Below are 144,179 nucleotides of genomic sequence, written 5' to 3' on the forward strand. Positions count from 1 at the left end.
GATTTTTTTTAATAGAAATATGAATTGATATTTTGTTAATCTTTCCACTATATATAAATATAATTGGATGAATATAATATAGGATAAAGAAACATATTTAAGTGACTTGCAATGTTTTTAATAAAAATTCGTGAACTCTGGTTGTGACATATATAAAGAGCAGACCTTGTGGTGGTTGGACCCGTTACGATTATCAGTATAGTTTTCCCTCTCTTAGGGGATAAATATGAATTTATTCAACAAAATATCAGAAGATACAAATTAAAATCATCAAATCAAGCAATTTGTTTTTTTTTTTTTTTTATGGGTCAGTTATGTCGTAGAGACTATAACACACACAAATCCGTTAAAAGCATAGATATTTTTTTTTCTTAACTATAATAATTAAGTAGTTAAGGAAAATAGGAATAAAATTAATTATGAATTTGTAATACCATATTTGATTTGAGTAATGTTAATTTAAAATTATTTTATTTAACTTAATATTTATTATATGTATTAACTTTATGAATATATGTAACTTACATAGTTATACATTTATTATATTTAATATTATAGATTTATTTTAGAATTAATTAACGAATACAAACAACATCATAGAAAAAAGTTATAACAACTTTTGGCCTCTAAACTTTCGCTCCGAATATTTTTGTTTGATTTATTAGGACTTAAATTTACACGTAATTTTTTTATATAAATTTTATGTTATCTTTAATAAATTGCCTTTTTATATAATAATTAATAAATGGGTAAAGTATATTTTTTGTTCTTAAAGTTTGGCAAAAATTTCAAAAATATTCCTAAGTTTTATTTTATTTAATTTTGTCCCAAAAGTTTTTGATTTGCATCAAATATACCCAGTGACGGATCCACGAGGGGACCTAAGGTGGCCATAGTCCCCCCCAAAATTTTTTTAAAAAAATAGTAAATAGTAATAATTAATAATATTAAATTTTTTTATATATAATATTAAAAAAAATATAAGTTACAAAATTTTATAAATTAAAATAACTAAAAACTGCACTATGTATTGAATATTTGAATTATTGTTGCTCTTGTTAACAAATAGCCCATTCTAATAATTAATAAAAATGGTTCTATTATACTAGCCCAAGCCCATACTATTAATTAAAGTAACCCTAGTACATTTTTCAAATATTTGTTTCAAACCATCAGAGGCATCAGCGCCACTTTTCTCTCTCTTTTAGTGGTTCCCAAACTTTTGGTCTTCTACTCTTCTCATTCTAATTTTCCTTCCATACTAAAACAAGACGTATGAAGAAAAACCATTGAAGAGAAGTGAACAGCAAAATATTAACCATTGAATGAACAACAAAGATTCAAAGAGGTATATTTCAATTTTTTTTAAGTTAATAACAATGTCAAGTATTATTTATATTATTTATTTAAAATAATTAATTTTTTTTTTATAATGGACAGTGTTCAAAGATTGAAGTGAGGACAAAACTCAATAGAATTATTTTTTGATGAGACTTGGAACAAAAAAAATAATCAGGTAAATCAATAACTTTATTTTTGGTTATTATATATTTGTGTTTCTAAAATTATTTGTTATTGCTCAATAAGTTTAATATTTTTTTTTAAGAAAATAATATATATGCAATTATTTTTGTTTTTTTTTTTGTTAGATAGTTCAAGTTAAGTTAAAAATATCAAAGATGAAAACAATTCACTCATTTTTCAAGAAAAAAGAGAGAATATATGATGAACAAAATTCAGCTTCAGATTCTTTGAGTAATGTTCAAAATATATGATGAAAGCGTCCGCAAATTTGGAATTATCCTATCAATCAACAAGATGAAATTCGTATAGCATACATAAAATTTGGACCATATCAATTTATTATGGATGAGTACCCTTCTTTCTGGTCTAGAAAGTCATCCTCGTCGTTTCAAAGCTCATTGGTTTAAGAGTTTTTCTTGGCTAGAATATTCGCCAGAAGTGGATGCTGCATTTTGTCTTCCATGCTATTTATTTTCTAGAAAATCGAGTCCATTCACATCAGGAGGATTTCGCAATTGGAAAAAAGTGAATAATGGAAAGGATTGTGCATTTTTATCTCATGTGGGTAAATCTCTTAATTCTCCTCATAATATTGCTGTTAAGTCTTGTAAAGATTTGCTTAATCAATTATGTCACATTGACAAAGTATTGGCTAAGTAAAGCTCACAACAAGTTTTAAGCAATAGATTGCGTCTTAAAGCCTCTTTTGATACTGTCAGATGGTTAACGTTTCAAGCTTGTGCTTTTAGGGGACATGACGAGAGTCATGAGTCTCAGAATCGAGGAAATTTTCTTGAAATGTTAAAATTATTAGCTTCTTACAATAAAGAAGCGGATGCAGTTGTTTTGGATAATGCTCCTCAAAATGCAATATACACATCACCTTCTATTCAAAAGGAAATTCTACATGTTTTTGCTAGAAAGGTGCAAAATGAAATTTGCAATGAGATTGGTAATGCAAAGTTTTGTTTGATTGTTGATGAAGCTAGAGATGAATCTAGAAGAGAACAAATGGCACTTGTTGTTAGATTTGTTGATAAGCATGGATTTGTCAAAGAAAGGCTAATAGATGTTGTTCATGTCAAAGATACTACTTCTGCAACTCTAAAACAAGAGATTTGTTCTGCATTATCTCATCACAATCTCAACATTCAAAATGTTCGAGGTCAAGGGTATGACGGAGCTAGTAATATGCGTGGAGAGTGGAAAGGGTTACAAGCTTTAATTATTCAAGAATGTCCTTATGCATATTATGTTCATTGCTTTGCTCATCAATTACAGCTAGCTCTTGTTGCTGCGGCTAAAGAAGTTGTTGATGTTCATGCTTTTTTCCAAAGTTTGAGTAATATTATCAATGTTGTGTGCTCTTCTTGCAAACGCAATGATGAATTACGATCTGCTTATGCAACTGAAATTTCCCATTTAGTTGCAACTAATCAAATTGAAACAGGAAGGGGAGCAAATCAAATTGGCACATTAAAAAGATCAGGAGATACCAGGTGGAGCTCTCACTTCAACTCAATTTGTAGCCTTTTACGTATGTTTGGAGCAACAACTTCAGTTCTGGAAGATTTGGCTACTAATGGATCTACATATTCTCAACGTGGTGATGCTACTTATGCTCTTAAATCTTTATTATCATTTGATTTTGTTTTCATTTTGCATATATTGAAAGAAATCATGGGAATCATTGATAAACTTTGTCAAGCATTGCAACAAAAATCTCAAGACATTTTGAATGCTATGCATCTGGTTTCTAGTACAAAGTCATTGATTCAACAGTTAAGAGATAATAGTTGGAGAGCACTTTTGGAAAAAGTTAGTTCTTTCTACAATGATCATGCTATTCAGATACCTGATATGGGTGCTTTTTTTAGTGACATAATTCGGTCTCGTCGTAAAAAGGATGTTGTCACTGTTGAACACCACTATCGTGTTGACATTTTTACTAGCGTGATAGATTTTCAATTGAAAGAGCTAAATAGTAGATTTAGTGAGCAAGCAACCGAGCTCCTCATATTGAGTACATCTTTAGATCCTAAAGATGCTTTCAAGTTATTCAGTGTTTGCAATATATGCAATATTGTAAAGAATTTCTATTCTTTAGATTTTTCTGAGCAAGAAAAGATTCAATTGGATTATGAGTTACAACATTATGAACTTGATGTGGTTAAAGCTCCAGATTTTCAGAATTTGTCTACTCTTGCTGAATTGTGTCAAAAATTGACAGAGACAGGAAAATCAAATATATATCCTTTAATTGATAGATTAATTCATCTTGTTTTGACTCTTCCTGTGACAACAGCAACAACTGAACGGGCCTTTTCAGTTATGAAGATTATTAAAACAAGGCTTCGAAACAAGATGGAAGATGAATTTTTAGCAGATTGTATGATTGTATATATTGAAAAGGAAATTGCTTCAAAATTCACTTCAGAGATGATAATTGATGATTTTAGTTCCATGAAGCATCGTCGAGCAAGTTTAAAAATATCAAAATCTTAAAGTATGTAGTTGAATATTGACTTTTATATAATATAATTACTTTTTTGATATATATGTTACAAATCATATTTTGTTAATTTTTTATTATATTTATATTTAATTGGCCCCCCTCTTATGAAATTTCTGGTTCCGCCACTGAATATACCTTCGATGGTTAAATTTTTAAAAAATTTAAGACCAATCTAACAATAATACATAAAAATTATGCTTGATTTATTTGTATTGAAAATTGTTCTTATGAAATTGTTGTTGAATTGATCTTGAAATTTTTGAAAACTTAACCGTCAGAAAGTATATTTGATACAAATTAAAATTTTTTTGAGATAAAATTAAAAATAAAATAAAATTTAAAAATATTTTTAAAATTTTTATCAAACAAGATATATTTTATCCTTAATAAATTTAAGGCTTAACACTTTAACTCATACTTAAATTAAGAGTAAATGTCCTTTTGATGTTTGACCATTTGTTTAAAATATAAAGTAATCTTATACAATTTAAAAATTTTTAATTAATTTTTAATTATTTAAATAATTAATTTAACAATTAATTAATTTAAATATTTTTGTAAATAATAACCGGTTAATATATTAAACACAGTTTAGATCCCTTACTTAAATAATAAAAAATTAAATAAAAAATTTTAAATAGTAAAAAATTATTTTATCCTTCAAATAAATGATAAAGAATCTAAAATGACATTTATTCTTTAAAATAACATTTCATTCGTAATATCTTCAGCAAAGAAACCTATAAAAATTAGGTATATATTGAGTAAAAAAAAATACTATTTATCATTTAAAATTTAATTTTTGGTCTGTCTTTAAATTTAATAATATATTATTTTAATTCTTTAATTAATTATATTTTTATTTTTAAAAATTTATTATTATTTAATTAATTTTAACATTCACTTTCACGGTACCAATTGTTTAAAAAATTAGAAAATTATTTATTTTTTATTTTCTCTCTCTTTTAATATACTACCATCACACCACATGTACAAGTATCTCTCAGAACTCTTTCTCTTTTAATACATCCAAAATGATAATAATATCCACTAATTAACTCTTTCTCTTTCAACACATCTAAAATGATAATAAGGTCCCGCTAATTATTTCATCAACACGTCCGAAACTCATATCCATATGATTTGTTTATAATTTCAAATTTATAAGATTATACATCCAAAATTATAAGATTACACAATTAAAATCACAATATTGCACACTAAATAATTGATAGGCAGCAAAAATCACCAATAAAAATGAACAAATACTCAACACTCGCAAGAACAATAATACTCTCATATCCAATTTATGAAAAATTAAAAATGACACGACAAAAACACAAACACATCAAATATTAACATGAATAACATGAACACATCCAAAATTAGATCATTACACATCCAAACTACACTAATATTCTAAACCCGAACTCAACGGAATAGTAAAAATTAGGGTTTAGCACATCCGAATTACATTTATATTACAAAACTTTTCCATCGTACATAGTTGTGCAAGCAGAATTATCTCAGATAAAAAAGATCGCGACGGTGGAGGAGACCCAGGACGGAGGGATGCACGCATGGACGGAGGAGGGTCAAGAAGGAGCTGCGGGTCACTGATGGAGCTGCATCGCCGATGGAGTTGCGCATCATGGATGGAGAAGTTCTTCGCGGAGGGAGGAGGAGCTTGTCGCGGGGGAAGACGAACGCGGCGAGGAGGAGAGGCACTACAGCTCTGAGTGTTTAGTTTTTATAGAGCAAATGTTTTCTTTGATTATTGCAGAAGAGAGGTAACTAATTAAAATATGTGTTTAAAAAAATATTGATAGTTTTATTTAGGATGTGTTAATATTAAAAAGATTTAAATTTAAAATTTAAAATTTAAAATTTTTATTTGGTTATTCTGTTTTTTAGATTTATTTTTAAATTAAAAAAAGACAATAAATCTATTTAAATCTGTTAATTTTAATTTTTTAATTAATATTAAAAAAATATTAAATAAAAAATAATATTTAAATAATAACTAGTTATACTAATTTAGTAATGTATCTCGCCTTGATTATAGGTATACTAATTACAGTGAAATTAAATACACTTTTCTTCCAAGTAAACTCTCACGATAGTCACATAAAATCTTCAAGAACATTCAGAGTATATGCATATTTGCATCTAATCTGTTAATTAAGTAGAGAAATCACATACATTACTAATTATCTTGCTATATACATATTCTAACATTTTAAGTATATATATTCTAATATGACTATATTATAATGGCTTACGGTTATATAAATATCGTTAAAATTAAAATCTCACTTTTTTATATTTTAATAATACTTATTTTAAGAAACACTTTTTAAAAAAATCATAATCACCATAATCCTACTAAAATGTCTCATATATATACATTCATTTATCAATAATGTAATTTATATTCCTAATTATTTATAGACCTCAATATCGATTTCCATATGCAAACTCCAAAATAATATGTAGATAATTATTTAAAAAATGGATTAAATGAAAATTAATCATACATTACAATAAAGTTTTAAAATAACGACCGATTTTAGCGACTAATAAAAACGGTTACTATTAACAATTGATTTTGCAACCAATCAAATTTTTTTAGAATTTAAAAAAAAAATCGGTTGCTAAATCGGTCGCTAAATTTCAATTAGCGACCGATTTAGTGACCACTCGTTCTTGATTGCTAAATTAGTCGCTAAAATAAAAATTAGTGACCGATTTAGCTACCAATGATAAAGTTAATCTAGTCGGTTGCTAAAATCAGTCGCTATTTTTTAAACTTAGTAACCGAATTAGCAACCAAAACAAAAAACAAGCTTTTAGGGTATGTTGGTGGCTAAATCGGTCACTATTTTTAAGTTAGCAATTGATTTTGCAACCAATATAAAAACAAGCTTAATGGTGGTTAGTCGCTAAATCGGTCGCTAAGAAATTTGTTGCTAAATCGGTTGCTAAGTGTTAAGATAGCTACCGATTTAGCAACCAACTATAAAATGTTGATTTTAAAGTATTCGGTCGCTAAATTGGTTGTTATTTAATAATTTAGCGACCGAATTAGCAACCGACTTAAAAATATGTTTATAAAATAGTTGGTGGCTAATTCGATTGCTAAGATAGCGGTCACTAAATCGGTTGCTAATGGTTAATATAGCGACCGATTTTAGCGACCAACTATAAAATCTTAGCATTAGAGCAGTCGATCACTAAATCGGTCACTATTAGCGACCGAATTTGCGACCAACTAAAATATAAAAATTACAAATTAATTAGTTGCTAAATCAGTCACTGTTTTAAATAATAAGAATAAACTAAATTTCAAAAAAAAATCAATCGCCAAATTGGTGGCTATTCCGATAATTTATTATAGTGATAAACATCAAATTGGAACTGATGGAAAAAGAAAAAAAAAAGAGCAATTTCTTATTAAAGTTACCTATATTAAATTTAATTTATTGACAAAATAATAATTATGACATTGTTTTACTCATTTGTTTAATTAAATAATGATCATTGATTTTTTTTTTATATTTTAACAGGTGTATATAAATTCATCAAATTAACCATAAAAACAAGAAAAAAAACAAATGACCTACAAATTAATCTGAGGATACTTTTAGTTGCGAAATTTGTTATTGAAATTATTTGCAAATTTTGCTATTGATTAATTTGCGAACTTTCCTACAAAAATTATCTGCAATTTTTGTTGCCAATTTTGTGACGTGTGGGATTTGGTGCAAAAATTACCTACGAGTTTTGTTGTGAATGTGAAATTTGATGCAAGATTTTGTTGCACCTTAGCTTTTATTACTTGCGAAATTTGTTGCAAAGATTACTTTCAATTTTATTGTGCATTAATTACCAGCAAATTAAAATCTATTGCAAAAATTATGTGTGATTTCTTCGTTGCTAATTTTATTATTTACAGAATTTGCTGTAAATTAATTATCTAGAGTAAATAGTCAAAATCGTCCTTGAAAGATACCTCGATCTCCATTTTATTTGGTCATCAAAAAATAAAGTTAATCGAAATCATTCCCGAAAGATATACGATTGGTCACGTTAGTCCTTCCGTCAGTTTGATGATGACGTGGAATGCTAATGCCACGTGTCACAAGATGATTGGTTGACATGGCAAATCAGTGACACCTGGCATGCCACGTGTCAGGTCAGTGACACGTGGCCTACCACGTGTCAGGTCAGTGACACGTGGCCTACCACGTGTCAGATCAGTGACACGTGGTATGTCACGTGGCACTTGACATGTAAAAAAATTATTTATAATCAAAATAGTCTTTGAAAGTTCAGACGTAAGTCATTTTTATCCCTAAAATTTTAAAAATTAATCAAATTAGTCGTTATATAAAATTTTTTTATTTTTTTGATAATATTAAATTTAAAATATTTTTTGATACTACTAATTTTAATAGAAATGTAATTGACAATCATAAAATTAGTAATTGTATCTTTTCTTCTTAAAAATTTTTTCAATCAAAATATCTCTCTCCTTTAATTTTTGTCAAAATCTCTCTTATTCTTTTCTATTCTAAAACTTTTTTCTTACATTATTACATTTTGATGGAATATATATATACTCAAAATTGAAATGTAGGTATTTGTTAACCTAAACAAAGTTATATGCTCAAAATCAAAATTTATGTATGTTAACTTAAATGAAAGTAATACCGTAATGAAAAAAAAAGATGTATAAATTTTTATTAACTTTGTTTAGGTTAACATACATAAATTTTGATTCTGAGCATATAATTTTGTTTAGGTTAATAAATACATACATTTCAATTTTGAGTATATATATCTTCCAGCAAAATGTAATAATGTAAGAAAAATATTTTAGAATAGAAAAGAATAAGAGAGATTTTGACAAGAATTAAAGGAGAGAGATAATTTTATTGAAAAAATTTTTAAGAAGAAAAGATACAATTACTAATTTTTTGATTGTCAATTACATTTTTATTAAAATTAGTAGTATCAAAAAATATTTTAAATTTAATATTATCAAGAAAAATTATATAAGGACTAATTTGATTAATTTTTAAAATTTTAGGGATGAAAATAACTTACGTCTGAACAGTTAAGGACTATTTTGATTATAAATAACTTTTTTACATGTCAAGTGCCACGTGGCATGCCACGTGTCACCGATCTGACACATGGCATGTCAGGTGTTACTGGCCTGACACGTCAACCAATCATCTTATGACATGTGGCATTAGCCCTCCACGTCATCATATGCCACGTGACACTTAACGTGACACGTCATCATCCAACTGACAGAAGGACTAACGTGACCAATCGTGTATCTTTCGAGGACGATTTCGATTAATTTTATCTTTCGAGGACCAAAATGGAGATCGAAATATCTTTTGGGGACGATTTTACCTATTTATTTGTTGTGAATTTTGTTACTTGCGAAATTTGCTGCAAAAATTAGTTGCGAAAATATTATTTGTGGAATTTGTTGTCACCTGTATTGGAGTTTGCCGCAAATTTGTTACATGCAAAAAAAAAATCACACATAAATTTGCTACAAAATTCGACAAATATTATATATATTTTTTCACGAAATTATTTACAAAGTTTACAGTTTTTCATGACTAACTTTCCAAGTTACTTGTGAATCTTAAAATAGGAGCCACTTAGATAAAAGCGCTTAAAATGTTTTTTTTAAAGATGTTTTTAAGTAATTAAAATTTAATACATATAATTGATTAAACTATGTTATTTTTATCAAAATTAAATCAAATAAATTGATTTTGCCAAAAAATCGATAAACTATACCTTAATCCGGTCTAAATTAATATTTTTTTATAAAAAATAATTATAATATTTCTATTATAAAAAATAACTAATATATATATATTAAGAATCTTAAATTTTAACCCTTTTTTTTGTCGTGATTAGAATTTAAGATTTTTAAAATAAAAAAATATATAATAAAAATATTTTATTCATTTTTTATAATAAAGTTATTGTAATCATTTTCTATAAAAAAATATTAATTTAAATCGGTTCAAGATTTGGTTTATTGATTTTTTGATCAAATTAATTTGTCTGATCTAATTTTGACAAAAATAATATAATTTAATCAATTATATGTATTAAATTTTTGTTAATATAACAAACATCTTTAAAAAAAGACGTTTTAAGCATCTTTATCAGTGTCTCCCCCTTAAAATTTATGACAACAGCTATCCAAGAACTTTAAAAGTAACAAAAAATAAAATTACTTACGAATTATGACTAAAATTTGCGGTAAAATATGTAATTAATATGCTATTTTATAGTAGTAAAAAAAAAAGGAAAGTGAAAAGCAATTAAAGCATTAGTCAAGCTAAGAGAAAAAAGCAATCAAACCTACAATGACTAAACATTAATTTTCCAATTTTCCATGGAAAAATTCGTCCACCTTCTAGATTTTGGAAATTACAAACAATTTTCTCAGCCTGGAATTAACCACTACACATTTTCCTGTCCACTACAAATTTGCATATAACTTTATTCAAATTCTTTACTTTTCTATATTGTCTTGCTATTGTGCCATCGCCATAAGCAGAACAAGACAACGACTTAGGAGAATTTCCCGGCATATTAAGAAAAGTTTTATGCCTTCTGAATAATAATAGTCCATAATATTTGTTGGAAATTCAGGAGTTGATAAAAAAAAGCTATTGAATTCAAAATTATTCAAAGGTTCACTAGTGCTAGCTTTCTTCATAACAATTTCCTCGAAAAATTGTGCGGCGAGTAGTATGCTTTGGAATTCAATTTATTCAACTTAATCTACAACTGGTTAGATAGAATAAATATTCAACAAGACTAGACCAAGACTCTAAATAATCTGGATTTGGTGTAGTTGTATGTTATAAAATTACGTATGGATTATTAGTCTTCACGAAAAACTAACAACTAATCACATGGCTGGGAGGATTATTCGATCTTTTTATCTTCCTAGTTCACATTTGCTTTGGATCGGATTGCTAACTTCAATAAAATTAAAATTGTTGTCCGGGCCCCATCAGTTTTCATACCGTATCTATCTATTTGTAAATAATTAGGTGAATTTTACCATATTTTTTTTAAAATAAAAAATAAATTATACAATAATTATTGATAAATTATTTTTTTATTAAAATTTTAAAATTTATGTTATTATTATTATTTTTTCAATTAACACTATATTTTTCTTAAAATTTAATAATAGTGTCATATTTTTTTAAAAAAAAAAAAATTGGGTACGTTCTATCTTAGCTACTTAACAATGTAGATATATTTTTTTTTGAAAAGAAAAGGAAAAAAGAAAAATGGGTAGTAAGCTCTATGTTAGATTCTTAACAATGTAGAAAGAGAGATGCTGAAATAATAATTAAAAAAAGACGTGTAGATGGTAATTTCGAATTTTGGCTTTATATTCATGGCTAATTCTATGATGTCTATGAGTTTGTACTTAAATTTTACTTAACTTATTTTTTGTAGTAAATTTTAATTTTTGAAAAATTATTTATTGTTATATTTTTTAAATTAAATATTATTTTTTAATCTTTTTTAGTAAATAGACACCACTTTTTAGACACCATAAAATTCACCTATATTCATATACATTGTGGAAGACATGTTTGTCCCGTATAATATCCTAAACTAAATTTGTTCTAATAATTTCCAACGTATTGGAAAAAAAAAATCAAGATTGTCATATATATAAGAAAAATAAAATAAATGATTTGTTATTTGAAAGATAGTATTTTAGTTAACAATAAAAAATGAAGATAACAACATATATGTGACTTGAACAGTCCTAGAAATTACTCTATTGGATGCATGACTCACGATGTTAACCAAATCTTCTTATACTTATCTATTTAAATGCAATAACAACGACACTCGACAGTGAGGTTTTTCTTGTTTTTTTTTTTTTTTCTTTTCTTCCGAAAGTAATGTAGAAGTTAGCGCAAATTATTTTTGTTGCCTTGGATCGGACTCTTGAGTTAATGAAAAGAGTAGAATTATTATTAGCTAAAATAATTAATGTATCTAATTTTTTAAAAATAAATTTATGGATTTTACTATCCTATATCCTAAGAAAATAGATTATGCACACCATAAAAAAATGTTTTAATGTTATTTTAATGATATTTATTGCAAATAACATTAAAAAATAATTTTTTATGGTATATATAACTTATGCCCTTAGACACATGATAACAAAATCCAATAATTATTTATGACCGAACTTAATTAATTTAAAAAATGAATTATTAATTCCAGAACAGAATGGCATACCTCCTTTTCCAAGTTCCAATGGCATTTAATTTTGTGTTGATGATAAACCATTTATTGAACCAGTTCAGAATTTAGGCATGTTTATGGCAAGTTCATAAAAAAAAAAAATTAAAACAAACAAAAATCTACTTTCCTTCTTCACGGAAATGGATTCTCTCCATTTTTTTAACATTTAAGAGAATAAAGTGTGATCTCTCACTTTTAATTTTATAAATGGGACCAAAATTAAATAGGAGAGAGAGCAACGAAGGGTGAGAGTCTTGACTCGGTAAAAAGTATTGACCCTTCACCACCATTTTCACGCAAGGTCTGCTAGAAGCACTGGCCTTTCACCATCATTTTTACGCAATGTTCCAAACCACACCATTTTCACGTAATGATTCAACTGATGAAAATATTGATCCTGCACTACTATTTTCAGACAATATTGTATCAGAACAACTTACTGCATATATTCCTTCTAAGTATTTTTTTTTATTATTTTATTACTCTATTTTTTATTATTAAATTTGTATTTAACTGTGGTATTTTAATTTTATTTTTTTTATATATAATTTTATAACTTGTTATTATTTTCATAGTTAATTATAGCAGGTTCTTGACCTCAATAAAAGAGAAGAGAATTCTAATAGGAGTAAAAAAAAAATAAAAACAGCAACAAAATATATATTAACACACATTTTATATTTATTTTTTATTTTTACCTACCATATCATACACAATATTAGTGATTAGGTTATGTAAAATCAATATTCAATATTAGAAAGTATTTGTTATCATCGTTATTTTAATAATCATTCTCTTTTGTAAAAAAATTTATTTTTTGAGTTATTTATCCACATGTTACAACTTTAAAATAAGTACTTTTATAACTAAAAATTCAAATACAAAATAATTTATTTATAAACTGTTATTAATAAAAATTTTTATATTTTAAACTCTTTTTTCAAAAAAAAATTATTTAAATTATTTATCTAAACTGAGCCTGAAACAGACAAGGCTATTTGCACTTAATGCCTATTCTAATAGTTAATAGTCGACCTTCTTTGAATAAATTCAGAAAAAAAGATTTTATTAATAATAGTTTTAAGTCATTCTTTAAGGTTATTATTAGTAAAAAATGTTAAACTTTTTAATAAATCGAAAATGTTTGGTAACTAAAGAAAATTAATAAAAAATAGTCATAACTTGTCTTATTTAGCATTTATTAATTGTTGCGACAATTAATAAATGCTAAATAAAGCAAGTTCTGACTGTATTTTTTATCAATCTAGTATTATTCTAAATCGAAAATACTAAAAACTTTAACTATTTAAATTTTTTATATGATTACTACTAACATGGGCCATTAAACCTAAAATATATTTTAGCATTATATATATAGACTGACTAGACTATTTAAGTATTGTTAATAATAATTAAAATACAAAGAACATATATTAAATGAATATAATTTCAGAAGCATTTTTATTATTAAAAAAGGTTGGTGACAGAAAAAATGATTCTAAATTAACTTAATCTGAATTTTTTTAAAATAATATTAATAAAGTATAATTTGTATATTTTTATTTAATTATATATATTGCTATTTAAAGAGTTAATTCCTTACGCAATATGGTTGCCCCATGACAAATAATACACGGGATTTTTATTTTTAAAGTTTATCTCCTTGAAAAATAATAAAATATAGAATCATTTTTATGTGAAAATGGGCCGATGCTTCAATATTATTATATCACAAGACATGAACATGAATTGTAGTTGAAGGAATAAGGGCACCATGCTTCATTTTTGTTTTAGAAGTCTGTCTTAATGTATTTCTTAACCTTTCAAATAGCTTAACCAACAACGAGTAATCTCTTGGTCCAAATTTAAATGATAAAAAGACTAGACTAGACTAGAATAAAGATTGATTGCCCTAAACTTAGAAAAATGGTAGTCAAATGGTGATGAATGTGTTCAAAGAGGCATAGAGTGATAATAGTTAGTAGCAGCAGCATCAAAGCAACTTCCGTAGACGTTAATTCTAAATAGTTTTGAATGAAGACTAAGCTATGCTTCAGTGCATCTTCTTAGTTCTTACTTACTAACCCAAATGGGCCCCACAGCCCCCAAATAACGTGGTCTTTAACAAACACGTCCCCACCAATATCATATTCCACTTCCCCCCTCCCCCTATTTATAAAGCTTGAATCTCCCTCCAATTGCAAACAGAACATAACATAACAGAACAAAACAGAACACAACACACTTCTCCTCTTCTTCTTCGTTCTGTTATCCAATTAGCTAAAAATATAATGGATACTCTTCCAAAATGCGAAGCAAACTTCACCGCACTGACCCCTCTAACTTTCTTGACGAGGGCAGCTGCATGCTATGCCAACAGACCCTCCATCATCCATGAAGGAACCCGTTTCACATGGTCACAAACCTACCACCGCTGCCGCCGCCTCGCTTCCTCCCTGCGTGCCCTCAATATCGCTAACAAGGACGTCGTAAGTCTCACAACTTGCATTGCTTGCTTCTAGATACATTCAATTTTCAATGTAATTCATATACTAATTGAGCATACATACAGGTGTCAGTGCTGGCACCTAACATCCCAGCAATGTACGAGATGCATTTCGCAGTTCCCATGGCGGGAGCAGTGCTCAACACCATCAACACTCGTCTTGACGCCAAGAACATAGCCGCCATTCTCAAGCACTCGGAAGCCAAAGTCTTCTTCGTGGACTACGAGCTTGTCCCCAAGGCGAGGGACGCCTTGAGATTGCTGGTAGGACAAACTGAACCAGCACAATACGCATGTCTTCCTCTAGTCATCGTCATAGACGACATAAACTCCCCCACGGGGATCCGCCTGGGCGAGCTTGAATACGAGCAAATGGTTCGCCAAGGCGATCCAAACTTTGTGGTGGATGAAATCCACGACGAATGGTCTCCAATCTCGCTGAATTACACATCGGGAACAACCTCAGAGCCGAAAGGAGTTGTGTACAGCCACAGGGGTGCGTATCTGAGCACCCTGAGTTTGATTCTCGGTTGGGAGATGGGTAGTGAGCCAGTTTACCTCTGGACTCTGCCTATGTTCCATTGCAATGGGTGGACCTTCACATGGGGAGTGGCAGCACGTGGGGGAACCAATGTTTGTCTTAGGAACACTGTGGCATCTGACATATACACAAACATTGTTCTCCACAACGTCACACACATGTGTTGCGCTCCAATTGTCTTTAACATCCTCCTCGAGGCCAAGCCCAGCGACCGCCTCCAGTTCAAGTCCAAGGTGGAGATATTAACCGGCGGCGCGCCCCCGCCGGCTTCCCTTCTTGAAAAAGTGGAGTCCCTTGGGTTCCATGTGACACATGCCTACGGCCTGACGGAGGCGACAGGGCCCGCTTTAGTGTGCGAGTGGCAGAAAAGATGGAACCAGCTTCCAGTACAACAGCAGGCGGAGCTAAAGGCAAGACAGGGCGTCAGCGTGGTCACGATGGCTGACGTGGACGTCAAGAATCTAGAAACAATGGAGAGCGTGGCGCGTGACGGGAAAAGAATGGGGGAGATTATGCTTAGGGGAAGTGGCATAATGATGGGATACTTCAAGGACCCTAAAGCAACCTCAAAAGCTTTCGAGAATGGTTGGTTCAGAACCGGAGATGTGGGTGTAATTCACCCTGATGGCTACTTGGAAATCAAGGATAGGTCAAAGGATGTGATTATCTCGGGAGGCGAGAATATAAGCAGTGTGGAAGTTGAGAAGGTTCTGTACGGACACCCGAGGGTGCTGGAGGCTGCGGTGGTGGCAATGCCGCACCCGAGGTGGGGTGAGAGCCCTTGTGCCTTTCTCTCACTCAAGAAGAATCCTTCTGGGAAAAAAGATCATGTCACTCAGGCTGAGGTAATTGCTTACTGTAGGAAGAATTTGCCGCATTTTATGGTTCCTAAGGTGGTTAAGTTCTTGGACGAGTTGCCCAAGACGGCCACCGGCAAGTTTCAGAAGGTTCAGTTGAGGGCCATGGCCAAACAGTTTGTGGTGCCGCCGGAGAATGACCAGCAGCAGAACAAGCCCAAGAAGTCAACGAGCCAGGTCAACAACAACAATAATAATAATAATAATAACATTGAGCAGGTTTTAGCTGTTTCTCGTCTTTGAATTTGGGAAATTTTAAGAGTTACTGTATGTATATACCGAGACATATTGGGCCATTTTGCATGTATTATCATGTTTTCTAAGAATTTCAGATGCTTTGTTTTTCTTAAGTTTCTCTCCAACTACCCGCATCCTGTTGTGTAGCAGAATGACAAATTAGAAATAACTTCTTTGCCATCTCTCTTCTATCCTTTTCTTTTGGTTGTAATTGGCGTAGATGTAATTTTATTTGACCATCTCTCTTCTATCCTCTTCTACCCAACATTACTCTTTAAGAAGAAGAAACACTGCTGGTGAGCAAGGTTGCCTTTGGCTCTGATATCAAAACAAGGCACGACAATAAGAATATAACAAAAAAAATAAAAATAAAGATACAAATATACTATTTTTGTGATTTATTTGGCAACTTGTTACATATAAGATAAAATAAATTATAAAATGTTAATTTATTCTATTTATTTCACGCAAAATTTAAGAGAAAAAATATAATGATAAAGAATATAATAATAAAAAATTAATAAAAATAATAAAAATAAAAATATATTATATATTTTATTAGTTTTATTATATTTTTTCTGTAAAATATATAAAATAATAATTTAATATATCAAAATATAATATCTATATTCATATCTCATTTGTTAAATATATTTTATATTTTTATACTTTTATCTTAATGTCTCAAATTTAAAAACAAACTCAATTTAAGGTTCAAAACAAGAAATGGCCCTTTAACATTATAAGAGCTAAGGAACATTGCTCTTGGGGAGTATATGTATCATTATTCTTACTTTCTAAAGTCTGCTTCTTATGTCGTATAATTTTATGAGCACTAAGTTTGTATTTATTTGTTGAGATTGAAATTGAGATTGAGTATCATATTTAGTATATTTTTGTGTAAATAATTAATGTAGGTATAGTTCGTTTTTCTGATATTTGAGCTCTTTTTTTTAGACAGAAAAAATGATACGTCGGTTTACTAAAAAAACAGTAGTAATGGACTACTCTAAAAATGGTAGTAGTAGACACCTATAAAAATACTTCAAGTCTCTAACATTTAAGTTAAACTCCAACACTTAAGTCAAAAATAGTATAATTTTTTTTTTAAATATGGAATGAAGCACGTACATGTGATTTAGTGAGTCACTCATATAAATTGAGTTGTTTTTTTATTTGACACGGTTATTCATATCTTTTGCTTGGTTTTTGGAGTCTTTTTGCAAATCTTCCGGTGGGCCTTAGTGATTCGGCTAGAAACGGATAAGTAATTAAAAATTAAAACTAAAATTTTAATTTTGAGATACAAAATTTTAAATTTTTTAATATCTTTAAAAAGTTATAATACATGGACTAAAATTTTTAGAGATGAAAACTAAAATTTTTATAATATTTTTATCTAAAAATACTTTCATTTAATTTTTTAAATTTTAAATCTATCCATTAATTTTTATATTTATCTTAAATTAAATATAATATTAAGACATAATTCAATCTAATATAATTTACACTAAATACAATATAAAAACTTAATTCAATTTTAATCTCTTAATTTTTATTTGTCAACGTCAATCTTTCTTTCAAAAAGGTGCCTGAATAAACAATTCATGCCATACGGGGGACCTTATACAGTCATACCTATATGCTGATCTCCTATCATTTTCAGAAACAAAATTATATATTTTTAGTTTTGCATCAAGTCATAGTTAAACTTTTTTTACCTATGTTTGTTGGTGAGATATTTTTTATGAGTGTACGATTAGTTTATGTTATAAGTCCATGTACTCTTTATTTGTAAATAATTCAGTAAAGGATTTATGTGGACCTGGTTTCTTATTACGATATTATAATATTTATTACTTTAAATGTACAGCATAACATAATTTTTCTTCTCTTTAGTAAAACTCCTTTTGATTGCTAATAAATTATAGTTTAAATGGTATACTTTTTTTATATTTATCTAAAAAGTTACAAGTTCTAATCTCTTTATTTTTGATAAAAAAAAAAAAAGTCTTTTTGATGTCTAAATATTCAATAATGTTAAGAGCTGTACTTACATCATCAACTTTCGTATTACTTGTTGAAAACACAATTGATAAAGACTAAAGAGGTCTCAACTAGTAAATTAAATAAGAAATCACTATCAAAGGTGGAACACATCTTAATCCAAAAGTACAAAACAACCCATTTATATAAGTTGTAATGTATATATATAATTCTCATCATTTAATGGACCTTTCCACTTACTATACATTCGATATCTCAACAAAGACAATAATATAGTTATATTGTGCATAGTCTAAAGTGGTGATCATATTCTATGGCTTGATTGCATTTTTTAAGCTTTAGTTTCATTATATATATATACTTTGAATGTTATATAAATCCTACTTTGAGTCATTGTGTAAGATTTTGAATTTACAACAACATATATTTAAGATTCTCTGATGTAATTTAATTCACCCTTGTGGATATGGAGTGATTAGAGGAAATTGCACATTGCTTCTTAATTAAACTATAGAATATGTGTACCTTATTCCTTGACCTAGAAAATATCCAAATTAACCTCTAATATTTTAATATTGTACTTTTCATCATAATTATCTTTTTCACTTTTGAAATTATCCAAATAATGGAATGAAACGTTATTCTATTTCATTGGCAAAACTTACTAACAAGACAACAATAGAATAGAGAATAACACTTTGTCATTTCACTTTTTTTTCTTTGTACTCCATTACTTGTCAGCAATTCAAACCTAGAAAATATGCACCAAATATAGTGTCATTTTACGGCAATCGCAGGCTTATCTAAAGGGAAATTGTTTCAATTATTCTTTAAATAAACCCAGACATGAAAGAAAATATTAAACACTATATCTTAATGAGATGTGACTGAACATTAATTTTGAGATAAACATATATGGAGAGTGATATATTCACGACATTAATGTGCGTAAAGTATTATCTACAATCCAATGTATATAATATTGTTCTGCATATAATTTTTGCTCTTAAGTTCATCAAATAATAAAGGTTAGGTGATATTGATTAAATTAAACCAACCAAAATTGTCTAATGCCATGGAAATCAAACTTCTTTTTTAAGTAAAGAGACATGCTTCATGCCACAGTGCCAGAAAGCCGGTTCATTTAAAGACAAAGCTATTTGCTTTTAAAATCGTATTACGAACATGGGGTTGATATAAATCATATGTGGTTCAAACTTCAAATTAAAGTTAGACAGACGTGGAAATGATTAATCTTGCCTCTTTTTCTTTCATATAATTGTACGGTATAAGTTATTAGGCCATACTTTTTTGTTTCTTTTTTTTTTAACTTCAACTTCATTAACTAAAAAACGAACTAATACAAACTTAATTATAGCTATATTCAAGTATATGTAACTTTAAAAAATATTTAACATAGATTATTAATCAAGCTCACATTAAACCTATTTTCTTAATTAATAAAAAATTATACAATTTTAGAGAACATTAAACCACAAGGTTACAAACACATAGATTAGGCCATACCATCAAAGATGTTAGCTAATGCAAATTATTCATCACTGGCTGCCCTTGTATGCTGGGCCCAAATCTTTTCTGATAAGATCATAAGAGTGCTGTACAATAATGATCAACATAAAAAACCGATCAATTAGGCTATATTATAGAAGATATATATTTGGAGTCTCACTAGAGAGAGAATGGACTATTGAGTTACAAAATGAACATCCCTCATACTATCTAGAATAACCATCCGAGTATTAGGGATAATAAACATCTTTTCAAAAGTTTAAACTAATTTTGGGGTTCACCAAGGATCGAACCTTGAACTCTTGACCTTTCGAATCTAGCGTTCTAATACCATGTCATGATACCACTTATCCTAAAAGTTTCAATTGATGGAAAAAGGTAACACTAATGATTATATCTCTAATACTCCCTAAATCTCCATTGTACATATTGTACAAATATTTCATTGGTTCCTCATACTTTCCCATATATTTGGAGGCGGACTCAACTTGAGTTGATCGAGTGGTCAACTCACTCGTCTCAAGTATCCAGAGGTTATACAAGTATCGAGAATTCGAATCTCATCTTGTGTATGCACCAACAAATTAGTATATCATTCTTTTTCTTTTCCTTCCTTTCTAACTTGTGATGTTTGAAAAGAAATTAAAAAATAAATAATTTCTTCGAAAAACTGCAAATAGTGACAGGAAGCCAGGTGCAGAAAGTGTGATAGAAAAGAAAGAGCTGGGTAAAGTTAATAAAATTAAAGATGATTTTGGAGTAATTCTTGTTTGTCTATATATATATATATACTATTAAGTATTAACCCTCCTTTCCTTTATCTTAGAAATAATGGGAATCTTCCAAAGTCCAAACACACCCACAAAATGAACAAAATATCTTCCTGGCTTCATCCCCACATTCCAGAAGCACCATTGTCTAACATCACAATGGTTTAGGAACATGTGCCTTGATTCTGGTTGGTGGAATAATGTCCTTGTAAAGATATGATGATGTCTTCAAGGTTGAAGCCAAATAAGAGGAGGACCAGCCTTAGCTTTGAGCACTCTTATATATGTATGTATGTATGATATTTTACCCAGGTCCTTGTGACAATTACAGTTGATAAAGCTGGAAAAAGGAGAATAAAAAAAAAACTTTTGAGCATACTTGTTAAAGGGACTACTACATTCACAAGGTTCATATATATCATAACCACTTAGCATATATATCTATCTATCTATCTATTTATTTATCTATTATAATATATTAAAAAAATCTAAAATAATGTTCTAGTAAATGAATAAGATATAAGTTTTTATTTTTTATATAAAATTATGATGTTATCTATAATAATGAGTCAATAATATAGAAAAAAGTATCTATCTTAGACATATATTTATATTATTATAGAGAACAATATCTATATAATTAATCTAGCATTAATCTTATAATTTTACATGTTAAATTATCTAATTCTACAAAAAAAAAAAAATTTAATTCATATCATTAGTCTAAATTCTAATATTACATATCTTATTTGGAAAATAAATTTCATTTTACGAATATCTATTTATATATCTATCAATTTATTTATAATCTATAAAAAAAAAAAAACAAATAATGATACAATGAACATGATGGTTTCAGTGGCTAAGAGAAGGGGATTGAATCTTAGCCCCCTTTTTGTTGCTTAATACTTGCTGAACTCAGAGAAGACTTTTCAGTTTTGGCTTGTCTCTGGATACGAGACCTTTTTGTTTTTGCTCGTCACTTGCCACGAAACTTTTTGTTTTGTCTCGTCACTTGGCACGAGACATTTTAGTTTTTGCTCCTGTGCAGTAGAAAACAGAAATGGAGAGAAGAAAGATTACACCCAGATATATCCTGGTTCAGCTGCTAAGTGCAGTGCAGCCTACATCCAGTCTCCATCACAAATATGATGGAATTTCACTATAATCAATCTGATTACAACTTGTAAAGTGCTAACCCAACTTACAAGGGGATTCCCACAGAATCATGAAACACAACATAGATGAACAAAGGAACTCTAAGACATCTATGGCTTTTTCTTTTAATTTTGCACTCTCTACCTTTTTCCGCTCTATGACTTTTTCATTACAAACCTCACTGTTTGCCTTTTTCCATGAGACTCAAGACATGACAAAATTAAACAGAAAAATACAAAACAAAATGCATTGAAGGAGAAGAGAAAACTGTTAGCTCAGGTAGCTTTGAGAACACTGTGCCTTGCACTCTCAAATTTTCTCCTTGCCTCAAACAGTGGCTGTCCACCCTTATTATAGAAGAGGGGAGCCTCCACTTATTGAAGCCAAAACCGAACCAACTTCTTCCTCCTTCAACAAAATTGGTTCGGCCACGTAGAGAGAGAAGAGATAATCATGCAAAACCCAACATGCAATTACCTCTAGTCCTTTCTTGATCATCACCCTTCATCAATCCGAGCTCTCCATTCTTGGCTTGCTCTCCAAGATGGATTTCTGGCCCTTGATGCTTCATGATGATGATGACTTCATCTGCTTCAATCTCTGCCTTCAACCATCACTTCGCCACTCTAGCTACTCCCTGTGGTGGTTGAGTAGAATCAAAGACAAGCCATGCTTCAAGAATCTCCCTTGCTGGCCGAGATCTTCTTCGTCCATTTTTGAGCATGAAAGGCTCAAGATACATCACCAAATCTAACCAAATATAGTGAATATCTCAGCCACAGCTCATTTTTATTTTAGTATATTTTCTTGCCATCATTAGCTTGATGGTCTTGATGCATGCAACTTCATTTCGGTAGCTCCATGTAGCTTCCATGGCTTCCTTTATTTTTTGGATATTGACCGAAAAGAAGAGAGAGATGAGAGAAAATAAACAACTTGAAACAAAAGCAATTCAAATGTAATAAACCAATTAGTTGGTGAAAGTTGCTTTTACTTCCCTAGCTTAGAGTGGCGTGTAGTCATTACACCCATCAATCAATTCAGCTGAACTTTTCTCTCTCATGTTCCCCATGCATTAATTAACAATGTAATAGATTTTGAAATCCATCACATGGTTAAAGGCTTGGTTCCGTTGGAAGCACTTTGCTTTCATTTTTTTTTTTGGTTTCGGACCAAGTTTGGAACCATGCATCACAAATAAAATTTGGGCTTGTAGCATTGAATTTAAAACTGGCCCAAATGATAACATTTGCTTTCTTGATGAATATTTGATTCGGATCAGCATGGAAACATTCATCAAAATTCAAATTGGGCTTGGTAGCAATAGAGCTTAATCTGACCCAATAAAATTTTGATTCCTTCAAACCAACTGGGCTTAGTGATACTATTTAAGTTCTGGCCCAATAGTAACATTTGCTTTCCTGGTGGATTTTTGGATCAAGCATTGTACACAAAGAAAAGCTTTCTTTGGGCTTGCTGTATTTCATTTATTTTCGGCCCAAAAAAAATCTGCATAACAAAATTATTAATTAAGCAAATATGAGTTAAGATTAAATCAATAATTTTGTAATTAAATATTTTAATAATGTTTGTTCATCATCAAAATTAAATAGGAGTTTTCCAAACTCATCAATCTCCCCCTTGATGACAAACATTATTAAAATTGAAATGGAAAGAAATTTAAAGATTGAGTAAAAAATACTCCCTTTGATTTTGAATTTCTCCCCCTTTCTAAATGTCACATTGCTCCCCCTTGATGTATGCTTATGTTACCAAGGGAAGCACTCAACCTGTAACATTTTTAAATCAAGCTTCAAGTAACAATGTTATTTAGCATATTTTATGATGCTAAATGCTTGATTTATGAGCAGTTTTAATTGATAATCAAAACTTATTTGATATCATAAACTGATTTACTGCTCAAACTACTTCATACAAAAAATATCAAAATGTTTTTTCAAATCTTTTCCTGTTAAAGATATCAGAGCAAAACAACATGATGGAAAAGTATTTGAGCAAACAAACAGGGCAGTTTTATTACATAGTTTAAAGGAACTGCCAAAAATAAGTTTTCAATATAACAAGTTTATCAATGATTAATCAACAGTTGGGCATCTCAATAAATCTAACATCATTATAAACCAAATGCCAATATAAACCAATCATTATAAGCCAAATGCAGTTCAAGCAACAACATGCATTCTTTGAACAAGGGTGATCATGAATTTTCAATTTTGAAAGTTTCAACCCCTGTTCCCCTGTTTTCAGCAGCCCCTGTTTCGTTCCAATTTTAATTTTGGAACCTTAAATTCCTCCCCCTTTTGTCATCATGGGGGCACCTGCACAAAATATTGTTACAGAAAACAGAACATGCAATATAACAGTTCAAAACATAACCAAATGGTGTCATCAAAGTATCACCTAGGTAGCTATTATCAATTGCAACCTTAACAAAAAAACAAAAGAGCTAATTGAGCCAAATTGTGCCAATATCAAATAGTAACCAGAGAGTTAATCATTGAAAAGATTAAAGTCAGGTTCCTCCTCGGCGCCATCACTGCCAGCTTCTTTTTCAAGACTTTCCAACATTAGACTGACCCTCTCTTGGCATTTCTTCCATGCCAATTCATTCTCATAAGCAAGTTTGTGAGCAGACTTGTGAAATTGAACCATGAGATCGGACATATTGGTGAATTCTGTGAGAATTTCTCTGAGGGAACCAGTCGTCTTTGAGGATTCTGGGCGGCCTTCAAAGTCATCATCAGATTTCTTTCCCCTTTTTGCAGCTCCGCCTGCTCTGATCATGGAAACCCGGTTCTCTACATCCTCATTGGTTAAATCTACCTTAAAGTACTCAAAAATACATGTAAGAAACATTCCATAAGGTAGATTGGCCTTTTTTGTACTTTTCACAGACTCCCACATGTGACGAATCATAATATAGCTAAATGAAATAGGAGTTGAAGTAACTAAAGCAAATATTATGAGACAATCAGATACAGTTACCCTGTTGTGAGAACCACTTTGAGGAGTGAGAATGTGAGTTATGATGTGGTGCAACAGAGAGTTAATTGGATCCAAAGCCTTATGAGTCGGAACAGTTCCATCTAGGCCAGACAAATTTTCACAGATTTGATGAATCACTTACTTGTATGTAACTCCTACATGTGAGTCCCATTTATCACTCATATAAACCTTTGGCCCTTCATCAATGTATCCAAGGGCAGAAGAGATTGTTTCAGAATCCAGTATGATCTGAACCCGTTTCACATAAGAGTGAATGCTACCATCAATAAACCTTAGATTTGCATAGAACTGCCTAACCAGCCCTGGGTACACCATTTTATGAATATGAAGCAGAGGTGACCATTTAAGACCTTCAAACATGGGCTGTAAATCGAGTCCTTTGGAGGCCAGAGATTTTAGATTCACTAGATAAAAGAGACACAAATGCCGTTTCTCCAGGACTTCATTGTGGAATTCAAAAGCAGCACACGTAGAGAACCTGGAAGGATCGAAATGTGAGTGTTGTTTGTGAAACTTGTTCTTGAACTCCATTGACCCAAGGTTCGCGGGTTCTCTGGTCTCATGGAACTCGAAACCCTTCGTCTTCTTGGAACTCTTTCCGGATGCATGTGGAGAGGTTCTTTTCGGTGATGATGGAGAAGGTGAGGTATGAGACTCCTCTACTTCCTCTTCAATGCTGGGCTCCTTCGCCTTCTCGCTCTTCCTTCTTCCAGAAGATTTTTGAGCAATAACTTTGCGCCTCATAGTCTCGGTTCTCTTGGAGGGGGGTGAAAGAGAAGAGGAGGAGGTGGAATGGATGTGAATGTGGGTATGTGATTGGGGTGTAGAAGGTTTTTGAGATTGGCGAATTCTCTCACTTTTCCTAGGGGCTGTTTTCTTTTTCATAATGAAAGAGATCAATGGAGATGGAAGTTGGAGATGAAAGGGTGGCCGAATAGTGAGGTGAGTGATGGGAGGTTAGAGAAGCATTAAATGCTTAATTGGAGAGAGAATGAGAGAAGTTATTACCCATTAAGAGAGCGGTTATTATCCACGGGGGTTTCAAAAACTGAAAAGAGGTTTCCCTAAATCAAGGGATTAGTTGGAGGGAAAGATTTGATTTGACAACATGCTTCTTCCAACACGATTTGATGAGACAACCAAGGGATTTTGTTGATTTAATTTTTCAAAAGAAATGAAACTAACAAAACTGTCTTGGTGGGGTCAAGGAATTTTTGGTGGGCCCATAAAATTTGAATTCTGCGTTGCCTCCCCCTTGACCACAGCTCTTCCATTCTGCCATTTATTGTTTCTCGTCCAAATCTACGAGCAAAAACTGAACAGAGTCAAATATTCACAAATTTTCAATGAAACTTAAATCAAACATTCCCAAGCTTTTTCTCAAGGTACAGAATCTGTCTTCACAGAGGGGTTTTGTAAAAATATCAGCAATTTGGTCTTCTGATTTTACAAATTGAATATCAATAGTACCCTTTTGCACATGTTCCCTAATAAAATGATACTTTATCTCAATGTGCTTGGTTCTTGAGTGCAAAACAGGATTTTTTGAAATATTTATTGCACTCATATTATCACAAAATAGGGGTATACTATTGATTTTTAATTTGTAATCTTCCAATTGTGTTTTTAACCAAATTAATTGTGTGCAACATGCAGATGTGGAAATGTATTCTGCTTCAGCTGTGGATAAAGCCACTGTGGCTTGTTTCTTGCTTGACCACATGTTGAGTGAGCTTCCAAGGAAGCAACACATGCCGGACGTGCTTCTTCTATCCACTCTATCTCCCGCATAATCTGCATCACAAAATCCTACTACACAAAATTCATCAGATTTAGGATACCACAAGCCATAATCACAAGTTCCCTTAATGTATCTAATGCGTTTAACAGCCGTAAGATGAGATTCTTTTGGGTGAGATTGAAATCTTGAACATACACCCACACTTTGAACAATATCTGGTCTAGAGGAGGTAAGGTACATGAGTGAACCTATCATTCCCCTATACCTTGTTTCATCCACATCTTGACCATCATCATCCTTTTCAAGTTTTGTGTTGGGATGCATTGGTGTACCCATTGCTTTGGAATTTTCTAGGCCAAACTTTTTAATAAGTTCTTTTGCATACTTTTCTTGGTAAATAAAAGTACCACTATGAGTTTGTTTAATTTGGAGGCCAAGAAAGAAAGTGAGCTCTCCCATTAAACTCATTTCAAACTCACTAGTCATGAGTTTTCCAAACTCTTCACACAAGGAAATGTTGGCCAATCCAAATACAATGTCATCAACATAAACTTGAACAAGAAGTATATCATCATTAGATGCTTTAATGAACAAAGTAGTGTCGGTGGTACCCCTTTGAAATTTATTTTCCAACAAGAAGGCACTAAGCCTTTCATACCAAGCTCTTGGAGCTTGTCTAAGACCATAAAGAGCCTTAGTTAATTTGAAAACATGATTTGGAAACTCTTTATGTTCAAAACCGGGGGGTTGTGCCACATACACTTCTCTATCAATAAAGCCATTAAGAAAAGCATATTTAACATCCATTTGAAACATTTTGAAACCTTTATGGGCGGCATAGGCAAGAAGCAACCGAATTGCTTCCATTCTAGCTACCGGAGCAAAAGACTCATCAAAATCTATATCCTCTTCTTGATCGTAACCTTGGGCCACTAATCTAGCCTTATTACGAACAACTTGTCCATCCTCACCAAGTTTATTTTTAAAGACCCACTTAGTACCCGTTACCTTCATACCATCCGAATAAGGTACTAATGTCCAAACCTCATTCTTGTCAAATTGAGCTAGCTCCTCTTGCATGGCCTTGACCCATGATGGATCTTCAAGAGCTTGTTTGACATTGTTGGGCTCCATTTGTGACAAGAAAGCAAAGTTGCTAGGTTCGGTTTGTCTTTTGGTGGAGGATCTTGTTGTTACACCATGAGAAGGATCACCAATGATGAAGTCATGAGGATAACCCCTCATAGACTTCCATTCTCTAGGTTTTCGGCCAAGTGTTGAACTTTGATGAGCTTCTGGTGGTCTCGCTGTTTCAGTTTCTCGTGTCTGCTCAGGAGATAAAATGGAAGTTTCTCCTTCAATCTGACGAGACAGAATCGGGCTGACAGATTCTTCATTCTGGACAGATTTGGGATTTTCTTTGCTTGTTCCATCCTCTTCACAATCTGAATCAATATCCTTCACAATACTGGGAATTAAGTTAGAATCACAAAAAGTAACATGTATGGATTCCTCTATTGTCCTATGTTCCTTGAGATAAACTCTATAGGCCTTGCTTGTGGTGGAATATCCAACAAACATTCCTTCATATGATTTTGGATCAAATTTTCCAAGATTTTCCTTATTGTTAAGCACAAAACATTTGCATCCAAAAACATGAAAGTACTTAAGATTTGGAGGGGTTCCTTTCCATAGCTCATAAGGCGTTTTCTTTAACCCTTTTCTAATGATTGTTCTATTCAAAATATAACATGCTGTGTTCACAGCCTCAGCCCATAAGAATTTAGGAATTTCACTCTCACATAACATAGCCCTAGTCATTTCTTGAAGGCTTCTATTCCTTCTTTCAACCACCCCATTTTGTTGGGGGGTTCTAGGACATGAAAAGTTATGAGAAATCCCTAAGTCATCACAGAATTTTTCAAAATCTTGATTTTCAAATTCTCTTCCATGATCACTTCTCAAATGGGCAATTTTCAAATCCTTTTCATTTTGAATTTTCTTACAAAGGGTGGAAAAAGCATGAAAGGCATCATTCTTATGAGTAAGGAAAAGTACCCAACCAAATCTAGAGTAATCATCTACCACCACAAGACCATAATGTTTACCTCCTAAACTTTGAGTTCTAGTAGGACCAAAAAGGTCAATATGTAACATTTCCAATGGCCTTTTGGTTGAGATTCCATCTTTTGATTTAAAAGAGAATTTTACTTGTTTGCCTAATTGACAAGCGTCACAAGTAAGATCCTTATCAAACTTGATGTTTGTGATTCCTCTAACTAAATTTCTTTTGACTAGTTTAGAAATTTGATACATGCTAGCATGTCCCAACTTTCTATGCCAAAGCCATTTTTCAGATTCAAAAGATGTAAAGCATGTTACATTTTGTTCCTTTAAATCCTCAAGAGTTAATCCATACACATTGTTACATCTTTTAGCTTCAAGAAGAACATTCCCAGTTTTTTCACACACAACTAAACAAACAAATTTCTTAAAGATAACTTCAAAACCCAAATCACAAAGTTGACTAACACTAAGCAAATTATGTTTCAAGCCATGTACAAGGAGAACATCATTTATACAAGAAGAAAAGTTTTTACCAACTTTCCCAACAGCCACAATTTTTCCTTTTGCATCATCACCGAAAGTGACAAGTCCTCCATCATAGTCATCAAGCTTTATGAAGAAGGTTGCCTTTCCGGTCATATGCCTAGAGCATCCGCTGTCCATATACCACACATTTTCCTTCCTTTTGGATGCTAGGCACACCTACAAAACAATGCTTAAGTAACCTTAGGTATCTAAATCTTTTTGGATCCTTTTACGTTAAACCATCTTCTATGTCCTAAGCCATTGTAATCAAAAACAATTTTATAAACCTTGTCACCAACCATTCTTTCACCGAAAAAGCATTGAATGGGAAAGTGTCCATTCCGATTGCATAGTCTACAAAACCTTGGAGTTGCATTTTTGTTAAAGTAGGTGGGATCTTGAAATCTTGTGTCATTAGAAGATGAAGCAATATTTTCAAAATGTGAATTTTCAGATTTATAAAACCCCAACCCAGCCTTATCATAAAGAGGTTTTTGACTAGCCAAGATGTGATTTAAACTTTCGGAACTTTGTGTAAAGTTAGCCAAGTCTTCCTTAAGTCTTTTAACCTCTTTAAGCAACTCTTCATTTTGCTTAAAATAGTCCACATATGCAAGAACACAATGGTTACTTTCACAGCTCCTAACTTGGGCTCTTAACTGCTTATTTTCTTCAACAAGATCACAAGCAGTTTCGGCCTCTCTCACTTTTTCTTTTAGAAAACTGTTTTCGGCCTTAAGAATGGTAATTTGCTATTCAAGTTCTTGATTTTTCAGCAGAAAACATCTTATTTTTTCAGAAAGATGGTCTATCATAAGATGAAGATCTTCAGTGTTAGGGTTATGAAAGACTACCTGATCTATGTGGTCTGCCATGAGACATGTCTGTGACTTGGTCTCGGTTTCTTCATCATCATCATCAGAGTCATTCTCCAAGTCTTCCCATGTGGCCATCAGTCCTTTCTTCTTTCCTCTTTTCGGCTTTTCCTCCTTCTTCAGCTTGGGACAATCAGATTTGAAATGCCCCATTTCCTTGCAATTATAGCAAGTTACCTTGCTAAGGTCTTTCTTTACTCTCCTTGTGCTGCTGCCTTTGCCTTTGAGCTTAGCCATTTTCCTGAATTTTTTTGCAAATAAAACAAATTCATTTTCAGAAGAGTTATCACTGGATTCATCATCCAGAGGGTTAGTCACAAAAGAAAATGCAATTTCTTTCTTTTTTGTATCTTTTTTCAAATAGGTATTTTCAAAAGCAAGAAGATTTCCTCTCAAATCATCAAGTGTCATGGAGTCTAAGCTACTACTCTCAGAAATAATTAAAGCTTTAGTTTTCCACTCTTTTGTGAGACATCTCAACACTCTTCTCACTAGCACAGAATCTGAATGTGTAATTCCAAGAGCATCTAAGCCAACAATAATAGCATTGAACCGTTCCAACAGTTCATCAATGGACTCTCCTTCCTTCATTGCAAACATTTCATATTCTCTATTCAGCATATCTGTCCGAGTCTTCTTGACAATGGTGGTTCCTTCATGGGTGATTTGTAGTTTGTCCCAGATTTCCTTTGCCGTTGTGCATCTTGATACCCGTCGGTACTCCTCGAAGCTGATAGCACAATTGAGCAGATTTATTGCCTTGGCATTTAACTCCACCTTCTTTCTATCTTCCTCGGTCCATCTTGCTTCTGGTTTGAGAGAAACAACTCCTTCTGCACTTGTGATAGTTGGAAATTGAGGCCCTTCGAGAATAATCTTCCAAAGTCTGTAATCCACTGCCTGTACAAATATCTTCATCCTCTCCTTCCAATAGGTATAGTTTTTCCCATTGAAAAGAGGAGGTCTGTTGCTTGATTGACCTTCAGTTAGATTATAGGACACCACATTTGCGCCACTGTTTTCTGCCATGAGGATCTTTACTCCAAGCTGCAAAGCTTGATCTCTTTGAGACCAAGCTCTGATACCAATTAATGGTTTCAGTGGCTAAGAGAAGGGGGGGTTGAATCTTAGCCCCCTTTTTGTTGCTTAATACTTGCTGAACTCAGAGGAGACTTTTCAGTTTTGGCTCGTCTCTGGATACGAGACCTTTTTGTTTTTGCTCGTCACTTGCCATGAGACTTTTTGTTTTGTCTCGTCACTTGGCACGAGACATTTTAGTTTTTGCTCCTATGTAGTAGAAAACAGAAATGGAGAGAAGAAAGATTACACCCAGATATATCCTGGTTCAGCTGCTAAGTGCAGTGCAGCCTACATCCAGTCTCCATCACAAACATGATGGAATTTCACTATAATCAATCTGATTACAACTTGTAAAGTGCTAACCCAACTTACAAGGGGATTCCCACAGAATCATGAAACACAACATAGATGAACAAAGGAACTCTAAGACATCTATGGCTTTTTCTTTTAATTTTGCACTCTCTGCCTTTTTCCGCTCTATGGCTTTTTCATTACAAACCTCACTGTTTGCCTTTTTCCATGAGACTCAAGACATGACAAAATTAAACAGAAAAATACAAAACAAAATGCATTGAAGGAGAAGAGAAAACTGTTAGCTCAGGTAGCTCTGAGAACACTGTGCCTTGCACTCTCAAATTTTCTCCTTGCCTCAAACAGTGGCTGTCCACCCTTATTATAGAAGAGGGGAGCCTCCACTTATTGAAGCCAAAACCGAACCAACTTCTTCCTCCTTCAACAAAACCGGTTCGGCCACATAGAGAGAGAAGAGATAATCATGCAAAACCCAACATGCAATTACCTCTAGTCCTTTCTTGATCATCACCCTTCATCAATCCGAGCTCTCCATTCTTGGCTTGCTCTCCAAGATGGATTTCTGGCCCTTGATGCTTCATGATGATGATGACTTCATCTGCTTCAATCTCTGCCTTCAACCATCACTTCGCCACTCTAGCTACTCCCTGTGGTGGTTGAGCAGAATCAAAGACAAGCCATGCTTCAAGAATCTCCCTTGCTGGCCGAGATCTTCTTCGTCCATTTTTGAGCATGAAAGGCTCAAGATACATCACCAAATCTAACCAAATATAGTGAATATCTCAGCCACAGCTCATTTTTATTTTAGTATGTTTTCTTGCCATCATTAGCTTGATAGTCTTGATGCATGCAACTTCATTTCGGTAGCTCCATGTAGCTTCCATGGCTTCCTTTATTTTCTGGATATTGACCGAAAAGAAGAGAGAGATGAGAGAAAATAAACAACTTGAAACAAAAGCAATTCAAATGTAATAAACCAATTAGTTGGTGAAAGTTGCTTTTACTTCCCTAGCTTAGAGTGGCGTGTAGTCATTACACCCATCAATCAATTCAGCTGAACTTTTCTCTCTCATGTTCCCCATGCATTAATTAACAATGTAATAGATTTTGAAATCCATCACATGGTTAAAGGCTTGGTTCCGTTGGAAGCACTTTGCTTTCATTTTTTTTTTTTTTTGGTTTCGGACCAAGTTTGGAACCATGCATCACAAATAAAATTTGGGCTTGTAGCATTGAATTTAAAACTGGCCCAAATGATAACATTTGCTTTCTTGATGAATATTTGATTCGGATCAGCATGGAAACATTCATCAAAATTCAAATTGGGCTTGGTAGCAATAGAGCTTAATCTGACCCAATAAAATTTTGATTCCTTCAAACCAACTGGGCTTAGTGATACTATTTAAGTTCTGGCCCAATAGTAACATTTGCTTTCCTGATGGATTTTTGGATCAAGCATTGTACACAAAGGAAAGCTTTCTTTGGGCTTGCTGTATTTCATTTATTTTCGGCCCAAAAAAAAATCTGCATAACAAAATTATTAATTAAGCAAATATGAGTTAAGATTAAATCAATAATTTTGTAATTAAATATTTTAATAATGTTTGTTCATCATCAAAATTAAATAGGAGTTTTCCAAACTCATCAGAACACTTGACACATTAAATCATTTCTAATATTGTCACATAAATATTTAATGAAATTATCATTTTATAATTTTTTTTATCATTATATTATTTTTTAATCTTCTTAGGTAGTATTTAGCCTTATTTTTTAACTCGAACCCGCAACCTCTTAATTGAGTATGGAGAATCTATGCCATTTGAGTTATTACTCATTGGCTATTTCTACGTAAATTTTTCTATACCTTTAATAGTAATGTTATTTTTTTAATAGATATAAATTTGTTAGTAAAAAAGAATTTATTCTCTCTTTTTATTCTCACTTATATTCACGTTTAGTCATTTACTATATAAATCAACGTTCACTTCACACCCTTTTCTTTTTATCTCCTTTCACATCATCTTATGCCTTTCACTCTTTATCTTCTATCATTACTAATATTTTACACAATTATTTAAAAAATTTAGTTAATGATTATAGATTTAAAGTTCTTTATTTTAATTTGCTAACAATTTGTTCACTGTATGTTGAGTGGTGAACTTCTAAAATACTATAATATGAAATTCTTACAATGTTTTTACTTTTACTTTTGCTATTTTTGATATAATTAATTATGTTTATTAATTATATATTATCTTTTCACTTATATATTACTTCTATCTTTAACAATTTATATTTTTTAGTTATAATAATAGTATTGAAAAAGCAGATGCCATGATTCATGGATGTTATTTTTAATTATTGAAACATTATATATATATATATATATATATCTGTGTGTGTGTGATGAACTCCTTGACTCCTTCAAACAAACAGTAGAATGTATAATGTCTTTATAATTTTATTTAAATTTAATATTAATTTTTAAGTTTTTTTTATTAAATAGTTTGTTATGTATAAAAATTAATTAATTTTAGTTCTACGAAATGCGTAAATTTAAATCTAGTAATATATTAAAATAAAATTTAAAATAATCTCTTAATACATTTTTAATCTTCTAGCTTTTTAATATTATGGCACGTAAACTTAAATAACTAATTAACACAATTTACTTATTACTTATCTAATTAAATTATTTTTAAATTTTTTTACTTCTACTTCTCATATGTCTTATTATTTAAAATAAAATTTACAATAGAATTACTTTCACTTACGTGTGTAATCATTTACTTATCTTAATAACTAATAAATTTCTAATTAAAATAGATATTATAAGGTTCATCTAGAGTTTCAAATACATATAATCATATCTGTCAATAATTCTCAAAACAAAATAATAATCCATGTTTGCCAAAAGTACATATATAATGCGCTTGCATAATTCTTATCCGTACGTACTTGGCCTATCCCATATAAATTCTTCTGGATTTCTCTTTGCCAAATAGTGCGACAAATGCATTTTTCAAGTGTCTCCAACTTCTTAACAATCCTTAAGTTTATTCTACTAGAAAAACATAATGAATTTTAAGCAGCCACGTAATCTAAAAGAGTCAATTAATTAAAAATTTTAAAATGATACAAGCTTATAGCAAGATAATTAACTTATAAAAAAGATATAATCTGATGTATATAACTAAATTTAGTTCTCAATTTGTCATAATTTAATATGACACAAGGGCCACATAAACAGTAACAATGAAGTGTATAATAGAGTATAGAGTATAGACTGTAGAGGGACTGTGATCACATGCACTTGTTAGTTGTTACCTACTCTTAAATTCTGATCTTAGCACTTTCCAGAAATGATCATGTCAACATCAACAGTAAGTCATCAAATGTGAAATCTAATTTTCAGCCAATTTCATTTTCTATGTAACTCATACACCAAATAACAATCAGAGGCACCCAAACAAATCCAAACAAGTACTTACAAAACCTATACTCTCTGACTATGAGGAAGTCACAGAGGATCAACAACAAAATCTTCTGTGATGGCAGTCACGGCATTTCATTTTTCTAAAAGAAATTAAAAAGCATTGTAGACAAGAGTACATGAATATACAATAATTAGTTTTCTTTTTTTCTTCTCTCATATCTAGGATTTGGATGTTGGTTTTAATTTAGTTTTCTTTGGATTTTTTTTTTTTGTTATTATTGTTAATTTATCCTATTTATAATCATATTAATACTTGCCTTTGAAAAGAAAAATGCTTCTCTTTACTTTTTACAATTGTCCTGTTTTGCATAAGGATAAGCACAAGAGAGAGTATGTAAAGGGAAATGGATTATTCCATGCAAGAACACAATGTATGAGTTTTTTTATGTCAAAAATAGAAAAAGCAAAATAAATATGTAACATACTATATTTGGATTTTTTATTTTATTATTGATGAAGAAAGTGAGATTTACGAAGATATTAGAAAAAATGGTGCTTAACAGGAGTTTGGGGGTGTGTTCTTCGGGAAGCACAATACGCAAAGTGCATATTCCTCTGACAATACGCGTTCTGCGTATCGCGTGTATGGTCGACGCGCGTCAAACCCCTGGCTCGTGAATGAGGTGAATAATTACGGTCTTTTTCTTTAATTTGCACACACCTCCAATTTGCATACGCTTTCATAGACACAATCACAGTTTCCAGACTCGGTTTTCTTTCCTTAGTTTCTTTCCTTTACTGTCTCTCTACTCTTCAATGCTTCCTTAGTTCCATCTTTCCATACTTCTTGCTGCACGAGACTTCTGTCTTCATTTGCCAAGCTTTTTTTTTCTTTCAAAAATTAACAAGTTATTTTAATATCACTAATATAATTAGTAGATTAATTGTGCATTTTTTTTAATCTGAAATAGAAATAATGTGATATGTATAGTTGTTATTTAAATTGAATAGTATTTATTTATTAGTAGTAAAAAAAATACATAAGTAAAGATTATACCTTTATTATATATTTAGATGAATGATGATGATGTTAATTAGTAATTAGTCTTAAATATATTTTAAATTTAAATAGAATTTTTTATTTAAGTGATTTAAATCTGAAAATAAAATATAATTGTGATTCTAATTTATATTTTAAAAAGTTCAAATTTAAATAGATATTTAAATATATTTCAGTTTTAATTTTATATTGATATTTGAATTTAAATATATTTTGAATTCTGTATTGTACACACTTAGCATAAAAAGTGGTTGGCTCAGATTCACACACCCGATAATCTACTCCCCTACGAATGATATAATCTTTAATTGCTGCAATAACAGCCTCTCCAGAACTAAATTCCATGCCAACAACAAATTCACTGTCCATAACAACAACAGGATCTACAGCAATAACAACAAGAAATCATTCTAACTATTGCTTTACGATTCAATAATAATAATAATAATAATAATAATAATAATAATAATAATAATAATAATAACTGCTTACTTGAATTGATATACTCAGGAAATTCTGGTACATCCATAGCGTCTACATCCAAAGCGCTAAGGAAAAAAGGCTCTCTAGATGGATGTTGGCTCGCCAGTGCATTTGCTACATCTGCTACGTTAGACTCAACTATTATATCATCTTCACCCACTCAAATTCCTCTTCGCTTTCAGTCTTATAAACTGTCCAGTCGATATTAGCCTCTGGTAAATCAACCTCAACTAATTCTTCAAACTCAACATACAACTCGAGAACGGACACTTGTGCCCGTGTTTGTTGGTAGATGGAAAACATCCCTTGCATACTTCCTTCGTCAACCACATGCATTATTTGAAACTGAACGAAACCACCAAACACTAAAATAGGTTGTCTATAAAAAATATTTACGACTCTATTTAATACTTGATTATCACCACATTGACAAAGTATACTCTTAAATTCATCATAAGTTATTGCAAAAGGAATAACAATATCACGTGGATTCTCACAAACAAAACTCACACCCTCAGATATTTGGGAAAAGATTGACCATTATAATATATTTTCAAACTAATACCTATCTCCATTTTTATACTCTTACATTCTCAAAAAAATAAAACACTTTCACACTCAATCAATCTAATACCGTTCCTCCTTTTATAGTACTTCAATTATAATTTTTTATTTAGAAAACGACAATATGTAATCTGTAAATTTACAATACGCAGTCTGTGTCTTTGCAATTCACAAACTGTGTATTGTCACTTTAATATTAAATAACACAATACGCCTTCTGCGTATTGTTAAATAAATATAAAAAAAATAGAATCCACCCTTTGCGTATTGTCTTCATGAATGTGTCAGCCAAAATCTACCCCTGACAATTCGCCCACAATTCGCCCTCTGCGAATTGTACTGCCACCAGAATTTTGCAAAACACCCTCACTTCCAATATTAAGGCATTACACCAAATCTTTTGCAATAACTAAAAAAATGAGCCACTATATTTACCTTTTTACACTTATTAACTAATATATTGGGAAGAGAAGTGTGTTGTTCAAAGTCATGGAAATCTGGTGTGTTTCACCACCCACATGTGGTGCAAATAAGTCAGACTATTTGATTTGTTTTGATCGTGCTTTCTGCTTTTGATTTATTGTAATAATGTTGTCATTCATATCACTTTACGATTCCAAGATTTTTCTAAATTGGTGATACTAAATTCCAGTAGACAATACTAAGTGAACTCTTTCAATTACCAACACGAGCATAGCTCTATTTTTAGCTGATAAACTTGACTTCATAAACTGAACTTACTTTGACTTATATAGGAAGATTTTGGTGCTTTAAGTTGAATACTTTCAAACAGAAATAATTCTCTTTTCAGTACACGAGTGGATAAGTAACTGCGTCTCACTAAACAATGCTAGTGTTAGTAATTTTACGCAAGGGCACAGTGGTTCACATAATCAAATGTTTTCCATATATCTAATATTAAATATATAACTTAGTATTCAAGGTAATTCAGGAGTATATACATACAAAAGGAATATATTTTGGACCATAAAATTCTGCTTTTGCAAATTCCATTGATTAGGCAACGCCATACACTTTCTAGAGCACCACATAACAGTGCCATCAAAAGTGATTAGTGCATACAAACCACAGGAAAGAAAAAGAAGCAGCAAGATTAATTAATTAAGGAAAGAAAAATAAGAGTTTATGAACAACAAGAAGCAGCTCCTCTGGATACTTCGGCAGGTCTATCAACAAGAACCATCCCTGCTGGGTTCTGAGCTGGCTGAGCCCTTGGCAACCTCTTTGCTGTTTTGTTGACACAACCAATTCAACAGTCAGCAAAGTGCAGCACTTCATTGCCAGGCAAAAGGAAAAAGAATAATAATAACAGTATATACAGAACAAGTTTCATACTTCCAGAACATTAAATTTTATTAGAATAATGAAGAGCAGCAAATAAATAAGTTGCATGCCATGCGGTACAACAACAAAACTGGAAAACTAGACGACCCTTGCTGGCGTGGAAGAAAGAAAGCAGTCCAAGAATGTAGCCATAAACTATCATAAGGGCAGGTCATGTTAAGTGGTTCGGCCAACAATTTCATAATTAATGAACAATTTATGAATTCTTAAAACTAGTCATGAAGACAGTATCAATTTTTTGGTCTGTAAAAGTGAAAACAGATATTTCGTACAAGTGAGTGCTTTTTCCTAGTTAAACTGACATTATCCTCAAATTCTTTTTTTGGGTACTGAAATTCAATTAAAGAAGGATGGAGATATTTTAGCAAAGAAGGATGATGCAATTTGGAGGAAATATGTTATTTATGTGTTTCGAGTGTTCTGTTTCTGTTTTCCTTGTTTTGTTGTTTCTGCTATGTTTGAAAATATGGTATGCGCATTCTGAGGTACTCTTCGCTCCTTGCTATGTTCAGTTACTTTTAAAAGAATAAAAAAAATTCAATTAAAGCAACATAGGATATGAAATCTTCATCAAGTAGGCCATAATATATAAAATAGGAACAAACTCTCACCTATTTCATAAAATATATCATTCACATTGGCTGCAGTTTTTGCAGATGTCTCCATGAAAAACAGACCATTTTCCTCAGCATATACACGTGCCTCCTGCAATAACCATAGTTAAAACATATGAACAGAGAAGTTCCTGAAATGTCACTATGATATATTAGTAGGCATATCAAATATGAAAGGGGAAAAAGAAACAATCAATCGTTGAAGAACAATGCAAGCATGCTCCAATCACAACTACATATTACAGCATCTTTTGCACCAAAATTTTGATACAACAAGCCTGCATGATAAAATCAGAATTACTGTACATACTAGATACACAGTTCAAGCCAAAAAAGCATGTCCATTTTTCCCTTTGCAAAGATGCATTCATAAAGGTTCATAGGCATGTCAAGCTTAAAACCACTATTTTCTTTTTCATAAAAAAAATTCTTCATCAAGAATTCACAGGTCAATTTCATTTCCATAGCGGTTTATAGTTTAGGACCAGAATCAGTAGTCTCCTATTGTTCTTTTCTTTAACCTTTGTTTGCCACAAAGTTAAGAATATCAAAAATTTATACAGCAAGCATGGCATAAAAGGAATATACGAAAACGATACTTACATCAGCTGTCACTTGCCTCTTATCTTCCAAGTCAGCTTTGTTACCAGCAAGAGCCATGACCATGTTAGGATTCCCTGTAAGTACATTATTTGAGAAGCTACTTAAGCAACTACAACTGCCATAATCCCCAAACGACTAAGTTTAACAGAGAACGGCTAACAAAAGGTAGCGCTTGTTAAATATATAATAATTTAGAGCAAAGCCTCAAGTGTTATTTTCTCAACAATCATTTTGACCATTATTTTTTTTTATATCCAGCATACATTGTTAGATAAATTCTAAATGGAAGGGGTGTGTCTGGCTTCTAAGTTTTTCTGTTCACAATATTCTCACTCACAGGATACAGAATCATTCTCACATCATCTCATGCACAATGGTCTTATGTATGAGTTATTCTACTGTAAAGCATGACTCCAGAGTTTCATTTAACAATTAACTTATTCTATCCACAAGTTCCAATAAAAACAGAAACAGGAAAAAAATAAATAAACAAATAAAATTATTGAAGTTCAAGAATGTGTTTTTAGGGGGGACTCTTCACAAATATGCTGCATCAAAATAACATTTTAAATGGTTTATACCTAGTTCAATCTTGATTTGTAATTTATACCTTTACTTCCCAATATAGAAAAGCATAAGAAAACCTTAGAACCAATTAACTAATACCTTGCTTTTGAAGCTCTTGGACCCACTTCTTGGCTCGCGTAAATGAGTCCTACATGTAAAACATAGAGGCAGTATAATTGTTAGAAGCAAATTATCAATCCTCTGAAATAAACCAAAGGACACAATCATGCTGGTAGATTTGATATACTCATTTAAGGAAAATATGAAGTTGACCCATCATACTGATCTTCAATATTTTGCACAAATTAAGCTCCTACAAACATATGCTCATACATGCACAAACTTCCAAATATAAACAACCAAGATTTACAACCATATACTTTACCAAATTTCACAAGCCTTGTAATGAAATCTATTAAATAACCTCTGATCAGTCATTAGTTTCAAATTAAGGTATGGCATAGACCTCAATCACTATTATGCTACAACGTTTTGTGTAAACTTTGGGTCAAAAAGAAACAAACAGGTTTCCTATTAAGAAGCATCATGCATATAATAATGTCTAAAAGGCAAGATGCAATCTCATGGCAAGGATTGTTCTGGAAACTATGGAAATACTGTAAAACAGCATTTGACTATGTATACACCAAACACATACAATCCAGAGTCAGAATGTTTTCAAACTTACTATTATTTTTCAGGGGAATGTAAAGATATAAGGATAATCATATTTTAGACACTTTAAACCTCAATCCAAAAACACATTTCCAGCATCTAACAAATACAACAGAAAGGGCATCTTGATCACCTAATTGAGCACAACAAAGTTGTGATTTGAGACCTACCATGCATTATAAGCAAGAAAGAAGTATCAGCACAAAATTACAAGCCAGAAAAAGCTAATTGATGTAGACCAAATATTAACAACTTAAATAGGTATTCAAAAGGGTATTATACCGGGGTAGTAATGTCATAGACAATGATAGCAGCAGCAGCACCTCTGTAGTACATGGGTGCCAAGCTATGGTATCTCTCTTGCCCAGCTGTGTCCCAAATCTCGAATTTCACTGTCGCATCATTGACAGCCAATGTCTGAGAAAAGAACGCTGCACCTATAGTTGATTCCTGTGACAATAATAAAACCACAAAAATTCAGTATGATGATCCCCACCTTCTGTACATTCAAGCCTTGTCACAAAATCAAAGCTCCTAAAACCATCAACATTGACACAATCACCAGGAGAAGATATCTTCTCTGAATCTCTCCCGTTCACATCCCAATTTTTAATTTCTTCTCGGCTACTATCTTCAGTTTCAAAAAGATAGCAAATTGGTCTCAGTAGCCACCAACTATCATAACCTTCGTGATCAGATTGAGCTTCAGCTTTTCGCAACCAGCTGGAATTCCCATATATGATGTAGCTCCATCATAGTAGCCCCCCCGGGACCCAAAAAAAAAAAGATTTGATTCAAAACGAATAACCCACTTCTAATTTATCGAAACAAATGCCCGTGATCAACAAACCCAACAAACTTCAGCAAATAAAGCAAGGAAACCCTTAAAATTTTAGAACTTCCAACTCCAAAACGAGGAAATACAAAAAAGGGGTTTAAAAAACCTGAAATTCAAGAAATTGACCCTTGACGAAGCGCAAAACGAGACTGGATTTTCCGGCACCCATGTCCCCGAGGAGAACCTGATGACATATATATTAAGAATATTAAAAATACTAAACAATTAAATTAAAAGCAAGGGAATTATCGAACGGGAAAGAGATGGAGCGAAGAACGAAGGTGAAGGGTAAAGGACCGACCAATTTGGCATTGAGATTGTTGTGGCCGATCGTAGCCATTGGGATGAGAATTGGATCGATCGGCAAATCGGAGAGAAAAACCTACGACCCAATACCCAAAAGATTCGAGCTTTGTACTCCGCGAATACGCTGAGGATTTGGAATGATAAAAAAGAGACAAATAGAAAGAGAGAATGTCTCTTCCGCTGAATAATAATAAGTTTATTTGCTTTTCGCTTACGGTGGGTTGTTTCCTTCGTTGCTTGCTGCGTCGGCGTCCAAACGCTTTCGTTTTATTTGTTTTCTGTCGTTTGGCAGAATTCTTTTGGGCTTTAATTTTATTAAATAAAGAAAATTAATTTATTTTATTTACACGGTTGGTGTGGGACTGTAGGTTGATGGTGACATGCAAATTGCAAATGCAAAAATTGGTTTTGCTTATATATTGGGCAAGTCCATAAGGTACGTAACTACGTAAGAAACAACCAAAATTTCGATCCCTTTAGTGTTGCCTGTTATGTTCTTGTGGAGAATATATATAGGATTCTTTGACTGCTACCATCTTCCACCAATTTAATTTTATTTCAATTTGGATAGCAATAATGGCTATACTGCCACTGAAATATACCATTACTGTTTAGAAAAGAGACACAGATGGAAGTTTCAATGCACAGGCTTATATGCGACAGCTAAATCATACGCTTAAATACGAAGCCATAAGAGGCATAGTATCCGCTCCATTGAGCATATGTTTTGTGTTGTTGACCAGCTACCTCAAAGGAAGCTTCGTGGATGCGTCATGCATTGTGTGATTTGTAATTAAAGCGCTTCAAAAAATATTATTTTAAAAAATGTTAAGAGTTATCAAAATTTATTATTTTTACGTATCACTTAATTATTAACTTAATTTATTTAATTTAATTCTTAGTTTAGTAATCTAACAATATACTTTATTTCATATTTTATTCCTCTATTATTTTAATGTTATAAATACTATAAATTTAGTTTGCTTGCTAAATATTAATTTATAATTAAATTCGAGAGATGTATACGTAGCAATAATAAAAATAATAAGTGATGGATTTTAGACAGAATTCCAAATGACTACGACCACAAACCAAATAAGTACACAGAATTGATCCGGGAAGTGATAACTTAAAGGAATCCTTATGTTCAACAAACCAGGATAAGACGAAAGGGTGTTATCATACACAAGAAATGTTAATTTATTATTTTCAATTGGTCACAGATCACATCCTAGAAATCTGAAGAGGAATAGAAGTTTCAAGCATTTCATGCCTGAGAGAGACAAGAGGGATCTTTTCCAATTGGCCTTGTTTCTCCAAAATGTGTGTCTGGCAATTCTCAGCGGCCATAACACCAGCAGAGTAAGCTCCATGCACTGATCCCTGATTATCCAAGCTCACAGCTTCACCACCAAAGAATAGATTACCTAATGGTGCACGAAGCTTGTCATACACGTCAGTTGGCTTTCCAACTAAATCATATGAGTAGCAACCAAGAGAGTTTGGATCTGTTCCCCAACGTGACACGAGATACTGAACCTGCAATCATCCAACAAAACAGTTTATCAGGCTCCCGCAATAGAGTGCAAAGAGGAGAGCATGTATGAGAACATGAGAAATGAACTTACTGGCTCACAAGCATCAGGGAACATATTCTTGAGCTGTTGCATTACAAACTCGGCAGCTGATTCATCAGAAAGTTTCTCCAGGTCATAAGCAAACCTGCCAGCCGCCATATAGACGAGAACGGGATGACCTGTTGCTTTGTGGAGATTGAGAAAATAGCCACAGGCATAAGAGGTTGGGGCAACAATGCCCAGGAGTTCTACATTAGGCCAAAACACCTTGTCGAATCTTAGGGCCACCTTATTTTCATTGCCCACTCCAAGATCCGAAATGGCTGAAACCTTCCAATCGGGCAGTTTTGGTTCAAATTCAATCAGATTGGCCTTTAGAATTCCAAGAGGAACGGTTATAATGGCAGCATCAGCAACAAAGTTCCTACCACCCTCGACCGTAACCATTACCTTATTGTAACCACTGGATATCTTGGTCACCCTACATAGTGAAGTTTGCATAAGGGTCAAAACTTTGTGTCTTATAGATGGTAAAACGGTCATTCTGCTACCGAATGCTACCAATGTCTCAGATTCAAAAGAAAATCATACAAGTCCCCAGATTACGTTGTCACATGTCTAAAAAGAGCTAGCAAAAGGACTTGTGAAATATGTTGTAAAACAACATATTTCAAATTAGCAGAAAATCTAATTCTAGAACCAAGTTAGAGCGCGCGGAAAAAATCCACTTTACTTTTTGTATCAAAGTAGCAACATATTCAAATTTTCCATTGCCTAATATTTCTCCAAGTCAAAAAACATTTTTCTTCTCTCCCTACTTATTGCAAGTCCTGTCATGGAATCATGAAAAAATGGGATTTGTATGCATACCTGTGGTTTAAGCGTATATCAATATCTTTTGCAAGAGATTTTATAATAGGGTCATATCCTTGCACCATAAGTCCATGGCCACCGGTTAGGACATGTTCCTATAATCAGAAAAATAAAATGTAACCAAGTAAGCATATTTGGATATTAGTTAGTATTAAGTTGATCTTTGCATTCAGATAGAATATAAAAACAACCAATGCACATTATATAATGATCGGTCTGAAACAATCTATGTCAATTTTACAAAAATTTGACATTTTTAGGCTTCTACTATCAAACTCAACTCACAGAACTCCATCATATATTCAATAATAATCTAATCCAATCTAATCAAAGGCAGGTGGCAAACTAACTTTACGAAAAAAAGATATTTTTTATCCTTCAACTAATATTAATATACGATGGCACTTACTTGGTCCCAGGTTTTCAGTGATATCATATCCGCATCAGCAGCAAACCAAGCTTCCATTCTGCATATAAACCATTGCAGCACTTCATGGGCAAGTCCTTGTTGCCTGCAAAAAGCTTTGCCAGTTACTTTCATATAACTTCAAGTTTCAAACTCATAGCCATAGATAATATTATTATACTAAAAAGTACCTTAGTTCTGGATGTCTGTCTAACACAATTGAAATTGCTTGGGAAACTGACATGTCATCAGGATTTTCATCTCTCACTTTCCCTGTCTGTTATCACAAGCAAAGAAACAATTAGGCTCCAGCTAAAGATACTCACAATCACATTCTTTACTGAAAAACCAAAAACCATATTAAGGAAAGTGGAAAAATCAACCTCTTCTAGTATTCTCTTAAAGGTGTCTCCGACTTCAATAACTGTCTGTTGTGGAACTTGATGACCATTGATGTTGAACAGCATATAACTGGAAACGCAATGAGTTTGCTGATTAGCATGAAGTACTAGTAGTATAATATAGCCTCTACAAACAAAGAAAATATGATGGCATACATATTTATTCATTTGGCAAATTTATCACATTTATTTATATGTTATCGTGTAGATTCACTTAAAATACTATTTCTTTTTATTCTAAAAATTGCAAAAAATTCCATTCCAAACCTTAAAATGCATCAACCTCAAAAATGATGGATGATCGTTACCTTTCCAAATCATGGTCATATAAGACAGAGTTGTCACCACTGGTTCGGTATAAAGTAAGGCCCAGACCACGTATCAATGGAGCCAAGGGATTCTCATTGCAAACTCCATGCAACCTGGAACATAGCACACAGATCAAAAGGCCATGAATATTATTATTGCGCACAAAACACTCTATACAACAGAGAGACAATTCACTGGAAAAAGTTGTACCATGAGGCACCCATATCAACTGGACAACCAAATGAGTAGTCAGTATGAATCCGGCCTCCAACTCTGTCCCGTGACTCGAGTACGGTTACCTGGCGAAATCATGAAAATATGTTAAAATAGAAAGCAAGAAGAATTATTTTCTAACCTAAAGAGATAGAAAGAATGAATAAGGAGAAAAGCAAATCATAATTATATATGACACCTTAAAAGATGCATCATAGAGACTACGTGCAGCAGCAACCCCTGATATCCCAGCACCAATTACAATAACAGAGGGGCGAGATCTGTGTTGCCTCTCAATGCGGGAGGCAATGGTACCTGATCATTGGACACAAAAATTCAGAATGAGAAAAATATAGAAAAATAAATGAAGAAATAAACACAATGCACTAAACAAATCATGTGATCCAAAATGTTTCTCACTTTTTCCAATTCATGAGAGCATAAAATCGATAATGAACAAAACAGTAAAATAACAATTCCCATCCATCCCATTGTAAACAATAATATCCCATTACGTTTTGTAGCTCAACTAAGACCATAATTATTCCTAAACCATTGTTTAAAGACAGATAGATCTTATCACAAGATTCTAGATAATAGTTACTAAAAAAGGTCCTCAATTCATACACAACACATTCTGATGATATCAACACATAAACAAAACCAGCCAGGCCCTTGAATCAACCAGTAGGATCAAAAGCCAAAATTCCAAACTTTTCAAACAAACATTATTATCATCAGGAAATAGGCAGGCAACTGAGCTTATAAGCCAATGAAAAGAAAATCCAAACTTTACAAAGTTAAAATAATAAAATAAAAAATATATATTAAGAGAACTAACCATCAATCAAATTGGTGGAAAATAAGTCCTCAGGGTCCATACGAAACAGCAAAAAGGGCAGTAAAACTGTTGAGACTTGTGAAGATCCAATAAGATCAAGGGACGATTACAGAGAGAGGGTGTGAAAAAGACAGGATTTTGATTTGGAGAGAGAATCAAATAAAGGAGATCAACAAAAAATATCAAACTTTTTCCTTCAATTAGAATTGGATTCAAGATTTAAAGGGTGTATAGGAACTGGAAAATTAGAGACTAACTGGGCTGAATGATAGAAAATCAAAATGAGTATGCCGGCAATGAAGCGGCTCAGGTTGGAAGACAAACTAGGTTTCTCAAACCGGCTCATAAGGTTAGCACTTTTTCAACCAATTTCAAATATTGAAACTTATCCCAATGGAGATCGCCGGAGGATCGACGACTCTTGCATAAGATCGACGGAGAATTGAGATATCGAACGGAAAAGAGAGATATCTGGCAAGGGGAACGCACTTTCTCTCTCTAGCTTCACTACTTTCTCTCTCTTGATAAAAGACAAGATACTTTTTAGGGCGAATGGCAGAGGTATCAGATTTCTACAACTTTGGGGTATTTATAGTTGATTTATTTGGCCTAAGATATTTAAGATTTTTTCAATTATTTTCCAAAGGGGTGGTTTTGTCATTTTGTATAATGGGGACGGAAACCTAACACATAGCCTGCCTCTCTCTCTCCTCACTTGCTCTGCCACATGCATGGGATATTTTTGGGATTTAACTTTTACTCAGGTGCAGTTTAGGAATTTCAAAGAATCTAAAACAGGGATGCGAATAATATTTTATTTGAAAATTACGAGTTATGAATAGGATTGCCGTTTCTTTTCTTTTTTTTGTGTGACTCACTGTGTCTAATTTAGGACTGCTGTTGTATAATACTAATGAAAATTAGTCAACAAAAAAACAATTAATACTAATGAAAACTAACACACAGTATTTATTATTTTTGTATTAATGAAAAATTAAAATTAGTTTTTCTAAAGTCTACTCTTTTCAAAAGAAAAAAGCTGGATTAAAAAATTTGAGAATATAAATTTAAATTTCCATTAAAAATTTTTGAATTTGAAAAGAATAAACTACGAAATTAACAAAAACAATGTCAATAATATTTTGAGCTTTTATAAATAAAAAATATTAATAGATTAAATTAAAACCATGAAAATAGTATATATATATATATATATATATTCTTTTTTATGAAAGAGTTTAATTTCATTGAACAACAATCAATATACACAAAAGTAATAAGCTTAGTCATAAAAATAAACGGTTAAAATAAATTTGGCAATCTATCATGATTTACTTACTCTAACTTAAAGAATAAATAATTATTTTTTATTATAAAATATTTGGATATTGATAAAATTGATCATAAAAAATTAAAATCAGAGATATATTCATATAAGATAAATTTCGGTCGATAAAAATGACTAATTCTCATTTTTTTGTTAATAATTTCGTAAATACTCCTCTATTTTTCTCTTTCTTTCTCATCTTATTTCCATAACCACCACCACCTCCACTGCAAAGATTTACCGTTTTATTAAATCTACTCATTTTCTTTCATCTCTCCCAGATAGTTGCATCTTGCATTCTTGTCGCAACCACCACAAATTTAAATTACAACAACAATTCCAACCTGTAATTAGAGCGTCACGAACCAACCTACATAAATGTTGAAACACGCGCTCTAGTGGGAGGCTCAATAGAACCCACCGCTCAACCTACCGCCTGCAGTCACACCATTGGAGTGAGGAGCTGCCGTGGTTAGAGGTGTTCGCAGTGCGGTTTGGTTCGGTTTTAAGGAAAAAATCATCCGATCCGAACGCTTAATTTATGTGCGGTGCGATTTGGATTGGATGGTTTTTTTTTTTTTGGAAATTCGATCCGATCCGATTACAAGCGATTTGGATCGGTTTGGATTTGCAATTTTTTTTAATAAAAAAATTAAATACATATAACAAGTCTCAACATCAAATTTTAAATAATCAACAATGACATAACAAGTTTTAACAATATCTTAAAAAGCTAACGATAACATAACAATAGAAATAAAATTATATGTTAGTTAAAATAAATAAATAAATAACATTTTGAACGTAAAATATTTATTAAATAATAATAATTCATGAATAATAGAAAAATGTATAACAAATTGAACATGTTATAAGTATAATTGTAAACATAATAATAAAATAATAATATTATAGCACATTGTGCGGTTTGGATTGGATTGGATCAGTTATAAAAAGTAGATCCGAAATCCGATCCAATCCAACGTTAAAGGACAAGGCATGTGATCATGGTCTTCAACATTGTCTCTACAGACAACACAATATATAGAAGAGAGGGTACCCTCTTGAACTAGTTTATCCTGAGTAGAGAGCCTCCCATGAATAGCAAGCCATAGAAAAAATGAGTGTATAGGGATAGCCTTCGACAAAAACCACTTTTCAGTCACTACTGGCTGTTAGGATCTCCAAAAAATATAATCCAATCAAATCCGAATTAGTACTATTTTAATCGGTTTTCGGTTTAAATCGGATTGGATGAGCGGTTTAATTTGGATCAGTTTGGATTTGAACACCCGTAGCCGTGGTTGTTGTTGCCATTTTTGCTTCTCAGCTCAAAATTCACGATTGGCATAATCGCCACAAACTCTAAGAAATACATCTCATTCTCCTATGATTCTACCTCTGTCTCGATCTCTCCGGTGACATTGACGTTGGCGACGACACTATCCTCACCTTCAACCACATAAAGAAGAACACAATAGTGCGGAAGACAACGATTTCGAGCAAAAAAAAAATAGAGAGAGAGAGAGAGAGAGAGAGAGAGAGAGAGAGAGAGAGAGAGAGAGAGAGAGCAACCATGGTTTCGTAGTGAGCTATGATGGAGGCCTCGATTTGACAAGCTGCGACAAAAGGCCTCATCGGAGGTCATGGTTTCATAGTATTTGAAAGGTACAATCAGATCTATTTTTGGTCACTGCCAAACAAAGAGACACGAAGGGAAGAAAAGAGAGTGATGAGCGAGAGAGGGGGAATAGAGGCAGCAAAGTTAGAGAATCAATGATTTTAATCTTTACCGAACGAAATTTATCTTGTATGAGTATAACTTTAATTTCAGCAGATGTGGTGGTGGTTGTGGAAGAAAGATGAGGAAATAAGATGAAAGGAGAGGGGTATTTATAGAATTATTAATAAAAATTTAATAATTGATCATTTTTGTCGAACAAAACTTATTTTGCATGTATAAAACTTTAGTTTTAATTTTTCATCGATAATTTTATCAGCGTCTAAATCTTTTATGGTTAAAAATGACTATTTACTCCCAACTTAATCTTTCTTATTACACCTAACATTTCTTATTTATGTGTAATATACCTTCTTATATATGTTATAGAAATATAATTTGATTCTATTAACTTGCCAAATTTTTTTGAAAAATCTAAAGTTAAAGCACAAAAATATATGTATAGATATTTTGCTTTTTTAACTAAAAAATATAATATTTTTTGTCATATTGTTCAAATCTTAAGTTAAATATGAATATTAATTTTTGAAATTGAATAAATATATTTTAGATTTTTTGCATCTAAAAATAATATTCTATTAATGTTAGAATTATTTAGATGGATAAGTAATAGTGAATATAGAATTATTTAAGAAGGATAGAACTAATTATATCCTTTTATTGAAAATATAAATTTAAAAATATTATATTCAACTCTCAATAGTCAACCTCTAATTGAACTATTGTATGTTCAAAAGATTTTTAAATAAATGAAATAATTTTAGGAGTATAATTTTTTAAAAATTTAATTAATTCAAGATATTTATTGTCACTGATTAAAAAAAGCAAATTAAAATGATAATTTAATATTTTTATATTTTTAAAATATTATTTATTTATTTTTCTAGCATTGTTTATTATCCACTGATCACATTAATATAATTCAATTTAATAAAATTATTTATCATCATTTGATTGAATAAAAGTTTTATTTTAGGATAAAGTATATTTTTTGTCCCTGAAGTTTGACAAAAGTTTCAAAAATACCCCTAAGTTTTATTTTGTTTCAATTTTGTCCTAAAAATTTTCGATTTGCATCAAATATACCCCGAACAGCTAATTTTTCAAAAAATTTAAGACCAATTCAACAATAATTTCATAAGAACAAACCTCAACACAAGCAAATCAAGCATAGTTTTCATGCATTATTGTTAGATTGGTCTTAATTTTTTTGAAAATTTAGCCGTTAAGGGTATATTTGATGCAAATCGAAAACTTCTATGACAAAATTGAAACAAAATAAAACTTAAGGGTATTTTTAAAATTTTTGCTAAACTTCAGGGACAAAAAATATCTTTACCCTTTATTTTATATGAAAATTTTAGGATTTCTCAATCTCAACATCATCTATGTTAAATCATTATGAAATATAACTGAGAGCGCAGAAGTGTCCCTTCATTCGAGAGCATGATTGAGATCAGAGAGCTTAGGTCTTGTAGTTCTTTGATCTTCGTCAACCAAGACCTTTTGTATCCCTGATAGAGCTGAATCGCAACTCTACTGTCGAAAAAGAGTTATGAAGGCGGATTTGATGTGTTGGGCAACGAAATCCTGAAGTCATTATTTATATTTGAATATGACACTCATTAAACCTTAAAATCCAAATAAAATAGTATCTCTGGTTTTAATCTCATTTATCTAAATCAAAAGTAATAATGACTTATTTAATTCAACATTTATGACAATAAATGATATCACCATTATATAAGTCATTTAATGTAAAATTACTTAATTTACGAGTAAAATTAATATAGGGCAATTTACATATATAAAATAAATAGAAGAAGGTGTTACACAAATACAACATTCCAAACAACCAGACGCAATTACAACATTCCTACCTATATGTAAACCGCAACACCCTAACGCGGATTCAACTTACACGTAAACCACTGGATCCTGTCGCGATTTACGTTCAAAGCATGCAAGCACATAAACCACTACACCCTCTAGCGGTTTATAAGGATATATGCAGTGAGGATATTTCGCGAGACTCTGTCGCGAAATAGAAATGTTGCATGTACTGGTATACTTGAAAACTTTCCTAAATTTTATAAGGGAAAGTATGAGGAGCCAATGGAATATTTATACAATGTGTACAATGGAGGTTTAGGAAGTATTAGAGATATAATCATTAGTGTTACATTTTTCCATCAGGGTCTCGCGGAATACCCTCACTGCGTATCTCCTCATAAACCGCTAGAGGGTGTAGCGGTTTATGTGCTTGCATACTTTGAACGTAAACCGCGATAGGGTCTAGTGGTTTACGTGTAAGTTGAATTCACGTTAGGGTGTCGCGGTTTACATATAGTTAGGAATGTTGCAATTGCGTCTGGTTTTTGAAATGTTGTATTTACGTAACACCTTCTTTCATTTATTTTATATATGTAAATTGCCCATTAATATATGTATTACCCATAAATATATTAAGAAATAATAACTTCTTAACAATCTTCCACTTGGACTATACATATATATTTTCCCGAGATAATCATATCTTATAAACTTTATGCGCACATCTGAATGTTATTTCTCTGATTACTTTAATAATCTGGTCTGTCTCATATATTAGTTATGAAATTACCGCAACTTTTTATCACATTAGTATCGCAGCGAAACCACAATGATTGCCATACTAAAATACCCAACTACATAAATCAAATTTGGATGAGAAAATTCAGAAATCACATGCAAAAATGATCTCATGATGCCTATTTCTAACTGGTCTAACTTGAATAAAAATGATATTTTATTCGGTGACAGACTCACATGAAACTGCAACGACAACGACAATGCTCGGGCTCATAGCGACGGCGACTAAGTGATGAGTTTGTGGAAGAAAAAGATAAAAATTTAACAGACTCACAGTGAAAGTGAAAGAGGAATTTACCTAGAGAAAAGGGACTCAGTAGAAGAAAGGTGGCGATGAGCTCAACAACAACGATAACAGAACAAGCAGCGATGACGACATGAGTTGTTAAGGAAGATGGGAGCTGTAAAGGGGTATGCAGCGATGGGCTCACCAACGATAATGACCGAGCTATGAGGTTTTTTGTAAAAAAGTCGAGAAGAAGACTTTGGGTGATGATGACTGGTTTCTCTGACATGGTTATAGAGTATGGACTGAAGCTGTGAATCACTGTGATGTGAGATAAATCCTAATTCCTAAAAAGTGTTTGTATGTATATATCCAGAGCGGGTACACCCTAAACCCGACCATGCCCTGTCCCGAACAAAATCTGTCGCAACTCGGGTCAAGTTATTACCCTCTCCACCCGGATATGGTAGGTCGAATACTCGCGTATTCGGGTACTCCTGCCAAGTCTAATCACGTATTGATGCTCGTGCTCCATTTTATTAAGAGTTTACCGTTAGTCAATGAATTACTACACACATAAGATGATATTCTAACTCCTAATAGTTGTTTACGCGGACAAGTGAGCTAACCACTCAATAAACTCAAATTGGTTAGGACAAATACTAATTATTTTTAATATTTTAATATTAAAAATATTGAAATTTTAATTCTAATTATAATTTTATAAAATATTTATAATAAAAATTACTATATATTTATTTAATTTTTTTAATAAATTTTTTTATATAATTTTATGTATTCCTGTACGCAAACATACACTAGTAGTAATTTATTAAAAATGTAAGTCAGCTACATGCAACTATTTACATAAAGGAAATTAGGAAACAAATATAACAATTTATACGTCATGACATTTAAATATTGTTGGGAGAATAATTTATTAATTTATTCATGTGAGAAAAACATAACCATTTATACTTTTAAGTTATAGGGGAACGACTCACTAATAAATTAATCATACGAAAAAATTAATCATGAAAAGTAAAGATAACACGAAAAAGTTATATGCACTTTCAAATCTCGTTAGCACTGTAAAACATGGTAAAAGCAACATTGGTGGCCGTGTATGTGAAGCTCTTAAAAAATTGTGAAAGGAAAAATAACTCCATCAAACAATATAGTAAAAGTAACGTTACATGATTAATAAGATGCGAGGAAAGATTAAAAAAAAAATGTATACATAAAAACAAAATAATATATACAAAAACTAATATACATATAATTTCTTGTATAATAAATCGTAGAATTGGATTAGTTTGAGTTTAGTGTCTAACTATTATACTATTAAATAAATTTAATTTTAATTTAATGTCAGTGTACAATAATTTTATATGTATATTTAATTACATAATATTACACCAGTAAAAGTATTTATTTTTTATATAATAATTTTTTTAATAGTCATTCAAAAAAATAGATATAATTATACAACTGTATAAATTTTATACTATTAGTATATTAAAATTAAATTTTATTAAATTAGTAATAACTAATAACATTTAATTTATATTAATAAATTTAAAAAATAATTATAGAAAATAACGATAGAAAGCCGACTTATAAATAAACACCGGTGAGGCGGTGACTGATAAATAACAACGCGGGTATTGGGGTATTATTCATTCGAATTTAACTAGGTATTTTTTAAAAGTTGTATAATATTCTGTCTTTTATTACAATAATTTAAAAAAATAAAATAAATGCATCTAAAAATTATAAATTAATTTAATATTTTTTTAAAATTAAATATACATTCAAAATATAAACTAAATAAATTTAAAATTTAAAATTTAAATTTCAATTTTAAAATTCTGTTTCAGATTTAATATATTTAATTATTAATATATTACCATTTAAATATACATTCAAAATCAAATTAGTTAGAATTCAAAATTTCGATTTTAAAATTCTAAAATAAATCTTAAACCATCTTAAATTACTAGTAAAATTTTCGCTCTGTAAAGATTCAGAGTTGCAGCGCCTCCCCCTCCTCATCTGTAGCCCTTTCGTCTTCTCCCGCGTTGCGCACTCTTCTACGACGATCTCCTCCTTCGACGACGCACTCCTCCAAGTGACACGTACTTCTTCTGCGCACACCCGCACCTCCCCCTGTCTCTTCTCCCACGTCGCACTCCTTCTGTTTCTGGTATTTTTGCTTGCAAAATTCTAAAGAAATTTGGTTGAGTTCATTCATGAAGATATGTTATTCTTTTTTTCGCTTAATAAAAAATTCTATTTTTTTAAAATTTATGTATAATATTGGAAGTGTCTGTGTTTTTTTTTCTTTTTTTAAAAATATATTTGTGATTATAATTTTTTTTTGCACTCATATGTCTTATTTGGAAGTTATAATGTTAACCTAATTTGGATGTGTCAATATTTAATTTTAGATGTGTTTATGTTATTCATTATGTTCTTTTATATATATATATATATATATATATATATATATATATATATATATATATATAAGTTTTTTACATGAATTTTGGATTTGTTGATAAAATATTTAGAATTTTGGATGTGTATTTGAGTTTAATTTTGTCTGTGTTCAATATATAATTTAGAACTACAATGAGAATAATTTAGATGTGTTAATACATAATTTTGAATGTGTTTATGTTGTTTATTTAATTTTAGATGTATTTTTGACATGAGTTTTGAATGTTTTGAATAAAAAAATAATTGAAGTGAGTTTAATTGATTTTGAAAACTTCACTGATTTTTTTAAAATTAGTACACGAAAAGTTGTTACGAGTTTTATGATTTAGTTTGTAAAAAATTAATGTATTGTAAGTGGTTACAAATTTTACGATGATAAATATTCAAAATAAAAGTGGTTCCTTAAAAATAGAAAATATGATTAATTAAAAAATTAAAATAATAAAATATTAAATTTAAAGACTAAATTTTGTTGTACAAGTAGCATTTTTCTATTCCATATTGTGTATCAAATTAAAATTTTACGTTCACCTTATTATTCACTTTTACGGTTTTATCCTTATTTCGTTACAGACCACGTCACCATATATAGTAGTGTATATCACAAAAGACTCTGATTATATATGCCCTTTTTAAAAGTAAGTTTCACGACGTTCCCGTGACCTGCTTTACCTTTGCATGTGTAAGGGTTTCGTCCTTTCTTGGTAGTTGGTTACTTGCTGTTGTGCAATTTGTGTAATGTGTTGTGTTTTCCACCCTGGATAACATGTCTGCTAGTGTTTTGTACGAATATTATGTGTGTTATTTTCTTTCTTAATAGTGATGAGTCCACCACCACCACCACCAGCTGGTCCAGCTCGAATAAAATTGAAGCTGCTTTGATTCCATGTTGCTTCCTTCTTATTACCTTGTGATTACAATTATCGTCTCTTTTATTTCCTACAATTTGATTGATTCCTTTAATTAATGGAAGATACGTACACGTTCGGAGTCGTCCTCAAATTAAATAATCTTGGATGTTTTCTTTGACCAAAATTATGCACCACAAGTAGGGTCCCCCACCGGCCGCGGTCACTACTGCGTGCTTTGTCGTGTATGTTTATGCGCAAAATCAGTTAAAGGGAAATTTTTCCCACAATAAGCTATGAGATCATCAATCTTGATAAGAAATTAATATTATCAAGTTGATAGGAGTGTCCGCGGATCGGATCAGATCGGATCGGATATGGCCGAAAATTCGATCTGATTCACACAATTTACATCGGATCGAATATAATATCCGCATTTTTAGTACTTTTTAGTGACGGATCCGATTCGTACGGATCGGATATCGGATATATCCACATAATTAAATCTTCTCTTTTTAATCATATTTTTATGTAAAAGAATTCGATAAAAATATTTCTTTTGTACTTTTAAACTTATTTATTCCTAAAATATTTTTAATCAAACTCTCTCTAAATAACAAAAATAAAATAATACAATATATGAATAATAATTACTAACTAAAACATACAAACAAGTAAATATAATACCGAACATATATATATTTTTTATTTTTTAATTATTATAGTGCGAATCTGTGGATCCGCGGATGTAGAGCAGATATCCGTGATCAAATCCGCACCCTTTGTGGATCGGATTGTATCCATAATTTTCGGATCGGATGCGGATATTTACTGCGGATCTGTGGATACGATCCGATCCATAGACACCCCTACAAGTTGAAAGATGAGGTCACAATTTACTTAAATAAAGGTTACTTGACCAGCTGCAGAACGCTTCGATCGTTCGTCAATCGTTATTGCTCAACTAAATTGTTTCAAAGGGTAAAAATAAAAGTGAAATCATAAATAAATAAAACAAGCAAACAATCAGGGATAAGTGGATAACTAGAGAGAAAAGAAGTCATATACAGGTGATTGCAATAGCAAGTAACAATCATGGTACGGCTATATATACTATAGTTGGACATTGTTATAAGGTTGGTATTTTGTGCATTTTATTTTGACGACAATGTTGAAAGAATGAGAATGATTTGGATTAATCTGCTAATCACTAACTGTTTAGATTCTCCCTACTACCGTACTACATGAGTTGAGATGTGAAGACAAACGTTAAAAAAAATTATATATTTAAATTGGTCGCTAATAAATTTTAGGTAAAATATTTTAATTCTTAATAAATTTTATTATTTTAAACGTTCTTGTGAATTATTTATGTCGAACAATTTGTTCTTTTTATTATTTATAATAAAATATTTAATATGTGTTTAACAAATAAATTTTTAATAAATTTTATGATATGACAAATTCTCAATAAATATTATTATAAAAGTTATTTTTTTCTACAGAAGGACTGACTTATTTTAAAAATTTCTAAAGCAATAAAATTGTTGAAAATAAAAGTTTACTATTTAAATTTTCTAAGGGACTAATTTGAGTATTTATTTTAAAAAATTTGTTGAATATCTAATTCATAGTTTATTGTCACGACCTTAGACACACTCCAACACTATTGTGTTGGCATTCGAACTTATTCATCCTCTTGAGTTAAAATCAAGTCAGCCTAACTTTCAATATTTAGCAAGAAAGTCAAGAACACAAGAGAAAAAAAGCTTTGGTGGAAAAAATATTTTATTATTCAAGTGTTTATTACAAATGACTCACACGCCTAAACTCTAACTCTCATCTCCTATTTATAGTCATCTACCTCCTCAATGGATGGTTAGGATTAAATTTAATCAACAGTCTAGATTGATCATTTAGAACATTCAGTACAAATATCTATCCTACCACATTTCTCTAAATATTTCTAGATTATTTCATACTACTATTCATACTTCTATATATATCTACACTCTTCTAAATTACTCTATGACCTTCTAGAGTCTTCTAGAACCTTCTAGGGTATTTCAGGACCTTCTTGGGTATTTCGGGACCTTCTTGGACATTCTAGAACGTTTCAAACCATCTAGACTATTCTTAAACACTCCAAAAAACTATACAAACATCGTTGAATATAACCTTCTAAAATTTACCATGACATTATCTCTCACCTAATGCGCAGACGTCCTCATTGCGTTCTGTTCATGATAGTGCTCTAGGTATTCTTGGAATTGCCACAGATCTTCACGAGCTTCTCAGCTAGCTTCAGTTATCGGGAGTCCTTTTTCACTTGATCAAGTATTGGATACTTGGTGGTACTCCTCTTCGTCGCACGACGCAATTAGCTAAGATCTCTTCGACTTCTTTACCAAAGGATCTAATCAACACAAGTAGAGCATGACTCGAGTCACCTCTACTCGATTCATCTTGGTCTTCACGATATAGTTTAAGCATACTCACATGGAAGACTTTATGGATCTTCATAGAGGGAGGGAGTTGTACTTTATAAGCAACATCCCTAACACGCCCAATGATCTCAAATGAATCTTCGTATTTGTGGATTAAACTCTTATGAACCTTGCGAAAGACTTTGAATTGTTATGGAAGAAGTTTAATAATTACCTTGTCTCCCACTTGATAGCTTGTATGCCTCCTCTTCTTATCTGCCAATTTCTTCATCCTCTTTGCAGCTTTGTCGAGGTAAGAACGAGTGACATCTGCTTGTTCTTCCCATGACTTAATCATATATAAGCTCTAGGGCTCTTCCCTAAATAAGAGGAAGAAAGAGAGTGTGGTGTAAGCGGCTATTGTCCAGCCATAATCTCGAACGGACTTTTTCCTATGGACTCGCTCTTTTGCAAATTGTATGAGAATTGAGCAATGTCCAGAAGTTCTGTCAAATCCTTCTGATTAGCGCTTATGAAATGCCTCAAGTAACATTCGAGTAAGGCATTCACTCTCTCAGTCTGCCCATCGGTTTGAGGATGGAAGCTTGTTGAGAAATGAAGCTCCGATCTAAGGAGTTTGAACAACACTATCCATAGGCGTCCTGTGAAGTGTGGATCTCGATCACTAATGATGCTCTTAGGAAATCTCCAGTACTTCACCACATTCTTAAAGAATGGTCCTGCTGCTTCCTCTGCAGTGCAATCAGTAGGGACAGGTATAAAGGTAGCATACTTCAAAAATCAATCCATTACCACGAGAATAGATTCAAACTCCTCAGACTTCGGTAAGGCAGAGATGAAATCCAAAGACACACTTTTCCATGGTCGCTCTGGCGGCGGCAGAGGTTCCAACAAACCACTTGGTGTCTTATTTTCAATCTCGTCTTGTTGGCACACAAGACAAGTCTTCACATAACTCTTCACTTCATTCCTCATTTGAGGCCAATAATAGGAAGATTCAATAAGTGCCAAGGTCTTTCGTTTGGCATTGATAACCAACCCATTTGGTGTCGTGGCATTCCTTCGCTTGGTGCTATCCTGACCTCAAATCCAGCTTGTTAAGTGCTCGATAGTCGATGCATAGTCTCAATGAATCATCATGCTTCTTTTGAAACAAGACTGGTGCGACATAAGGTGCCTTCGATAGATGGATGAATCCAGCATCTAGCAAATCCTTGAGTTGCTTCTTCAACTCCTCAAGTTCTGGCGGTGCCATCCAATAAGGTGCTGAGGTAGGCGGCTTTAATCTTGACTCCAATCCAATCTTGTGGTCCACCTTTCTCTTAGGTGGTAGTTGTTTTGGCAACTCATGAGGCATCGCATCCTTATTTCTTTAAGGACTTCTTTGATTTTGGTAAGAACGTCTTTTCTTTTAGATGTTGACTCCTCTTGTAATAGAGTCAAATATATAATCTCTCTCTTTTTGAACTCTTTCTTAAGCTGCATAGCAGAAAGCATCGGTAGTCTTCCAACTTTAGAGATTGTAGGGACCATGTATGGAAACCCTTTCTCCATGACTCATACTATGTCGTAGTATAACATAGGTATTATATTTATCTTCTTTTACAAATCAAGACCGATGACTATTTTGAAATCGTTCATGGGTACTACTGAGAAATCCACAAGACCCTTCCAAGAACCAAAAGACATCTCAATCCTTTTTGCTACTCCCTTAAGGGGTTTACCTTTGGTATTCACGGGTTTGAACCAGCCATTATTTTTGGTGATCTTCAACCCAAGCCTCTTTACTTCATTAGGCATGATGAATTTGTGTGTAGTACCAGCATCGATCATAGCTATGATGGATTTTTCATTGATAAAGGTTTTGACATACATCAAGTTTTTCTTTTCTGCGATGCTTGCCTTTTTGTCATTCACAACATTCATGAGTTGGATAAATCCAACATACTCAATTACTTGAGATTGAGCCTCTCATTCCTCGACAATAAATGCCAGAGTCCCTAGCTTGGGACAGTCTTTCGTTTGGTATGGTCACTTGCACACGAAACATCCTCCTTTGGGCACGAAAGCCTTCTTCTTTTCTTCGTACTCTTTCTTTGAAGAGTATTTCCCTTCCTTCTTGATTGAGAAATTATTCTCCTTGTCTCTCCCACCTTTGATAGAACTAGGTTTGTAGGAAGACTTGGGTTTAGAGTCTCTCCTATGATACTCAGTGAGTGATTCGGCCACCACGATGGCCTCATCAACATCCTTAGCATTCCTTCTTTGTAGTTCTTGCTTTACCCAAGGTTGGAATCCATCAATGAAGAAGAACAATGCATCGGGGATCTGAAGCGTGAGAGTAGTGAACTCCTTTACGTAGTCGCTAATCGTACTTTTGTGCTTCAACTCTCTCAACTTCTTCCTTGCTTCATAAACCGCATTCTTATGAAATAATTTTCTTTTCAACTCCCTTTTGAAATCTTCTCATGTGGCTATGTTGTAAGTACCCTTCTTCATATCTATGTATTTTCTCCTCCACCACAAAGTAGTATTATCAGAAAGGTAGAGAGCTGCAATGCGTACCTTTATTGCTTCTTCGACCACCCCTTGACTTTCAAAGTACCTCTCAATTTGCCATGAAAAATTCTCTACCCCTCGAGCGTCCCTCACGCCCTTGAACTCCTTTGACTTTCGAAGACCAATATTTGTTGTCTCCCTTATAATGGTTGGTCACGATTTTGCCTTCTAGAACCAAACTCGAACTTCCTTAAATAACTTCAAGGAATTCTCAAGTTTCTTTTCGATTTGGAGCATGCTTTCTTTGAAAGCATCTAGTTCTCCTAACACACGAGTCTTGAGGGTCTCCTTGTCATGTTATATCTTTTGGAAACGCTCATCCATAGAGGATAGAACATTCTCCAACATATAAACTCTCTCTTCTAAGAAGTTAGAGTCCTTACCTCTAAGTTCACTTGAAGAATGGGCCTTCTTACCTCCTAATTGAGAATAAATAGCATCCCTTATCCTTTGAGACTCAACATGCTCCATGGTTACAATAGAAGTCATATCCACATACCAATTGTGCTTCCTCCTGAATCTTGCTCTGATGCCAAATTGTCACGGCCTTGAACACACTTCAACACTACTGTGCCGACACTTGAACTTACTCAACCTCTTGAGTTAAGACCAAGTTAGCCTAACCCCCAGCATTTAGCAAGAAAGCTAAGAACACAAGAGAAAGAACGTTTTGGTGAAAAGAATACTTTTATTATTCAAGTGTTTGTTACAAATGACTCACACGCCCAAACTCTAACTCTTATCCCCTATTTATAGCCATCCACCTCCTCAATAGATGGTTAGGATTAAATCTAATTAACGGCTAGATTGATCATCTAGAACATTCAGTACAAATATCTATCCTATCACATTTCTCTAAATATTTTTAGATTATTCCATACTACTATTCATATTTCTATATACATCCACATTCTTCTAGATTACTCTATGACATTCCATAGTCTTCTAGAACCTTCTAGAATATTTCGGGACCTTCTAGGACATTCTAGAATATTCTGAAACCATCTAGAGTATTCTTAAACACTCTAGAAAACTATACAAACATCGTTGAATCTAACCTTCTAAAATTTACTGTGATATTATGGTTACCTTCGATGGAGCTGCACTGGTAGTCGGGTCGGATCCATGGTGAGTTGTGCCATGGTCTATCTTTGATGGGCCTAGTCCAAAAAAAAAAGCTTACAAAGGAGATTTACCATAACTTTTAGGTTGTATTTGAAAGAGAAATTAAAATTGAAATATTAAGTTTTGTATTATATTTGGTGTAAAATGTAGTTATATCTTAGTTAGTATTCTATTTAATTCAGAATAAATATAGATATAAAATAAGAATATTTATTAAAATATCTTTAGTTATTAAAAAAATATTGTTAAAATTTTAGTCTTTATTCTTAGAAATTTCAATCTTTTGTGTTTCAATTTTTTAAAAGTATTAAAGGAATTAAATTTTGTGTTTTAGAACTGAGATTTTAGTTTAATCTCTAATCACTAAATATAATATCGAATTTAATCTCCCAAGTCCGAATCCCAATTCCAGTGTTTATAAACAAACACTACCTTACTAAGAGTAACTCACCATTACAAACCATTACTCACTAACTTCTACCTCAGCTACATTTGCTCACGGACTTCCCTGCAATACCTTCAATTGGTATCACTGTATCAGGAACTTTTTATTTGGTCACGACTCACGAGGACAAACAGAAAACCCACCTTTCTTTTTTTTGGTATGCAAAACCCGCCTAATTTGAACAAGAAGCAAGTGGATTCTGGACATTGGTCTGTCGAACTGCATTAAAGTAGGCCCAATTTGGTTTCAAACCAAAATCGTATATGTATTTGGGCTGTTAGCCCAATATTCTTTTATCATTTTGACCGTTTCTAAAAAAAAGAAAGATTTGACTAAAAAGATATCCTAATAAAAATTTTTAATTCTTTCAATGCATTATCTTATGATATTCATAAAAATTGTTCTTAAGATGCTTGTTAATAAAATTTAAACACAAAATTTTGACCCTTCAATAATAATGTAAGGCTGTAAGCATACTAAGAAAAAAAAGCAGCAGCAGCAGACAAACTGATTGACTACAATTAGCAGTAAAGAAAAATAAATAAGGTTTAATTATTCTGTTGGTCTCTATAGTTTCGTAAAATTTTCAATTAAGTCTCTATACTTTTTTTTTCTAATTGAGTCCCTGCACTAATTTTTTTTTTCAATTAAGTCCTTCTTAATATTAGCTTAATTTTATAGGGATCAAACTAAAAAAAAAGAATTGGTATAAGAACCTAAATAAAAGAAAAAAAAAAGTGTAGAGATCCAGTTAAAAAAAAATTTTGGTGCAAAAACTCAATTAAAAGAAAAAAAAGTATAGAAATCTAATTAAAAATTTCGCGAAATTATAGAGACTAACAGAGTAATTAAATCAATAAATAAATAAACCCATAACTGTTTTCTATTAGAAATCAAATTGAGTAGTATGCTTTTAACACTTTATCACCGCCACCTTCAACTGCCATGTTGTTTGCTTCGTCTATGTCTTAATAATTTGGCCTCATTAGGATTTAAAAAATTAGGAGACTCAATTATTATCACCTTTCACGAGCATAGGCATGTGAGATAGTATGATAATGTGCATACACAATTTATCTATTAGTAGAGTCATCAAAAAAATTTATCTATTACTAATATATTATAATAAAATTAAAGATAGTCTCTATATTTATTATTATTCTTCTAAATTTCTATCAACTATCATGATGTCATGTTAGTTTAAGTAGTTAATTCATACAATTTGAACATAATTTTTTATCTTTGTATTGTACCATAAAATTTTTATTATATTTTTATTTTTTTATAATAATTTATTTTTATATAATATTATAATTTTTTTTAATCTTAATTTTTTATATTTTTTTATCCTTTATCTTTATACAGGTTATACTATTACTTTTAATATTAATATTGATTCTTTATAATATATATGTATAAATTTAATTAAAATCTAATTTCTTTTCTTCTCTTTTTATACTCATTACTCATTTTTATAGTTACTATATAAATTAATATTTATTTCACACATTTTTTTATCTCCTCTCACATAATTTCATACTTCCATCTCTTTCTCTTTCTCCCTCTCACATAAATGTATTGTACAATATTTTTTATAAATTAACTTCTAAGTTTAATATTAATTTACATATGATCTAATATATTCTTAAGTAATATATATAATATTTTAAATTTATACTATACAATATAATTAATTTAGCTGTCTGCGTATCATACAAGTTTTAATTTAGTTAAATATAAAACGGTTAGGGATGAACCCACATGCAAAAAAGAGAAAGCATTTGTTCTTGCAAATTTTTTTAAAAAATACTAATACTTATTGTTCTTGCCTAAATATGGCCGAATTATAACTCGTCCTTTTGGGGTTGCTTGCCGACCTTCTCGATGTGTCACGATGAACCTCAGCCACCAAATAAAAATGATGAAGGAGTACCTGCAAAAAGCACTTTAACGCTCAATTCAGTTAAGGATAATTATCCGAGGAGAGTCTTTTTATTTTAGAACGAACACACTTACCTTCACAAACTCTGATTGCTTCCTTTTATAACTAAGAAACAATAATGACCGTTTGGATCTGAATTAATCGTTTTTTATGTAACCGATCAAAGGTTTTATTGCCATAAAGTCGGCAAAGTTAATGCGCCGATTACAAGAAGGTCCACCGAGCTATAACTCGTAACCGATGTATAACGGTTATATCACTTATATATATTTATCTTTTATTATATTATATTTATCCTAAAATAAAATATAAATGATTTTTTTGTGTTTTATGTTAAATTTTTTTGTTAAAATTAACATATAATAATAATTATATTATTAAATTTGAATTATTATAATAATAAATAAATAAATAAATAAAATAAAAAATAGCAATAATTTTCTTTATATAAGTTAATTAGTTAATAATTAAATTAAAATTTAATTTTCTAATTAAATGCAGCTTAAATTATTAGTATTTTTAAAAAAATTATTTAATATAAAAAATATATCATGTACATATTAATATACTATATTAATATTCATTATTAAAATGATTTTAATTATAATAATTACTTTAGTTAAAAATTTTATTTATACCATAAAGACTATAACAAGTAGATTTAACAGTTAAATATGAGATAATAACAAATAAAATAATAATTTAAAAAATATATATAAATAATATTGTCATGTTAAAAATAAAATGAAAATCATTATAAAATATTTTTTTATTATTTTGAATATTATGCTGTTTATGTGAAATTATTTTTTTATTATTTTAAATACTATAATAAGTGATTGTGTGTATATTTCTAGTTTTATCAACATGTATAAATAATTCTAATTTAAAATTTTAAATATATCTAAATCAATTTGAGTTGGTCGAATAAACAACTTAATCGTCCGTTTAAGTAAGTGTTGAGAGTTCGAATTTTATTTCATATATGTAATAATTTATTGACCAATTACAGACTCTTAAATAAAACTTAAATTTATAACAGGTTAATCTTTAGTTTATTGAAAGACCAATTATTGTCCCTACTGTAAAATAATTTTTCAGCAACAATTGTTCGATATCATAATATGTGTGAAAGCATAATAAATCGTTAAAAGTAGTGACTTAAACTTATTTCGCGGGAATTAGAGGGAAATGACCATTTCATGTATGTGAACTTATTTTACATACGCCAAAAGTGAATTCGTCTATTTTGTGAACACAGTATGTTAAAATGATATCAAAATCTATTTCACGGACGTTTTGAGTGAATAATAGGTCTGCATTTTTTAAAAACTTTTTAAAAAGATGTATATTTTGATAACTAATATTTTTATATATTTATTTCAATAAAAAAACCTGAATATGGCTATCATCAGATTTTAACTGCTATTATCATCAAATTTTTCCATTCATTCAGAAAAAAAAAATGAAGACAAATGGCAATGCTAGTTATGTTATGTTTTCATTGGTATTCTATGTAAAGTAACAAAAAAAAAAAAAAAGAATTGAATTAGTTCTAGAAATATTTTAGAATGTATTTAGAAAAAACTAGATCAAAATATTAACTTCAAATTTCAAGTTTCTATTTTTTTGGTCAAAAGAGGTTTGTTTTAACGGTATCAAATTTGCAAACCTTAAGCTCATGGATACAAATTTGGGCTATGCTAATCTGGGTTCTATTAACTAACTCGTTCTGGATGGTCCAATCCACTCGACCAAAAGCAACAAGAAAGAAATTTTTTCTGTCTCCAACATTTTTCATTGAATGGAGTAACGAAATCTACATCATAATATCACAACAACATCATGATCTTCTCATTAACGAACCAAAAAAACAGTATCATCACATGACATAAAATAAATTTCTAAAGTTTTAATTGAATAAGGCCTTAAACAATTGTCTCAAGTTTCAAGCAAACAAGACGGTTTGACTTGGGATGGTGCTTGTATTGGTAGATCTATGATGTGGTGATGGAATTGGAGGCAAGTTATTAGAGCTTCCCCTTCTTGCAGTCATCAATGAAGAACATGAACGCCTTGAATTTGAATGCATCCCTCTCTTAATACTATTGTTAGTATTGTGCCTCTCATATGCACCTAAGGCTCCTCCATAGCTCCTTGAATACTTCAATCTCTTGTTGTAAGGGTTCTCTGCCTTTGCAAGATCCTCTAAGCTCCTCACATTTGCTAATGATGTGAATGACTGTGACTTCCCTTCGTAGTATCTTGATAACCCCCTCCTATAATACATACATGTATAACATCGTTAATATTTTTCTTTAGAAATAGAACTAGAGATTATTAGATGGGGTAGAAAAAGAAGCTTACTTGATGGGAAGTTTTTGGAAGAGAGAAGACATGTCACTCAAAGGATCATCATGTGCAAGCTGATGATCAATTGATGAGGATGAAGAAGAAGAAGAAGAAGGAGATGATGTTACTTCTTCAAAAGAATCATCAGAACCAATTGAAGTTGAAGAAGAATTAGAACAAGACACAGAAGATGAAGAATGAGAAAAGAAATCATCATCCTCATGAACTAGTCCTGCTATTTTCTTCTTTCCTTCAACCATGTTGGTGTTGTTATTCTTCTTCAGTTGCTGCTCCATATATCTTGTATCTCTTGTGATTCAAACACCCTTTTTCTATTCTTCTCATAAACCAATCAACTAGAACTACTCTCTAGAAGCAATAACTCACTTTACAAATTGAATGGGTGCAGTGGTATATAAATGGAATGGAAGATTTGGAAGATATGGATGACCTTTTATAAGAGACAGCTTGCTTTTTAAAATGGTGGATAAGATTAATGCAATTTTCTGTTCTCTCTCTCTCTTCCTATCCATTTATCCTAGTCCAACTGGTCTCTATTGTTTGGTATATAAATATTCTTAATCTTAATGGAAAAGAAACAGTGAGATTCGAGCCTATCCGAAATTGATTTTTGTTGTCCCTCCCAACATGCATTCAAAACCCACCCTATCTTTGTTTCCTTCAACATGAGCTAAATATAGCACTTTACCATTTATTGTGGGATCCAAAGCTAAACACGTTTCAATGCCGCGTGACCCTACTATTTCCTTACATTTTTCTAAACATTCTTTCTTTTTCTTTTTTTTTTTAAATGGCTCACAGTCTCGCACCAAAATTTTAAAATCTATGGGCATGAAAAAAGGAGACTTTTTCAATCAGCATACCTTTCTATACAACAATACAAGTGACTTGTTATCTTAATTTTTGTTCATCATACAAATTGTTTCATTAGTTACAAAATATTTTATGTATATGCACACAAATATTTATGTTGTATTTTCTCTCTTTTTATAGTGCATATACTTTAAATATTGTTAATGTTTGTGATTTTTAGTATATTATATTATGTTTATAAAAGAGTGACATTCAAAGTAACAATGAAATATGAATACAAAAAGAAAGTAAATATATATTCTTAAAGTACATATATATATATTAAGATTATTAATAGAATTTTTTAATATTTTATTCTATTAAATACATAATAAAAATATTAAAAATTTAAATTTATATATTTTTATTTATGAAATATTTTCAATGGATAACTTAGACCATCCTTAGCTAAGGCCTATCTAGTATCTATATCATAATAGATATGTAATTTGTGGAGTGTAATGAGCCAAAAGAAAAAGAAAAAACAGAAAACAATTTTTGGGGAAGGACTAATGAAGAAGAGGTGAGGTCATGAGGGCAATAGAGGAGCGCGTGGAGAGTGAAGCTCCCAAGAACCATGGATAAGGTCGAATTGAATGGTGACATGGACTGGGAAAAATTGTTAGTACTAAATTTACAATGATGTTGCAAGTTGAATTGTAAGTGGCGATCAAATGGGGTTTGTGCGGCGCTCACTCTATTAATTTAAAATAAAAATTATTATATGTTTTTAATTTTATTTTTAATATATATTTATATTGTAATATATATTTTATATTAATAATTAACTTTAGGCTATGTTTGGTTGGAAGGAAAGAAATAGAAAGGAAAGAAAAGAAAAGAAAGAAATTGAGTGGATTTTTATTTTCTTTATATGTGTTTGGATGAAAGAAAAATAAGAAGAAAAAAATATTATAAAAAAATAATTTTATCTTTGAATTATAAAATACATTGAAAAAAGTGAAAGAGTAATATTGGAAGTTGTGAGAGAAAAAAAGTTTTCCCTCCTTTTTCTTTCCTCTCCAATTTCTCTTCATAACCAAACAATGAAAAATGATCATTTTTCTTCCTCTTTTCTTTTTCTCTTCAAACAAACATAGTGTACGTGATTGTTTTTTGAGATTTGACTGTGGAGTAATTAGAGTATGGCTAGTCTTGTCTTTTTATTTTTTGTCAAAAAGGATTATATATCGATACCAAAAAAAAACAAAGAGATAAATACCTACAAAAAATACTTTGACATTTGAATTAGTGAGTGAATAATAAATTATGTATATCTCATATGTTAAAACATTTTCTTAATTCTCTTTATATTCGGAGTGGATGTCTATAGCCAATTATGCGTTTGATTCATATTAATGAGGAGCGAAAATATTTCAGTTCGTTTTGAACTTTTGATATAGTTTTAATATTGTCATTGATTACTAATCTTACAATATTAAAAGCCGATCTATAACATGTGGTTAAGTTATAACAGATATATCAATAATTAATTTTAGTGTATAAATTAATTTGGATTAATCGAATCATCAATCTAAATAAATGTTAAGGTTCGAATTTTATCTTGTATATATAGTAATTCATTAATTAATAATAAATTATTAAATAAGTTTAAATTTATAATAAATTAGTTATTGACCTATTAAATTAGAAAATACTATAAAAAAAATTAATTTTAGTGGACACATATGATGTTGTGATATGAATTTAAACACCCATGGTTTTATGTGATGACTAATCCTACTTTTGGGCGCAATTTGGCCCCATCCTATACCCTTTTTGTTCCATTGTCCTCTCCACTCTCCTCTATTCTTTTGCCACCTATACTACTTTAAAAGTTTAACCACACTTATCCTTCTCGTCATCCCTTCTTATGTTCACATTATATCTAGTTTAATTAATTAATTAATTTTGCATATGCACTTTAACAAAATGCATGTCGCTTTTACATCTCTCTCTTTTAGTACGCAATTTTTCCATCTTTACATGGGAGGTGTTAGAAATGAGTAAAAAAAAAAAAAACTGGAAACAAATATGTCCAAGAATTATTTATCATGGAGACGAAAATAAAAGTTCATCAAGTCACCGTAAAGATGAGACCCGTTTAACGAATAAATGAAGATCGTAGGAGAAAGTTTAGGGTCAGTATTTTTATTTAAATTTGATCAATATTTAATTATAAAAAAAATAAATAATTTTGTATTGTTAAATATAATTTTATATCATTAAAAATATTAATAATAATTAATTAATGATTATAAATTACAAAATTTGCTAATTCTTAATACTCCTCTATATATAAATGGACGAGACATTTTCATAGCAAAAAATCCGCTAAATCTCCATAATATATACATAAAATTATAACGTAATTCTTTTTTTGGTGAATTATTATAACGTAATTCTGATTCTAGTTATATAAAAACTTAAAACTAGAATTCGACTCATTATTAATTTTTATTAATATAAAATTTATTTCCGCATATTATTATAAAAGTACGATTAACAATACACGAAAAAATTTATATGTTTAAAACAGTTTGGTCTTGAAATAATATAGATAAACATAATTTTATATTATATTTTAATTACATGTTATATTTATTAATAAATAAGTTATGAAGTTATATTTTTTAAATTAAATTGTATTATATTTTTTTAATTTTGTTATTAATACCCACAAATATTAGTCTCTCCCAAAATTAATGGGAGAAGGTAACATTAATAGTTATATCTCTAACACTTTCTCTCAAACAAAAGTCTCTTTTTGGATTTGTTTGATTTTGCATAGACCTTTTTTCTCTTTTAAAATCTATGATAAATAAAAACCATGATAGGAATGAAATGTTTCCTTTCAAATGTTTTTCATTACCCTTTTTGTTTTCGGTGGATATGGCTTGCTTATATGATTTGAAATGTCCTCGCTTTTCCTGCCATTTGATAAACTCAAAACACCTATATATCCCATTGCATTATTTGGTAGATTTTATATATTGTTGCTACCATAATTTATATTTTCGTTTGAGCCAAGTTCTCTTATGTACATGATGGTCATCACATTTACGTCATGCATATTCATACACCACAAGAAAATAAATAGTATTTCTTAGCTTGGTGGACAAATCTGCTGAAAATGATTATGTATTGATGATTTTCGGCATAGATTATTACAATGCATTCCTTGATTTTTAAGACGCATGTTAGTAGAATTCTATATTTTATTTTACCTCGTCGTTGGCAATGATAAAAATAGTCACAATTTAAAAAAATATATATAATAGTGCAAGTTGACACATATAAAATTGTAATTTTATTTGATTTTAGTGTCATTGTATACATATTTTTTATTTACATTCCACCCACATATTATTACATTAATAAAACTAACTACTTTTATATTTATCATGTTAATGATTATTATTAAAAAATATAAGAAGTTAAATAATTGTGCGAACAATTTTACGCTAACTCAAAATTATATAAAATAATCTATTCCGATCCAAAATAATATTTTACCTCAATTATTGTGATTGGTATGTATCATATGGAGTGGATTCTCTCTATAAAAAAAAAAAAAAAATTAGATGATGTTAATTGTGATTTTTTATTTTTTTTATATTTAATTTTAACCCTATTTATAAAATTAATAGTGAGAGATCACACTATATTTTTTCAAATGTTAAAAAAAGTAAAGAGGATATACTTTGGTCGTTAATCGTGGCGGTGCTTAATTAGTGCACCATGTATGTTTAGTCAAGCCCATCTACACATGCCTCATACATGATGCATGTATGTGGTCGGTTGAATTTTCGAATTCTAAATATATATTTTATATAATCTATAATTTAATCTAAGATGCTTATACTATAAATATTCCAAAACGCGACATTAGGGGGGCGGTTGCCAGGGACGGATTTAGGAAAGAGGAGGTCTCAGAATTTTCAATAATTTTTATATACATACTTAATACTTTTTATTTTTAAATGATAGTGGTCGATGTGATTATTGCTATCTAGTAATTGCAATATGAAAAAAAAAATTTATTTCTTTAAAAAATGGTTAAATTTTAAAATTAATATTGTAAAATTGTAATACTCATAAATAGATATTTATGTATAGTTAATTTTCATGTGAGAGTAATAACTAAACAACGTTAAATAATAATTTAAATAAATTTATCAAATTATTTAATAATTTTTAATTATTAACTTTATATAAAATTAATTATATTTGAGTTTTCACTAACATCTAATTTCAAAGATGATAGAAAAAGCGTACCTATTAATAAGGGAGAATTAAAGCTTGTAATTACTAATATAATGAACTGAGAGAGTAAAAGAAGGTCAAACTTAACTATATATATGAGTATATAAAATATACAAATTAATATGGAGCAATATGTATTAAGAGTGTATATGTATACTTTACTAGGACTAGGAGCTGAACAAGTCAGCATTATTTTGAGCATGCATTAGGTTTAGGTATTCAATTTGGTCCACAAGCTTTGGCCAATACTTATCCATCTACGCATAACCCATGACGGGTCTTTGATATGTAAGAAGAGCATTAATGTTTAGGGGGTGAGGTGGAATGAGCAACGTGGACATAACATACACATGGATATGGATTCAAAAACAATATGTATTAATAATATTGTGCGTACTATCTAGGAAACTAATTGGATCAAGACTTGTCACTATCATGGATGATGTATGATGAAATTCATGTTTATGCCTTCAACCATCTTTCGTTTGCTTTGAAACTTCAAAGGGTTGCCAATATTGTCTTGAATATTTCAAATTACCACCAACCTTTGTTTATTATTTTAATTTATAAAATCGAAAAAAATACTTGGATACAAAGATGTTTTCTAAATTATATGCTTTAGATCAAATTGATTTTTCTTTTAAAATTAATCAAAATCGCACCGCGAAAACCTTCACTTATTTTTATTCTTTTTGTTGACTTCTTATCTTTATTTTAAAAGTGACATGTATTTATGAATGGAAGGGATATTATAGTACTATATGGCTGAAAAAACGTTTATTAAATTTCGTTGGAAATGTTTGGTTGTGGAAACTAGTAGAATCACCATAAGTGCTATCTACCCCCTCGCCAACCTGGCAACCGGTTAGAAATGCTATAATTGTAACTTATTATTGCTTGTCCTAGTAAGGTGTCTTGTAAGGTTTTACTCCATTCAATTTCCAATCTTTAGTCATTTTGAGAATTTTTAAAATTTTTTCATTTTTATATTTTAATATTATAAAACTCATGCATTTTAATCTAATCTTTATATATATAATTAGAAAACAGAAAAAAAATAAAAAAATATAAATAGACAATAAAACGAGTAAACAATATGAATAATAGAATAAAAAAATTAAAATTATAAATCAAATTATTAATTAATTATTTTTAATTTTAAATTTTAAAATTTAATAAATAAAAATTAGCAGTTACATCCAATTTAAATTTACAATTTCGCTATCTAACCAATAAAGATTCTACCAACTTCTGCCAACTCTTGCTTATGATTGTGTTTAATGAAAATATTTTTGTGGATGTGTCTAATAAAAATAGAGTAATGCTAGGGAACCAAAAGGGTATTAGCAAAAAATCAGCCAAATACGTTTGGGTGAATCCAAAATCTCTACGAGTTAATATATATGAATGTTTCTTCTACTAAGTATCAGAATGTTTCTTTTTCATACTAAATGGATGTTCTTTTATATATTTTCTGAATTTTTTTGTATTACAAATGTGAATGTTTTTATTTCTTTAAAAATTTTATATTTTTTTTAAATTTTATAGATATTTAATTATTTTTGCTAAAATATAACTGGATATTTCTTTTATTAAGTATTAGAATATTTTTTTTTTCATATTAAATGAATATTTTTTTTTATATTTTTGTGTATTAGGAAATTGCATTATTGCCTCTTATATCTGGTTGCTGTATGTCTCCGCTTCTATATATAAATCATAGTATTTTTCAATGGTTGGTTTGCCCTTTATACATCTGAATTGGGAGTGGGGAAAAGCCAAGCATCAGAAATCACAGAAAAATGAGATAAGCAACATTTTAGGGAAAAAATCTGACAACTGGTCATCAATGTGAATATTTAAAAATCAATTAGGACACCTAATAACAAATCTCATCAAAGGGAACCCCACCCATCTAAGGTGAGAAAGGAATATGATCATATGCATGCAGATAGATGAATGAAAACTCCCTTAAACTTATGTACAATTACACACACACAGTATCCTCACCTACCATGAGATGCAGTTAAGTATACGAGTATAAATTATGATGGCCAAAAGGAATCATATGCACACAACAGTTCCTCCGTTGCCTCCTCCCTCCACGCCCGCCACCGCCTCCATGGCTTCTCAGGTTGTCCCCCCGCCCTCGAAATCGCCGCCGCCTTAGGGATCGAGCTCAAGTTCAACTCCAACTGCAATGGCGGCTCCGGTAATACATTTGGTTCACGAAAGGGAAGCGGTTCTTGTCGACGGTGGCAAATTCGACGAGCCAGATGTCAGTGATAGAAGATGAGTGGGTCGCAGTGGGGAGGCGGAGAGGGCCTGACGGTGTGACGGTGAAAGAGAGTGTGATTGTTGGAGGTGGATAAGTTAATGTGAGAGAGAAGATGAAGGTTTTTATAGGTTTTAATTAGGTTTACCTAATCAATTTTAAATTTTTTAAATTTTGAATTTAGAAACTTTAAAATTAATTAATTATTAATATAAATTAATGTGATTTTGTTTAGTTTTTGGCTGATAACCTCTTGATTACATATACTTTTCAATGAAAATATCCTTTTTATGGTTATATCTAATGGAAGTGTCTTTGTGTGATATATTTCCTGAATATGTTTCTTGATATATGTGTTTTCTAGTGGAGATGTCTTTAATATTAATTATTATTGGCAATAAATTGGCAAATAATATATACTTTTCTTTAAAATTAACCTCCTTCCTCCATTTGCCATTTTTGGTCTGCAGAGGCACCCCCAAGCGCTGCTTCACTTCCCTCTCTCCGATGACACCCAGCCTCCAGCCAACGCCTCCATCCGCCCATAGACACCGCCAAAACATCTCCGCGAACGTCCGATCACTCCGTGCATCATCTTTTGCGTTGTCCATCCGCGTGACAACCGTGCACCCCGCAGTCATGCCTTTACTGTTGCAGTTCACCACCACCGTTGACAACAACGACAACTACCTCGATGCCAACGCATTGTTCAAAGCCATGCAGAATCTCCATTCCGTTCTCGCCTTCCGCGGCTTCAACCGCAAGGTTTTATGGCAGTTCTCGCTTCTTCCTTCTCTTCTTCCTCCGTCATCTTCGCCATGAACCTTACAATGCCGCACAGTATGAACAACATGCTAGAAATGCAGTGAGAATGTATGTAGTGGAAAGCTTTATATACGCATGTGGATGTTTATTTTTCATGCAAATGAGATGTTCATTATTAATGTAAATGGGATGTTTGTTCTTCATATAAATGAGATATTTATTTTTAATGTAAATGAGATATTTATTCTTAATACAGCATTCGAGGTTGGTGACGGCAGGAGATAGATAGTGGGGAGGGGATTTGGATTAGAAAGAAGTGTAATTAGAGTTAAAAAGGAGGGAATAGTTAAAATTTCCAATGGTAGAGTTAAAATGATTTTTTTTTTAACTTGATTTAGGGTGTTTTTTTTTAATTCTTAGTGGGCTGAAAAATCATCACATTATTCAGCATTATTCAAAATTTTCATTGTCTACTCAACAAAACCCAAAAAATAATTCAGCCACAAATAATAATCTTATTTTCAGCTCAATTGACGTGATTACTTTTAGTAGGCGAATAGCCGAAATTCCTACCAAAAAAACACAAACAAATAAAATACCCTTAGCTAATTTTTTGTGAAAGTTATTTTACTGTGTAATAACTTGCGTGCCTACTATACATTGCTACCCCCTGACTAGGCTCAGTAGTATTTGGTATGGTATATGGATGGATTCATGGATATATATGAAGGTGTGACAGAAGTATAGTGTTATTATAACTCACCCAAACTAAATAATTTATCATATATAATTCATAAGGGTATAACCAAGCACAAGAAATAGTAGAGCAGAGATGGAGAAGAAAGAAAATGCAGCAGCATCTCCTATGGGAATGGGAGGAGTATCTAGCAGGGACGAAGAGGTAGCATGCAACTCCACCACCATGCGTGCTTCTGAGACCTGCCTCCGTCTTCTTTCCATTCCTCTATGCGTCTCTGCATTACTCCTTATGCTTAAAAACTCTCAACAAAATGAATATGGATCCGTCGCCTACACTGATATTGCAGCTTTCAGGTACACACTTACAGCATCACGAAAAACAGGGTGATTCTACGAGTGACTAAGGTGGTTATGATATTTTAAAAAATATTGATAAAATTAAAATATTTATTTTTTATTGTTAAATAATATTTTTAAAAAGTGTTTCTTAAAAAAAAAATATAACTAAAATATAAAATAAATGTAATTTTAATTTTAACATTTATATAATTTCTGTAGTCATTGTAGCATAATAATAATACTAGAATTCGCGCGCCTAAAAAATATAGGAAGAAAACACTTACATATATCATAATTGTTGAGATCTGAATGTGTTGAATTTTGCAGGTATTTGGTGAATGTGAATGGCATATGTGCAGGTTACTCACTGCTTTCAGCACTATTCATTGCTGCTATGCCTCGCCATTATTCCACTATATCTCGTGCTTGGACTTTCTTCTTCCTTGACCAGGTAGGTCCACTTTTTGCTTTTGTTCTTGTTCTTGTGATTATGTTATACAAATGAATTATGTTTTGAATTAAACAGGTGGTAACATACATGATTGTGGTGGGTGGAGCCATGTCAACAGAGGTGCTGTACCTGGCCGAGTATGGAGGCGCTGCAACAACATGGAGCTCTGCATGTGGCTCTTTTGGTAGATTCTGTCACAAGCTCACAGCATCCATAGCCATCACATATGCTTCTGTAGGTTGCTATGTGTTGCTGTCACTCATGTCTTCCTACAAACTATTCACCAACTATGATGCGCCACCTATAAGGAGCCCCATTACTGCCATTCACATTGTGGCTTTCCATGCCTCGCCCAATTAGTCAATTAATTTCGTTATTTCATGTAGTATCGAGTATGTGCTACAAATCTAGAATGTGCCAGTCAATAAGCAAATAACTTGGGTCATACTTTATGAAGTTTTCCAGCTCTTATAACAATCAAAAGTTATTATCAAATCTTATATAACTCTATTCTTGATTAATTCGATATGGTTCAAACATTCAATTTGTCCTAAAATTCATATTCATACCAATAGTGCAAACTAAGGGAAGACTTTTTCACCTTATATTAAAAAAAAAAAACCTATCAGAGAAGGAAATTGTCTGCACCTCATTGCAGACATCCATGCCAATACATTGACTGCTATCTGTGAGCGCCATACCGAGTTGGATCGAGCTGAATGCTTGCTTGAGAAGATTTTCTGAATTTTTTTTGTTTTATCTTTTAGAGAAAAATAAAAATTTTATGAAAATGTCAAAGTAAAAAAAAAAAAAGAGAGAAGTTGCGGGTTATGGGCTTTGTTTTTATTGAAAAATTTTTAAGTGTACGGTGTTTTAGTTATTTTTAATCGTTGATCTTAATTATAAAAAATATATATAATATATATAATTAAGATCAACTAATATACCGATGTGACAGTACATTTGAAAAATTTCCGTTTCTATTATGTATAGATGTGAATTCAAGTGCGGAATGTTGCAGTTGCACTAGTTTGTGAGAAACCCTAATAAGGGGAAGGCGATGAGAATGAGCGATAAGTGGGTGGAATTGGTAGGTTGTTCGAGCGAAAGGCTTCCGGGGAACCTGGTACTGGAAATCCTGTGGCGTGTTCCAGCGACGGGTCTGGTTCATTTAAAGAGAGTGTGCAGATCATGGAGAACCCTAATATCCAGCCCCGAATTCGCCAGAGAGCACCTTAAGCGCTCAACTGCAGGTCTGCTAGCCTCGGACGCACGAATAGCCTATGCAAGCCAGTTCTCCCACCTAAGAAGAATTGGATTTTTGCCCTTACACTCTCTGTTCCATAATCCATCATCGCCTGCTGCTAAAGTGGTTAGCTGCTACGATATTGTTGGTTCCTGCCACGGCTTGTTGTGTTTGTTCGATACGGTTTCCAAATCTCGTGTTATGTTGTGGAACCCCTGTACGGGGTTCACATCGAAATGGCGGCAAACGAGTGCACCTATCATGTCGTGCGGCTTTGGCTATGATCACGTCAATGGCAAGTACAAGTTTCTTGCGGTTGTGAAGAATGAATACGGTGCACTTGTGAGCAAGATTTTCACGTTTGGTGTGAATCATTGGAACAGAATTCTAGGTGGCTCATTAATTTACAGCGTCACTGAGCTTAAGGGGTTATTTGTGAGCGGCACTTTTAACTGGTTGGTTTCTCGGCCTAGGGGGTCCGTAATACTTTACCTTGATTTGGGCAGGGAAACTTATGGTGAGTTGTCTCTTCCAGAAAGGGATCCGGATGATAATATCAGAATAATACCCGTCATAGGTGTCTTGAGGAACTGCCTCTCTGTTTGCTTCGACCATAAGAAAACTCATTGGGCTGTGTGGCTTAGGAATAACCGATCTTGGACTCAATTCGCCATGATCCCCCACCACCCCCAAATCACTAATCGTTTTGGAGTTGCATCTTTACGGATCCTCTACGTCTCCGACGATGATGTTCTTCTTCTCGAGAAAGGCCAAAACGCCGGGTTATTTCTGTATTACTTAAATGATGGGAGGATAGCTTTTCCTATGATTCATAGCTTCAGCGATGACTTCGTAGGAATGCCTATGTCTAAGCAAATAGGTCCAACGACTTTACTTGTTTATTATCCAAGCTTGCTTTCACCCATTCATCTTTAGGCCATTAGGCTTTCTTTATATTGCTTTATTCCAATGTAAGCAAAGTAATAAATTCAAGCCGTATTCCCTTTGCCTTTTACTGCTTTTGCCGTCTTTGTTTAATCACTCTAGTTGCGTTATGGGGCTTTCCCTTTTTTTCAGCAATTTTTATGAGCATTATACTAAAAACAGTTCTGTAAAATCATCTTATAGAAAGCTATTCATTGGTCTATCACACAAGTGTTACTCAATAGGAGGAGAAAATCACACCAAGACAACTTAGAATTTTAAAAGTCTCTCTCTCTCTCACACACAAATATCACAGTTCTTAAGATTAGAAATTCTAAATGCAAATTGTAACAAAACCAGGAAATCATCACTGTTTAATAGGGTAGCAATCATCTCGAAACTTCAGCACACCATAGCAACTATGTTTAAGACAATATATAGATGATAATTATATAAAAGCAATGACAAGTACTGAAAGCACCAACGTACCTCTGCATTAGCAAGCCTTAGAAAATCTTCACACTCTTCAGGTTCGACATTCAAACTTAGCAAAGCATCTCGAACTTGAAATTATTAAGAAATTTATACAAATCCTATATTTGATTATGTCATGGTGTTGGATGCCAAAAAGTCTTCACTTGCATAACAATATATACAAATCAAAAGTACATGACTGCACATCAAGATTTTAAAACTGATAAATGTCTCTTTCTATTAGATATGCTCTTAAGGCAACTAATACATCAACCTCAATCGTCATAAGCAACAGATATATCATGCCAAGAATTGGCATTATAAATTCTCAATTCATGATCCTAACAGAACTTTGAACTCTCAGGTAGAATCTAAACAAGATGTTATGCTCATGGTCAAAGGTAAAATAATTGAGCTACATACAAATTGATTCATCAATACAGCAAGTAAACAATATTTGATACACCATATGACCATATATTCTTCTTCTTTTGAAAGCGGCAAAATGTGTATCATACCAACTTGGTGCCAAGTTATGTGTTCTATTGACTGCCACTTACAGCATTTTCTTTCCTAAAAGCTCGAAGTTGCTCCTTGAACTTTTTGCTCTCTTCAAAGTTGGCCTTTCGCTTTAGAGCTTTCTGTTAGAACATATCCACAATCATCAGAAACCATGGGAAAACAAGATTAAAAAAAAAGGGGTCAGTTTCTTTATATATGAATGAAATGCTCACTTCTTGTCTAAAACAGCGATCCAACTTTATTTTCAAATCTGTACATTCACCAAAGAATTTCCCAACAGGGTGTTCCACATGACACTTCTGGAACAGCTCAATAATCTGCACAAAAATATGATTTCTAGCAAAAGTTAATTATCACAACACAGCCTAAAATATGGTTCCTGGCAACACACAAAACATAAAATTTTCTCTTGCTCTCCTAGCAGGTAAGAATTTACTTACATTACATATTAAGCAACCGAAGTCTTGTGTTTAGGAACAAAAGTCCTACAACCAACTAGCTATTATCCATGTCATCGGAAAATTAACACAAATCAAATCATAGCAACAGCCATACTAGTAATACATACAACACAATATCTTACACACACTACCAAAAATAACAACTGATTAGCAAATAAACTCACTTCAGCGCACATTGGGTGCTTGTGTAACGTTAAGGGAGGATGCATCTTCCCACAAACAAATCAATCAGAAGCACCAACCAACGCTGCAATGCAGAAACCCCACTATTATATTCCGTCCTACTGAAGGAGTACTATAAACAGAAAATTGGCACCAACCCAAATGAAACCAATCGGAAAAGAGTAAAACTTTGAAATTTGTAACTACCAAAGATTAGAATATAACGAGAACCAACAAAGATGGAAATCTGGAATAGACCGAAGTGAAATTCAACATGTATATATATCTGGGAATTTCGAAACCTAAGTATAGCTGAAAACTATAATTTAAGGAGTGATGCGAAAAATTGGACTTACGAAATCCGAATCGGTGAGTTGGAAGACTCAAATCAGAGTTTGGAGGGGGGTGCCGTGTGTTTGTATGTGTTGATGAACGAAGATCATCTTGTGTTGATCACTTTTTATTATTTCTTTTTCGCCGCGGCATTTGTAATATTTACTAGTGTAGCCCCGCGCTATGCGCGGACGCCGCTACGCAATATATTTTATCTTTTTCTGTATATAAATAAGAAAATTATATGGTACAGATATGTACAGATTTAAAAATTTGTTTACTTAAACCACACTTTCTAAAGCCACACTTCTCACTTAAAACCGTAGCTCTTCACAAAGAAAAACGTCACCTAATGGAAAAAAGTAAATTAGAAGATTTAAGAGAAGAAATAATTAAGTTATCAAAATTAATAGATAAAAAATTAATGATTTTAACTAATGTTAACTGTAATGACACCGAATTCTTAAAATCAATACAAAATGATTTCTCTCAAAATCTTTATTTTACTATAAGTTTTATTGAAGGACTTCAAAAACCTGAAAAAACTTATTTTTCACACGGAATTTCTAAGAAATGTTACCATGGAAATGATTCCCCACATCTTTATCATACTTTTAACCCACAATTAAATTCTATAGTAGATATGCTTGAAGAAATATTAGTATCTATAAAATTTCAAAGAAATAAGGAAAAAGAAAATCCCAAAGAAGAAAAATTTCAAAATATAATCAACATAACAGATTTAAAAGTAAAACCACCACTAAAATTATGAATATTGAAGAAAAATTAGAAGAAGTTACAATGCTTTTTAAACAATTAAAAATGGCTCAAGAAAATAATATTATGGAACAGGGATTTCAGATAGAAGAAGAATTAGTAAATTCTGAAAATATAGAAAATGAAGAACACATCCTAGATTATTCAAGTGACGAAGAACCAGCAATTCCAATACAAATAAAAAATGAAGCAGGAACATCTAGGGATAATCAATCTCAATTTAAATGGGAAACAGGTTTTGATAATTATGCTTTTAAAAAAGGATTTATAAATAAAGATTCAAAATATACAAAAACACCATCAAAATACGTTCCTAAAATCCAGGAAATGGAAGGAGAAAAAATGCTCGATTTAGACCGTAAAAAGAATGAAAAAGAAATTTTCGAAAACTGGTTGAATTCCTTCTTATTAGAAGCCTTTACTAATCCAAAACTTAATGAATTATCTGGAAGAAATATTTGGAATTACATAGGGTTTCATAATAAAGGAGCTATAAGAGATTATATGACATCAACAGAAAACCAAATAATAGAAGAATTAGCAACAAAAACAACAGCTTATGATAAGATATTATATAAAGAATTTTTTGGAAAAAATATTATAGATCATAAACAAGAAGTCTATAATAAAGAATATCAAGAAGCAAAAAATCATTTAGCTAACATTCAGATATATGATCTATGTAATGTGGAGTCTTATATATGTGAATATAGAATACATTATTACAAATTAAAAGAAGAAGATAAAAATCATTATCTTAGTATGTATATAACAAAACTTCCATATCCTGCTAATGAATTTATTATGGGAAAATTTATAAGAGAAATAAATAGAGGAACAATTGAAAATAATTTTGGTGGAGCAACCTCTGCAATAAGAGAGGAAATAAAAGAACGTTGTATGCAAGAAGCAACTCAAAAAAGATTTGCAAATATAATTAGAATTTGCTGTCAGGATAATGAAGAGATACCTAAAAAATATGGTCTTAATAAAAATTTTCAAAGAAAAAAAAATATCAATTTAGAAAAAGAAAATACTATCCAAACTGGAGAAAAAAGAGGTATTTTAGAAAAAGAAATAACAATAAAAACAAAAGACAAAAAAATGATTATTGCCCGAATAAAAAAAAAATTGTAAGTGTTGGTATTGCCAAGAAGAAGGACACTATGCAAATGAATGTCCGAAAAAGAAGGATAAAAAGGATCTTACTAAACAAATAGAAATTGTTAAGTCCTGTTTCATGGAACCATTAGAAGAATCTGATGATAACTTAGACTATATTTTTGAATATGTCTCGAAAACAGACTCAGAGACTGAGTAATAATGCTATATTTATTACTATAAAAATAACAGAAAAGTTTATAAATACTTTCATAGATTCTGGAGCAACGCAATGCTTTGCTAGTTCAAACATAAAACTTGATTGAAAAAAATTAAAGAAACCATTAAGAGTTAGAATAGCTGACAAATCAATACATAAAATTAACCAAAAAGCAGAGATGGTTGAAATTTTTATTCAAAATTATAGGTTCATTGTTCCATCTATATATATGTTAGACTCTGGAATGGATTTTATCATAGGAAATAATTTTTTAAAGCTATATCATCCATTCATTCAAGAATTAACATATATAGTTTTAAAAGCACCACACGATTCTTCAATAAATCAAAAATCAAAACGTATAAAAATACCAGCTACCACTATAGATAAGATCTTAAAATTTAAAATATTTTCTATATTAGAGACATGTTATTTAAATTTATACTTTCAGATAAATATCCCAAAAAATAGTCTTGAAATAAAGATAGAAGAACTTTTGGATGAAATTTGTGCTGAAAATCCTTTAGATGTTAAAAATACAAATAACGAATTAGTAAGTATTAAATTAAAAGATCCTACAAAAGAGATAAATGTTCCAAATAAAATTCCTTATTCCGCAAAAGATAGAGAAGAGTTTTCATTAGAATGTAGAGATCTTTTGGAAAAAGGAATTATAAGATTAAGTAAAAGTCCTCATGCGGCTCCAGCCTTTTATGTCGAAAACAATAATGAAATTAAAAGGGGAAAACGAAGAATGGTTATTAACTATAAGAAGATGAATGAAGCAACTATTGGTGATGCTCATAAACTTCCAAGAAAAGATTCTATTTTAGAAAAAAATCAAAGGAGCAACTTGGTTTTCATCTCTTGATGCAAAATCAGGATATTGGCAGCTTCGTTTAGACGAAGAAACAAAGAAATTAACTGCTTTTACTTGCCCAACAAAAGAATCAACAAGTGTGTTACTCTATGAATGGAATGTATTACCATTCGGATTAAAACAAGCCCCAGGTATTTACCAAAGATTTATGGAAGAAAATCTAAAAGAGTTAAATGAATTTGTTTTAGTGTATATTGATGATATACTAATTTTTACAAAACAGGATAGAGAAGATCATCTTCAAAAATTATTAATAGTTTTAGAAAGATGTAAAGAAAAAGGATTAGTTCTTAGCAAAAAGAAAGCAAGAATAGCAAAACAAGAAATAGAGTTTCTTGGATTAATTCTATCTACTCAAGGAAAGCTAAAACTTCAACCAAATGTCCTAGAAAAGGTAAATTTATTTCCTAATAAAATAGAAGATAGAAAACAATTACAAAGATTTTTAGGATGTATAAATTATATTTCTGATCAAGGATTTTTAAAGAATATAACAGAATACACTAAAAGTTTATTTCCAAAAATAAGTACTAAAAAAGAATGGAAATGGGATGAAAAAGATAGTATGCAAATTCAAAGGATTAAAGAATTATGTGAAAAACTTCCAGAACTTTATATTCCAGAAGAAAATGACTACTTAATAGTAGAAACAGATGCTTCAGACATAACCTGGTCAGGATGTCTAAAAGCTAAGAAAGCTATAAAAAGTTTGGAACAAGGAAAAGAATCACTAGATTCTAAAGATTCCCTAAAGGAATTACTTTGCAGGTATATTTCAGGGACTTTTACTCCAACAGAACAAAGATATACCACTCATGAAAAGGAAACTCTAGCAGCAATTAAATCTCTTAAGAAATGGAAAATTGATTTACTATCAAGAGAATTTACATTAAGGACAGATTCAAGCTACCTAACAGGTTTCATACGATATAATTTAAAAGTTGATTATAATCATGGACGATTGGTAAGATGGCAATTATTTTTGTTACAATATCCAATAAAAATTGAATATATTAAGGGTGTCAAAAATGTTATTGCAGATACATTAACAAGAGAATGGAGTTCGTCTACAACGCATTAGATCAAGAAATTCAAAAATATGAGCAAGAGCTCGAAAAATGCAAGCATTGTCAGCAAATAAGGACATAGATCCAATCCCTCAAGAAGGCCATCGAAGCAATGAAATCAACACAACAAGCAGAAACATCAGAGTTCAGCCAGCTAAGCATGGTGGACAAATCAGGTGAAGAAAAAATTTCAGAAAATAAAACAATTGCTGAAATCATTAAAAAATTCACCCAAGATAAAAAATATTATGTAATTTATAATGGCCCCATGAAAGGAGTATATGATGCCTGGGAAAAAGCAGCACCATTCACACACCAGTCAAAGATAATTCATAAAGGAGGGTTCCTAACACTAGAAGAGGCAAAGAAATCCTTCAAGGAATATGAAGCTCTCCATCCAGAGCAAACCCTAAAAAGAGCAGATAAAGCTCCAATTCAAACACAGAGAACAGGGATAATAAGAAACATTCCTACAAGGGCTGAAATCAAGGAAAAGAAAAAGGTCTGTAGATCTAATCTCAGAGAAATCCTTAACATAGTCCTGAATTGGACTGAAGAAAAAAGGGCAATTTTGGGATATTATCCTGTTGCCAAAGAACAGCTAACAAAGCTGGTTATATTTTCAGATGCTTCCCCATCTGACACCTATCAGTTTTTCCAGTATGGATTAATTGATACAATCTTAATTTTTAATGATCTAAAAATTATTAGTGAGTTTCCTGCAGGATTCGTTGATGCAGTAAAGAGATTTAAAAATATGATTAACAATGTAAATCTAAGGGATATATCCCTAAAATTTACAAACAGTCAACTTATTTTTAATGAAGAAGAAGAATGCTTGGTTCCAGCACACCAAGTAATATTCATGTCCGTCTTCCCAGGAAATTTTCAACCAATTGATCAAATTCAAGATTTAACAATTTACAGTCATGAAGGAAGGCTAGCCAGCACATTAGCAAGGGTCTTTGAAAGAACTCAAAAAATAACGAAGGAATCTCACACAAGGATTAATTATAAAAGTAGAAATACTCAGCTTGTGTCCAGTAAAAGAAATGAAATTGAAGAAAGAGAGATGAGACTCTTGGTAGAATTTGAATCAGCATTCTATAACTTATCTGGACTTTTAGAAAAGCTCCCTGAAGGGATAAAGAGGAATCTCTGCTATTTGATAAAAGACAGAGAAGACCACAAGTGCCAGCTATGTGCCTCAGAGTTATCTGAAGAAAGCAATAATGAAACGGAATCAACTCACATGATGAAGGAAGAAGACAATACATCTGACGGTCACATGATAAAAGAAGAGGACAGCACATCTGAAGCATCTCTCAACATTATTGCATAGTGACGTAAGCACTTAGGTCATAGAGCACCAACAATGTAGCTGGTGAAAGAGAACAAACAATGACGTAAGCAATGACGTCATAAGAAGGGTAAGGATGGGAATTGTCCATCAAACCCAACTATTATAAATAGGCTGCTTAGGCAATTGTAAAGGCATCAGACAATAGGAAGCAGGAGGCTAAGAGTACTCATATGCTAGAAGAGCAAGGAGGAAGCTGCCGAGGCGATTCTATAGTCTGAGGAAGAATCCCCTTAGGGAAAAATAGTTCTAAACTCCCCTCTGGAGTTAGTATCTACAATCTCCCCTCTGGAGATAAAAACCCCTTATGTAAAATATACTAAATAAAGGAAGTTTTTCTCCAGAAAGGTACATCTTCATTCTAGTCTTTCAATTATGAATTATTTAGAAAGTTTAGAATTAACAGAAGAATCTGATTATTATAGATTAACTGCTTTATTAGATAATGAAAAGCAGGCTGTTCTAAAAACAGAATTAAATCTCAAATCAAATGAAAATTTTAATAAACAAAATCTTTTAAAAGAAGTTTTTAACAGAAAAAATATAATATACTATGGAAAAATTCAACTTGAAGCTCCTATAAAAATAAAATCTGCCAATGGAGAACTTGAAATAGCTTTGATAAATAATGAAGAATTGAGTAAACAGATTGAGAAAATTAAGGATCAACAAAAAAGATCTAAAATTGGATGGATTCATATTAGTACTATACAAGTCTTAATTAAATCTACATATATGAAAGGAATTAATTCACCAATAAGTTTAGCAATCTGTGACAAAAGAATTACTGATGACCCAATAGATCAAATAATTGGAATTATTCATGGAAATTTGGCAAACGTAAATGTTAAATTTAATGCCCACCTTGGATATGCTATACCTTTATCAACTGAAAATCTTGGAAGATCTGTAAGTTTGGCTTATAAATTTCATAGAAAGAATCTAATGGAACAAGATGATGAACCATTTTCAATTACATATGCAATAAATTATGCTTTAACAAATAGCCATCATAGTATAATATTTAAAAACAGAGAAAGAATTTATGTCGATGAATTATTTCAGAAAATTGTAAAAACAGAAATACCAAAATATAAAGCTATTGAAAACTCAGTTCTATTATTAAAAGAACCATCAGGAAAATTGGTTTCATCAAATTTTCAAATAAGAGAATCTAAAATTAATAGTCCCTTAAATTTATCTAAGTTAAAGATTAAAGAAGAAGATTCTGAAATAAAAGAATTAACAAAAAAGGTCGAAAAATTAAATGAAACCCTAAATACTAAATTATGACAATAAATAAAGAAGAAATGTATGTAACTTATCAAGATAAGAAACAAGAGCTCTTTGAAAGAGAAAATCGTTTGAATTATTTGCAGTTCTCTGAAATAAATCAAAGAGCATTTAAAACTCTAAAAATAATCTATGACAAGTTAAAAAGAGAAGTTGAAGAGTTAGAAAAATTAATAGAATCTCTAGAAAAAAGTGATGAAGCAATGATAGAATTTGCAGAAATTCTAAAATAAATAATGAAGCATACAAAGATTGAAAGACCAGAAAATAAAATAAAAAGAAAAAGAGCGAAAAAATTAAAAAGTAAAATAAAGGAGTATAAAAAAGAATTAAATAATCTTCAGATCGAAATTGATGACCTTATAATAAAAAGGATAGAAATAAGAATAAATATAAACAAGTTGGAGTTAAACTTAAAAAATTTATAAATGCCTGGAAAACCATATTATGACTTAAAAGAATTAAAGCTGTTAAAAGAAAAAATGGAGAATGAGGTTGAAAAATTAAAAAGATATTTAGAAACAACGGAAAGTGTAGAAATAAAAGAAGTTTTTGAAGATTTGAAAAAATATATTAAAGAAAAAGACAAACAGATAAAAGATTTTATAAACAATAATCCATGCAAAAAAGAATATTATAAACTAAAACAAGATTAAAAAAACTATAAAAATCAGAATTATAAATACTAGTAATAATAGAAATTTTCAACATCTTCAAATCTATACACATTATAAACATAAAAGAGTTAAAAATTGGTATCAGAGCCGAGTTAACGATTAAGGGTAACACTTTCTCTTTAAGCAACACTTTTAGTGATACGCTTTTAAACCAAATAAAAACAAAAATCTGTAAATCTGTACCAAAATGCATCTGTACACTAGATGGACCCATATAAATATATACAGCTATGTTTAAAACTAATACTAAATTATAGTGCAAAATTTAATAATTTTTTTGAGATATAATAATATTAAATAAATTTTATGATTTGTCTACTGCATAAAAAAATGTGTGGCATAATAATCTAATTAAACATAAAAATTTATTAATAATTAATTATTCCTACTTACAATTTTATAATATTTATTATTATTAAAGATTTAGTTACATTTTAATGACTATTTATTTATTAATTTCGTATGCTATTTATTTCATAAGAATCTTGTTTGAATAATAATATGCTTAAAATGAATACTCATTTTAAAATTTTAGTTCCTAAAATATTGTTGGAAGAATTTAATTAATGGATATAGATATTAAAATATTAATGCTTGTTTATTTGTGCAAAATAGATATAAATTTTGTATAGAAGATAAAAAACGCTTCTCTATAAAGAAGTTCAAATTTTTGGTTAACTAAAAAAGAGTACGACTGAGCTCATTAAATGTGAATTTATGGAGATAGTATTATATATTAATTATGAATTGGCTGAACCCACCTACTTCACTTACTCAAAACTGTTGGCTGATAAAAATGTTCATCTTCCTTCATCTAAGTGGCAACGAAAAACGCCAAAAAAATGAAAAAGCTTTTTTATGACCATTTTTCAACTACTTCTAAATAGTTTCATATGTTACTCATGGGGATCTCTTAGAATGCATTGGTTATAGCTGCATACACGCGCAGGATGAATATTTATACATGTTTATATTTGTTTCCATTTGAAGTTTGAAACAGTAAACTATGTAATTGATAATTGTTGGTTGGTTTGTTAAATGAGTAGGTGACGAAATAAAATAATGTTGTAATAGAATAATCATCTGGATGAAAATGGCAATAATTTCTTCATTACTTGACTGGCTCTTTGTACAGAGTAGTATGTACAAACCTCTCTCTGAATTTATTTATTGAGAACAGTAACGATTGAGCTCATGGAGGTAGATCTTGGTTTTGATTTGGTTTATTTTTTCATGGTAATTAGGAAACAAAAACTGATGTGAGAATTGTACATTGTCTCCATGGAGATTATTTCGGTAACCACCAAGATTGGGGAATAACATTGTAACACCCTACCATACAGAGTCTTATGCTTAAGTCATAATTCAGAGATGGCAAGGTATTACGACCTCTAAAACAAAAATTCAGTACATATAGTAGTATGAATAATTGATTATAACTAGGAGCCTTTGTAGAAAAAGGGGGTAAACAAAAACCGTAATCTCGAACGCGCAACACTCCGATCGATAACGTAACGAGCAAAGGATAAGCTAACGCAAGATCATATTTATACAAAAGAGTGTCAAAAACAGGAATATCAAGACTCAAAATCCGGCCGCGAAGATAACCGGCCTGAGCATAGCAATATATACATATGTTAAAATAAGGAAACCCCAAAGGAAACCCAAAGGGACACAAATACAAAAACCTATTCTCCAAAACCCCCTATAAGAGGAGTCATCAAAATTTGTATTATTTAATGGAGATAAAAGTATCTAAACAAGATATATAAACCAAAACAGAGTTCCGAGAACAAAGGATCTTCGCTAATCCAGAAGTCTCCAGCATGCCTCAACGAGAAGCCTCGCGTCCTGCATCTGAAAACCACAAAATCCGCATGGGTGAGAACCAGAGGTCCCCATCACGGTAACAGCTTCCACATATATAATACATAATAATAGAGAAAAGCCGAAGGCAATCCTAGAACTTCCTCCAGATAATATCAAAGCTTATAAACAAGCTAAACCGTAAGTGGCAACTGACTAAAGATTCTTCAGTCTAACTAATACTTCCCTTTCCAATTCCTTCAGACCTCCCAACCACCAGCAGGAGTATAATATAGCAAACACAGTTATATCAGACAAGAGATTTATAAATAGGAACAGATAAGGCATTTAGGCAATTAGCAAGTAATATGCAGTCAAATAGGCAATCTCAAACAATTCATGTAGTATGCTTATGATGCATGCTTGTCCCTAGTGGCTGATGATATCATCTGTCGGTTATAGAGCCAACCCGACAAGTCCTGGTAGCTAGCCATTGGACTGTCCCTCTGTCGTGCATCCCCAACTCGAGTTATACTCATCATAAACTTGATCATAATCATGATCCATATCCATCACCCTCACTGGTGAATATTTATCCATCACCATCACTGGTGAATATTTATGGGGGCGAGCTCATCCGGGCCTTTCACAGTGCCCGGCCACACTTACGACATTGGGTTAATAGAGCTTCGAGTCTCAACCTGGAGCACATGGTGGCTAGCCATTGCTACTACCCAGGGAAACCCTCATCTCCAATGGTGGAAGTGCAAACATTCACAATTCATTCAACAGCATATATGCATTTATATTTAGCCATAAACATGGCTCCGCCGTCACACGGCATAATCCAGCCATCCGGCTCACGGTTAAATCCATAACCAGCCAATTTATTAACAATTATGGCCCTTCGGCCCATGGCATAACAAGCACTTCCACCGCCATTCTCCGCATCTCACATAATCATCTTTGATCATCAATGATCATTCATTTTTCCCCTTACTTCACTCGCAAGTTACCGCATTCACTAGCCCTTTTTCTCATGCTAGGCATATCATAATGATTTAAGACATAAGTGGTGAGATCAGAGGCTTAGAAGTATGAAATTTGGCTTTTAAAACTCAAAAATCAACTTTGGGATGAAAACAGGGCCACGCGTACGCGCACTCCACGCGCACGCGTGGATGGCCTTAAAACTCATCGACGCGCAAGCGTCATACGCGCGAACGCGTGGGTTGAAAAATATCCAAACGGCGCGCAAGCGTCAGCCACGCGTACGCGTGGGTGCTCTTACGCCCAGGCACAAAACTGGCACAATTCTGGCACAACTCTCTGGAAAATGGCTGGGCATATGGCGCAGCGCATCGACGCGCCCGCGCACACCACGCGCACGCGTGGATGGTGCTTCCTGGAAGAATGGCGCGCACGCGCCAAGTGCGCCTACGCGCGGAGGGTTATTCTGCTAAAAATTTTCTAAGTTAAAAGCTGCATAATTAACAGATTCAACCCCCAATCTTCCAACGGTCATAACTCTCTCATTTTAAATCATTTTTCACCCGTTCTTCGAACGGCATGGACATCCCGGATCCAATTTCATTTCTAAACAGATTTGGCACAAATCAGAGATCCGTAGTCCAAGTTATGTCCCATCAAAGTATGCCCAAAAACCATGTTTTCATACAAAACCACAAAGTGCCATTTTCAAAACAAGCCACTTTCAACTGTTTTCAAAAATCAATCAAAACATGCCAATTTCAACCCTTTTCTTTGAAATCATTCAAAATGTACCAAAATTAACAACAAGCCATCCTCAACTCACACATTGACACTCTACCAAATTTTCCAAAATCACATCCAACCATTTTAACACTTCTCAATCAAATGGCTAAAGGACAAACACAATATCATATCATACATCCTTCCTCATCCCAATTTCCAATAATACCATTTCCAATCAACCATCATTATACATAATCATCATCATACTCACCATCAACATGGTACCACCCACCAATTCAACCTCAATCATCCATCAAGCATATAGCACAACATGCATTTCTCATATATCACAAAATCAAGGCATCAATATTCATAATCACATATATGATCACATCATATATCTCAACCAATCAACAACATCATCAATTCAATGCTTATCTTAGGGCCTCTAGCCTAAGTATTTCCTACCACATTACATATTAGATACGAGAAACCGAAACCATACCTTAGCCGATTTCCCAAGCTCAACCGGAGTACTTCCAAACCACTTGTCCACAAGCTCTCAAGGTATCAACACCTCCAAGAACAGATTTTATCACACAAAACCCTCTTCCAAGCTTTCCAAAATCACCAATCAAGCTCCAATATTCACATATACACAACCTAAGCCACAATCATTGTACCCATACACAACATCTCAATACCCAAACATCATAGAACAATAATTTACACTAGGGTTGAGAATCTTACCACACCCAAGGTCCAAGGAGACAAGATTAACCTTCTCCTTCAAGAGAGTTGGGTCCTATAACATCAAAGAACCCAAAATCTCAACATTTTTGCTCATGAAACTCGAAATCAAGGGCTGGAATTTCGAACAGTAAAACGTGGCTTACCTCAAGATTAATTGTATGGGTTTTGTAGAGCTCTCCGCGGTGAACGCGTGGCCGCAAACGGAGCGGCAATCGGAGCTCTAGATCAAAAGTTATGGTGGTTTGAAGACCAAGTGAGAGATAGAACTTGAGAGAGTGTTCTTTCCTCCATGGCCTCCATTTCAGCGTGTTTAGTGTCTCAAATGAGGAGAGAGAGTGCTGAAAACTAGGGTTTTGGTTTAGTTTAGTTGGGCCAAGGGCCCACTTTGGGTCCGGTTGGCCCGGTTTGGCCCGTTCGGTCCAATCTTGGTCCGATTTCTATAAAATTGGTACCGAAATTCTCGTCTCAATTTCCTCTATCATATTAAGCCATAAAAATAACATTTTTGGCTTTCTAGAATAAATTCTCATTTATGGGTTAATTAGCCGTTAATTAACCGGATCTTACATTCTACCCACCTAATTGGGAATTTTGCCCACAAAATTCAAATTCAAAGTCAATTACCTGAGAATAAGTGCGGAAAATCCGTTCGCATCTCCGACTCAAGTTCCCAAGTGTGTTCCTCAACACCGCCTCGACTCCAAGCCACTTTGACTAATGAAACCTCTTTTCCACGCAACCGTTTGATACTAGTATCATCAATTCTGACTGGAGCCACTGGAAGCGTCAAATCTTCTCTTAACTGAACCGATTCAGGTTCTAACACATGGCTAGCATCAGGAGTGTACTTTCGAAGCTGCGACACGTGAGATACGTCGTGCAGGTTCAAAAGATGAGGTGGTAGAGCCATTCGATACGCCACCGGCCCAATCCTCTCCAGGATCTGAAATGGACCAATGTATCGAGGATTCAACTTCTTTGCTTTAATCGCTCTACCTACTCCTGTGGTCGGAGTAACCTTAAGGAAAACATGATCTCCTGCCTCAAATTCCAAGGGCTTCCGCCTCTGATCGGCGTAACTCTTCTGGCGACTCTGCGCCGTAAGCATCCTATCTCGGATTTTCTTGACTTGTTCAATGGTCTCAGCTATCATTTCCGGCCCCAACAAGCCTTTCTCTCCAGCTTCATACCAACATAGCGGAGATTGACATTTCCTCCCATACAATGCTTCATACGGAGCCATTCCGATGCTCGCATGGTAACTATTATTGTATGCAAACTCCACTAACGGCATATACCGATCCCAACTCGCCGGTTGGTCCAAAACACAAGCTCTCAACATATCCTCTAGTGTTTGGATCGTCCTCTCGGATTGACCATCTGTTTGAGGATGGTAAGCTGTACTCAAGCTTAATCGGGTTCCAAAAGCTTTCTGAAATGCACCCCAGAACCTCGAAGTGAAACGAGGATCTCTATTAGAGATTATAGTAGCAGGTACACCATGGAGTCTCACAATCTCCTTTATGTATAATCGAGCTAGCTCCGCAAGGGTGTAGGTCATCCGAATGGGCAAAAAGTGAGCTGACTTCGTCAGTCGGTCCACAATTACCCAGATAGCATCAAAACCAGTCCTAGTCCTTGGCAATCCCGACACAAAGTCCATTGCAATACTTTCCCACTTCCATTGCGGAACCTCTAAAGGTTGCAACATCCTGGAAGGTCTTTGATGTTCAATCTTTACCTTTTGACAAGTTAAGCACTTTGAAACATATTCTGCCACATCATTCTTCATACCCGGCCACCAAAACATCGCCTTTAAATCATGGTACATCTTAGTACTTCCCGGGTGAATGGAGAATCCGCTTTTGTGTGCCTCCTTTAAGATATCTTGCCTCAAAGTGCCAACATCCGGCACAATGATCCTACCCTTGAATCTCCATAACCCATCTTTTTCTTCCGACACTCTCCACTGTTTTCCTTGCTCGATAGCTGGTAACACCTTCCATAATGCTTCATCATTTTCATGAGCCTTTAGGAGTTCGGACTTAAAATCACTCGAGATTTCTAATCGGCTCAAACACAAGATTCCAGATACTTCTCGAACACCAATTTTTAGACTCTCGAATCCCTTGAGCAACTTCTCCTCTTGAAGCATCATCCAAGACGCATACAACGACTTCTAACTTAACGCATCCGCCACTATATTCGCCTTTCCAGGATGGTAATTCAACTCAAAGTCGTAGTCTTTCAACAATTCCATCCACCTCCTCTGCCTCATATTAAGCTCTTTCTGATCAAAGAGATATTTCAGGCTCTTGTGATCAGAGAAGACTTGGAACTTAACCCCATAGAGATAATGCCTCCACACCTTCTAGGCAAACACAACCGCAGCGAGTTCCAAATCGTGCGTAGGGTAACTAACTTCATGAGGTCTTAACTGTCGTGAGGCATACGCCACCACATTATGATGCTGCATCAGCACGCATCCTAGACCCTTTAGTGAGGCATCACAGTACACCTCAAATGGTTCGTTCGGCTCAGGTAACACCAACACAGGTGCAGTAGTCAGCTTTTTCTTCAATGCCTGAAAGCTCTCCTCGCACTCAGGAGTCCAAACAAACGGAGTGTCTTTGCGAGTTAACTTTGTCAACGGCAAAGCTAATTACGAAAAGCCTTTGATGAACCTTCGATAATAGCCATCTAAACTGAGAAAACTCCTTATCTCAGTTACTGTGGTTGGTTGCTTCCAATCCATCACAGCTTCTACCTTAGTTGGATCTACGGCTATTCCCTTCTTACTCACCACGTGACCCAAAAACTTCACCTCATCCTTCCAAAACTCACACTTAGACAGTTTCGCATAGAGTTTCTTCTCCTTTAAAATCTGCAACACGGTCCTCAAGTGTTCTGCATGCTCTTCTTCAGTCTTGGAGTAAATTAGTATGTCGTCAATGAAGACAACAACGAATTTATCCAGAAACAGACGGAATACTCTATTCATGTAATCCATGAATACTGCAGAAGCGTTCGTCAACCCAAAGGACATTACAGTATACTCGTAATGACCATAACGAGTCCTGAAAGCGGTCTTAGGGATATCCTCACCCCTCACCCTTATCTGGTGATAACCGGATCGCAAATCGATCTTAGAGAAAACCCCAGCTCCTTGTAACTAGTCGATGAGATCATCAATTCTCGGCAATGGGTATTTATTCTTTATGGTGACCTTGTTCAGCTGCCTGTAATCCACACAGAGCCGCATACTTCCATCTTTCTTCTTTACCAGTAACACTGGAGCACCCCACAGGGAAACACTTGGTCGGATAAAGTTCTTACCCAACAATTCCTCTAACTGAGACTTTAGCTCGGCCATCTCTAACGGTGACATCCTATAAGGAGCACTTGAGATTGGTCCCGCCCCAGGCACCAACTCAATAGCAAACTCGACCTCTCGGTTAGGTGGAAATTCCTCAATATCATCGGAAAACACTTCCGGAAACTCACACACTACTGGAATCTGATCCAACCTTTGATCATCACCCGAAACACCCGCGGTTAACAACAAAATACCCTGACATTCGATTCCAGAACAGTTCACCATCATCGAATTCAAGTAATAATTATTTACCACGACCGGCCCTTCTGTATCCTCCGGCATAAAGTACACCGACTTGGTAGAACAATCAAGCAGGACATGGTTTTCGGATAACCAGTCCAATCCCAAGATAAGATCAAGACCGATCATCGGTAAGCAGATTAAATTATGGACAAAATCACGATGCTTGAACCTAAACGAAACTTTCGGGCATCCTAGCCTAGTTACCATGGCTTCATGGGTAGCATTATACACTTTTAAGTCATAACCTAAGGTTACGATCTTCAATCCTAATTCATGGGCTTTCTCAAATGCAATAAATGAATGCGATGCTCCCGAATCAAATAAAGCATTTAAAGTTTGACCAGCCATTTCACAGTTACCTCGAATGAGTGTCTCAGATCCTTCTGCACCCACAGCTGAGGTGGTGAACACCCGACCAGTTTGCTGTGCTTTCCCAGCACCTTGCTTTTGCTTCTCCGGACAACTTGCGGCTTTATGCCCCGCCTTTCCACAATTGTAGCACAAACCCCATCCGGCCTTGCATGGTACTCCCGGATGGTGACTCCCACACCTAGTACAAGCTTGATCATTCTGAGGCTGCTTCCCAAACCTTTTTCCTTGGGAGTAGTTGTTGTTGGGCCTCCTAAAAGAACCTCCCCTCTTGAAAGACGGGCCTCTAGGTGCAAAGCTCTTCCTTCGGTTATGTGGAAATGACCCTTTGTGACTTCCTTTCTCAGCGGCTGCCCTCTTCACACACTCTTCAGCAACCCTACACTTGTTCACCAACTCAGAGAAAGTCCTAATCTCCATTGGTCCCACTGAACTGAAAATATCGCTCCGGAGTCCTCCTTCGTACTTAACACACTTCCATTCCTCATATTCCACCGGAGTCCCTTGACACATACGAGAGAATCTGAACAGCTCCTCAAACTTGTCAGTATACTCAGATACGGACATAGTACCCTGCTTCAGCAGCAACATTCAAGTTCCTTGGCCGTCCTAGCAGAAGTCGGAAAGTACTTCTTATAGAACTCCTCTTGGAAGATATCCCAGGTAATATCATCATCACCCTGCTGCAGGAGACGTCGGATACCTTGCCACCAATGCGACGCTTCGCCAGTGAGCAAATAGGTAGCAAACTCAACACGCTGTCCTTCAGGCACCACCTGCGCTTGCAGTGCTCGTTCCATGGCCTGAAACCATGTATCGGCCTCAGTCGGGCTAGTAGTTTCCTTGAACTTCGGGGAATTAACCTTCAAAAAGTTCGCCAGTGTCATCGGGCCCTGAACTCCACCTCCGTCATTACCATGGTTGTTCATCTGTTGACCAAGAGCCTCAACAGTGGCTTGCATAGCAGCAACCATGTTCTCCAACGCAGTCATAAAGTTTACCGGGTCATTAGGGTTATTCACCGGCGCACGAGTATTCGTATGACCTCTCCCACGGCCTCTACCGCGTCCACGGGGCGCCATCTGGTTCCTATACACACCAAACAATCGATATTAAGATGATCAGTCTCAATATCGGAAGTTTAGTGCTTCAAAGTCCCAAATGCATGCTCATGAACGTTTATGCTAACTATATCAAGTAGATATACTAACAGCACATAACACACATACAGAGAATGCACAGAAGCATAGTCAGTCCATTCCTCAGGCTCTACAGGAATGAACTGCTCTGATACCATAATGTAACACCCTACCATACAGAGTCTTATGCTTAAGTCATAATTCAGAGATGGCAAGGTATTACGACCTCTAAAACAAAAATTTAGTACATATAGTAGTATGAATAATTGATTATAACTAGGAGCCTTTGTAGAAAAAGGGGGTAAACAAAAACCGTAATCTCGAACGCGCAACACTCCGATCGATAACGTAACGAGCAAAGGATAAGCTAACGCAAGATCATATTTATACAAAAGAGTGTCAAAAACAGGAATATCAAGACTCAAAATCCGGCCGCGAAGATAACCGGCCTGAGCATAGCAATATATACATATGTTAAAATAAGGAAACCCCAAAGGAAACCCAAAGGGACACAAATACAAAAACCTATTCTCCAAAACCCCCCTATAAGAGGAGTCATCAAAATTTGTATTATTTAATGGAGATAAAAGTATCTAAACAAGATATATAAACCAAAACAGAGTTCCGAGAACAAAGGATCTTCGCTAATCCAGAAGTCTCCAGCATGCCTCAACGAGAAGCCTCGCGTCCTGCATCTGAAAACCACAAAATCCGCATGGGTGAGAACCAGAGGTCCCCAGTACGGTAACAGCTTCCACATATATAATACATAATAATAGAGGAAAGCCGAAGGCAATCCTAGAACTTCCTCCAGATAATATCAAAGCTTATAAACAAGCTAAACCGTAAGTGGCAACTGACTAAAGATTCTTCAGTCTAACTAATACTTCCCTTTCCAATTCCTTCAGACCTCCCAACCACCAGCAGGAGTATAATATAGCAAACACAGTTATATAAGACAAGAGATTTACAAATAGGAACAGATAAGGCATTTAGGCAATTAGCAAGTAATATGTAGTCAAATAGGCAATCTCAAACAATTCATGTAGTATGCTTATGATGCATGCCTGTCCCTAGTGGCTGATGATATCATCTGTCGGTTATAGAGCCAACCCGACAAGTCCTGGTAGCTAGCCATTGGACTGTCCCTCTGTCGTGCATCCCCAACTCGAGTTATACTCATCATAAACTTGATCATAATCATGATCCATATCCATCACCCTCACTGGTGAATATTTATCCATCACCATCACTGGTGAATATTTATTTATGGGGGCGAGCTCATCCGGGCCTTTCACAGTGCCCGGCCACACTTACGACATTGGGTTAATAGAGCTTCGAGTCTCAACCTGGAGCACATGGTGGCTAGCCATTGCTACTACCCAGGGAAACCCTCATCTCCAATGGTGGAAGTGCAAACATTCACAATTCATTCAACAGCATATATGCATTTATATTTAGCCATAAACATGGCTCCGCCGTCACACGGCATAATCCAGCCATCCGGCTCACGGTTAAATCCATAACCAGCCAATTTATTAACAATTATGGCCCTTCGGCCCATGGCATAACAAGCACTTCCACCGCCATTCTCCGCATCTCACATAATCATCTTTGATCATCAATGATCATTCATTTTTCCCCTTACTTCACTCGCAAGTTACCGCATTCACTAGCCCTTTTTCTCATGCTAGGCATATCATAATGATTTAAGACATAAGTGGTGAGATCGGAGGCTTAGAAGTATGAAATTTGGCTTTTAAAACTCAAAAATCAACTTTGGGATGAAAACAGGGCCACGCGTACGTGCACTCCACGCGCACGCGTGGATGGCCTTAAAACTCATCGACGCGCAAGCGTCATACGCGCGAACGCGTGGGTTGAAAAATATCCAAACGGCGCGCAAGCGTCAGCCACGCGTACGCGTGGGTGCTCTTACGCCCAGGCACAAAACTGGCACAATTCTGGCACAACTCTCTGGAAAATGGCTGGGCATATGGCGCAGCGCATCGACGCGCCCGCGCACACCACGCGCACGCGTGGATGGTGCTTCCTGGAAGAATGGCGCGCACGCGCCAAGTGCGCCTACGCGCGGAGGGTTATTCTGCTAAAAATTTTCTAAGTTAAAAGCTGCATAATTAACAGATTCAACCCCCAATCTTCCGACGGTCATTAACTCTCTCATTTTAAATCATTTTTCACCCGTTCTTCGAACGGCATGGACATCCCGGATCCAATTTCATTTCTAAACAGATTTGGCACAAATCAGAGATCCGTAGTCCAAGTTATGTCCTGTCAAAGTATGCCCAAAAATCATGTTTTCATACAAAACCACAAAGTGCCATTTTCAAAACAAGCCACTTTCAACTCTTTTCAAAAATCAATCAAAACATGCCAATTTCAACCCTTTTCTTTGAAATCATTCAAAATGTACCAAAATTAACAACAAGCCATCCTCAACTCACACATTGACACTCTACCAAATTTTCCAAAATCACATCCAACCATTTTAACACTTCTCAATCAAATGGCTAAAGGACAAACACAATATCATATCATACATCCTTCCTCATCCCAATTTCCAATAATACCATTTCCAATCAACCATCATTATACATAATCATCATCATACTCACCATCAACATGGTACCACCCACCAATTCAACCTCAATCATCCATCAAGCATATAGCACAACATGCATTTCTCATATATCACAAAATCAAGGCATCAATATTCATAATCACATATATGATCACATCATATATCTCAACCAATCAACAACATCATCAATTCAATGCCTATCTTAGGGCCTCTAGCCTAAGTATTTCCTACCACATTACATATTAGATACGAGAAACCGAAACCATACCTTAGCCGATTTCCCAAGCTCAACCGGAGTACTTCCAAACCACTTGTCCACAAGCTCTCAAGGTATCAACACCTCCAAGAACAGATTTTATCACACAAAACCCTCTTCCAAGCTTTCCAAAATCACCAATCAAGCTCCAATATTCACATATACACAACCTAAGCCACAATCATTGTACCCATACACAACATCTCAATACCCAAATATCATAGAACAATAATTTACACTAGGGTTGAGAATCTTACCACACCCAAGGTCCAAGGAGACAAGATTAACCTTCTCCTTCAAGAGAGTTGGGTCCTATAACATCAAAGAACCCAAAATCTCAACATTTTTGCTCATGAAACTCGAAATCAAGGGCTGGAATTTCGAACAGTAAAACGTGGCTTACCTCAAGATTAATTGTATGGGTTTTGTAGAGCTCTCCGCGGTGAACGCGTGGCCGCAAACGGAGCGGCAATCGGAGCTCTAGATCAAAAGTTATGGTGGTTTGAAGACCAAATGAGAGATAGAACTTGAGAGAGTGTTCTTTCCTCCATGGCCTCCATTTCAGCGTATTTAGTGTCTCAAATGAGGAGAGAGAGTGCTGAAAACTAGGGTTTTGGTTTAGTTTAGTTGGGCCAAGGGCCCACTTTGGGTCCGGTTGGCCCGGTTTGGCCCGTTCGGTCCAATCTTGGTCCGATTTCTATAACATTGGTACCGAAATTCTCGTCTCAATTTCCTCTATCATATTAAGCCATAAAAATAACATTTTTGGCTTTCTAGAATAAATTCTCATTTATGGGTTAATTAGTCGTTAATTAACCGGATCTTACATTAATCATCGCCTATATTTCCTTTCTACCAATATTAATTTTATATTTTGTTAAAACAGAGTTAGATAATTGATTTAAGTTGTTTTGTCTTTCAGTACTTACAAATTGGCGCTTGGTTGTGATCCGGATTTGGAAAATTCCATTAATACTGAAATTGTTGATGATGGGTGTGATATAATATCTTTAATTATAAGTTGTCTACTCAATGGTAATGAGACTTCTTCCATGCTTTAGGTACTTGCTTACTCATTCATGTTTAACCAAAAATATCATAATATTCAACTACGTTGTATGCAAAATGTTAAATGAAGATTAATACTTATGACATGAAAATGAAATTGGGTGGATACAAAGTTGATTAGAGATGTTAATTATGTTTATATATAATTGGGTCACATCAAGAATTAGTAGAATCTTGTACAGTTTGTAGTTGTTCCATTAGTTGAAATATCACATAGAAGGTTTATGTTACAAATGAATTTTATGTTGGGAAAAGGTTGCTCAATTAGAACTAAATATATCATAATAATTAAATTATGCTAATTAAATTCATATTTAATCTGGTCTAAAAATAATCCGAAAAAAATTATCATGTAATGTGTAGTGGTTTCTATCCTTCTGTAGTCTTATTTTAGATTGTAAGTTTGATTGACCGTTTTCGAAGAAATATGACTGATAAAAATGTGTATTTTTTAACTGCTGTATGAAAAATATTTTCTCGTATAAAAAGAAAGGAATAAATAATAGAAACTCGTAATGAAAATACAAATCTCTTTGCGAAATAAAAAACAAAACACTGAATTGGCACCAAAAGTGTGAATGCTTTAAATTTTTTTAATAGAAAAGGTGGGCTATAATAGGAGAAATAATCCTAACACGTGTGCTAGCTTTTGGCTAGCAACTTGCGTTTCAAAAAAAATATATTAAACTGAGTTTAAAGGAAACCAGAATGTCCCATTGAGAATTAGATATTTTGAAAGTTAATCTTGACCTTAAAATCAATGGGATTGTCTTATTTGGTAGCAATACATGAAGAGTACAGTTTGTAAATAAGCTTTGTTCCCCAATTTGCTTATAATAAAAATTGAGCCACTTTTTGAAATGATAGCTTTTTCTTACTGTATGGCCAAACATTAAAACAAATGTGCTATCATAGATTCTCCAAAAATAATTAAGCAATATAATCCGCAAGACACGTGTTATAAATTAAAAAAAGCTAAACATTGTAAATTGCCTATTGCATATAAACTTGAATGATTAGATAAGAACATGTACCTAACACATTGTGCATCATCTTATAAATTACCTTGTATGTGTAATCATTGCTGGAGCACTGAATCCCTATTTTGAAATAAAGTTGTACAATTGTCTACCTGAAAAAATGAATGGACTTCAATGAGTGTTTAAATGAAGCATTTACAATCTTAAAAAGCTAGAATTAATTCATGAGTTAGGGTTAAAATTTTCAATCTTCTAAACAATAAGTTGTTGCGTAAAAGTAATTTACAGAATAAACAAGAAATTTTAATATAGTTTGTATTAATCGCAAAACTTAAAAAATGTCATTAAAACATGCCAAAGTTGTAAATATACATGTATATTGGGTTAGTCTTACCTCTGTGTCTTATGTGAAATAACTCTAGCTTAAATTCCTAAACACCTCCTTGTATACCACATTGTCTGTTTTCCTCTTCTCATGTTCATCATGACAAATCAGAATCTTGAGACCTCTCCTATGAGTGACCCTTGAAAGTACAACATAAAGTTGGCCATGCGTAAAAATAGGTTTTTTAAGAATCAACCCTATATTTGACAATGATTGACCTTGGCTTTTATTGATTGACATTGCATAGGATACCATTATTGGAAACTATTTGTGTTGAAATCTGAATGGTATTCTATGATTGGATGGAGTGAGGGTCATCCGTGCTATGAATACCTTATCACCGTTCCCACTGCCTAAAAAGCTTCTTGCTTCAATGATGTGTCTTCCGAGTTTAGAAACTACCAACCGTGTGCCATTACATGGTTCAGCTGAGTGGTCTATGTTCCTTAGTAACATTATCGGGGTCCCTAATTTTAATGTTAATTCATGGTTGGGAACACCTGAACATCTAATGCTCTTTAGAAACTCGGGTGTATGAACTGATGCCAATAAGTCATTGTGCGCTTCTGATTGACATGCGGTGTCCGAACTATAATAAGTTTTAGATTCTTCACTGTTCAAACTCATCATGAAGCTATTGATTTCATCAACCATATGTAGAGTTGGTGCAAGTATAGCTCTTTCCTTCAAATGTGATACACAATTTACCCCTAGAAACAATTCTGGGTATGTTGCCTTGCAAATGGATACTATAGGGTCATCCCATTAATCAATGAAAATATCATCAAGAATTCCTAGCTTGTCTATCCCATCAATAGGATCACCACACCGACCATCTCCAATTGACAAAATCCAATCAGCAAACTGTTTTACCTCATTATTCCTTTCATCAAGAGTGTCCGCCCGCAGCCGCATGTTCTGTGTTAGTGACAACAACTTGCAACTATCCCAAATATACGAAGAATTGATTATTGCATTGACAATATCTTGCTTGCTGCCCTTGGGTATGACAGGTAGTATTTGTCAAAAATCTCCACCAAATACAACAATCTTGCCTCCAAAAGGTTGTTGAAGACTATTAGCATTCTTGAACCTTAAGATGTCTCTCGTTGTTCTATTAAGTGCTTCGATGCAAAGTCTATTGACCATTGGAGCTTCGTCCCATATAATAAGCTTACATCAAATTATCAACTCTGCCAAAGGGCTGTTCTGATTAATGTTACATGTTGAAAACTCATCAAGGTTAATAGGGATTGCAAAATGCGAGTGTGCTGTCCTTCCACCAGGGAGCAAGAGAGATGCTATCCCACTCGAAGCAACCATCAAGACAATTTGATCTTTAGATCTAATTGTAACAGCTAATGTTTTCCAAACAAATGTCTTCCCTGTACCGCCATATCCATATAGAAAAAACACACCACCATCACCACTATTGATAGCTGCTAATATTTGTTTATACACTCTCTTCTGCTCATCTGTTAGCTTTTGTAATAAATCTGCATGTTCCACTACCAATTGTCGCCTATCATAACGAAGCTCGTCACAAATAAGCCTATTGACACCATTGGACATCAATTGTTGATAACACATGTCCATATTAGGGAATGGCATAGAAAGGATGTCTTTTAGGCTCTTATTGTATCCCTTTAATAAGTTCTCAATTTCAATAAGAGTCAAGTCTCTTATTTCTGTCTCTGTCATATGTAAATCTGAGGTATTAAAACAAAACTTTATTAGTCACACATATAAATATTAGATATCAAATTTAATATTCAAATTTTAATTTTTGATAAATAACAAATATAAAAAGGCAATTGATAAGAATGTAAAATTACTTACTACATATATGGACATGTAAAAACTAAAGATTTGAATACTTGTGCTCCCATGGTAATTCTAATTGGCCTAATGTGGGTTTAAAATCTACATATACTGAGATATAAAAAATCAAACATATAACAATCTTATATTGAAAATTATACCTTATGTATAAGTCTAATTCATATATGTGGAATTGCTATGAATATATGTATTAGTTATGAATCATTTGAAATTATGAGGCTAACTATATTCATACTATTATATTAGTGTACCATCCCACTCTAGTTCTGAAGTGATACTTCATGCATCAGTGTAACCAATCAACGAGTATTTTTTATAGATGTATATAATAATAGTTTTTTTTCCATGTGATTCAAATAAGATAGTAGTGTTCTCATCTACACTTATATATCAATATAAGTTTTTGAAAATATATATCGATTGCAAACTTGGAAACATAATAAAGAGTCGTAGAATGAAAATTGGTTTACTCCATGCTAATTAGATTGTATTTGACCAACATGCTATTACCCCAATTCAGTGTGTCATGTGCCTATAATTCGTGTTCTATGGCTGATATTTTGCTAAATCTATTCTTATACAGCAAATCTGATCGCAACAATGGAAAGGATACTATTTTCTTACTAAAGTGATGCAATCAATGATGGGTATTGAGAAAGAAGTGACATAATATAATTCTGCAGTTACACTAACAAAAGGCATGAAAAAAAACACATGTTTATTTATTAAACTACACGACATGTTTTGAATGTTATAATGAATTTGACATGCTTTTAAGGGAGACACCTGTTGATGGGAATAATGTCACTTTCTATTCATTTTAGTACAGATACGGTCATAAACAAAATTTTACCCTAAATAATAAAACCTATATTTGAATCTTACCAAATTTAGTTTAGAACATCACCTATATTGAGTCATTATACTAATCCTTTATATGGTGTTAATTACAAATTTTATTAGATGCGAAAACTACTATTAAACCATTGTACCAAAAATACTAAATTTTTTCATAATATCAAAGAAAACAAACCAATAAACTAATAAATTTTGTGGTAGTCAGTAATTATACCTTGGTTGTCAAGTAACCTCCTTTGTTTATGTAGGATATCATCCGAAAGTCATTTCCATGTGTTTTTCCATACATGTTCCGGTCTAGTTATGGTGTTTGAAAACAACAGTGTTGCAAATAGTTTCCTGAGATATTAACCTGACCCCCAAATACTTGCTTCCTCAGTAGCATCGATATATTCCTTGTCATCATCTAGAATACTTTGTGCATAACATGCATCTCTAAATGTAGGGTATAAAATACCGTCAATAGTTCTAATATCCTCATAGCTGGTTGGACCTCTCACAAAATTTAGGAGTAATCGAAGATAGTATATTTCTCCTGATCCTGGCGGCACAAAGAATATCCGTCCAATACCTGAATGAGACTTGCGTGGGAACCATTTCCTTAATAGTGGCTTCCACAGCAACTTGGATGGAAATTCTGAATATGTCAAACTCCGAGCCTCACTGTACTTCTTGTTTGCCTGGAACCATTCAAGAAACATAGATTCCTTCACAGAAGCCTTAGCAACATCTTCTAGATTTTCATGATCTTGAAAAACAACAGGTTGCTCACCTGGCAAGTGGAATCCCAAATGTACCACAGAAGGGTCTTTAAAGTGGATTCCGTACCAAAATATTCTCCAAGCTGCTTCACATGGAGATATATATCTATAGTCATAATACATGCTAACTTCATCACACTCATCATTCTCTGCATCGGCTGTGCCACTGCTGTAAAACGAAGCAGTTACTCGATCGTTTCCTTTATTAACATACTTGAATAAGTACTTGATTGATCTTGATTGGTTGCACCATTCAACCTTAATGTGTGCCCCATATCTCAAAAGAAGCTTCCTATTGTGTGGGACAACATAATGATTATCAAGTTCAACCCCACATTTGCTAATTGTCTTTCCATTATCTCTTCGCTTGTAAACAGGATATCCATCCTTGTCAATAGTAGTGTTGTTGACAAATTTCTTAGGAAAGTGTCTAACACACTTTCCATTCTCCATGCACGGTGAGTATTTCCTGATGTTCCCACATGGACCGTGCATCATGTGTTTTTCTACAGCTTCATAGTATAGTGGATCTCTGTCCTTATCTGGTATTTCAGCACTTATGGTTTGATCAATATCATCTGCAGTTGGATACTTGTCATCTCGATATAAGAAGACCAAGATGTGTGCATGGGGTAGACCACGCTTCTGGAATTTGATAGTATAGAACACTGAAACAATTAAACAAATTTAGTTCACAGAATAACCTTGAAAGTATGAAGTAATTTGATAGAGTGAAAGAGCATGTGGTTTTTAGATTATCCATCGGTCCTCGGTCCAAATTCTGTGTGTAATATAATTCTTATGCAATATTCTAAAGGTGAGTAGTTGAATTGACCATAAATAATTAAAATTAAAAACCATATCACATTGTACCGGGGAAAATAAGACACTACAACATTTAAGTAAACTTCAAAATATATTTTAGATTTACAAGTAATTTTACCTACAATGATCCTTCCAAATATATTGTTCTTTCTGATGTCTTGGATTAGACGATCCAATTTGACCTTAAAGGCTCAACATACCATATCAGGACGATCTTCAGCATTTAGATCCATATTCTTTAGAAAATCCTCAAGCTCAGGCCACTTAGGATTGCAAGTAAAGGTTAAGAAGAGGTCTGGGTATCCAACAACCCTACAAATTGTCATAGCATCTTGATAGTTCTGTATCATATATCTTGACTCTCTAGTGAAAGATGACAAAAGTATGATACGTTTATCCCTTGATGAAGGTGTTGTTTCACCCATCAATACAGCTTCACTTATTTCCTTGTACATCTCACACCTAAATTTGTCCTGGTCTAATCGAATATATGTTAGTCTAGAAGACTCAACCATAGAATATCCATCCACCAGAAATTGTTGGAATAATCTTCTTGAATACAGCAATGGGGAACCATCAGCTAACCTTTCTTGTATTCTAAATACAAAAAAGTCCTTCATCGTTACATCTTCGCGGCCCTTGGTCGAGTTAGTACATCTTTTGTTAAGATGTATATGCTCCTTGAAACCGTCCTCCCCATAAGGAAACAACAAAAGATACTGCAATCCTAAGTAGGAAGGATTAAGTTGATTTATTCTCTGAAGTCTTCCACTTCGAGTCTCGACAACAATATCTCTATCTATTTTTCGAGATCAAAGTCACCCATAATCAATGCTGCCACCTCGTTTGTTGATGGTAGGTTATACCTTCTACCATCGTTTCTGTAACACCCTACCATACAAAGTCTTATGCTTAAGTCATAATTCAGAGATGGCAAGGTATTACGACCTCTAAAACAAAAATTTAGTACGTATAGTAGTATGAATAATTGATTATAACTAGGAGCCTTTGTAGAAAAAGGGGGTAAACAAAAACCGTAACTCGAACGGGCAACACTCCGATCGACAACGTAACGAGCAAAGGATAAGCTAACGCAAGATCATATATATAAAGAGTGTCAAAAACGGGAATATCAAGACTCAAAATCCGGCTGCGAAGATAACCGGTCCGAGCATAATAATATATACATATAATAAAATAAGGAAACCCCAAAGGAAACCCAAAGGGACACAAATACATACAACCTATTCTCCAAAATCCCCTCTAGAAGGAGTCATCACAGTTTGTATTATTTAATGGAGATAAAAGTATCTAAACAAGATATATAAACCAAAACAGAGTCCCAAGAACAAAGGATCTTCGCTAATCCAGAAGTCTCCAGCATGCCTCAACGAGAAGCCTCGCGTCCTGCATCTGAAAACCACAAAATCCGCATGGGTGAGAACCAGAGGTCCCCAGCACGGTAACAGCTTCCACATATATAATACATAATAATAGAGGAAAGCCAAAGGCAATCCTAGAACTTCCTCCAGATAATATCAAAGCTTATAAACAAGCTAAACCATATAAGGGTATCTGACTAAAGATTCTTCAGTCTAACTAATACTTCCCTTTCCAATTCCTTCAAACCTCCCAACCACCAGCAGGAGTATATTATAGCAAACACAGTTATATCAGACAAAGAATATACAAATAGGAGCAGTTAAGACATTTAGACAATTAGCAAGTAATATGCAGTCAAATAGGCAATCTCAAACAATTCACATAGTATGCATATGATGAATGCCTGTCCCTAGTGGCTGATGATATCATCTGTCGGTTATAGAGCCAACCCGACAAGTCCTGGTAGCTAACCATTGGACTGTCCCTCTGTCGCGCATCCCCAACTCGAGTTATACTCGTTATAAACTTGATCATAAACATGATCCATATCCATCACCCTCACTGGTGAATATTTCGGGGGCGAGCTCATCCGGGTCTTTCACAGTGCCCGGCCACACTTACGACATAGGGTCAACAGAGTCTCGAGCCTCCACCTGGAGCACGTGGTGGCTAGCCACTGCTTCCTCCCAGGGATCTCGTGCCTCTGATAGTGGAAGTGCAAATCTCAATTATCAATAATTCAGCATAAGCATGCATGAATTCTCATCCATGGATCAACATCCATATCAGCCATCCGGCTCACGGTTCAGTCCAGAACCAGCAAATATTCATATTATACACAGCCTTTCCGGCTCACGGTTAAATCCATAACCAGCCGTTTCATTAGCAATTATAGCCTTTCGGCCCATGGCTTAACAAGCACTTCCACCACCATCCTCCGCATCTCACATAATCATCTTGATCCTCATTGATCATTCATTTTTCCCTTGCTTCACTCGCAAGTTACCTCATTCACTAGCCCCTTTTTAATAGCTAGGCATGTCATAATGATTTAAGACATAAATGGTGAGATCGGAGGCTTAGAAGTATGAGATTTGGCTTTTAAAACTCAAAAATCAACTTTGGGATGAAAACAGGGCCACGCGTACGCGCACTCCACGCGCACGCGTGGATGGCCTCAAAAACTCATCGACGCGCAAGCGTCATGCACGCTAACGCGTGGATTAAAGATTTGCCAATCGACGCGCACGCGCCAACCACGCGTACGCGTGGGTGTTCTCGTGCCCCAGGCACAACACTGGCACAGTTCTGGCATAACTCTCTGGAAAATGGCTGGGCATTGGGTGCAGCACAATCGGCGCGCCCGCGCACATCACGCGCACGCGTGGATGGCGCTTTCTGGAAGATCGGCGCGTACGCGCCAGGTGCGCCCACGCGCAAGGGGTCATTCTGCTAAAAATTTTCTAAGTTAAAAGCTGCAGAATTCACAGATTTAAACCCCAATCTTCCAACGGACATAACTTCCTCATTTTAAATCGTTTTTCACCCATTCTTTGAACGGCATGGACATCCCGGATCCAATTTCATTTCTAAACAGATTTGGTACAAAACGGAGATCCGTAGTCCAAGTTATGTCCCGCCAAAGTGTGCCCAAAAACCATATTTTCATACAAAACCACAAAGTGCCAATTTCAAAACAAGCCATTTCCAACTCTTTTCAAAACCAATCAAAACATGCTAGGTTCATCCCTTTTCTTTGAAATCAATCAAAATATATCAAATTCAACATCAAGCCTCCTCAACTCACACATTGACACACATTACCACAAATTACCAAAATCACTATCTCATCATTTTACCCCACTTCACCCAAGTGGCTCAAATTCAAACACATTGACATATCATATACTATTCCTCATGCCAATTCTCAACAACACCAATTCCAGTAAATTATTATTGTACACAATCAACATCATACTCACCATCAACATGGTTCAACCCACAATTCAACCATAACCAATCATCAAGTATATATCACAACATGCATATTTCTCATACATCATACCACTAAGGCCTTAATAATCATCATCACATATATGACCACATCATATATCTCAATCATTCAACAACATCAACAATTCAATGCCTATCTTAGGGCCTCTAGCCTAAGTATTTCCTACCACATTACATATTAGATACGGGAAACCGAAACCATACCTTAGCCGATTTTCCCAAGCTCCCCCGGAGCACTTCCAAACCAATTATCCACAAGCTCTCAAGGCCTCAACACCTCCAAGAACAGATTTTTCACCACCAAACCCTTTCCAAGCTTTTCAAAGTCACCAATCAAGCTCCAATATTCACATATACACAACCTAAGCCACAACCATCATACCCATACACAACATCTCAAAACCCAAACATCATAGAACAACAAAATCACACTAGGGTTGAGAATCTTACCACACCCAAGGTCCAAGGAGACAACATTAACCTTCTCCTTCAAGAGAGTTGGGTCCTATAACATCAAAGAACCCAAAATCTCAACATTTTACCCATGAAACTCGAAAATAAGGGCTGGAATTTCGAACAGAAACACGTGGCTTACCTCAAGATTAGTTGTATGGGTTTTGTAGAGCTCTCCGCGGTGAACGCGTGGCCGCAAACGGAGCGGCAATCGGAGCTCTAGATCAAAAGTTATGGTGGTTTGAAGATCAAGTGAGAGAAAGAACTTGAGAGAGTGTTCTTCCTCCCCTCTCTTCAATTTCAGCGTGTTTGAGTGTGTTGTGAGGAGAGAGAGTGCTGAAAACTAGGGTTTTGGTTTAGTTATGTTGGGCCAAGGGCCCACTTTGGGTCCGGTTGGCCCGGTTTGGCCCGTTCGGTCCAATCTTGGTCCGAATTCTATAAAATTGGTACCGAAATTCTCGTCTCAATTTCCTCTATCATATTAAGCCATAAAAATATCATTTTTGGCTTTCTAGAATAAATTCTCATATATGGGTTAATTAGCCGTTAATTAACCGGGTCTTACATTCTACCCACCTAATTGGGAATTTTGCCCACAAAATTCAAATTCAAATTCAATTACCTGAGAATAAGTGCGGATAATCCGTTCGCATCTCCGACTCAAGTTCCCAAGTGTGTTCCTCAACACCGCCTCGACTCCAAGCCACTTTGACTAATGAAACCTCTTTTCCACGCAACCGTTTGATACTAGTATCATCAATTCTGACTGGAGCCACTGGAAGCGTCAAATCTTCTCTTAACTGAACCGATTCGGGTTCTAACACATGGCTAGCATCAGGAGTGTACTTTCGAAGCTGCGACACGTGAAATACGTCGTGCAGGTTTGAAAGATGGGGTGGTAAAGCCACCCGATACGCCACTGGCCCAATCCTCTCCAAGGTCTGAAATGGACCAATGTATCGAGGATTCAACTTCTTTTCTTTAATCGCTCTACCTACTCCTGTGGTCGGAGTAACTTTCAGGAAAACATGATCTCCTGCCTCAAATTCTAAGGGCTTTCGCCTTTGATCGGCGTAACTCTTTTGACGACTCTGCGCCGTAAGCATCCTATCTCGGATCTTCTTGACTTGTTCAGTGGTCTCAGCTATCATTTCCGGCCCCAACAAGCCTTTCTCTCCAGCTTCATACCAACATAGTGGAGATTGACATTTTCTCCCATACAAAGCCTCATACGGAGCCATTCCGATGCTTGCATGGTAACTATTATTGTATGCAAACTCTACTAACGGCATATACCGATCCCAACTCGCTGGTTGGTCCAAAACACAAGCTCTCAACATATCCTCTAGTGTTTGGATCGTCCTCTCGGATTGACCATCTGTTTGAGGATGGTACGCTGTACTCAAGCTTAATCGAGTTCCAAAAGCTTTCTGAAATACACCCCAGAACCTCGAAGTGAAACGAGGATCTCTATCAGAGATTATAGTAGCAGGTACACCATGGAGTCTCACAATCTCCTTTATGTATAACCGAGCTAGCTCCTCAAGGGTGTAAGTCATCCGAACGGGTAAAAAGTGAGCTGACTTCGTCAGTCGGTCCAGATCACCCAGATAGCATCAAAACCAGTCCTAGTCCTTGGCAATCCCGACACAAAGTCCATTGCAATACTTTCCCACTTCCATTGCGGAACCTCTAAGGGTTGCAACATCCCGGAAGGTCTTTGATGTTCAATCTTTACCTTTTGACAAGTTAAGCACTTTGAAACATATTCCGCCACATCATTCTTCATACCCGGCCACCAAAACATCGCCTTTAAATCATGGTACATCTTAGTACTTCCCGGGTGAATGGAGAATCCGCTTTTGTGTGCCTCCTTTAAGATATCTTGCCTCAAAGTACCAACATCCAGCACAATGATCCTACCCTTGAATCTCCATAACCCATCTTTTTCTTCCGACACTCTCCACTGTTTTCCTTGTTCGATAGCCGGTAACACCTTCCATAATGCTTCATCATTTTAATGAGCCTTTAAGAGTTCGGACTTAAAGTCACTCGAGATTTTTAATCGGCCCAAACACAACGTTCCAGATACTTCTCGAGCACCAATTTTTAGACTCTCGAATCCCTTGAGCAACTTCTCCTCTTGAAGCATCATCCAAGACGCATATAACGACTTCCGACTTAACGCATCCGCCACTATATTCGCCTTTCCAGGATGGTAATTTAACTCAAAGTCGTAGTCCTTCAACAATTCCATCCATCTCCTTTGCCTCATGTTAAGCTCTTTTTGATCAAAGAGATATTTCAAGCTCTTGTGATCAGAGAAGACTTGGAACTTAACCCCATAGAGATAATGCCTCCACACCTTCAAGGCAAACACAACCGCAGCGAGTTCCAAATCGTGCGTAGGGTAACTAACTTCATGAGGTCTCAACTGTCGTGAGGCATACGCCACCACATTATGGTGCTGCATCAGCACGCACCCTAGGCCCTTTAACGATGCATCACAGTACACCTCAAAAGGCTCGTTCGGCTCAGGTAACACTAACACAGGTGCAGTGGTCAACTTTTTCTTCAATGTCTGAAAGCTCTCCTCGCACTCAGGAGTCCAAACAAACGGAGTGTCTTTGTGAGTTAACTTTGTCAACGGCAAAGCTAATTGCGAAAAGCCTTTGATGAACCTTCGGTAATAGCCAGCTAAACCCAGAAAACTCCTTATCTCAGTTACTGTGGTTGGTTGCTTCCAATCCATCACAGCTTCTACCTTGGTTGGATCTACGGCTATTCCCTTCTTACTCACCACGTGACCCAAAAACTTCACCTTATCCTTCCAAAACTCACACTTAGACAGTTTCGCATAGAGTTTCTTCTCCTTTAGAATCTGCAACACAGTCCTCAGGTGTTCCGCATGCTCTTCTTCAGTCTTGGAGTAAATCAGTATGTCGTCAATGAAGACAACAACGAATTTATCCAAAAACGGACGGAATACTCTATTCATGTAATCCATGAATACTGCAGGAGCGTTCGTCAACCCAAAAGACATCACAGTGTACTCGTAATGACCATAACGAGTCCTAAAAGCGGTCTTAGGGATATCCTCACCCCTCACCCTTATCTGGTGATAACCGGATCGCAAATCGATCTTAGAGAAAACCCCAGCTCCTTGTAACTGATCCATGAGATCATCAATTCTCGGCAACGGGTATTTATTCTTTATGGTGACCTTGTTCAGCTGCCTGTAATCCACATAGAGCCGCATACTTCCATCTTTCTTCTTTACCAGTAATACTGGAGCACCCCACGGGGAAACACTTGGTCGGATAAAGTTCTTACCCAACAATTCCTCTAACTGAGACTTTAGCTCGGCCATCTCTAATGGTGACATTCTATAAGGAGCACTTGAGATTGGTCCCGCCCCAGGCACCAATTCAATAGCAAACTCGACCTCTCGGTTAGGTGGAAATTCCTCAATATCATCGGGAAACACTTCCGAAAAATCACACACTACCGGAATCTGATCCAACTTTTGATTATCACCCGAAACACCAGCGGTTAACAACAGGATACCCTGACATTCGATTCCAGAACAGTTCACCATCATCGAATTCAAGTAATAATTATTCACCACGACCGGCCCTTCTGTATCTTCCTGCATAAAGTACACCGACTTTGTAGAACAATCAAGCAGGACATGGTTCTCAGATAACCAGTCCAATCCCAAGATAAGATCAAGACCGATCATCGGTAAGCAGATTAAATTATGGACAAAATCACGCTGCTTGAACCTGAACGAAACTTTCGGGCATCCTAGCCTAGTTACCATGGCTTCATGGGTAGCATTATGTACCTTTAGGTCATAACCTAAGGTTACGATCTTCAATCCTAACTCATGGGCTTTCTCAAATGCAATAAATGAATGCGATGCTCCCGAATCAAATAAAGCATTTAAAGTTTGACCAGCCATTTCACAGTTACCTCGAATGAGTGTCTCGGATCCCTCTGCACCCACAGCTGAGGTGGTGAACACCCGACCAGTCTGTTGTGCTTTCCCAGCACCTTGCTTTTGCTTCTCTGGATAACTTGCGGCTTTATGCCCCGCCTTTCCACAATTGTAGCACAAACCCCATCCGGCTTTGCATGGTGCTCCCGGATGGTGACTTCCACACCTAGTACAAGCTTGATCATTCTGAGGCTGCTTCCCAAACCTTTTCCATTGGGAGTTGTTGTTGTTGGGCCTCCTAAAAGAACCTCCCCTCTTGAAGGGCGGACCTCTAGGTGCAAAGCTCTTCCCTCGATTTTGTGAAAATGATCCTTTGTGACTCCCTTTCTCAGTGGCTGCCCTCTTCACACACTCTTCAGCAACCCTACACTTGTTCACCAACTCGGAGAAAGTCCTAATCTCCATTGACCCCACCGAACCGAAAATATCACTCCGGAGTCCTCCTTCGTACTTAACACACTTCCATTCCTCATATTCCACCGGAGTCCCTTGACACATACGAGAGAATCTGAACAGCTCCTCAAACTTGTCAGTATACTCAGATACGGACATAGTACCCTGCTTCAGCTACAATAATTCAAGCTCCTTGGCCGTCCTAGCAGAAGTCGGAAAGTACTTCTTATAGAACTCCTCTTGGAAGACATCCCAGATGATATAATCATCACCCTGCTGTAAGAGGCGTCGGATTCCTTGCCACCAATGCGACGCTCCACCAGTGAGCAAATAGGTAGCGAACTCCACACGCTGCCCTTCAGGTACCACCTGCGCTTGCAGTGCTCATTCCATAGCCTGAAACCACGTATCGGCTTCAGTCGGGCTAGTAGTTCCCTTGAACTTCGGTGGATTAACCTTCAAAAAGTTCGCCAGTGTCATCGGACCCTAAACTCCACCTCCGTCATTACCATGGTTATTCATCTGTTGACCAAGAGCCTCAGCAGTGGCTTGCATAGCAGCAGCCATGTTCTCTAACGCAGTCATAAAGTTCACCGGATCATTAGGGTTAGTCTCCGACACACGAGTATTAGTACGACCTCTCTCACGACCTCTACCGCGTCCACGAGGCGCCATTTGGTTCCTATACACACCAAACAATCGATATTAAGTTGATCAGTCTCAATATCGGAAGTTCAGTGCTTCAAAGTCCCAAATGCATGCTCATGAACGTTTATGCCAATTATATCAAGCAGATATACTAGTAGCACATAACACACACACAGAGAATGCACAGAAGCATAGTCAGTCCATTCCTCAGGCTCTACAGGAACGAACTGCTCTGATACCATAATGTAACACCCTACCATACAAAGTCTTATGCTTAAGTCATAATTCAGAGATGGCAAGGTATTACGACCTCTAAAACAAAAATTTAGTACGTATAGTAGTATGAATAATTGATTATAACTAGGAGCCTTTGTAGAAAAAGGGGGTAAACAAAAACCGTAACTCGAACGGGCAACACTCCGATCGACAACGTAACGAGCAAAGGATAAGCTAACGCAAGATCATATATATAAAGAGTGTCAAAAACGGGAATATCAAGACTCAAAATCCGGCTGCGAAGATAACCGGTCCGAGCATAATAATATATACATATAATAAAATAAGGAAACCCCAAAGGAAACCCAAAGGGACACAAATACATACAACCTATTCTCCAAAATCCCCTCTAGAAGGAGTCATCACAGTTTGTATTATTTAATGGAGATAAAAGTATCTAAACAAGATATATAAACCAAAACAGAGTCCCAAGAACAAAGGATCTTCGCTAATCCAGAAGTCTCCAGCATGCCTCAACGAGAAGCCTCGCGTCCTGCATCTGAAAACCACAAAATCCGCATGGGTGAGAACCAGAGGTCCCCAGCACGGTAACAGCTTCCACATATATAATACATAATAATAGAGGAAAGCCAAAGGCAATCCTAGAACTTCCTCCAGATAATATCAAAGCTTATAAACAAGCTAAACCATATAAGGGTATCTGACTAAAGATTCTTCAGTCTAACTAATACTTCCCTTTCCAATTCCTTCAAACCTCCCAACCACCAGCAGGAGTATATTATAGCAAACACAGTTATATCAGACAAAGAATATACAAATAGGAGCAGTTAAGACATTTAGACAATTAGCAAGTAATATGCAGTCAAATAGGCAATCTCAAACAATTCACATAGTATGCATATGATGAATGCCTGTCCCTAGTGGCTGATGATATCATCTGTCGGTTATAGAGCCAACCCGACAAGTCCTGGTAGCTAACCATTGGACTGTCCCTCTGTCGCGCATCCCCAACTCGAGTTATACTCGTTATAAACTTGATCATAAACATGATCCATATCCATCACCCTCACTGGTGAATATTTCAGGGGCGAGCTCATCCGGGTCTTTCACAGTGCCCGGCCACACTTACGACATAGGGTCAACAGAGTCTCGAGCCTCCACCTGGAGCACGTGGTGGCTAGCCACTGCTTCCTCCCAGGGATCTCGTGCCTCTGATAGTGGAAGTGCAAATCTCAATTATCAATAATTCAGCATAAGCATGCATGAATTCTCATCCATGGATCAACATCCATATCAGCCATCCGGCTCACGGTTCAGTCCAGAACCAGCAAATATTCATATTATACACAGCCTTTCCGGCTCACGGTTAAATCCATAACCAGCCGTTTCATTAGCAATTATAGCCTTTCGGCCCATGGCTTAACAAGCACTTCCACCACCATCCTCCGCATCTCACATAATCATCTTGATCCTCATTGATCATTCATTTTTCCCTTGCTTCACTCGCAAGTTACCTCATTCACTAGCCCCTTTTTAATAGCTAGGCATGTCATAATGATTTAAGACATAAATGGTGAGATCGGAGGCTTAGAAGTATGAGATTTGGCTTTTAAAACTCAAAAATCAACTTTGGGATGAAAACAGGGCCACGCGTACGCGCACTCCACGCGCACGCGTGGATGGCCTCAAAAACTCATCGACGCGCAAGCGTCATGCACGCTAACGCGTGGATTAAAGATTTGCCAATCGACGCGCACGCGCCAACCACGCGTACGCGTGGGTGTTCTCGTGCCCCAGGCACAACACTGGCACAGTTCTGGCATAACTCTCTGGAAAATGGCTGGGCATTGGGTGCAGCACAATCGGCGCGCCCGCGCACATCACGCGCACGCGTGGATGGCGCTTTCTGGAAGATCGGCGCGTACGCGCCAGGTGCGCCCACGCGCAAGGGGTCATTCTGCTAAAAATTTTCTAAGTTAAAAGCTGCAGAATTCACAGATTTAAACCCCAATCTTCCAACGGACATAACTTCCTCATTTTAAATCGTTTTTCACCCATTCTTTGAACGGCATGGACATCCCGGATCCAATTTCATTTCTAAACAGATTTGGTACAAAACGGAGATCCGTAGTCCAAGTTATGTCCCGCCAAAGTGTGCCCAAAAACCATATTTTCATACAAAACCACAAAGTGCCAATTTCAAAACAAGCCATTTCCAACTCTTTTCAAAACCAATCAAAACATGCTAGGTTCATCCCTTTTCTTTGAAATCAATCAAAATATATCAAATTCAACATCAAGCCTCCTCAACTCACACATTGACACACATTACCACAAATTACCAAAATCACTATCTCATCATTTTACCCCACTTCACCCAAGTGGCTCAAATTCAAACACATTGACATATCATATACTATTCCTCATGCCAATTCTCAACAACACCAATTCCAGTAAATTATTATTGTACACAATCAACATCATACTCACCATCAACATGGTTCAACCCACAATTCAACCATAACCAATCATCAAGTATATATCACAACATGCATATTTCTCATACATCATACCACTAAGGCCTTAATAATCATCATCACATATATGACCACATCATATATCTCAATCATTCAACAACATCAACAATTCAATGCCTATCTTAGGGCCTCTAGCCTAAGTATTTCCTACCACATTACATATTAGATACGGGAAACCGAAACCATACCTTAGCTGATTTTCCCAAGCTCCCCCGGAGCACTTCCAAACCAATTATCCACAAGCTCTCAAGGCCTCAACACCTCCAAGAACAGATTTTTCACCACCAAACCCTTTCCAAGCTTTTCAAAGTCACCAATCAAGCTCCAATATTCACATATACACAACCTAAGCCACAACCATCATACCCATACACAACATCTCAAAACCCAAACATCATAGAACAACAAAATCACACTAGGGTTGAGAATCTTACCACACCCAAGGTCCAAGGAGACAACATTAACCTTCTCCTTCAAGAGAGTTGGGTCCTATAACATCAAAGAACCCAAAATCTCAACATTTTACCCATGAAACTCGAAAATAAGGGCTGGAATTTCGAACAGAAACACGTGGCTTACCTCAAGATTAGTTGTATGGGTTTTGTAGAGCTCTCCGCGGTGAACGCGTGGCCGCAAACGGAGCGGCAATCGGAGCTCTAGATCAAAAGTTATGGTGGTTTGAAGATCAAGTGAGAGAAAGAACTTGAGAGAGTGTTCTTCCTCCCCTCTCTTCAATTTCAGCGTGTTTGAGTGTGTTGTGAGGAGAGAGAGTGCTGAAAACTAGGGTTTTGGTTTAGTTATGTTGGGCCAAGGGCCCACTTTGGGTCCGGTTGGCCCGGTTTGGCCCGTTCGGTCCAATCTTGGTCCGAATTCTATAAAATTGGTACCGAAATTCTCGTCTCAATTTCCTCTATCATATTAAGCCATAAAAATATCATTTTTGGCTTTCTAGAATAAATTCTCATATATGGGTTAATTAGCCGTTAATTAACCGGGTCTTACATTCTACCCACCTAATTGGGAATTTTGCCCACAAAATTCAAATTCAAATTCAATTACCTGAGAATAAGTGCGGATAATCCGTTCGCATCTCCGACTCAAGTTCCCAAGTGTGTTCCTCAACACCGCCTCGACTCCAAGCCACTTTGACTAATGAAACCTCTTTTCCACGCAACCGTTTGATACTAGTATCATCAATTCTGACTGGAGCCACTGGAAGCGTCAAATCTTCTCTTAACTGAACCGATTCGGGTTCTAACACATGGCTAGCATCAGGAGTGTACTTTCGAAGCTGCGACACGTGAAATACGTCGTGCAGGTTTGAAAGATGGGGTGGTAAAGCCACCCGATACGCCACTGGCCCAATCCTCTCCAAGGTCTGAAATGGACCAATGTATCGAGGATTCAACTTCTTTTCTTTAATCGCTCTACCTACTCCTGTGGTCGGAGTAACTTTCAGGAAAACATGATCTCCTGCCTCAAATTCTAAGGGCTTTCGCCTTTGATCGGCGTAACTCTTTTGACGACTCTGCGCCGTAAGCATCCTATCTCGGATCTTCTTGACTTGTTCAGTGGTCTCAGCTATCATTTCCGGCCCCAACAAGCCTTTCTCTCCAGCTTCATACCAACATAGTGGAGATTGACATTTTCTCCCATACAAAGCCTCATACGGAGCCATTCCGATGCTCGCATGGTAACTATTATTGTATGCAAACTCGTGACTGAGATAATCGGCTAACTTATAATACATTTATCTAAAGTAATTTTCAAATTATACCTTCATTTTGAAATGGGGGACAACTTGCATCGGTTAAGTTCTTGGTCCGAGGTCTACCAAATACAATAATAAAGAAATCAGATCCAAAGTCGACATATGAAGCCTAATGACTAAAGATTTGTACCTTGTTTGTTTGTTGTGTTGTGACTTTTTCTTGTACTGCCTAAAATCACATCCCTATCTCTTCTATTTTTTTTCCATTTTTATCTGGAACCTGATTGAGTGGGTTTATTAGATGGTTGCCTTCTGCCAGCAAGCTTAATAGCTATTTCTCTTCTATTCATTCTTGTGGCTGAATCAAAGAAATTTTCAAATACTCAAAAAATCATACTCTTTCAAACTGACAGATGTGAATAGAGTTTATAAATAGCTGTCATCTAAGACTATTGCCTTTACTCTAGCCATGGTGTATTTTGGCGAACCCATTGTTGGATCTTCCTATGCTTTTGAATTAACTATACATAATCCAATGACTAATTACTTCTATAAGACAATTGGATAGTGGGTTTATTCTTTAAATACATTTCACTGCACTCCATGTCCGTAATCTTTGTTAGGACATTGTCAGCAGCGAGGTTGTTTATATAACAAACTTAAAAACTTCAGCAAAATTACCAATCCTAAAAAATGAACCAAACATTAAAGCTTAGTGTGTGCATACCTTCATAATTACTCATTACATGTGGTCTATTCAGGGCCAAAAGTTGTAATGATCCAACTGTTGTTAACAATGGTGGTGAGGAAGTTGTGATTGATGGTTTAAAATGCACACTCCCAGAAACTTGCTGATTTTCCTTATTTTCACCCAATATTATTGATTGAGTCGATTTTAAGTTTTTCTTTGTGCCTAAAAAAATAATTACAATCAGATTTCATTATTAAGACTGCCCTTATTGTTAACATATAATCTGTGGTAGTATTCTGAATAACTTGCGCATGATACTAACCTTGCATCTCGAAATCTTTGATACATGTATCAGCTTTTCGTTTGTTTTTTAATACACCAGAACTTTCGTCATCTGAATAATAGCACCAAAAAATACTAATTAAGTAGTTTAAATAAATTACTTTCTCATATACTGCCTCACAAAAATAGATTGATATTTTTCAAGCTACTAAATGAAAACTTTATTAATAGTCATTAATTTACCTCGTCTAGGTGACCATGTGTTTAGACTGATATGCGTTAGCGGACTGGTTTGCAATGTTTCATTCTCTCCCTCCCTTCTAGAAGTTTGAAATTTCTTCTTCTTTTCATCTATAATACCCTTTCTTCTATTTCTAGCTATCAATGGAGTGTTGTTATCCATTTGAAATGCTTGTCATTTCCACTATTTCAACATCATTCTAGCATTAGGATTCTACAATATAAAAATATTCAAATACACCAAAGAAAACAAAAGTGAGTGAGTTTTGTTTGCTTTCTTGTGACAACACCTTCTATACTACAAAATTATAAGAATTTATTGATCTTTAAATTAGAGAAATTATTTAATTTTTTCAGGTTATTATATTTAGCATTGCTAATAAGCTATGAAGAATAAGTAAAATAAATACCTGGAAGCGTTAACCACGTAACTTATTTAGCATTGCATAATACTTCTTGCATTTGCATCCCTGCTTATGTGTTGATGTTGGAGTAAGATTCCAATATCATTTATGACTTTCAAGATCTTTCTTTATGAGCTGAATGTGAATGCTGAAAATAGAATGAAAACCAACCTAGATAAAATGCCTTACACTTATCTATGCTTTAACCACATTAACCATCTTGTGGGATGCTTTGGTAAGTAAGCCTGACCCAACTATGCTTGGGTGGAATTTCGATTTATGTGACCTTGGTGTTTAATTTATCTTGTGATAAAAACTGCTTATAATAAAAAATATATTACAGGACTTGTCAACTAAAAACATCTTTATTATATAATATATAGTATAAAATGATAAATTTGTTCCTATTATTATCCATTCGTAATTGATTCTTACTCCATTTAAAGTGGAACACTTATTTTTATTGACATGATTAAAGCTTAGTTTGGTAAAACTTTTCGAAGAGGTGCTTGTGTTTTTTAAAAGCTCAAGCTCCTCATTTTGTGTTTGGTAAATAAAAAAGAACATGTGCTTGTGCTTGCAGCTTTTAAAAGATCCGGATACTTTTGAAAGTACCTAAGATAGAGTTTTTTAAAATTGGCTTGTGCTTTTCAAAATTTAAAAGTCTAATATAATCTCATATGTTAAATAATTTTCAAATTTAATACTTGTTTTTATATCTATTATAGTATTTTTAAATTTTAAAAGCTATTTTACCAAACACAATTGTTGTTGCTTGTGTGTATTGAAAGCCATTTTTAATTTGATTTACCGAACATAAATGCTACAACTTTTAAAAAGCCATCTTTTAAAAATTAGCTTTTATAAGTTACTTTTGAAAAGTAAAAGCTAGGGGTGCACATGGGCCGGGTGAAGCCGGGTTTGATGTGACCCAGACCCGGCCCGAAATATACACCGGGTCTATTTATTAGACCCGAACCCGGTCCTAGACCCGATGAAACCAATACACTTTCGGGCCATAATTATACCGGGTGAAAACCGGATAAAAACCGGGCCGTTAACATTACATTACGTTGATACCTTCTTGTAAGCTAGCATGTAAAAAAATTCAAATTTTCAAGACTCCAACTATTAGTTAACATGGTAAAATTCACTTAGAAAAATATAACAAGAACCAACCCTTCTTCAAAATTAAAGCATAACCACAATCAATACTAAAGCATAACCACAATCAATACTAATATTGTCTAATAATACCAAATATTTAAATAAATACAAATAACACAATCTTATGTATTAGTCTAAAGTCTTATGCATTCTAAACATAAAACATTAATTTATAGTCTTATAATGACTAATAACACAAAATATTAAGATTTACAATACTTAAATTCCACATAAGAATAGTCATGATCTATCACTAATAACACAAAATATTAATTGTGTATAATGACCGGGCCACCGGGCCGACTTCGGGTGACCCGAACTATGGCCCGGACCCGACCCAAAATAATGATCGGGTCTATTTTTGAGACCCGCACCCGACCCTAGACCCGATGAAATCACACCAAATTAGTCCCTAAAGTATTCGGGACCGGGCCGGGCCTTCGGGCCGGGCCGGGTCTGTGCACCCCTAGTAAAAGCTTTACCAAACTAAGCCTAAGTGCTGAGTGAATGGCAACAATTGTTTCATAGGAACCAATGATGTAGATTAACACTTTGTTTGATTAATTTCTAAATCAAGTTATTCTGCCATTTAAGTATGCCAGTTTTGAATTAAACGTAGTTAATTAAAGTTTTTCAATGCAAATATCTATGAAATTTTTTCACCCTATTCTATGAATGGTTGAAAATATTCATTTAGTGGATTCTCTTGTCTTGTGAAGTGTATATTTTATACTGTTAATTTGGAAATATATATAATATTGTTATGGGTTATTGGCATTTTTAAATTAGTTTCTACTTTTTTTTCTTATCAAAACAATTTGCATATACGGGGATTGAAAGAATGATACATAAATACACCCTAATGCAAGTAGGATACATCATATACATATTTATTATATAATTAACTTATTTTTATATGTCACATTCTTTCTTTTTAACGACCACCTAAAATTGAAAGTCGGATACATGAGGTTGATGTTTATTTTAAGATTAAACTACCATGTGTAAGTTTGAACCTCTATTATTTCTACTACCAATTTCTGCATAATATGTTAAAATTAGTTGTGGAATAATAGTTTAAATATGAGTGGATAATCTCTAATTCCATATTACTTGTTAAACTTTGTAATAGATAGATCGATCCACACATGAGATCTGAATGATGACTTGATTTAAAAATAAGAAATAACAATAACATAAAACAAAGTAGCTTAGTACTAATAAATTTACACACATTTGAATGAACCATATAACAAATTAGAAAGGAACATACAACTCTAACACGTACACAACATAAGACAACTAAAGACATACTCCATACAATGGGGATACCCATCTGCCTTTGCTAACAACTAATGCCTAATGACTCTAAAGACATTAATGTAAACCATGATTTTATGCACTAAACCATAAACTAACAACTTAAGATCTAGAGACTACAACACAATCAGCATACTATTTAACTACTCTAGCCTTGACAAATCATCACACCATATAAAGATTGTCTGCGTGAAGCGTGACTGAGTTTACAGACACATGATCCTCCCAGCTCCAATGCATTAAATGCTCCCTCCTTACAAAGTGGCTCCTCAGTTTTGAAAGCAAGAGGTCTGTCTTTTTAGCATCATTTGCAAAACTTGTCCTAAATTCCATAACCGAAATGATATCCTTCTCAAGGAACATGGTGGGATTGTAAGGAACGCCAAGACCTGAAACCCTAAGTTTCCTTTCCCACCAAAGCTGATTCTAGGAATCTCTCTTAATAGACCATACTAACACAATTTTGTCATATCCAACTTTTTCAGTTGATATAAATCCAACACCGTCGTAAAAGTGTGTGAGTGCATGGTCCATGGACTTCGCCTCAACTGGGACTTCGGTTTGATAGAACACCCGTTGTTGCAGTGAGAACACTGCTATCACTGAAGGATCAGTGAAGTTAAGACCATTCCATCCAATCCAATATACAAATCCATCGACCACAATTGATTTGGGGCCCAGTTTCTCAACCTGGGTCTGAGCAATCCCAAAATGAGTCCAATCATTGTCATTTGAACTATAGAGACTCCATGACATGTTAGTATCTGAGTAGTGTTTCTTGTATACATGAACAATGCAATATTCCATTGAATGGTTCAGGAACCCAAATAAGAGAAACTACATGGTAACGGTGCTGCCTTGCCTCATTAGAAACGGTATGGAATTTTTGAATTAATGGATTCCAAATTAGGATACTGGAATCCAATCCTTCTTGAGAGAACCGTATACAGAGCACACCGTGGAAAGAACCAATAATTAAGTACCAACCGAATTGATTTATCACAACCGGAATGTTTAGAGGGATCTGCTGAGGATAATCGACATTGGTTCTTGTAAACCATATGGAATTTTCTTCCATAGATGGAAGACCAACTCCAATAATTATATTCTTATTCTTGTCTTTGTTCTCAAACCAATTCTGCTTGGCAAACATTGGGGTAGAAAGCCTACCATTCTATGTCTTGTTTAAGCATCTACATCTTTCCACTGTCTTTGGATCACTCTTGGTAAATATCTTCAAAAGTATATCCTGACCGAGATAAGGTAGTTGTGCTTTCTTCATTGTTGTGCCTTCCATTGTAGACAAACAACTTAAAATTTTGGTTGACATGTTATTAGGTAATGGTTAGGTTGTTGGTGCTTTGATACTATCCATGTTTGCCAAGTGTTATCGGTGGTGATTAATCAGGGAATAGCCAATGTGTGTGTTCACATTTGAAAGGGGTGAGTTAATGAGCAATAGTTTGTGAAGTACTCATTTTTTATATCACTACTATATAATAAAATATTCTTGTTAACACAATCCCTGGGTCACACATGATATAGTTTTGACAAAGATTTTTTTTGCAATACACAGTTTATTTGATTTTTTTGCATAATATTTTTCCTCTCACCTACCTGCCTTTCATCACAGTTTCCAAAGTTTCATGAATTGTATATCTTCTTGGTCAGTTTTTGTACTTTGTTAAAATAAGCTTTATAAACAATACATCTATTATTTTCTAGATATATATATATATATATATATAAAATTTATTTATTGAGTCTTACTAAAAGTAATGAATGTGTGTTCCCTTTTATTTGGTTCGAAAATTGATGACATTTCTTTTTAAGTTATTTAGTATAATCCTCTATGTGCTGACAAAAAATATTGTTGTAATAGAAAAACCTGTATTCACTTATACTTTATTAGCATTCATTAGTCAAAATATCCACTTTCATAACTATAGTAATTTCAAAGGCATTAATTCTTTGCTTTTAAATTGCACCGTCTGGGATCGAGAAAAATAATAAATAATTCTATTGTTTAGCACCAATATGATAACCTTGATAACTACATCTCCTTTTGTAGACTCTTTTAGTATATATTTTGTTTGTAGGGAAACAAAGGCTATCATTCCAACTTCACTTAAGAAATACTCGAGACTCCCACCTTAATGATAATTTTTTAGGGAGGCTCATTGTATTTTTCTAGTATAAATATGTCGTATATATTTTATAAACTATTCATAAAAGGTTCTTATCTTTCTAACTTTCTTTGACTTGCTGAAAATTTTTTCCTATTCTAATTTTTTATTCTACTAAAGTTATTCCCTCTAATGCTTTACTAAAGCTACAAAAAATATGTCAGCATGAATCATAAAACATCCTATCAATATTTATGATTTAATAACTATATTCAACTATACACCTCAACATAATGAATTATTTAGTACTTTGCTTGGTTTGTGCCACTGCACCTGCTTAGTTTAGGCCTACTAAAAAATTTATATTCAACAATTGAGATGATATTTTTGACAAAGTTTTGAAACAATTTTGTTATTAATTTTTCTTAATTTATATTTAGAAATCACGAATTCAGCAAGTTACTTTATTCATTTATATTTATTAGTGAGGTCATACCCAAACTATATGAAAATCAGGTTCAGTATTCACCAGCTTGACTTTATCGTAGTTTCTTGAAAATTGCTTGCAGATCAAGTTCTGCAGCATCAGGCATCACCTATACTGATCAGTCCTTATGCAGCCTGCTCTACTTTCTGACTTATTAATCTCTCTATCTTTATATGCTATCCCTTAGTTAATTCTAAATTCATGGAAGCATTGAGTGATGGCTGTTTTGAAGAAATTTCTTCTATCAGGCAGAACACCATACAGATAGAGCCTCGGTTAGTGTTTCGCCTATAGTATGAATTTCTTAATTATCATCATATGTGTCCCTACAATATTGACAATGTGATTATAGCACTTTATTCCCATATTAGTAAGCTCTAACCCAAAATTCTTAAAAAATGGTTTTAGTATCCACAATGCCATCTTTATCCTAATTTCTTAAAAATTGGTTTAATATCACTTTCTGCAACATTGAGCCACACAATTCTGACCACTCCTTATGCAGCCTGGTCTAAATTTTGAATTATTACTGGTAATATGATATGTTTGGCATCCCTTAAAAACCTTAAACCTTGTGAAAGCATTGACTGATAGCCAATTTAGAGAAATTTCATTTGTCAGTCTGAACACCATACAGATAGAGCTTGAACTGGCGTTGTATCTAGACTCTGAATCCCTTCCTTGTTATGATATATGTTCTATGAATATTGACCATTTGATCAGAGTACTTATTTGTGAAGTTAATTTGATATCTTTGTTGGAAACATAGAAATCTTTCTCTGTTCTTTTAAAGAAGTAATATCAAATCATGCTTTTTCATGAAATGTTTTACCATGAATAAGAACCTGACTGAACACTCATCATGCAACTTGTTTCATTTGTCAAAATATTTTGATATCTTTGTGGGGAACATGAAAATCTTCTTCAATTTATAATCTTTACTCTTCAAAAATCTATTTTTCATAAAGTGCTTTACCAAAACTATGTTAAATTTTGTTGAATTATTGTTCTTGATTTTTTTTCATTATATCTTTTTTATATGTTTGTATTTTAGTTTGAAACTATCTATTTGGGACACTCATCATTCAAAAAAACCAAGTAAATTTGGGTAAGAAGAGCACAATAATTTTTTTAATGCGTTACTTGTCATGATGTGGAACCTTTTGCACGTTGAGTGTTTAGCATAATACTTGCTGACCAATATAACTACATCCACCAAAATTATCTTAGTTATAATCACCTAGTTTTGATAAAAATCCCCCCCCCCAGACATTAAGAATCACAAATGTCCTTCTTAACACTATTTCTTGCTTCCTATACTAGTCAACTCTAACCCAATCATAAAAAATGGTTTTAGTATCCACAATGTTATCTTTATCCTAGTTTCTTGAAAACTGGTTTAATATCACCTTTTGCATCACTGAGCCACACAATTTTGACCACTCATTATGCAGTCTGGTCTAAATTCTGACTTATTACTGGTAATATGATATGTATGGCATTCCTTAAAAACCTTAAACCTCGTGAAAGCATTGACCGATTGCTAGTTTCGAGAAATTTCTTTTGTGAGTCTGAACAGCATACAAATAGAGCCTGGATTGGTGTTGTACCTAGACTCTGAATGTAGGGTATAGAATAAGACTTCATGATTACTTCAGACACCAATGATTTGCTTAATGCATTACTTGTGATGAGTTAGAACCTTTAGCATGGTGAGTGTGTAGCATAAGACTTCATGACCAATAAAACTACTAATTTATACAATGGTAGGACCTTAAATGCCTACTTTTGATAAAATCCCCTGTTAAGCTCGTTTCTTGATAGATGTATTAGTGAGGTGTAGCCCAAACTGGATGAAAAATCGGATTTGGTACACACGAGCTTATTTGTATCCTAATTTCTTCAAAACTGCTTTAAGATCACCTTATGCAGTATAGATCTATACATTAGCAGCATGTTCTAAATTTTGAATTATTACTCATAATATCATTAGTATGACATGGTTAAATTACTTTTTATTTCATCAAGGCTTTGACAATGTAGCCTCCATTATAGTATCACGCTAATAACTTTCTTCACTATTTAGGCATACTTATCTCCAGCATTGATAATCTGAGCAGGTTACTTTATTTCTTCTGTCCCAAACAATTAGACTTGACACACTTTTTGCTAAGTTGTTCAGATTTTGCACTACATGCAATATTGACAATGTGATCATGCGTACTTTATTTTCTCTCTCAACAAAAATTGGACTTGACACTCTTCATGCAAAGTATTTCAATTTTTTCCAACTTACTGTATTCATTCACTGTCATTAAGTTTTGGAATACCACATGAGACTTAAACAATTAATAATAAGAAGCATTTGTGAGTTCTGCCATGACTTTCTTCCTTGTTGTCAACAGTTAATAATCAGATCCAACTCCATGAGTTTTGGCTATCTAGTTTTAGTTAGATAAAAAACATTAAAATAATTATCTCATAGTTGGAATTTGGGAGTGCTATTATGTATTTTTTCTGATATATTCAATTTATGAAGGATTCTCCTAAATGTTACCATCTAATTTATTCACCATTTTATCCTGTTTATTCTTCTCCAATTACATCTTTATCTTATTAAAAATATAAATTTTAATTTTTGGGACTAAATATCAACTCATAGCGAACTCATAACTAAAGTGCATATTATTTTACTGTCAAATAGTAGATCAAATCAATAACTTAAATACATATTCATTAAATTCAGCTCAATGTGCATTATTCAATTGTGGCATTTGATTTTTAGTTCACACCTTTTTTCTAATTGTTTAAGTATATATATTGGAGGATGTTTTATTATACACTCACATAATAGATTTGATTTCATGATTTTTATAAGTTAAAGACTTGTCATAATACAAATGGTTAGGGGTTATTTTTTTTCATGGGATGTGCTCTATATGCCACAACTTCTAACATTTGGGATATTGTATTGAACTTTTTTTTTTCAACTTAGTTAAATTCACTATTGGATGCTATTCCTGTCTAACTTAGATTTGATTCTATTCTTTCATATTCAATTAGTTCATGTGTCATATCAATGTTAAATTATAAAAAATATTATGTCGATCAACTAATTCAAATTTAATTGCATGATAACAACAGCATATAGTTCACAAAACACAGATTCTAATATATAGTATCATACTCTGCTCATTACCGAACTGCATATAGTTCACAAAACACATGTTCTAATATATAGTATCATACTTTGCTCATCGCCAAACTTCTATTCTAGACAGAAATTCCAGTTCTATTAAGAGGGTTTAAGATATATGTCATAACAAAAAGGCAGATTAGCTATTACTAACAAAGTTATCTAATTTTATTAGACATCAGAATCACTAAACTGAGATTTCAGCTTCTTCGTCCCCTTGCTCCTGAGCTATTAGTAGAGTTTTGTCCTTCCTCCTCAATCAAGTTAATATTGATGTTGCCAATTTTTACACTGCTGGTAGTTCTCTTAGCTGGTGTTTTAAACTTGAGACTTGAAACACTTTCCTCAGCAGAATCCTTCACATAGAAAAAATTATATAAAGACCCACCACACTAAAAAATATGCACATTTCCTTCATCATATACAGGTATAATCACATTATCAAGTGTTTAGACTTTAGATAACTAATCATAGTAAGATGAGTATTAGTATCACTCGTAAGATTGACCACAATACCGAAATATCAACCAAGTTGCTGTAGTCATGGTCCTAAGAATAGACAAACCCTATTAAAAATTAGATAACACATTAAAGATTCACCAAAGTAAGAACAACAATGTGTGTGGGAACATGTAATTTGAGATAATTACATCTTCATTAGCAGCCAATTTATTGGGAAGGCTCTCTGGCATGTTTTTCATGATAATATCCTCATCGTCACAAATTTTCATCACTGTGTATACTGGATCATACTGTTTTATATTGGCAGACTTCACATTTAGTTTAAATAACACTCGTTTATCCATTATATTGTCCAGCGATTGTGGGTAATCATCTTCTCCAACTCCCTAACCAAGTACATAGATCAAAACAACTATTTCAGTGTTCTGGTTCCTAAATACACAACATAATTAAGTGTAATTTTAAAGGAATGTGAGTTTATAAACTCAGATTTTACTTACATTATCACAAATAATCTTGTCCACTGACTTTCCACACAACTGTGTGGTCTTCCTATCCCACAGGAGTAGTGACATGCTCCCTGTTCCATCGTGCACCGTTACCTCTAATTTTTACCTAAAAGCCGTTGTTCCGTGTGTGTGTCTGCACTTGCCACATTCATATCTGTTTCCAATGGGAGTTTCAACTTTTTTAGGGCACCTTCTGCAAGATTTGTAAAACCAATCATCATTTCCCACATTTATGGATACAATCGTCCCTAATATCTATATGGGACCTTCCTACAATGATGTGAAAATAATATAGAATATGAGTCATCAATGATTTTGAATTGGATTGGTTTTTTTATCAATTTACAGCAGTGTTATGCATCAGTATCAAAATTTATTGTGTAAAATTTAGCCACATTAGACCTCCATGGAATTGAGAGCTTCCTCTATTGTCTTGATAGCCACACTTCTGTGTTTTAACTCATCTAAGGCAGACCAAGCATTAGGAGATGACACCTGGCTGATCCTGGTCGAATTTGATGCGGCAGGACTACATAACCTACAATCATTAATGGTCACAAAATGTTAGATAAAACTAAAGTGTTTACCTTTTTGCTAAATCAAAACATATAGAAGATCTACAACACTAACTTGCTCTTGAATTGGATGATTTCTGTTAATTCGGGATTAATATGGACCTTCGAGATTTCAAAGTTGCTTTGCACCGATGTTTTTCCATTCCACCTTATTGCCTTAAAATATTGCAGCACAACAATAAGTGGTTCAGCTCTCTCCTCTTCAAGGTGCGGTAGGAGATGGTCAACCAAGTCACCAAACAAAATGCAATTAATCCTATTGTTTCTGAGTATAACACAACCAAGGATAAGGTTCTGTCACCATAACTTGTCAAGAAAACAATTTTAACTTAAACCTTTAAATGTATATATAATACATACTCGAGGTCTTGAAGGATGATAACCAATCGCTTAGTCTCCTTCCCTTTGCTAGTGATTAAGTCCCTAGGATCTTCCTTACAAATAACCTCTCCAATCAGATCTACACTTGTTAATAATGGTATTAGCTTCTGTGGAACATAAACCCAAACTTTTTTAAATGCATAATCTATGCTATAAGTATATATGATACTCACCAAACATTTCAGAATCTGGTAATTTGTCAGCAATTAGAAGATCCACATAGGACTTAAGGCAGAAAGCCTCAAGGGGAAAGCTTGGCTTCTTAACATGATTGACCAAAGTCCTCTGGAAGAATGTCAATACCATCCTACTCACACCATTCTTAAGGCAGAAATCCTCAAGGGGAAAGCTTGGCTTCTTAACATGATTGACCAAAGTCCTCTGGGAGAATATCAATACCATCCTACTCACACCATTCTTCTCCTTATACTTGTGGTCGAACACAATAAAATTAGTCATTGTGTACATCTGAAACTCAAAAATGGCACCACGCCATTTTTTTTACCAACCCCCGGGGAATAGTGCAATGGATTCTACCACTTTGTTTAGCATTACAAATAGATTTGTCTATTTCATGTATCACACTACTATAAAAATATCAACAGTAAATAGAAAGAATACATATTTCAGTGTGAGAATGATACTTTTGCATCTTGGAGAATCATTTCAATCGACCCAATCTCTTTCTCATTGTATTTGCTTGGAACCTCCCATATCCTAACAACATACACTTCGAAATGCCATTGAAGCTTTTTTGGATTCACATCAGTTACTAAATCAAATTTCTCTTCCATTTTTTTCAAGTTCTGCATGAAGTTGATGGGGAGAAAGTGATAAGGAGAGATAACTTTTATAAAATGCTTATTTCTCAATGTGTAGGACTAGCTATTTAAATAGTATCTTGAAAAAGTTGATGTGCCATTTTTTTTCTTTTATAAAATATTTACTTTGAATAATTTAAATAGGTTATACTCATTTTGCTTGTAAAATATTTACTATCCAAATACATGACTCTATTACTTGTTTTCTCTTGCTGTCATTTGGCAACTAAATAGCTATACACTTGTCATGTACAGAAGTTATACACTTGTCAAACAAAGAAACATGCACTAGTTGCTTATTATATATTAATAGATATTGTAATCCAGTTAGAGGTCATGGATTTGTTTAATAGAATTAGGAGAAATGTTAGAGAACACAAGAATTTATTATTTTTTATTATTATTTTTAGATATTAATTTATTTTTTTTAATTTAGTAATATAATAATATATTTTAATTTGTATTTTTTGATAATTGATGGTAAAAAAATAAATTGTAATGATTTTTTAGTATTTTTTTTTATAGAAAGTTAAAAATTTACTTTTGAGTTAAATATTTTTATTTTTATTAATGTGATAATATATTTATTATATTATGTTTTTTGCAAAATTTTATTATATGATAGAATAAAGAGTAATTATTTAAATCAGTGTAAAAAAATTTTAAATTGAATATTTTAGTTTCCAAAAAAATTAATAGAGAGATATTTTTAATGTTTGTCTCTATCAGACATAACAATTTTTTATCAATTTTTCGGCATGATTCACTAACGAAGAATGCTAAGTTGGCAGGTAATTAAATTCACACGGCCGTTAAGTGTCTACGTGTACATAAAGGACAAACTAGCCACTTAAACCATCACCACTGCTTCTACATCCTTTTCTCCGTCTTCTCGTCTTTTTTCTTCCTCCTCCTTTCTTCTTATTTTCCTTTCATAGTTAGACCCAGCCACACCACCATTACCGCCTCATTTTCCCTCATTATTCGCCTCTTCTACTGTGAAATCTCATATCTGACACCGTCATCATCACAACTCTTCCATAACACACAATAAGAACGCTTCTTCTGTCGCCCTCCTCTGTCACTCAACAACAACAGCTCCTTTGACATTCTATGTTCTGTCTTTTGTCAGCTCAATCACCAATCATGCCATAACGTATTCAGTCCAATGCCTTTTTCTTGCGATTCCGAGATAGCGCTTTGTGACAAAAATCTGTCAAGAGTATGGAACCATAGCGTAGGCGAAGCTGCTGCATGGAGAGAACATAGGGGTGCGTGAACGCCACGTGAAGTCGCGGAGGTTGAGGTGAAAGGTAGCAAAGGAAGGGGAAAGGTGGTCGCTAGGAAAGAGCGTATGCCAAAGAGGGATCCGCCAAGGACGTAAAGGTGGTGCCGGTGGGAGGGGCTGTCGCAAAGTTACAGAGACGATAAACCTAAGTGTTGTAGGACATGGGTGAAAGAGGGCGCCATGTGTGGTTCTTTGGGTTTAAGAAAAAGAGGGAAGCGATGGATAGGTCCTGCAAGAAGATGCAAAGGAGGTGGTTGTGGCGGTAGTGGAAGAGAGTAGAGAAAAAGATATTAAGGAGAGGAAACGGTTCCATGAGAGTTGAAGAAATGTTGCATTTTGCTCCGTGTTTCACCACTGCTCAAGGACTGTTTTGTCCTTCTCGCACACGTGAACCTTTAACTATCACGTGTGCGAGTTAATGTGCCAATTCAATAATTTCTATTAGCAAGTCATGCTGAAAATTGGACTAAAGTGACAATCGTTAGAAATTGATATATGTATTAATTTTTTTTTAAAGACTAAAATGTCCACTTTTATCATTTATATTCATAAATGTTCAGAATACTAACAAATCCACTTACAAAAAATAAAAAAGACTTTATATCTATAAAAAATAGATTTTGATAGACAAAAACTATCCAAACCTTAAAATTTTTTTCAAAATTCCTAAATTTTCCTTTCTAATTTAATTTATCACGCTCCAAATCCCAACCCTCAATCCTTCACCATTATACTAATTTACAACTTTTTACCACCACCATTCAAATCTTTTCCGTACGTCCAACACTCAACGCCAGCTAACGTCGTCGTTGTCGCCATCGCTGTCGCCACCCTCCACTACCGCCGCTGTGTTATTGATTACTCTGCACTCTCTAGATCCTTCCCTAGTAAACCAATTGCTCTTGTTGCGTTTTGCTATCCTTTTAGCGTTGGTGTTACTTAGGCATTTTCTAACCAAACGACAAAGAATGATGGAGGAGGACCTTGAATTCACTTTTCTCTTTCTCTTGAGTTTTAAGTTTGAATTTTTAATATATGTTTCTATGTTCTCCTATAAATTTGCTCGTAAAACTAATAGTCCTTTTAACCAATTTGTAAAATGAACTTGAAGGAGTTTCCTCCATGCTTGGTCAAACGCGGCAATGGATTACAAAGCAAATGTCGCAAACAACAAGAGTTATGTTTCATCATTTGGAAAATTGTCTCTCTCTTCTCTTGATTTACCAATGGAAGGTGGATATAAGCACAAAGAAGTGGGGTGAAAAAAGAGAGCTGATGGTAGTGGTCATGGTGACGACGGCGGTAGTGCGATAATAGTAGTGATAAAGGGTTGGAGATTGTGATAGTGTTGGTTTAGGAGAATTAGGAATAAGATAGAATAGGTTAAAAAGATACTTAAGGGATTTTGGATAATTTTATTGATTGAACTCATTGAAGTGAATTTTTTATGAATATAAAATTAATTTTGTTTTTCTATAGATAAATTTGTTAGATTTTGAATATTTATGATAAAAATGATAATTTATTCTCTATGGTAATATAAACTTTTTAAAATTAGAATTCTTCCATAATATTATGAATTTTATTTATTTATTTATTTTAAAGGTGAGTTTAGTAGCTATCAGTCTATTAATCTATTGAAGGTAGTATATTTTGGGATAAAAAATATTATTAGTCTATTAAAATTAGTTATTAAAATTAGTTATTATGTATTTATATACATATTTAATTTATTTTTTTATATATATTTTATATTAATAATTAATTTTAATAGTTAATTTAGATATACTCTTAAACATGATTGTTCGTGGAATTGGGGTAAGATATGTTAAGGTTAGTAACTGTAGGCGAAACAAGTGATGTTCATTATCCATGCTAGTTGGAATTGGTTGCTGCTGCTGTTCTTACATTGTGATTGTCCAACTAGGTTTAGAGCAAGATGGACCATCTAACTATTTCATGTTGGTGTGATTCAATTTATTTAAAAGCAAATGAATTCTTCTTCTCGTATTGAATCATGCGATATGTAAGCTATGAAGTTTAGCCATTGATAGTGGTGTATTTGTGGAGCTGAGCATTTCCGTTATTATTGAAAATTTGAAATTCCGTTGACTGAAATTGGTCTCTCATAATAGATGAGGAAAATCCTAAGCACATTCTTGGAAGGACATCAATATTTACTTGTAGGGATTTATGCTCAAGCACTAAGACGGTTTCAGAAGCTCCAGTTTGTGAATAACTTGCGTTGGTTTCGATAAGGATTACAGTCCTCCATATGAAAAGGGGACATTTATGAACCATTGACTGGAGATATCATTGCTTTCACTGATTTGGGGCCTGCATGCATAGATGATTTGAAGAGACCTGGAAAATCCTGTTATTGCTTTAAGTAGAAGGGCCAAACAAGACTGGTTTATTTTTGACTTTACAAATATCTTATCTACCTTTCAAGATTACTGTTTGTTGTATCTTGTATGATATTGAAAAATTGAATTAATACATTTACATGCTATTGTTATTGTTGCTGCTGCATCTTCTTAGACGTTGGAGAAAATTGTTTAGTGTTAGTCACTTTCTCTAGTGAAAGTTGCAGTATTGATGCATCAAATCTTGGTGCTGTCATCCGCTCTTTTGATTTGAATAAGTCACAAGAGGGAGTTTTAAGTTGTCTAGTTGCAAGGGAATGTTTTTGTGTGGAAATACAAAAATAGTTGGTTCATTATTATTTTCCCTCTTCAAACGGAAATGCAGAACGTTTATGCCAATTAGTGGTTAGTATAGTAGAGGGTTAAATAATAAGAGAATGACTCCTATCAAGATTAAAATCTATACCATTAGATTACCTTAATGCATGACAAACCAAGTTCAATCAAGTGCATCATAGCATTGTCCTCAATTATGTATGTCAATATATAAAATATGCAAGATTTTTTAAGTACGTGAGAATCAAAGCATTCCCATTTTCAGGATGATATAGTCATATTAATGTATACAAAATATAAATCTTTATGAAATTCAGCATGTTTGATCATTAAGTAATGTATAATGTCACATGATAGAATATTTGAATTGATAGTATTAAGAATGTACACACTATACAGAAATCATTCTTCGAACAACTAAATCCCTTCCATCTATATATTAAAGCAGTTTGGCAAAAATGGTCCATCACTACGATCTCAACAGCATAACATGCAAATTAGAGCTCTTTCGGCGCTACTCTACCTAGTCTATTCCTCTTGGTAGAAAAATAACAGATTCTATACGCATACAAGGTCACTCTGACAAGTCTTACACTTATTCTAATGCTGATATGAACTTCTGAATTTTGGTTTGTGCTCGTTCCTTCTCTTCTGGTCCATCAAGATCACCAATATTATCATGATATTCCTGAACCATGCAATTGAATTTTCAATCGATTAGAGCCTCAGCTATCTCATTTGAAGAATAATGGAGTTGTAGGGGTAATTTAAGGGATTATAGTATTCAAGCACATCATGAATAGGGATACTAAGCATGCTCAATTTTGGGAAAAGGGAACATAACTAAATTGCCAAAAGAACAGTGAAACTATGACAGCTTAAGTACATACAAAGACTCTTGAATCAAACTTTTTCTTAAAGGGAACACAAAAATATCATTTGGTTTTTAAAGTCACTAAATAAGAGATGCCCCAATACATAAAAAGACATAAATGGCAAGATATTAAAAGCTGATTTTATGCTTGGGCATAGGAACCCATTAATGTATGGTCACTATAGAAACCAAAACTTTTTTCAATAATAATAATAATAATAATAGTAATAACATAAAATAACTTCAAAATCAACATTTTAAAACATTATCAATAGAGGATAAATACCTGAAGTATATCCTTGAGATGGTTCTTACTAAGTTTGTTTTGCTTCAGTAGTAGTTCAATTCTTCCTCTCATTTGCGGGTGCCTGACCAGAAAGTATTTGATAGAGACAAGTCAGTTGAAAACATACATACCAGAGCTCATTAATATCCATTAATAAATCTAGGTGAAAATACTTACTCCGAGCACCAAATATGACCCAGAATGACAGCAATCAACTGCAGAATCACACAATCCTCTTGGTAAATTATTGCTACAGTTGTATGAGTACAAATAACAATCTCCAACCATGCTTGATATGAAGCCATAAGAAGACACTACTGCTTTATTAAGCAGTTGTGTAATGTGTATAAGTTGAAAAGACACCAAAATCTAGTGCTAAAATTCTACTGCTAAGTCTCTTATAAGGATATTAAGTGTATAAAAGTGAAACAAAATTTTACCTGAAGAGTATAAAGTCCAGCTTCCAGTTTACGATTGTATTTCTCGTCCTCATCCATCTATGAAACATAGGAAATAGGAATATTAAACTTCTAACCGAAACGGTTTCTTCAATACAGTATCCAGAAGTAGAGTAAACCAGTAACTACCTCCAAGTCATCAAGCTCAACTTCATTCAACCGTTCAGATTCTGCTTTGACTCTATCTGAATATCTGATGGGAAAAATAAAGCCAGGATGCTCAAATGAAAATATAAATTATTAAGACAACCAGCACAACTGTTACAGCTGTATATTGAAAAGATGTGTACTAACTTCAAGCCTGATTACTAGCATAAAACAATGGGCATAAAGTTTGATAATCTTGAAGTTGACAAACAGAAGAGGACATGTCCACCCTACCTCATGTATAGTTCCATTAGCCTGTCTATCTTCTCACACTCATTTTCAACAAATTTACTTAACAATCTTTCTCTCCTAGAACCCCTTAAGATCCCACCTAGCAAAAAATAGAGAGTATTGAAAGTTCAATATCACAAAAGGCAAAGTCCAGTATACATATAACATGCATGTATGAAATTAACTGTTCTACTAAAAATGTAAAAATCTGGTGTCTATTTAATATGCAAAATTGCAAATAACATGGAACAGACTACAATACTAAGGCAACAATGCGGGAGTGGGACATTCAACAATTAACAACTAGGCTTTATCTCATTCGGTAAGACTGGGAACTTCTACACGAGTCAATCAATGCAATTGAGGAAGATTAAAAATTAAACTGTCGATTAAACAATTGATCTGATAACACTCCTCTTTCTTTTTGACATTGATCATGTCAAGGAAAAATGCATAATGCACAGGCATTGCAAAACAGCAGGACAATGGTGTAATTTGACCATTACAGATTTCAAAACCTCAGATAAATTACATGCAAAATGGAAAAGCTATTCACTCCTATATCAAACATCCTAAGTGAACTCCATAGAAACCTCACTTGCCTGCTTACCAAATAATGAAGAAATCAGTGACACAATGCGCTCCTCCAATTCCTCTTGGTACCTTTCTTTCTTGTTCTTTTTATTGACAGGAATCTGAACAACAAAGCACACAACCTGAATTTCAGTCCCATGGACCCCATATTTTACCCATAAGGTAAGCGCAAGAAAGTCAAGTACTAATAAAGTCACAAATTAAAAATGCTATGGTTCTGCAAACAATCAACAGTGGGGAAGGCAATGTAGCACTTGCCTTACCCATAAAAGCTGCAAACGCCGTTTTCAACCCCAAGACATCCACAAACCGTTCACAAGCTGGAGGGTACTTGGTCATTGCAAAATCAAGCGCCCTTATGGCCGACCCATAAGCCAGTTTCTTCTGCTTCATGATGATGATCATCAACTCCACTCCTTCAGCCTTAACAAAACGCTCCTTGTTCTCCAATGGCATCAACAGGCAGCACAAGCAGTCAAACAGATTCTCCAGCATCTCCTCTTCATCAGAGCTCTTGGGGTCCCTGCTCTTGTACATTGCCACCGCCTGCAGCACCACATCCACCCCATTCATTTGCCCCAGCCTCTTTTGGTTTGCCGTGCTGCTCTGCAGCAGAATCGCCAGAATCTCCGATGCATACTGCTTATTCCCATCGAATTCCCTAACCTTACAACATAAACAACCGTTGGAGTTGGCTACAGGGTCGGTTATAGTGTCAATTACGGAGCTCGTGTTAATTTAATTTCACTGTAATAATCATACCTTAATCTTCCCAAGCAGCCACTTCATCAGCTTCGTCTTCTCGCAAACTAACTCTGCCACTGCCGGCTTCACTTCGATCAGATTCTCTATCGTTGCGAGCGTCGCGTAAACTGCGGCAGAATCGTCGGGATCAGAATCGTTGAGCCGATGGAGATTCTGCACCAGGAGCTCGAGAACACTGTTCTCTATCAAAGCATCAACTAAAACCTTAGCCGGTTCATCGTTGTCATCGAGGACATCCTCGTCAGTGAGGTCCTGGAGGAGCTGAACGACGTCGATGGCGATGTCAGTGTTGTCATGGTTGAGGAGGTCGACGATGGAGGGGACGACGTTGAGCGCGACAAGGTCAGGGTAGAGCTCAGGGGCTCCGGCGAGGATCTTCAGTTTCTGAAGCTCCTCGTGGAGGTCCAGTTCCGAATCGGCGAATCGGTCTGGTTGATTCGAGTACTTGAGGCGGGCCTCGATGTTCTCCTTGAGGCGGCGCTCGAAGGCGAGGACAAGCTTCTTTAGGGTTCGGAGGTCGAGGGCTTCCACGGCGTTCTGCGATTTCTCTATTGCTTCGAGAAGGGAGAGATCGACGTTGTTGTCAGCGACAGTGCCGTTGGACGTTAACGCGGGTGGTGGTTGTGGCGGTGAAATGGCGTCGTCGTACTTGCGTTTGGAGGAGTGGTTGCGCGTGTTTGCTGGCTCCATTGTTGTTTACGGAGCTGAGGTATGGGACTGTGAACTGAAAAGGTGAAAACTGAAAACCCTAACCTTATGCAAGTAATGGTCCTAAGCTTGGTCTGCAAACAATTGTTGCAAAAAGAAATAAAACGTGAACGGCAGGATTCGAACCTGCGCGGGCAAAGCCCACATGATTTCTAGTCATGCCCGATAACCACTCCGGCACGTTCACTTTGTTATTTAATCAAAAGAAACATTTTTATTATCTAACATTAAAAACCCTAATGATTTCTGATAAATAATTTTAATACAGCCAAAGACAAGAAGATGCGGCTGCAAATTCAGATAAGTCCAGAGATTTCGAATCTGTTTTACATGTGGTGATATCCACACCGTTTACTCGATCTGTTGATATCCATTTGTCCCACTCCATGTGCATATATCTCAGGTCGCAACAATCTTATTAGATTAAGTTTACAGAAAAGAGTCCCTTCATAATTTATAAACCTCAATTTGTTTACTTCACTTAATTAGTTTAATTTTCACCTTGATGAATTTCTATTGACAATCTATCATCACCTGATGGATAATAATATAAATTATTTTTATTTTTTGACATTTTTGAAATGATCCATTTGTCAATTTAATATTTTAAAAACATTTTTAACATTTTTAGTTTTGCTGGCACCGCTAGCTAAAAACGTGGACCCTTGAAATTATCGGCCAAATCGTGCGTTCTATCAGTTTCGAGTCGAGTTTCAACTCAAGCATATATAAAAGCAGCACATACAAAGCATGACACTCTCCAAACTCCAAAGCTTGAAGCTTTACTCAAAATATTATATACTGTCTGGTCTGTAGCTCTTATCTGATTAGCAGGCATGGCTTCCAAACGGGTTCTGCTGCTTTGTGGTGACTACATGGAAGACTATGAAGTAAGCTTCTTATCATCGTCATCTTCCTTCACTCACTTACGTGTCATTCTCAGTTCTTTATGAATGCAGGCCATGGTCCCCTTCCAAGCGCTGCAAGCCTATGGTCTAACCGTCGACGCCGTTTGTCCTGGCAAGAAAGCCGGAGATGTTTGCCGGACCGCAGTTCACCAGCTCTCCGGTCACCAGGTCTCTCTCTATCTCTCTTGCTATTTATGTTCTTGCGTCCTGTTTCACTTCAAAAATATGTGATTGGGGTTTCTGTTTGGATTTGATTTGGGATTCAACTCTTATGATTAGAATTTATTGCTGATGATTAAGGTTCTAGTTTTAATTGATTGCCTATTAAGCTGCCGTGTTTAGGAGAGGCGAAGGGATGAGTTTATAAGAATGAGATTGCAGCTTAGAATACCCGCAACTGAAAGGGGTTTTTTTGCATGTGAAGATTCTGTACAGTATTTTGAAAATGGATTTCATATTCTTTATGTTTAGATGCAAAGAGGTTTTGTTTATGAATCCAATTATTGAGCTTTGCATGTAGAGTTTTCATGTTGTTGAGGGTGTTACATATTGGCTGGTTTCAGACTTATTCTGAGACACGTGGTCACAATTTCGCCCTCAATGCAACGTTTGCTGAAATTGATGCTGCAAACTATGACGGGCTGCTGTTACCGGGTGGAAGAGCGCCAGAGTATCTTGCTCATGATCCTCTTGTTGTAGCACTGGTGATCAAGTTTTTCAGTTCTGGAAAAGCACTTGCTTCCATTTGCCACGGACAGTTGATTCTGGCGGCTGCAGGTGTAGCTAAAGATCGCAAGTGCACCGCTTTTCCTCCTGTTAAACCGGCATTGGTTGCCTCCGGTGCTCATTGGGTTGAACCAGACACCATGGCAGCAACAGTGGTGGATGGTAATCTCATTACTGCCGCCACGTATGAAGGGCACCCTGAATTTATTCAGCACTTTGTGAAGGCACTAGGAGGCAACATAAGTGGCTCCAACAAAAAAATCCTCTTTCTTTGTGGGGTACGTTCAAATGATTTTCAGGCACACAACTAACAGGGACTTAGTACTAAGGGTTTTAGGTCTTCGTGTTTCATACAGTAAACATTTCATCTTTATTTGTAATATTGATGAAGATATGTTTTAACAATTCTAAATTTCTAATTGCAGGATTACATGGAGGATTATGAGGTGACTGTTCCTTTTCAGTCGCTTCAGGCATTAGGGTGCCAAGTTGATGCAGTTTGCCCCAAAAAGAAGACCGGTGAAACTTGCCCAACAGCTATTCATGATTTTGAAGGTGATCAAACTTACAGTGAGAAGCCAGGACATGATTTTGCTTTGAATGCAACCTATGATGATGTGAATGCTTCAAGCTATGATGCTCTAGTCATTCCTGGAGGTCGTGCACCTGAGTATTTGGCACTTAATGAATCTGTCATTGCATTAGTGAAGCATTTTATGGAAAGCAAGAAGCCAGTGGCATCCATCTGCCATGGCCAACAGATTTTAGCTGCTGCAGATGTGCTCAAGGTACTCTCAGATCATGTTTGATATATTTCACACTTGTTTCTCAACGAGCTGTGTAGGCGAAACTTGTGCAGTGTCTACATTGATTTTATTTTCTCAAATTAGCATGATGTAAACTGTTCACATTAATTTGTTGACGCTTTAAACACAATTAAAGTTGGGGAGATAACCTTTTTGCAACTTGTGTGAATAGGTCTTTGTGTGTGCTTAGTGGCATGTATATTGATTTTTAGCAATTCACAATCATGGCACAGCTTGGTTGCACTTCATTTCTGTGTGCTTTTCTCCTTTTTGTGAAAGTCATAACTACGGTTCTCTTTAGTGGATGAGCTACTTCTGAATTTGTTCATATTGGAGGCAGGACTGGATACACTGAGTCACTGATCAATTAGTTACTAAGGTTGCGTTGTGTTTGGTGTAAAAGGTACTAGACTGAGTCATCAGTATTATGTTTAATTTAAAATAAATATGGAGATTGGAGGATAGATTCGGAATTTGAAAAGTTAAATTAAGATATTTTTTAGAAGAAATATTATTAAAGTTTCAATCTCTATCTCCAAAATTTCAGTCCTCTGTGTCCCCACTTTCTGGAAATACTGAAAGGACTGACATTTTGGAAACGGAGATTAAAATTTTAGTCCCAGT

General features: G+C 34.0%; 11 protein-coding genes and 1 non-coding gene across 13 annotated transcripts in view; 5 read left to right on the top strand and 7 right to left on the bottom strand.

The window, feature by feature from the left end:
* The first annotated feature begins 2,322 nt into the window (after nt 1-2,322).
* Nucleotides 2,323-5,778, top strand: LOC112735491 (uncharacterized). Its single transcript, XM_025785026.1, has 2 exons — nt 2,323-3,578; nt 5,547-5,778. The coding sequence occupies exons 1-2, from the start codon at nt 2,323-2,325 to the stop codon at nt 5,776-5,778; spliced, it is 1,488 nt and encodes a 495-aa protein (XP_025640811.1).
* An 8,597-nt stretch (nt 5,779-14,375) lies between these two features.
* Nucleotides 14,376-16,759, top strand: LOC112733788 (trans-cinnamate:CoA ligase, peroxisomal). The gene is made up of 2 exons (XM_025782874.3): nt 14,376-14,859; nt 14,943-16,759. Exons 1-2 carry the CDS (start codon nt 14,662-14,664, stop codon nt 16,515-16,517), a joined length of 1,773 nt encoding a protein of 590 aa, XP_025638659.1. The 5' UTR covers nt 14,376-14,661; the 3' UTR covers nt 16,518-16,759.
* Nucleotides 16,760-38,127: 21,368 nt separating this feature from the next.
* LOC112733790 (ras-related protein RHN1) lies at nt 38,128-42,682 on the bottom strand. The gene is made up of 7 exons (XM_025782876.3): nt 42,113-42,682; nt 41,918-41,995; nt 41,256-41,423; nt 40,398-40,446; nt 39,732-39,805; nt 39,126-39,219; nt 38,128-38,397 (listed from the first exon to the last, which is right to left on the bottom strand). Exons 1-7 carry the CDS (start codon nt 42,149-42,151, stop codon nt 38,294-38,296), a joined length of 606 nt encoding a protein of 201 aa, XP_025638661.1. The 5' UTR covers nt 42,152-42,682; the 3' UTR covers nt 38,128-38,293.
* A 491-nt stretch (nt 42,683-43,173) lies between these two features.
* On the bottom strand, nt 43,174-47,372 carry LOC112733789 (probable polyamine oxidase 4). Its single transcript, XM_025782875.3, has 10 exons — nt 46,738-47,372; nt 46,096-46,211; nt 45,894-45,982; nt 45,683-45,796; nt 45,357-45,444; nt 45,165-45,250; nt 44,977-45,079; nt 44,565-44,662; nt 43,746-44,175; nt 43,174-43,656 (listed from the first exon to the last, which is right to left on the bottom strand). The coding sequence occupies exons 1-10, from the start codon at nt 46,775-46,777 to the stop codon at nt 43,342-43,344; spliced, it is 1,479 nt and encodes a 492-aa protein (XP_025638660.1). The 5' UTR covers nt 46,778-47,372; the 3' UTR covers nt 43,174-43,341.
* Nucleotides 47,373-66,130: 18,758 nt separating this feature from the next.
* On the bottom strand, nt 66,131-67,728 carry LOC112733792 (uncharacterized). Its single transcript, XM_025782878.3, has 2 exons — nt 66,898-67,728; nt 66,131-66,809 (listed from the first exon to the last, which is right to left on the bottom strand). The coding sequence occupies exons 1-2, from the start codon at nt 67,176-67,178 to the stop codon at nt 66,479-66,481; spliced, it is 612 nt and encodes a 203-aa protein (XP_025638663.1). The 5' UTR covers nt 67,179-67,728; the 3' UTR covers nt 66,131-66,478.
* Nucleotides 67,729-75,569: 7,841 nt separating this feature from the next.
* On the top strand, nt 75,570-77,089 carry LOC112736054 (CASP-like protein 2A2). The gene is made up of 3 exons (XM_025785414.3): nt 75,570-76,114; nt 76,427-76,550; nt 76,626-77,089. Exons 1-3 carry the CDS (start codon nt 75,894-75,896, stop codon nt 76,908-76,910), a joined length of 630 nt encoding a protein of 209 aa, XP_025641199.1. The 5' UTR covers nt 75,570-75,893; the 3' UTR covers nt 76,911-77,089.
* A 521-nt stretch (nt 77,090-77,610) lies between these two features.
* Nucleotides 77,611-78,732, top strand: LOC112735492 (F-box/kelch-repeat protein At3g23880-like). Its single transcript, XM_025785027.3, has one exon. It carries the CDS (start codon nt 77,611-77,613, stop codon nt 78,730-78,732), a length of 1,122 nt encoding a protein of 373 aa, XP_025640812.1.
* A 674-nt stretch (nt 78,733-79,406) lies between these two features.
* Nucleotides 79,407-80,851, bottom strand: LOC112733793 (uncharacterized). The gene is made up of 4 exons (XM_025782879.3): nt 80,696-80,851; nt 80,342-80,424; nt 79,929-80,033; nt 79,407-79,835 (listed from the first exon to the last, which is right to left on the bottom strand). The coding sequence occupies exons 2-4, from the start codon at nt 80,384-80,386 to the stop codon at nt 79,737-79,739; spliced, it is 249 nt and encodes an 82-aa protein (XP_025638664.1). The 5' UTR covers nt 80,387-80,424; nt 80,696-80,851; the 3' UTR covers nt 79,407-79,736.
* A 23,068-nt stretch (nt 80,852-103,919) lies between these two features.
* On the bottom strand, nt 103,920-107,646 carry LOC112735493 (uncharacterized). Its single transcript, XM_025785028.1, has 3 exons — nt 107,227-107,646; nt 105,793-106,846; nt 103,920-104,449 (listed from the first exon to the last, which is right to left on the bottom strand). The coding sequence occupies exons 1-3, from the start codon at nt 107,644-107,646 to the stop codon at nt 103,920-103,922; spliced, it is 2,004 nt and encodes a 667-aa protein (XP_025640813.1).
* A 29,709-nt stretch (nt 107,647-137,355) lies between these two features.
* LOC112733794 (uncharacterized) lies at nt 137,356-141,251 on the bottom strand. Of its 2 annotated transcripts, none has more exons than XR_011870028.1 (9): nt 140,405-141,251; nt 139,901-140,308; nt 139,659-139,743; nt 139,052-139,148; nt 138,800-138,863; nt 138,653-138,709; nt 138,390-138,529; nt 138,213-138,294; nt 137,356-137,740 (listed from the first exon to the last, which is right to left on the bottom strand). XR_011870028.1 is itself a non-coding variant. In XM_025782880.3 (9 exons), the coding sequence occupies exons 1-9, from the start codon at nt 141,095-141,097 to the stop codon at nt 137,648-137,650; spliced, it is 1,617 nt and encodes a 538-aa protein (XP_025638665.1). In that variant the 5' UTR covers nt 141,098-141,251; the 3' UTR covers nt 137,356-137,647. The 2 variants fall into 2 exon arrangements, 1 of the variants encoding a protein (XP_025638665.1); XM_025782880.3 differs by having other exon boundaries at nt 138,390-138,427.
* TRNAS-AGA (transfer RNA serine (anticodon AGA)) lies at nt 141,221-141,302 on the bottom strand. Its single transcript has one exon. It is a non-coding gene; the product is annotated as a tRNA-Ser (tRNA).
* Nucleotides 141,303-141,511: 209 nt separating this feature from the next.
* LOC112733795 (protein DJ-1 homolog D) overlaps nt 141,512-144,179 on the top strand; it is a 3,586-nt gene continuing 918 nt past the window's right edge. Inside the window, exons 1-4 of the mRNA XM_025782882.3 lie at nt 141,512-142,005; nt 142,075-142,191; nt 142,587-143,027; nt 143,175-143,537. Of these exons, the coding sequence (XP_025638667.1) occupies nt 141,952-142,005; nt 142,075-142,191; nt 142,587-143,027; nt 143,175-143,537 (975 nt within the window). The 5' untranslated portion in view covers nt 141,512-141,951. The remainder of the gene's footprint in view (nt 142,006-142,074; nt 142,192-142,586; nt 143,028-143,174; nt 143,538-144,179) is intronic.

The sequence above is a fragment of the Arachis hypogaea genome, chromosome 13, assembly GCF_003086295.3.
Source record: "Arachis hypogaea cultivar Tifrunner chromosome 13, arahy.Tifrunner.gnm2.J5K5, whole genome shotgun sequence".
NCBI classification, from domain to species: domain Eukaryota; kingdom Viridiplantae; phylum Streptophyta; class Magnoliopsida; order Fabales; family Fabaceae; genus Arachis; species Arachis hypogaea.

Coding starts and splice junctions, on each gene's coding strand:
- LOC112733794 (XM_025782880.3), bottom strand. CDS start 141,097: ATGGAGCCAGCAAACACGCGCAACCACTCCTCCAAACGCAAGTACGAC. Junction 140,309..140,404: donor GGCTGCTTGGGAAGATTAAG/GTATGATTATTA, acceptor TTATGTTGTAAG/GTTAGGGAATTCGATGGGAA. Junction 139,149..139,658: donor ACTGATTTCTTCATTATTTG/GTAAGCAGGCAA, acceptor ATTTTTTGCTAG/GTGGGATCTTAAGGGGTTCT.
- LOC112733789 (XM_025782875.3), bottom strand. CDS start 46,777: ATGGACCCTGAGGACTTATTTTCCACCAATTTGATTGATG. Junction 45,983..46,095: donor TCTATGATGCATCTTTTAAG/GTGTCATATATA, acceptor TGATTTCGCCAG/GTAACCGTACTCGAGTCACG. Junction 44,176..44,564: donor GATATACGCTTAAACCACAG/GTATGCATACAA, acceptor TTCACTATGTAG/GGTGACCAAGATATCCAGTG.
- LOC112735492 (XM_025785027.3), top strand. CDS start 77,611: ATGAGAATGAGCGATAAGTGGGTGGAATTGGTAGGTTGTTCGAGCGAA.
- LOC112736054 (XM_025785414.3), top strand. CDS start 75,894: ATGGAGAAGAAAGAAAATGCAGCAGCATCTCCTATGGGAATGGGAGGA. Junction 76,115..76,426: donor ACTGATATTGCAGCTTTCAG/GTACACACTTAC, acceptor TGAATTTTGCAG/GTATTTGGTGAATGTGAATG. Junction 76,551..76,625: donor CTTTCTTCTTCCTTGACCAG/GTAGGTCCACTT, acceptor TGAATTAAACAG/GTGGTAACATACATGATTGT.
- LOC112733790 (XM_025782876.3), bottom strand. CDS start 42,151: ATGGCTACGATCGGCCACAACAATCTCAATGCCAAATTG. Junction 41,996..42,112: donor ACAATCTCAATGCCAAATTG/GTCGGTCCTTTA, acceptor ATATGTCATCAG/GTTCTCCTCGGGGACATGGG. Junction 38,398..39,125: donor TGATATATTTTATGAAATAG/GTGAGAGTTTGT, acceptor TCAACAAAACAG/CAAAGAGGTTGCCAAGGGCT.
- LOC112735491 (XM_025785026.1), top strand. CDS start 2,323: ATGTTAAAATTATTAGCTTCTTACAATAAAGAAGCGGATGCAGTTGTT. Junction 3,579..5,546: donor GATCCTAAAGATGCTTTCAA/GTTATTCAGTGT, acceptor CATCGTACATAG/TTGTGCAAGCAGAATTATCT.
- LOC112733788 (XM_025782874.3), top strand. CDS start 14,662: ATGGATACTCTTCCAAAATGCGAAGCAAACTTCACCGCACTGACCCCT. Junction 14,860..14,942: donor ATATCGCTAACAAGGACGTC/GTAAGTCTCACA, acceptor GCATACATACAG/GTGTCAGTGCTGGCACCTAA.
- LOC112733793 (XM_025782879.3), bottom strand. CDS start 80,386: ATGCATCCTCCCTTAACGTTACACAAGCACCCAATGTGCGCTGAA. Junction 80,034..80,341: donor AGCACCCAATGTGCGCTGAA/GTGAGTTTATTT, acceptor ATTTTTGTGCAG/ATTATTGAGCTGTTCCAGAA. Junction 79,836..79,928: donor ATCGCTGTTTTAGACAAGAA/GTGAGCATTTCA, acceptor ATGTTCTAACAG/AAAGCTCTAAAGCGAAAGGC.
- LOC112735493 (XM_025785028.1), bottom strand. CDS start 107,646: ATGAAGGACTTTTTTGTATTTAGAATACAAGAAAGGTTAGCTGATGGT. Junction 106,847..107,226: donor CTGAAGATCGTCCTGATATG/GTATGTTGAGCC, acceptor ATCAAATTCCAG/AAGCGTGGTCTACCCCATGC. Junction 104,450..105,792: donor AGCAAGTATTTGGGGGTCAG/GTTAATATCTCA, acceptor TTAATACCTCAG/ATTTACATATGACAGAGACA.
- LOC112733792 (XM_025782878.3), bottom strand. CDS start 67,178: ATGGAGCAGCAACTGAAGAAGAATAACAACACCAACATGGTTGAAGGA. Junction 66,810..66,897: donor TTCCAAAAACTTCCCATCAA/GTAAGCTTCTTT, acceptor TATGTATTATAG/GAGGGGGTTATCAAGATACT.